A 144,179-nucleotide genomic window follows, 5' to 3' on the forward strand; every position below is an offset into this window, starting at 1 on the left:
GGAATAATTAGTCTTCATTAACTATTGTCGCCCTATTGATTGATTTAATTATTCCAACCTTAGTAAACAATTCTATTTACATCTTAGTTAAGACAAAACTTAATTGATTTCTTTATTAATGTAGATTATTTAATGAGTTTATGCTGTTTTAAAAAAAATAAAAATTGTTGTTCTGTTTTTGCCCAAAAGTTTGGGCACGTCAATGCACATGGTTTGACCAGCTTTTTTTGCAATTTTTAGGGATGGATATTACGATGATTTTAAAGCTAACCCCAAAAAATTGGCAAATTTTACGATCTCTAGATGGGCGAAATGAAGGTGCAAATGTGAAAAATAGTACCCTATTAGGGTTTTGAAAAAAAAGAGGAATTGAATTGCAATTTTGAAAAGGGTCAAACCTAATGGATAGGGACACCTTGGAAAATGTTTAGAAATCTGAATTTTAATGAAATTGATTTGGAATTCACACAAAATCCAATTAATTTTAAAAATTAGAGTTTGATGACCTAACCACTTAATTTTGAATTTTGAATTTTAGGAAAAAGGGGGGAAATTGAAAGTTTGAATTGTATGAATGAAGATAAAATTTGAGAACAATTAGAAATCTGAAAATTAAATGGAAATCCATTTTTTGCACAAGTTCAAGATGATTTTTGAAAATTAGGGTTTTAACAAGTAACCTCTTAATTTTGTATATTTTTATTTGCAAATTGAACAAGACAATGAGGAAATTGAATTTGACAAACAAAACAATTTTCAGATCTAAGATAACTACAAGCAATTTTTACAAATCACAAGTTTAATTTTAATTTTAAAAACTAGGGTTTTTAATGAATTCCACAAAAGCACTTCTATCAACATTGCTACTACAACCTCCCTTGAGGTGATTTACAATTTAGTCTTTCATTTACATCTACTTGGAAGTACTTTCTTTCATTACTTGGTTAATTCCAAAACTAGGGTTTGACCTAACGACAAACCCCCAATCCCAACCCATTTTTCTCTCTTTTCTATGTGTAGGTTGCAGGTGCGTAGCTATACTTTCGGATTCAAGCTCCATTTGTAGAGGCAGAAAAACCCTTTTTATTTCATGGATTTTTCGAAGGACTGTGTACATTCCTGCCATGGTCTGGAAAAATTTTCCTCTAATTCGTAGGGCGACTTCGTCTGGACATTTTACTGCCAGATCCAAGTGCACAGCTTCATCCCATATTCTGATCTCAAGTTATAATTAGTTATTTGTCACTTTTGCACTACATTATTCAATCAATTTCCTTTCTAAATCAAATAAGGAAGAGGGGATCAATATAGCATTCCCAATTCATTCAGAATTCAATCTACTAAAATGTAATGGTAGGAAAATGGTGAATGATAAATCAAGGAAAACTACCCTTTCCCTCAAATAGAGATGAGATTTTCTCTATTGATTACCATTCAAGCACTTTTTACCATTACATTAGGAAGGGGGAGAAGATAATTCACTAGATTCAATCTCTCCACACAAAGATGGTAGATTGAATTCTGAATGAATTGGGAATGCTAAGTTGATCCCCTCTTCCTTGTTTAATTTAGAAAGGAAATTGATTGAATTATGTAGTGCAAAAGTGACAAAGAATTGATTATAACTTGAGATCGGAATATGGGATGAAGTTGTCGACCGGGATCTAGTAGTAAAATGTTGAGACAAAGTCACCCTGCGAATTTGAGAAAAAGTTGTCTGGACCATGGTCGGAATGTACACGGTCCTCTGAAAAATCAGTGAAATAAAAAGGGTTTTTCCACCTCTCCAAATGGAGCCCGAATTCAAAATGAAAGTTGCGCACCTGCAACCTACACACAAAAAAGAGAGGAAAATGGGTTGGGATTGGGGGTTTGCCTTTAGGTCAAACCCCAATTTTGGAATTAACCAAGTAATGAAAGAAAGTGCTTGCAAGTAGATGTAAATGAAAGACTGAATTGTAAATCACCTCGATGGAGGTTGTAGTAGCAATGTTGATAGAAGTTCTTGTATGGAATTGAATGTTGAAATCAATCTCCTCTTCAATGGTTGAATTCTTGACTTGAATGCAACACCTAGCCTTGAAGGGAGACTTGTGAATGCTCAATGCTGGAAAAGAATGCTTGATCGCTTGTGCAACTTGATCACATCCAACTTTGACCTATCCAACTAATGAAAATGAGAGGATGAATGCCCCTTAAATACATGTTTGGTGGATTTGAATTTCGTCACGGGCCGACATCGGGGGAGTTTCCTACCCAAGGCACAACCCATAATGCATGCTCTAAGAAGGGTCTTGCCCAAAAATAGGGCAGGAAAAGGGGCGCCACACCCCTATCCAAGGGGGGAAGTAGCACCATGCCCTATCCTCCCCCTTTCTCTAGGGCAGAATGCGGTTGGGGTGATGCAGAGGCCAAGGAAGAAGATGTTTCTGCAAGCCGTGCAATCTTTGGTCTCCAACCAGGCTAGAGGATTCGAGTTCGCATGCATGAGGACCCTAATGCAGTCGAAAATTGCTAGGGTCGCAATTTTATGACACTATAGTCACAAATAGGTTTGGAAAGGTGAGGGCACATATCAATTAATTCTAGAGAAAATATATTGCCACAAGAAATATTTTCAAAGAACAGAGAAGAATTGAGAATAGGCTAAAATGTATGCAAAGGAATGTGAACTCTAATAAGCTTTTGTATATCTTCCTAGAGCATTAAGATCATTTTGGTAAACAAACTTTTGATAAGTTTAAATTAGTTGGTAATGGTACCCTGAAAATGATTAGTGACTTGCTGAGATAACACAATAAATGTCATGACAAAATGGTGAAGGAACTCAAATGCTATGATCTTATGAGTGGATCACACTTACCGTCTTTCTACATGAATGATGGAGTGGAGAAGACATATGAGGAATGGAGAGGATAATTTGAGCAATTATTACAAAAATTAATTGAAATAATAAACAATGGTAAGGAAAAAGGTTACAAAAAATGTGAGTATCCATTCAAATAAGTTGTGTGCATTGGAATATGAGATGAAGCATATCAATACTATAAGCATAATGTTGAACCCAAGGTAGGACTAAGAGGGGGAGGTGAATTACTCTTTAAGAAAAAATAATGTAGCACATAAACAATTAATCATGAACACAAACACAACACATCAACACCAAGATTTTTTACATGGAAAACCCAAACAAGGAGAAACCACGGTGAGCACTTGTCCATAAAATATATCCACTATGTATATTAGATTACAAAGAATGAGCTCACTGCTTCAAACTTGAAAACCAAGGATAAATACTCTTGGGGTATGATACATAAAGAGCACTTGCAAAACCTAAAGCTAACTGCAACAGGGCAAGATAAAAAAAAAATGAAATGAAAAGAAGGATCTCTTGATCATGAAGTTGTCCTTGAACTCTACATCAAGCAACCAACATAAACACACACACTCAGACCTCGATTGTCAACACTTTGTCACACACCTCTACTATAGTCTCAAAAAATCTTGCATATCATTCAATCACAACTCTTCCTCTATATTCTTCACTAAATTTCGCACACTTCTTCTCGTATCCTCAAAACTATTCTTCCCACTCTCACTTTCCACACACTCCACACAACCACACAACATTCTTTATATACAAGATAGATCATTAAATCTTGAACCAAGTCGGGCTGAAGTAGAATATACCTTCTTAACCAAAAAATCACACAATGATCCACTCGAGGAGAAAGAGGGGACCAAAACACATATTCTAAAGATCAATTTATTTATCCACAATCACTGAAACATAACTAACAACATACTAGCATGATACACATCCATATAAAGAATTAATGATCAAAACATATCCTCCAATACAAATATCTCTAATCCAGATCTCCACACACCACAGTGAGACCCACAACACATCAAATTACCTTCCACAAATAATATCCATAGTCAAAGATAAGTCTTACATAGAATATCACAACTTTTTTTAAATATACCATAACTTCTAGAGAAAACCAATATATTTCTAAACCACAAAACCAACATATCCATGATACCAAAAACATAACCAAAGAAGATAACAACATAAAACAATGTCAGCAACACTTTCCGAACCCAAACACTTTTGGAACAACCAACAACTACAACATCAACACAACAAAATATCTTTGCACCATAGACATTCTAGACTAACAACTATCCAGAACAACAAGTTTGACATCAATGATAACCACAACAACACATGCTTCCAACAATCTCCCTCTATGTCATTGATGGTAACACTTGACCATACATGACTAAACTCAAAATCTACAAAACAATATTGCTCAACCTCATTCTTAATAACTAAATCTCTCCTTTACTCAATCTCTCCCCTATCAAAAATATCTCAAAACTGCTCAATCACTCCCCCCAAAATGCTCAATCTCTCCCTATTTTCCATCAAAGATAAAGACCACAAAAACACTACACACTCCATTGCTTCCCCCTAAGAGAATCAACAACATCAATCCAAGATAAGAAATAGGCATGAAAGCTCCCCCTGGAAAGATGCATCTCTATATTGTACCTAACTAGAAGAAGGAGGGGCAATAACCACAAGCTTCTCCCAAAGAAACTCAAATGTGTCTTTTGCCAATGCCTTAGTGAAAATATCTACTACCTATTCCTTTATAAAGATATATTCCAATCAAACTTCCTTCTCAACAACCTTCTCCCTTAAGTAGTGATATCTGATTGAAATATGCTTTGTTCTTTAATGCATAATCGGATTATTTGAGATGTTTATTGCACTTGTATTGTCACACATAATAGGAATTGCTTCATCATATGTTACCTTGATATCTTTAAGACTCTATCTCATCCACATCACCTGAGTACAATAAGATGTCACTACAATATACTCCGCTTCAGCAGTAGATAAGGAAACTAAATCTTATCTCTTACTGAACTAGGAGATTAATCTATCTCCCAAAAAGAGAGCGCCACCACTAGTACTCTTTTGGTCATCAATAATTCCAACCCAATCTTCATCAGTATAATCTTTCAACATGAAATATCCACATTTTTTATACCAGAGTCCAAAATCCACAATTTCTTAAAAATATTTGAAAATTGTTTTCACAACTTTCTCATGTGTCACCTTTAGATTTGCTTGAAATCTAGGTACTAGACAAGTGTCCTGCATGATATCTGGTCTAGATGCAGACAAATACAACAGTCCACCAATAATTGATCTGTACTTTTTATGTTCAAACTCTCGAGACTCATCATCTTTTCTCAACTTGCTTTCAATGGTTAAAGTAGTTGTAACCAGTTTACAATCATGAAAACCAAACTTCTTCAATGCCTAATTCACATACTTTCTTCGAGAGATGAAAATTCCATCTTCAAATTGAATAACTTGCAACCCAAGAAAGAAATACAATTCACTAATCATTGACATCTCAAATTCATTCTACATCTCTTTAGCAAACTCTTTACATAGGTTATCATTTCCTCTAAATATAATGTCATCCACATAAACTATAACAATAAATAGCTTATCTCCGTCAATTTTGAAATAATGATTATTGTATGCAATACCTTTCTTCAAATTTTGTTGAAACAGATACCTGTCTAATCTTGCATATCAATCTCTAGATGTTTGTTTGAGTCCATACAATACCTTCTTCATTATGCACACCATATCCAATTCTTCTATCAGTTTGAATTCATTTGGTTTCTCAATGTAAACTTTGTTGGCTTGATGATGATTGTAATGAGTTCATCACTTGTTATCATTGATGAAACACTCTCACACACACATATTATTATATTGACTACCGATGTAACTTCAATTGTATACACTGTTAACCGGTATGTTAGAGGTTTATCTCTAACCGGTACTTTGTGTCAACCAGTATGTTAGAGGTTTATCTCTAACCGGTACTTTGTGTCAACCGGTATGTGCATAAGACACAACCTATGGTTATACTAAGTTGACATCAAGATGAAGATCCAGATGCAGATCAAGCGAAGATTCATGGACAACGGTTCATATATTTTATTCAAACCGGTATTGATTGTTCCAACCGGTATTTGGTTATTTTTGTGATGAGTTACCTGCACCGACTACTTGGCGGTAATTTTTGTGATGAGTTATGATCACATGTCTAGATACACTGCATCTAGGAAATTGTGTTTTGATTTCCTTGGACCGACATAAGATTTGAATGTCTATTTAAAAACATCTTAGTGAATCATTTAAAAGAGAGAATATGTAACTGATGGTATGCATGAAGAGAGAAAATCTTTTGTTGAAGAGCGATAAGTGTTAAGATGAAGAGTGTGTTGAAGAGCAGTGTTGAATGTACTTAGAAGGATTTTATCAAGCAAGTATTGTGCTACTCAAAACATATCAAAACTTTCTTGTTGTTTTCTAACCATTACAACAGAATCAAATCCCTTAACCAGGTAAGCTCTAACAAGCTTCAATTCACAAGTCCTCTAACAAGGTGATCCATTAGTTTGGATTCTTAAATCCTCCATCGAGGTTACTCCTAACAGGGTACAAGCTTCTAATCAAGCTTCGGGATCTCTAACAAGATTCACTCCTAGCAGAGCACTTTGTAGACCTTAACCAGTCAGTTATCTATTACTACAGATAGTTAACTTGTGAGTTTCATCTCACCATGGTTTTTACCTATTTTGGTTTTTCCACGTATAAACACTTGTGTTATGGTGGATGCTTTACTTTTTGTGAATGTTGTTATATCATTTTGGATTGCATGCATTGTGTTTAAATTCATCTACCAGTTAGTGTTTGAAGTAGCATTTTATTTGGTGTCATTGATTCACCCCCGCCACCCTCTCAGTGCTTTTCAAGTCCATCAATTGGTATCAGAGCCAAACTTCTTTGAAGCCTAATTGCTTAGAAGGGAGCCTTGAAACCACCATGGGGGACATGAGCTACCGTGAGATGGCTAGAGAGATAAAAGCTAGCATAAATGAACTTGAATCCCTTAGGGTCAAACTGAAAGATTCCCAAGTCAAGAGGAGAGAGCTAGTTGAACAACTATTAGAGATATCTTATAATAGTTCTTCAGATGAATCCAATATTGATGCTTTAGCAGAGGAAGTTGAAAAGTCGAATTGTGAGAAACTGAATCTAAGGAGAGAGCTAGAAGGTCTCACTATCTGCATGAGTCAGGAACTGGAAGCCAGAAGAGCTGTTGAAGATCTTATCAAGGAAAGAGATCAAGAGATCACAAAGATCAAATAGGAAAAGGACACTATGCATGAGAATTTGATTGTTGAAAGAGAAGAAAAGGAGAACCTACAACTAGATCTTGAGCTCACATCATCTCTGAAAGAGAACCTGTCTAAGCATAATGAAGATCTCATCAGAAAAATTGTTGAAGCCAATGAGAAATTGGAGAAGTTCATCAAAAATTCTACCATGTTGGAAGAACAAATTCAATCACAAAGAATGAAGGGTGATATCTTTGGACTTGGTTTTCACACAACTAAAAAAGGTGAATCCTCTAGTACTAAGAATAAATCTGCTCCTAAGATCAACAATCCTACCGGTAAGACGGTCTTTAAACCTATCTGCTTTGTTTGCCATAAACCTGGTCACACTGCAAATCTTTGTAGAAACAAACCAAAAAGAAATATAAGTTACAATACTAATGCTAGGTATGTGTCCAAGAAATTTGAAGGTCATTTCTTCACATGTGGAATGTATGGACATAGATCTGTTGAGTGGAGATATGGAGCAAACAACCCTATGCAACACATGCATCCAAGGCCAAATGGTGACCAAATGAGGAACTTTGATAACTAGGTAAACCTGAACTGGCAAAGATCCTATGGCAACCGGTTTAGTCCATTCGAGATGGAAAAGGTAACTGGTGTAGGAGCACCTAAGACTTAGGCTAATAGTACTTCTTCAATTTTGGCTTGTACTGACCTTAGCCAAGTCATATTTCCAATAAGGACTCCAAGATGGTCCAATGTGTGTGATTAGAGTCTAGGTTGAGTCAACTGTAGCCCTAGCTTAGTTGGTTTCTTTCTAGGTTTGCACTTTGTTGGTTGTTCTTGGTTTGAGTAGTCAATGATTCCTTATAGATGGTCAAAAGAGGCATAGTTTGGTTAAACCAATAAAGGGGTTCAAAATAGCCTTATAAATTCTTAAAAATAAGTTAGTAATGATGTGTAATAGGTTGCCTAAGTTAGAAAGGTAAGATGTGGAAAATTGTAAAAGTTGTCATGACAATTTGGTCCTAAAAAGAGCTGAGCGGTGGAGTTAGGGTTCTAACATTGACCTAAGATGCCTCCACACATGGGGAAGACTATTTAAACCCCCTCTTTTATGGATACCAAGGTTGGAAGCATTGATTATTGTGAATAACAAACTGAAACCACTCATTTTCAGACTGTTATTACTATTTTGGTCTTATTTTGCATTGAACAGTGAATACAAATGGATTGAATCCATTGATCCAAACTTGGATTATTGTTCGTAGGAGTGTTCTGGAGTCTTATAGTCCATTTCATGCTTTGTACATAGGTTTTGATTAGTTCTTTATTGTTTTGTTTTCAAATAGCCAGTTTTGGCTTGTAAATAGCATATCACTGCAAAATGGTTGCCCCATAAAATCCATCCGTGCTACCATCACGGACTGTTATTACATGGAAGGAAACCCAATTTACATTGCAAATATGTAAGGAGGAGTTTTGGAAGTAAATTTTACTGTTGTTTCCACCTTGAACTAGGCGAGTCTTGTTACAACCTAGCTAGGAAAGACAAGGTGAAGAAATGACATAATATTGCAGGGGTGAAACCAAAACCTTAACCTAAGAATTTGGAATTGTTCATAAGGCTCATAAAGAGTTTCATTTGTAAGGATAAGCCTTTACAAGTCCATTTGATGCCCTTTTCACAAAGTTGGGCAGTCACGGTCCTAAAAGCCATTGAAACCCTAGCAAAACCTCATTTTTGGGTTAGGGCATTGTACAGACACTTGGGGGTCTAAAACCAACTAAATCTATTGGGGTTATATGAGTGATTGAAGAATCATAAAACTCTTTGCTGGGCCTTTTGGACCGTATGACCAAAAATCCCTAAAAACTCGGATTAGGAGGCCTAATTGGGGCTCTTTCCTAGTAGCTCTCCTTTCATGCATTTTCTTGAAATCGGTAAGGAAGATGAGTTTAGAAATGAAAAATATGGACCTTGTTCACCAAATTCCATGTTGGATGAACACCTCCACACCTCTGCAAAACACATGACAACATTGGGGGTGAGAGTGACAAAATGTCAATTAGAAGGATTGAGTACTAGTGAAGAGCATTGAATTGGTAGAGTTCCTAGTGAAGACACTTATTGAATGTCACCTTAAGGTGGACAAAGAAATAGTCCTAGCAGAGATTGAGAAGGAATAGGGGGTCTTGAAGCATAGCAAGGCCTGGAGGAGTTGGTGGAGTGAGCAACATCAATAGGAGAAGTGTGAGCAACCTAGGTTAACCCTATCAAATTGGTATTAGAGCCTATAAGATTTGGGCTAGGTAAAAGTTTATGTCCTTAGAATTGGAAAAGTATGTTGGAGATAATATCAATACGGTGACCAATGTAGAGTTGGCAAAGAAAGTGGGTGATTAGGAGGAAGAGAATAGGCTCCTGAAGGAAAAATTGGTAGAATTGGAAGGTAAGCTTGGTGTAATTGAAACCAAGGTAGATGAAGTGTTGGTAAAGGTTGAAGGAGCAGAAGGGAAGGGTAAAGAGGTGTCAGAAATAGATAGAGTGCCTGAACCTGATCCTATTTTGGAACAGGAACCTTTCCTAAAGGCATTGAAATCCTTGAGTGGTAAATCACTAGAAGGATTGTCATTGTTCAATGGTAAGATGGAAGTAGAAGTGGTTCTAGAATGGATAGAGGGCATGGAGAACCATTTTGAATGTGAAGACATAACTAAAGCTCAAAGAGTCAAAGTAGCCAATTCTAGAATGAGGGGAGCCGCTCTCACAAGGTAGAAATTTGTGTAGGATGAGAGGAAGAAAGTGGGTAAAACCCCCATCTCTCCTTGGAAAGGGATGTTAGTCAAAATCAAAGAAGCTTATCTCCCTGATGACTATGAAGTGCAGATCCATAGGAAAAGACAAAACCTAAGACAAAAGGACCTTTATGTAAGTGGTTATATGGAGGAGTTTCATAAACTTAGTCTTAGATCTCATGTTGTGGAAGAAGAAAGTCTTAAAGTAGCTAGATATCTAAATGGACTAAGATGGAATATCCAAGAGGAAATCAGTCTATTGAGCCCAAAGACAGTACATCAAAGCTATCAGCTTGCCCTTAAAGTGGAAGAAAAACTGAAAAGGAAAATGATTCAAGTGGGAGCAGAGGCAGAGGTAGAGGAAAACAAAATAGAGGCCATAGGGGAGTCTTTGAAGGGAGAAATTTAGAGAAAAGAACACAAGGTGAGTCTAAACTCACTGAGCAACAAGAAGTTGGTTCAAGTAGAGGAGGATCTAGTAGAGGAAGGGGGTCAAACAGTGGTTTTAAAGGAAGAACTAGTGGACAAGGTAGGGGTTCCTCATATTTTGCCTCAATGAAATGTTACCATTGCAATCAGCTTGGTCATCCAGCATATAGATGTCCAGAGAAGGGATCTTCATCACAGAGTGGTGAGAGAAGGGTAAACTACCTTCAAGAAGAAACTTCAAGCAGTAAGACCTCAAAAGTGGCTTTAGAATCAGAAGTAGGCGACAACCTAATGATAAGAAGAACTTTGATCAAAGAACCTATCAAGGAGGAGCCTAGCCAAAGGAGATCACTATTTAGAATCAAATGCAAATTTATGGGCAAAGTTTGTAAGGTGATAATTGACTCAAGGTCAATAGACAACATTGTGTCAAAAGAGGCAGTGATTAAGCTCAAGTTGCAGAGGATTCCTCATAACAACCCATATAGGGTTACTTGGTTGAATAAAGGCCAACATGTCTTGGTAAATGACCAAGCATGGGTGGATTTCACCATTGGGAGGTATAAGGACAAAGTACTATGTGATGTCCTACCCATGGATGCATGCCATCTTCTATTAGGAAGACCATGGCAATTTGATAGACAAGCTATTCATGATGGAGTCAAGAATGCATATTCATTCAAGAAAGATGGAGTCACATTCAAGATACAATCTATTCTTGAGGAAGGTGAAAAGAGGGCAGTAGGTCCTAATGTCCTTTTGGTGAGTGAAAAATAGTTCTTGAAGACACTTGAGGAAGGTGAAGTAATAGGGTTTGCATTAGTGATGAAACCTAAAGAGGAAGATAAGAAGGAGAAACCAGATTTGCCAATGGAGGTTCAAGACCTTCTGAAACGGTTCAAAGGGATAGTGAGTGATGGACAACCAGGCACCTTACCTCCTAAAAGAGCCATCAGCCATCAAATTGAATTCATACCCAGAGCATCCTTACCTAACAAAGTGGCTTACAAAATGACTCCCCAACAAAATGTTGAGATTGCTAAACAAATTCAAGAGCTTTTAAACCAAGGCCTAATTAGGAAAAGCATTAGCCCTTGTGTTGTACCTATTGTCTTAGCCCCAAAGAATGGTGGTACTTGGAGATTGTGCACTGAATCTGGGGTTATAAATAGGATCACCATTAGATATAGGTTTCCAATTCCTATAATAGAGGACCTAATGGATTGTTTAGGGGAAGCCAAATACTTTACCAAGATTGACCTTAAAAGTGGATACCACCAAATTAGGATTAAGGAGGGTGATGAATGGAAAACAACATTCAAGACAACAAAGGGTCTTTATGAATGGCTTGTAATGCCATTTGGCTTATCAAATGCTCCAAGCACCTTCATGAGGCTCATGAATGAGGTGATGAAGGACTTCATAGGTAAATTTGTGGTGGTATATTTAGATGATATTCTCATTTTCAGTAAGGATAAAGCAGATCATGTTAAGCATTTGCAAATTGTACTACAAAGATTGTATGAGGAGAAGCTAACCATGAACTTAGACAAGTGTGAATTTATAAAGAAGGAGTTGATTTACCTTGGGTTTGTGTTGTCACATGGAAATCTCAAGATGGATCCTAGCAAGGTTGAAGCCATAGTAAATTGGCCTACTCCTAAGTCGGCAACAGAGGTGAGAAGCTTCCATGGTCTAGCTCAATATTACAGGAAATTCATTAGGCAATTCAGTGCTATATGTGCACCAATGTTGGACACAATTAAAGGTGGAATGAACAAGCAAATAGAGGTTTTGAAATCTTGAAAGAAAGGATAGCCACTCAACCAGTTTTGGTGTTGCCTAGTTTTGAGAAACTCTTCACAGTGGAATGTGATGCAAGAAAAGTTGCAGTAGGTGTTGTCCTAAGTCAGGAAGAAAGACCGGTAGCTTTTCACAATGAGAAGCTAAGTGATACTAAGAGGAAATACTCCTCATATGACTTGGAGTTATATGCATTAGTACAGGCTTTGAGGAAGTGGAGACACTATCTCCTTCCTAAGGAATTTGTAGTCTACACAGACAATCAATCTTTAAGCTTTCTAAACTCACAAGACAAGCTTAGTCACAAGCACATGAAGTGGGTAGAATATATGCAAGCCTACACATTTACAATCAAGCACAAAAAGGGTCAACTAAACAAGGTTGTTGATGCATTGAGTAGGAGACTCTTGGCAGTCCAAGAAATTCAGTTAAGAAGCATAGGTGTTGATAGTTTTAGAGACCTATACCCGGATGATGAAGATTTCTCCAATGCTTATAAGGTATGCAAAGAGTATCAAAACTATTTCCATAGTGAGTTTTTGAATTATACCTTGCAAGATGGGCTATTGTTTAAGGGAGGGCAACCTTGTGTGCCTAGAGGTTAATTAAGAGAAAATCTCATACAAGAGAAGCATAATGGCAGTCTTAGTGGTCATTTTGGAGTCAACAAAACTCAAGAGTTAGTCCAAAGGTATTACTACTGGCCTAGGATGAATCAAGATGTTAGGAAGTATGCAAAAACTTGTATTGTTTGTCAAAAGGCCAAGGGCACATCTTCAAATTCCAGTTTATACCAACCTCTTCCCATACCAAGTAGACCTTGGGAGTGCATTAGTATGGACTTTGTAATGGGTTTGCCAAGGACAAAGAAGGGATTTTATAGCATTTATGTCATAGTGGACAGGTTTAGTAAGATGGCCCACTTTGTAACTTGCAAGACCACTCATGATGCATGTCATATTGCTCAATTGTTCTTTAAGAAAGTGATAAGGATATATGGATTTCCCATGAGAATTGTTTCAGACAGGGACTCAAAGTTTAAGAGTCATTTTTGGAAAACACTTTGGCAAAGGCTAGGCACCAATCTATCTTTTGGGTCTGCATACCATCCATAAACAGATGGATAGATTGAGGTGGTAAATAGAAGCTTAGGAAACCTATTGAGGTGCCTTACCAAGGAATATGGTCAGACATGGGATCAAGTGTTGGCACAAGTTCAATATGCTTACAATGATACCATAAATAGAACCATAGGCAAGAGTCCTTTTGAGATGATCTATGGTCTTCACCCAAGGGGTATACTTGAGCTAAGAGACCTAGGGAATGCAACAACAAGGAGTGGATATGCTGAAGATTTTTCTCAATCTATGAAAGAGATACATGAATCAGTGAAGCAAGCATTGAAGGACAACACAACTAAGATCAAACAAAAGGTTAATGGGAGAAGAAAGAACCTACAATTCCAAATAGCAGATCTTGTCATGGTACACCTCAATAAAACAAGGTTGCAGCAGGGGGTACCTAATAAGTTGCAGATGAGAAGATTGGGTCCATGTGCCATCTTAGCCAAGTATGGAGAAAATGCATACAAGGTGGACCTACCAAGTGAAATAGGACTATCACCGGTTTTCAATGTAGCAGATTTAGTGGCTTACAAGGGGCCTATTCTAGATTCAGATCACAGTCAAACAGAGGTAGCAGATGATGCAAATAGCCTTCAAATGCCAGCAAAACCAAGTCCAAGGGCTGAGAAGATAGTGAGTTCAAGGATCACAAAAAAGATGAGATACCAAACTTTTTGGGAGCACCTAGTTAAGTGGCAGGGCATGAATGATGTAGAGGCTACATGGGTGCTTGAGACAAAGTTCAAAAGGTTAGGCATTGATCAAAATCTGATCCCAAAAGAGGTGACTTAATTTTCTTTTGTTTGGGAGAATGGTGTAGGAGCACCTAGGACTTAGGCTAATAGTCCTTCTTCAATTTTGGCTTGTACTGACCTTAGCCAAGTCATATATCCAATAAGGACTCCAAGAGGGTCCAATGTGTGTGATTAGAGTCTAGGTTGAGTCAAGTGTAGGCCTATCTTAGTTGGTTTATTTCTAGGTTTGTACTTTGTTGGTTGTTCTTGGTTTGAGTAGTCAATGATGCCTTCTAGATGGTCGAAAGAGGAATAGTTTGCTTAAACCAATAGAGGGGTTCAAAATAGCCTTATAAATGCTTTAAAAGAAGTTAATAATGATGTGTAATAGGTTTCCTAAGTTAGAAAGGTAAGATGTGGAAAATTGTAAAAGTTGTCATGACAATTTGGTCCTAAAAAGAGCTTAGCGATGGAGTTAAGGTTCTAACATTGACCTAAGATGCCTCCACATGTGGGGAAGACTATTTAAACCCTCTCTTGTATGGGTACCAGGGTTGGAAGCATTGATTATTGTGAAAAACAAACTGAAACCACTCATTTTCAGACTGTTATTACTGTTTTGGTCTTATTTTGCATTGAACAGTGAATACAAATGGATTGAATCCATTGATCCAAACTTGGATTATTGTTCTTTCTATTTTTCTAGTGTCTTATAGTACATTTCATTCTTTGTACATAGGTTTTGATTAGTTCTTTACTGTTTTGTTTTCAAATAGCCAGTTTTGGCTTGTAAAAAGCATATCACTGCAAAATGGTTGCCCCATAAAATCCCTCCGTGCTACCATCACAACCTATTGGGACATGTAAGGAAACCCAATTTAAATTGTAAATATGTAGGGAGGATTTTTGGAAGTGAATGTTACTGTTGTTGCCACCTTGAATTAGGCGAGTCATGTTGCAACCCAGCTAGGAAAGACAAGGTGAAGAAATGACATAATATTAAAAGGGTGAAACCAAAACCTTAACCTAAGCATTTGGCATTGTTAATAAGGTTCATAGAGAGTTTCATTTGTAAGGAGAATCCTTGACAATCCCATTTGATGCCCTTTTCACAAAGTTGGACAGTCACAGTCCTAGAAGCCATTGAAACCCTAGCAAAACCTCATTTTTGGGTTAGGTCATTGTACGGACACTTGGGGGTCTAAAACTAACTAAATCTCTTGGGGTTCTATGAGTAATTTAAGAATCATAAAAATCTTTTCTAGGTCTTTTGGACCGTATGACCAAAAATCCCTAAAACCCTGGATTAGGAGGCCTAATTGGGGCTCTTTCCTAGTAGCCCTCTTTTCATGCATTTTCTTGAAATTGGTAAGGAAGATGAGTTTAGCAATGAAACATATGGACCTTGTTGACAAAATTACATTTTGGATGAACACCTCCATACCTCTGCAAAACACATGACAACATTGGGGGTGAGAGTGACAAAATGTCAATTAGAAGGATTGAGTACTAGTGAAGAGCATTGAATTGGTAGAGTTCCTAGTGAAGACACTTGTTGAATGTCACCTTAAGGTGGACAAATAAATAGTCCTAGCAAAGCTTGAGAAGGACTAGGGAGTCTTGAAGCATAGAAAGGTGTGGAGGAGTTGGTGGAGTGAGCAACACCAATAGGAGAAGTGTGAGCAACCTAGGTTAACCCTATCAGTAACAAATGTTGTTTGCACCTTTTGTAATAACTTTGGTCATGTGGTTATGAACTGCAGAAGAAGAACAGGAAGAGGAAATGCAAGACTTTGAAGATCATTTGTTATGGCTTGTTATCACTGTAACAAATTGGGGCACTTAGAAATAGCAAACCAGCCAACTCTTCCAAGGATCAAAAAGGAAAGCAGAAAGTTGATATTGAAGAAACCGGAGAGGATATGAATTGGATTTGGAAGAAGAAAAGTGATGACTCACCTGGAGAAGAAATTGTTCCTTCACCCAGTGAAGAGAAACCTGCACCGGTTACTTAAGCCTTTTTAATATGGCTAAGGGGAGCTTAATGGTAAAACATCTTCGGACCCCTTGTGAAAAATTAGCGGGAAAGAATTTTAAAACATGAAAATTTGGTAACTTTGTGTTAACATGTTATCAATTGGTTTTTCCACTTGAGTGATGAAATTAGGGTTTGTAACCCTAATAGACGAGCATTTATTGTAGTAGGTAAAAAGGATAAAAGCAAGTTTTACTTTGTCATTTTTACCCTAACTCATTCGAGAGAGAAATTTGAAGCGATTGCAGAGCTGAGTAAGATTGTCTTGTTGTTAATTGTCAAATTGTTTCGTGATTTGGGAAATTAAGTTGAATTGAAGGTTGCAGAAAGTTGAACTGTGTGCACTTGGGCACTTCAACCGGTAAACGGGGCAATGTGCATGAAACAAGGTATTTCTTTGAACATATTGTTTCGAATCTTGTATGGCATCTTCTTCAAAGTCTGTAGAGAGGTTGATGATCACTTCAGAGCCTATGGAAGCTCTTAAGGTAGATGAAATTGTGTCATATAATGCATTATCGCAAGTTCCAAACGGAGTTGTGGTAAATGGTGATCTATCCAGTTATATAGACTGCAAGTTAGAAGTTTTGGATCTCTATACATTTACACACAGCTGAAATCACTTTGTGATGAGAACGGTAAAATTAAGACACAATATGCTAAGGTTTTCGAAAAGGGTTTTCATAATGCCTTTTATTTTATTGAATATTTTGAAGAAGCACATATCAGAATAATTTTGAGTAGAGTTCATGGAGAGAACATGTACTTAGAAAGGACTCACACAATTACCAAGGAAGCCATTCAGGTTGTGACTAACTACTTTGCAACCAATGAAGTACCTGAGCTAAGGAAAATTTCTAAGGATATTGTCTTTGATTTAACTAGTTCTACATTTGACATGCATGCTTTTTCTGTCAACAACATCAGGGACCCTGCAGTGAAATTAGCAGCAATGGTGATAGGCTACTGAGTATTTTACTCCAATAGACTTAACAGTGTTCCATCTATAGCAATCCACACAGCTCACAAAATGATTGTGGATAATGTTAACTATGATATTTGTGAAGCTATCAGAAGACAACTATTTTTTAATTTGAAATCTATCAAGAAGGATAGTAGTCAAAAATTCAAGTTTGGTCAGCTTTTAGTCGGTCTATTCTTTTACTTTCAGAATTTTCTACCAGGGATAGGAGACATTGAGTGGTCAAAGGACTCACTGGTCTCGACACAAATCAAGAACAACATCAAGACGGTAAAGAATACTTTCCATGCTTCCCTGAACAAGTATTTCAACGATTTCCAGAAGAAAATGAGTATGAGAATAAGGATACCAGAAGAGGTGGTAAAGAACTTTGAGAAGGACATAATCTTCATCGTTACCACTGACTTTTGCTTAATGCAAGCTATTGAGCCAAGAGAGGAAGAAATAGAAGACATGAGTTATGAAGTAAACTATGATCTTCTGGTTGGCTATGCTAACACCTTATTGGCATCACTGATAACCAAAGAGAAAAGAAAATTGGACATTGTGGCGGTCCAAAATGAAGCTGCACAAGCTGATACTGCACCTGTGAAAAGTGCAAAAGGAAAGACTAAAAAGTCTGATAAAGCATCTCCAACAAAGAGTACTAGGGTTCAGATTTATATGAAAAACAGGTTTTAAGGACCCGAAACCTTTAACATAGGAGCATAAGATAGTTCAGCATAAAGCAACAAGATCAACAATGAAACAACATACAAAAGACTAGCAAGAAGGCCGGTAAACCGAACAGACAGCAAAAGAAAGGAACAACTATGCAAAAAGACCAGATAAAAGATCTAAACAACAAACAAATACAAGGACTTAAGTAGATCAGCCTCCTTAGAAACCAGCAGGTCATAGTTTGCTGACACAACTTTGAGTTCTTCAATTTCCTTGTTGGTCTTTGTCTCCTTCTTCTTCCCTTTGGTCCTTGTTCTGGGTCCTTGCACCTCTCCCATACCTTCTTTGTCAGGTTCTAGTTCTAGGGAATCCTTCTCATTCTCCAGCTTGCTGATAAGAATTTTGGTGTTGGCAGTCGAGGCCTTCAAAATGTTAAGGCTTTGATCAACAATGCTTCTGAGGTATTTTTCAATTTTGTTGAATTTTTTGTCAATTTCCGCCATTCTCTGGTTCGTAGCATTGTCATTGGTTTTTATCTCTTCCAAGGCCTTCTCCACTTGCTCAAACCTTGGGTTGAAGACATCTCTGATCTCTTCAGATCTGGCAATAGTTTTACCCAAGTCATCAACATATTTAGCCATAGATTTGCCTTCTCCAATACTGATCATTTCCAAAATTTGAACCTTGTGGCTTAGCTTCTTATTATCCTCCACAGCTTTCTTGTGACTGTTAATTAACTAGTCAAGGGTGTCCACAAACCCTTTCAAACCCTCGGTAGGAGGATTTGAAGGGGGGGGGGTTTCTCACCAGCATTGGCCTGTTCATTTTTGGGAGCATCTCCACTAGTGATCTGTTCAACATTTCCACCTACCCTCTGATCGAAACCTTCCCCTATAATCTCCTCCTCCACTTTTTGGTTGACGTCAGGATACTTTCTATGCACTTTATCCTCCAAATTATCCTGCCTATTTTGTTTGTTCCTTTTCTGAATGGTTTTAGTTTTCTTTTTTCGAGGGGACTGGGATTCATCCTTCTCAGAGTCCTCAGAAACCTCCAAGGAGGAGGAGGAGGGAATCTGAAAGACCTTCTCCTTACTTTTTTTCCTGTCCTTAGCAGAGGATGGCTTTATGCTAACATTTTTTCTTTTCTTACCAAGTTCAGCTTCAGAGTCTTCCAGACTCTCCTCTATTTCACTTTTCGAATCACTTTCAGTCTCATCCCCCATAGAAAAATCAGAATCTGACCCTTCCTCCTCAGAGTCAGAAATAGAATGCTAGGGGTGGGAAATTTGGTTAGCTTTTAAATGGTCATAGATTAAAACCATGAGACCTTGGTGCATGGTTGTATCTCCCTTAGGGTTCTCTCTATGGGCTTTAATAGTAGCATTCTTAGAACAAATCAAGAAATAGGGTATGTTAACTTTTTCATCATACCTGAAATGGTTGAGCAGCATGAAATGATAGCTGTACACTTTGGTGAATCTGCCATCCAAGGTAATGTATCGTATAATAGCAAATAGAACCTCCCTCCAAGGCTTAACAAATGCCCTAGGAGGATAGTAGGTCTTACTTAGCTTAACCAGACGCTTCTTCTCCTTTGTCATTTTAGGGTATCGCTCAATGGCCTCCTTGCTAGGCTTTTTGTCCCTATAGAAATTGCTTCCTTCCCTACGAAGACCCGTCACCTGAGCAATGAGGTCTTCATCAATGGAGATAGTTTGATCTCCCATCTTCAGGGTGCCCTTCCTCCAATTTTTGCAGAAGAAATTAGTGATTTTGGCATCCCTCCCATGGAGTCTCTCCATATACTTTGTAAACCCACCCTTCTACAAGATGGTCCAAATATCCTCCTTTTGTTTCCACTCCTTACAGTTACTGGGCTCATAGTGACGCGTGTTACCTCCCATAGTTTCGCAGCTCAAAACAGAAAATTGAGAGTTGCAGAAAGCTATAGGAAAGAAATTTCTTGAAGCGACCCCAAATACCCAAAAAGCATGGGAAAAGGTGGCATTCATCTTGTCATTAATGGTACTGACACAATGATAAGTAGTAATAGCCCTCTAAGTAATACTTTTAATCATTATTTTATCCATTTATAATCTTTGGAGTGCAGTTATATCGATCCATGAAAATGATCGATCTCACGTCATTGAGGAGATCCTCCTCACCCTTCCAGGTAACCATATTGTTATGAGTGACCGCCACGTTGGCTGCCCAGTCAGTAGGGCCATTTGCTTCACGATAAATGTGGGAAATAAAGCATTTATCGAAGGTGTTGATGAGATCTCTAGTAGCCTTTATCATATTGTTGATAGTCCATGAGGACTTAGAAATTCCTTTAAGGCATTTAATGATATTATTAGAGTCTCCCTCAATGCATAGATAGGGACAGTTCCACCTTTTAGCTAGAATAATGCCTTGGAGAGTAGCCATAGCTTCCACCATGTGGTTAGTTTGGCTACCTATAGGAACAACAATAATTTCCTTACAAATGCCATTTTCATCTTTGAGAATTGCACCACATCTCGTTCGGCCAGGATTGCCTTTGGCAGCTCCGTCAAAGTTGATTTTGAGCCAACCATGAGGGGGAGAGTGTCATTTAGCTTTAAGTCTCTTGCTTTGATTAGAATCAGTGTTGACAGTACTCTTCAGATTCCAGGAGTTGAGTATGTGAGTTTCCATGGGGTTGACAGGATTGCATGGTTCTCCAATGATCCTAAAGTTCTCCATGATAGCCCTTTGAAATTTCTGAAAAATAATAGCCTGGGTGAGAGAAGTTTCCCTGAAGATGCAGTTGTTTCTTTCTTTCCAAATCCCCCACGGGATGTGAGGGAGAGAGAGTTGCCACAAAGATCTCAAAGTGGGATTAGACCACTGATAACTCCAAGAATAGAACAATTCTTGGATAGAGTTAGGAAACACCCATTCCATACAAAAATTCTTTAGAAAACTTTCCCAAATTGTAGCAGTGAAGGAATAGTGGATTGCCAAATGGTCCACAGACTCTTCCTTCTCAAGACATAGAGCACACCTATTTGGGAAAATAAAACCTCTAACCTTCAGGTTGTCTAAAGATAAAATTTTGTTTTGGAGAATGGTCCAGTAGAAAATATTGATCTTTGGGATGAGACCCTTTATCCAGGCTTTAGACCAGAAGGGGTTCTCTGAGGGGGCTGGATACAACACTCCATACATAGAAGAAACAATAATGTTACCTTTGGGTTCGAATTTCCAAATAAGAGTATCTTCCTCGTTGTTCAACCAAGCAGAAGACAAGTGTTTCTTGAGATTGATGAGATCAGGGTGAATACCTTCAATGTTCTACCATTTATCACCTATCCAATACCCCTCAACCAAGGAACCAAATACTCTTTTACAATGGACAGCATAATTGTCCCAATTAGGGATTTCATCAAAGGCTTATCAAGTAACCAGGGATCTTCCCAAAACCTAACTTTCCTACCATTACCAACTCTCCATTTCACCCCTTTAGCAATGTTGTCTTTACACTTAGATGCATGATTCCAAATGTGAGACCCATTGATACTGAAATCAGAATTAATGAAAGAGAACAGAGAAGAGGACAGAAGAGGGTACTTACTTCTCTAAATTTTACACCACTCACCGTTAGAGTGGAACAATCTCCATATCTGTTTAGATAAAAGAGCTTCATTGAGGGTCCGGATTCTTCTCAGGCCCAAATCACCTTTGCTTTTCGGTCTACAAACCTTGTCCCAAGCCACTAATGCCATTCTTTTATTTTCCTCTACCCCAAACCAAAGAAATTTTTTTTGAATTTTTTCAATAGCATCAGCAAACTTAACTAGAATTCTAAAGAGGCTGAGGGCATATATAGGAATGCTTTGAGAAGTTGTAGCTTTCTAGCCTAACTTAGGAGAGAACCTTTCCAACCAGCAAGCTTTCTTTAAAATTTATCCACCAAAGAACTCCAAAAGGAATCGGGTGGAGCAATGCCCAGGGGGAGGCCTAGGTAGGTAGCAGGGAGATCAGCAATCTGACATTCTAGAAGTCTGCTAATTCTATGTTGTCTTCGCTCAGGAGTGTTGATGAAAAACACTTCACTTTTAACCTAGTTGATAAGCTAGCTAGAAGCAGATGCAAACTTGCAAAGGGTATCCTTCAGGATTCTGGCTTCTGAAATGCTTGAGTCCCCCATTATGATGGTGTCATCCACAAATTGCTATTGGGAGCAAGTATGATCTACAGAGGAGGGTTAGAGACCTTTAAAAATATCTCTAGCCACCATGTTTTTTTATGGACCTACCAAAACATTCAACCATAATTATGAAAAGAATACGGGAGATGGGGTCCCCTTGCCTCAATCCTCTGGAGGATTTAAAGAAGGAGGAGGGAGATCCGTTAACAAGAACAACAAAGGAGGTAGAAGCGATAAGCTGCTTGAAGAGGTCCACACATTTGATAGAGAAGCCAAAAGCCAAAAGGACCTTCATGAGGAAGGACTAATCGACCCGATCATAGGCCTTAGATAGATCAAGCTTGAGAATAAAACCCTTTTTTTTAGCCATAACAAGGGAATGGATGTTCTCATGGACAGTTATGATGGAATCAAGAATTTTCCTTCCTGGCACAAAACCATTTTGTTGATGACTGATCAAAGATGGAAGGACTTTCAAGATTCTGAAGGTTAGGACCTTGGAAATTATCTTTATGAAAAGAGTTGCATAAACTAATTGGCCTGAACTTATCCATGGAGTCAACACCTTGAATTTTGGGGATTAAAGAAATGAAGGTGCCATTAATTTCTTTTTGAAGTTTTCTAGCCCCAAAAAATTCTTTAACCCCACTGGAGACATCTTTCCCAACAATATCCCAGAACTCTTGGAAAAAAAACATAGGGAAGTCATCATGTCCAGGGGCTTTGTTTCCTTCAAAAGAAAAGACAACATTTTTGATCTCCAAATTCGATGGGATGGAAGTTAAGAAAGCATTATTCTATTCGTCAATAAGGCAAGGAATGTTCTGAAGGAAGGAATTTTGAACATCATCATCCAAGCTTTGATCCCTACAAAGGAGATCAGAGAAGAAACTTTTGGCCTCGTTTCTTATCTCCTCCTCCTTAACTAGCTCCACATTGTCCACCATCAGTTTTTTGATCCTATTAGCCGCTTTATGTTTGATTCTCGACATATGGAAGAATCTGGTATTCTTATCTCCTTCCTTCAGCCAAACACATCTAGACCTCTGCTTCCAAAAAGATTCTTCTTTAGCAATGATTTCATGGAATCTTTTGAGGATCTCATTTTCTTCAACAATAGTCACAGTAGAGAATCCATCCTTCTGGATTTGGACTTGTTTTTTATTAAGGTCTTCCTAAATTTTTCCTTTGGCCTCAAAAATAATCCCAAAGATGGATTTATTCCAAGTCCTTATGTTGTCTTTTATGCTTTTAAGTTTCTTCACAACTCTATACATGGCACTACCCTCAACTGGAATGTTCCACCATTCCTGAATTTTATGGGTAAGATCCGATGTAAATTCCACATTTTTTCAAACCTAAAAGGAAAATGCCTTCTCCTGTTTATAGGATCAGCAATAAGCGTTATGGGATAGTGGTCAGACCCAACACAAATGTGAGCAGACAGAGAACAGAAATAGTTTATATACCAATCATCAGAAATAAGAGCCCTATCAAGGCAAACTTGAATAAGGTCATTTCCAGACCTTCTGTTAGTCTAGGTGTAATTGAAACCCTGCATCTCCACATCATTAAGAGCCTGAGTGTTAATAAAATCCATGAGGGCCAGTCTATTGTCCAACTGAGAAGGGATTCCACCAAAATTTTCCTCCTCTCTCAACGAGGTGTTGAAGTCTCCCATGACCAGCCAGCTGAGTTTCTTGAAGCTATCTCTTATTTTCATAAGTTTTTTTCCAAAATTTGCTTCTGGATTTCAAGGTGTTAGGAGCATAAATGTTCATGAGGACCCAAGAGGTTTCATCTTTTAAATGCTCAAATTTAATGCAAGAAAAATTGCTTTCTTGAATAAGAACTTGACCTCTGACACTGTTGTGATTCCAAATTGTTGCAATGCTTCCAGAGGCACCTTCCGAGCTACCACCACAGATGCTCCCAGATTTAAAGAAATTCAAAGCTTCAACCTTATCTTTACTCATCTTAGTTTCTTGAATAATAAAAATATCAGGTTTACTATCCCTAATCATATTCCTAATAATATCATTCTTGTGGGGGTTGTGAAGTCCCCTAATGTTCCAAGAAACAATCTTCATGATTACTTACGAATTCCTAACTCCTTCAGAGTCCTCTGAGTCCCATCTGCTATGTTCTTTCTACCCTCCTTATCTCTGACTGTGGTTTGAAGGTCATCTTGGGGATGAGGAGACATACCCTACATCAACTTGAGAAATTCTACTAGACTTCCTTAATTGGGCAGCAGAGGGAGTGGATCCTTTTTTGTTCCTATGTTTTGGAATTTTCCATTAGGCTTCTTTCTCACATATCGCTTCAGGATTACTAAGGATTCTAGAAATTTCCTCTTCATTACCCCATTTAGAAGATCTACAATCATGTGAAGAACTATTGATTGTTTTAGAGGCTAGATCTGAATCCAAAAGGTTCAAACCCAATATAGCACATTTCTGGGCCTCTTGCAAATCAGAACTGATTGTGAGAGGGGAAGAGTCAACAATTTCTTCTTGTGAGCAAGTGATTTCCCCTTCCTTAGATTGTTCCACTTCCTTAATATCCTTATCCTTCTGATCCTCTTCATTGGAAGCTTCCTTATTGACCAAGGTGTCATCAATTACCATCTGGGTATTTTCTTTAGAAGATTCATTCTGGACTATTATTTCCTTTCTTCGGATCTGCCCTCCCAGGGGGTTGTCTGCTTTCATTCGTTTCTTCCTCAGAGCTTCCTGGGGGGGAGATGTTTAGAGATAGAGGTTGAGGAGACCACATCCTTATTCTCCCCCAGGGGTCCCAAATAGTTGATATCAACTAGATCAGTTTCCTTATTTTCTAAAATTTTGACTTGCCATATCTTTTTCTCTGGAGCCTTTTAACTTTCTTCTATAGTTTTGGCTTGCTTATTCTCCCCTTTGGGCTTGAGAGGACAATGTTTAGCCCAGTGGCCTACTTTTTTATAGTGGAAGCAAGCAAAGGGGATGGATTTGTATTCGATCTGTTGTTTCCAGGTTCCCAACTTTGACATAATATTTATCTGCATCATGGGCGATCCCTACACAAAATCTGGCATGAGTGAGCCTCCTTCTTGAAGTTGTGACTGGATCTATTGAGAGGAGCTCACCAAAAGAGCTTGCTATACCTGAGAAAATACTTTCTGCCCAATACTCAAGAGGCAAACCTGGTAACTTAACCCAAACTGGGACTTGTACCAGAAGAGAATCACTCGTATTTAGATTCAGATGCCATTTCTAGAGGACTAGAGTTGTCTTTCCAACCAACCAAGGGCTACCATAGAGGATCCTTATTTTGTCTTCATCACATGAAAAAACAAAGGTGAGAAGACCTTTGGGCAGAGCCAAAATTTCAACATTACCTTTCAAAGCCTATTTTCGTTTAACATAGGTCCTAACAACCTCAATGTTTGGATGTGGTCCCATAAATTTACCCACCAGAGAGTTCGACATACTGCTTATGTTATGATCCACTACTAAATCAGGGATAGAGATGGAAAACTTACCACCATTCGGATCTGATATAATCTTGACAGGAGGTAGGGAAGATTTCCCAGATGGTCTAGATCCAAAGAGGGTTGACCACTTTCTTGTTTCTTGTCCAATCTCACGAACCGCTTCACATGGGCTGGACCCCCCAACCGCATTTCCAGGACCTGTATTATTCTTTGGCAGAGTACCATCAACCTGTAGAATATCTGGAGGCTTGTCCTTCTCCCCCATCTGGCCAACTCCATCAATCTGGCCGCTTCCTCCATTGGAACCATAGTTCTCGCCTTGTAGAGAATTCAAAAATTGAATTCTACCATTGCCACCTTCTCCTCCTCCACATGAGCTCTCCATCCCCGATGCTCCTGTTCAACAATGTAAGAGTACTAGGGTTACCAGGAGTGTCCTAACCAAAAAGGAACTGGAACCCAAGGTATATATTAAGAAAGAGACAAAGAAGAGAGGCAAAAAATTAATTTTGCAACTAGAATATGAGGGAACGGATTCTGATGAAGAACCAAAGAAGGCAAAGACATCCGGCAAAATATCCAAAAAGGTAAATGTAGTGCAAAAGGCAACTACACCTATTGATATAGTTGCTTACAAACCGGATACCCATTTTGAAAGAACAATGAAGACACTAGGGAGGAATAGGTTTTGAAAATGTCAAAGATTTTTTTTTATTCCTTCACTAAAGATGAGAAAGAGCAAGTGATTCAACAGGTAATCACTCATTTGTGTCATTACAGTAGATTTCCACATGATTTGGAAAATATTATTTCAGTCTCTTTATACAATATTCTTTTAGATAAATGGGAGGATGCTATAAAATTGGAAAAATAAATTATTGATGTAATATTTGTACAATATTTTCCCAATTTATCTACGGATGAAATTAGTGCTTTAGTTGATCAGTACAAAGCACATTTTGCTTTTAAAGCAAGAGATTGAATCTTCTTAATGGTAAAAGGGCAATTGTTGAAATTGAGACACATCAGATAGCCTATGGAATCAAAAAGATGGAAGAACTCATCCATTCTTCTAAGAATAAGGATACAAAAGAGATAGCTGACGATGTTAATAGATTGGAAATGGATGAAGAGGAGATTATTCAACCCGATGAGGTCCATCCTCTCAAGAAGAAGGATGATTCCATTATTCTTGTTGATGATGATGTTCAGAACATAGTGGACCTATCTAGAGACAACACTGTACCATATATGGAGCCCCCAGCAATCACTGATGTACAGGTTACACTAGTTGAGCAATCAGCTACTCAACTAAATGTGGACAATCCATCGACAACAGAACAATTGGAGAAACCCCAATCTCCACTGGTCATTCAAGAAATTCAAAAGGAGACTACTGGAAATGTTGCCACGCAGTCACCTGAAAAGACAACAAAGGAGAATACAGAGAAAGCTATCATTAAGGTTGTATCTCCTGAACTGGCAAAGCAAAAACAACTTGAAGATGATGATGATGATTCTTTAAGTATTTTAGGACCTATTGATATGAACGTTTTGAGTGCATCAAAAATGATGAAGATTGCTAATGCTATGCAATCTAGAGCGCATAAGAAGAGACTGAAAGAGAAAAGGGTCGAAGCAGAGACAATTTAGAATGCAGTAGAAATTTTGTCTGGTCTACTACCAGAAACATCTATAGCACATCTTTCTACACCCATTAGCAAACCTGGTCAGTTAGTTGTAGATGCATCTGATCAAATCAAGTCACTAGAAGATGTTGCTCAACTGTATGTTGAAAAGAGCCACGAGAAGAAATATGGAGACAAACTGGCAAAGAATATTGAAAGTGGCAAAATGGCTCTATCTCACAATAAAAGTTTGTTGAGAAAATCTATTGAAACAGGAGGAAAGTATCTCGCCTCTACCTCCAATGTTACTTTCTTTTATTCTGACATTTCAAAAAGTCAAATTGAAATAGAGAAAGAAATGGAAAGGATATGCAAGGCCTATGTCCTACTCCAGGACTCCATACATGCCTTTAACAAGTTTGTAGATGATTTACATAACAGACTGGACAACTATGATAATGAGAAGGCAAAGAGACTCTGATCTCTAAAAGAACTCAAGAGTCTGCTCACATCACAAGTAGACATGTTACAGAGAGCCTACTCCAATACAAAAGCTATTCTTGCATCCCCTGAAACCTGCACATTGGACTCAATGGAAGAATTCCATTCTCAGCTGACGTCTACATTTGAGTATACTGCACACATATTGGAATAATGGGAAAATGCTTTGTCATAGATGAAGAAGAGCTTCAATGCTATTTTTATGAGATTAGCTAATACATGAATTTTTTTTTGTTATACATGCTGAACACTTTGATATAGATTTTCTATATATATATGTATATATTTTACCTTTTCAATTTGGCATTGTTGTCAAAGGGGGAGAAGAAATATGTATGTGTGTTTCTGAAAATTTTGTATTTATGCATGCATTAAGGGGGAGTATGAGTATAGGTGTAAATTTGTTGTGTATGCACACTTATCAATATTATTGTAAAATTTTCTAAGTGTTGCCATAAATGCCAAAGGGGTAGATTGTTGGCTTGATGATGATTGTAATGAATTCATCACTTGTTGTCATTAATGAAACACTCTCACACACACATATGATTATATCGAGTACTGGTGTAACTTCAATTGTTTACACTGTTAACCGGTATGTTAGAGGTTTATCTCTAACCGGTACTTTATGTCAACCGGCATGTGCATAAGAGACAACCTATGGTTATACTAAGTCGACATCAAGATGAAGATCCAGATGGAGATCAAACGAAGATTCATGGACAACGGTTCATATGTTTTATTCAAACCAGTATTGATTGTTCCAACCGGTATTTGGTTATTTCTGTGATGAGTTACCTGCACCGACTACTTGGCGGTAATTTTTGTGATGAGTTATGATCACATGTTTAGATACACTGCATCTAGGAAATTGTGTTTTGATTTCCTTGGACCGACATAAGATTTGAATGTCTATTTAAAAACATCTTAGTGAATCATTTAAAAGAGAGAATATGTAACTGATGGTATGCATGAAGAGCGAAAAAGTTTTTGTTGAAGAGTGATAAGTAAGATGAAGAGTGTGTTGAAGAGCAACATTGAATGTACTTAGAAGGATCTAATCAAGCAAGTATTGTGCTACTCAAAACATATCAAACCTTTTCTTATTGTTTTCTAGCCATTACAACAGAATCAAATCCCTTAACCGGGTAAGCTCTAACAAGCTTCGATGTACAAATCCTCTAACAAGGTGATCCTTAGTTTGGATTCTTAAATCCTCCAGCGAGGTTACTCCTAACAAGGTACTAGCTTTAATAGGGTACAAGCTTCTAATCAAGCTTTGGGATCTCTAACAAGATTCACTCCTAGCAAAGCACTTTGTAGACCTTAACCGGTCAGTTATCTATTACTGCAGATAGTTAACTTGTGAGTTCCATCTCACCGTGGTTTTTACCTATTTGGGGTTTCCACATATAAACACTTGTGTTATGGTGGATGCTTTACTTTTTGTGAATGTTGTTATATCATTTTGGATTGCATGCATTGTGTTTAAAATCTTTGTTAAGTTTATCTACCGGTTAGTGTTTGAAGTAGCATTTTATTTGGTGTCACTGATTAACACCCCCCCCCCCCCCCTTCATAGTTATTTTCAAGTCCATCAAACTTCTTCTTCCAGATCTCCACTCAGAAATATTGTTTTGACATCAATCTGATAAACTTTAAAGTTCTTGTAAGCAAAAAATGCAAGAAACATTTGAATAGCTGCCATCCTTCCTATCAACGAAAAATTTTCTTCAAATTGTATGCCTTCCACCTGAGAGTATTCCTTACATACCAGTCTTGCTTTATTCCTTGTAACTTGTCCTTACTCATTTAGCTTGTTCCTGAACACCCATTTAGTTCCTATCATATTCTTGTCCATCAGTCTAGGTACCAGCTCCCAAGTCTTCTTCTTCTGTATCGGATTTAGTTATTCTTCTGTAGCTTTTACCCAACTCTCATCTTTACTAGCTTCTTCATAAGTATCTGGCTCAATCATTGATACAAAACAATAATTGGCTTGTTCTTGAGCTTCTGTAATCTTCCTTCTTGTCTGAACACCTTTTATTTTGTCTCCAATTATCTAGTTTTCTTAATGATGCTTCTAAACATATTTAGCAAGAACTTTTGTTGAGTCTTCTTCTTCTTCATTTGACTCCTCCTTTCTCTCTTCCGGCTCACTTGTCTTCTCTGTAATTGCTAGAATAATCTCAACCTTTTGTGCTAGAAAACATTTACTTTCTCTCTTATCCTTGATGTACTATACATTTCCACCCGTTCTAACTCCTTTTGCAACCCTTTTACCAGTTTTCTCTTCTAATTACACATCTTGTTCTATTGAACAAAACTTCATAACCTTTTCTACACATTTGACTAACAGTTAACAAACTATATCTTAATCCTCCAACATAATAAACATCGTCATTTTTATGCTTACCATCAATATAAACACTTCTAATACCTCAAATAGTTTCTCCCTCTCCTCTGAAAAATTTCACTGATCCACTATCATATTTCTTGAGATTAATAAACTTGTCCTTATCAACGGTCATACGATTTGAACATCTGGAGTCAATGATCATGTATTTGGTTCTATCTTTAGCATGCAATGTAGTATTGATTGTCTTCTCCTCTTCCAATTTTCCCAAAGCATTCTCCTTTTCTTCAATTGTGAAAAAACAAGGATTCTTCATTCGAGTCATCATCAACTTCATCTTCAGATGTATGTTCTTCTATAGAACATAAGCCATTTTTCTCTTTTGTTAAAGTTGCATTTCCTAGTTTTATTTATCTTCTCATCATCATCTGGTCTCTTATAATATTCCCTATAAGTGTAGTGAGAAGCATAATGCCCAATTATACCACAAGAAAAATATTTCAAAGGTAACTTACCTTTATATTTTCTAGTGCCTCACTACAATCTTCTTACAAAGTTTTCTTCAGCTTCATCCAAATCTCCACTTCGAACATCGTGTCTTGACACATTAAATGTTGCTTCTTTCTTTTCTCTTTTCTCTTTTCTCTTTCTCCATTTATAAAATTTCAAAGGTTGCTAAGGTATTGGTAAGATGATCAATGGTATACTTACTCAAGTTATTGCTTTCTTGTGTGTCACACCTTGTTGCTTTGTAAGATTTCAACAAGGTCAACAAGATCTTTTGAACAACATCACATTCATCCAAATGTCCACTGACAACTCTAATACCATTAGCAAGATCAATCACTCTATGAATATAGTTCTCATCGCCTTCATCTTCACATTCTCAGATAATCAGACAATCATACTTCTACTTCAAATTCATCAGCCTAGCTTGTTTTGTCTTCAAATCTCCCTCAAATGCCAAACATAACTTGTTTCGTATAGCTTTAGCTTCTTTCAATCTTTTTACTCTTCCAAACACTAAATCACTAATATTCTGAAAATTATAGTTCTAGCCTTCACAAATTAGTCTCCTTTCACTTTATCTCATTCGGAGTTTGAGGACCACCCAATGAGGTTGTATATCTAGTCTGAATGATTTTCCATATTCCATTATGCAATGTCTCCAAATGTGATTCCATTCTCTCCTTCCAATATGGAAAGTTTGTACCATCAAAGATCAAAACTTTGTAATGCACGTCCTGCACCATACTAGATCTAACTCAAGTGAATAAGCTTACTCGAGAGGAACCTTGCTTCAATGCCAATTGTTGAACCCAAGGCTGGACTGAGAGGGGAATTAGTCTTGAACAAAAATTAATGCAACACATAAATAATTACTCATCAACACCAATATTTTATACGTGAAAAACCCAAATAAGGAAAAACCATAGTGAACACTTGCCCAAAAAATATATCCACTATGTATATAAGATTACAAAGAATGAGCTCATTGCTCCAAACTTGCAAACCAAGGCTAATTTATCTTGGGGAAAGATACAAAAAGAGGACTTGCAAAACATGAAGCTAACTACAACAGGGCAAGATACAAAAATAAATTGAAAAGAAGGATCTCCTGATCATGAAGTTATCCTTACATTGCCATAGTCTCAAAATAACTTGCATATCATTCAATCACAACTCTTCTTCTTTGTTCTTCAATGAATTTTGCATACTTCCCCTCACATCGTATACACTATTCTTCTCACTCTCACTTTTCACAAACTCCACACCACCACACAACATTAATTATATACAAGATAGATCATAAAAGCTTGAACCAAGTCGACCTGAACCAAAATATACCTTCTGGACCAAAAACACACACACTGATCCACTCCAGGAGAAAGAGGGGACCAAAACACATCTTCCAACGATCAATTCACTGATCCACAATCACTGGAACATAACTAATAGCATACCAAAATGCTACGCATCCATATAAACTATTAACAATCAACACATATCCTCCAATACAACTAACACTAATTTGGATCTCCACATGCTATGATGAGACCCATAACACATGAAATTACCTTCCACAAATCATATTCGGACCCAGAAATAGGTCTGACATAGAATATCACAACCTATTATGAAATATACCATAACTTTTGAAGAACACAAAGATATTTCCAACCACAAAAATAACATATCTATGATACCAAAAACATAATGAAAGAATATAACAACATCAAACAATGTCAACAATACTTTCCAAACCCAAACACTTCCGAAACAACCAAAAGAACAATTGCAACATCAACACAACAAGATATCTCTACACCACAGACATTTCAAACCAAAAACTATTCAAAACAACAAGTTTGACATCAATCACAACCACAACAACACATACTTCCAACATATCATGCATGTTGACTAGGGATATATTTAACATCCGTTAAGGATAAACTTGTTCATCAAAAGATATGTTTGAGAGGGAAAAAGAAGAGTACACTCAAAATATGCTTCACAATACACAAAACTTTGCTAGACCCATAGGTCATGATTGTCTATTGAATTAAAATGAAGATGAAGCATATTCAAGTGTTCTCTTATTCATTTTAAGATTTTCATGTTGTTGTTTCTTTTATTTCTTCTTTATTGTTTGTTATATTCACCAACACTTCACAATGGAACGCGAAAGGGATATAGATGTAGAATTGAAGTATATATGAATTATCAAGGATATAACCTTGCCAGATCACTTAGATCATGGGTGCCCCTATGTTCATTGAATGGAATTAAATATGCAGGATCTGCACCATCAATAGTTTATTATCAAATTTTAGTGCCTCGGTCTTTCCATTTTCATGTTGGTTCCTTCTAGTTTTTTCAGTTCTTCTCAAATCGAATGATAGTCTAAGAAGATGAAATGTTGGCCTCCAATTTGTTATTTTTGTTTCCACATTAATAAAAGGCAATTAGAGAAAAATGCAGTGTCATCACCAAAGTCCATGCTGCTACAACAAGACAATTTTCCCTCCAACAACATAAATAAATTTTGTCTTCATATGTATGCAAAGATGTTGAAATCATATTATATCATTTTGAGCATTATCAAATTGGGTTTTGACACGTGCAATTATATGAAGCTTGTTTTGATCCCTTGTTTGTATTAAAAGGGAAATCAAAATCAATTGTAGGAGTTATAAATTTTCAATATGGGCAAATAGAAGAAAAAAAGTGTCTAAGTGTAGAGCTAGAGAATAGTTGCAGATAATGAATATGTCCAAGTAGCAGTTCTAGTCAGTTTTGATCCAAGTAATGAAAGTATTACAAATAATATCAATGGTATCTTTGATTTGTCATTGCAATTTTTTTGCAATTGTGTAGTTTGTGTATTAGTTTTCTTTTGAGGAAATAATTGAATTTTGTATCTAGATTACAATGAATTTAAGCAAATGGTATGGATCTATAAGTAGGATTTTGTGATCACATAAGTGGGATTATTTATGCAATGCATATATGTTAAATATCCATTGATTTGAATTAAATGTGTTGCATAAATGTGTTCATGATTTAAAGCTTGACTCTATACCCTAGGATTTAGGCATCGATCTATGAAATGTCCATGTGTGGGTTCTAGAACATTCAAATATGCAAAACCATTTTAATTTAATGTTATTAGACGTAATGTAGTTTAGATCTAGTTCTTAAGTGCCTTGTGAATGTGTAAGAAACTAGGAATAGAGCCAAATTTACTGTTAAAGATGCTTTCCTTGGTATATTTTCATTGAGAACCATATGCATAATTCAACATCTATAATAAATTGAAATAGATCAAGTAAGGAATTGATTAAGGAGACCCACTTAGGTTTTGTAGAGCCTAAAGTGTAGGTTTGGTCGATTATCGTTTGTTGGCACTGACCTTAGAAACTATTTATAAAATATAACTAATTCTTAGGAGTTCTAGGATAATCAGTTAGAGTAACCAACTAAATTCTATTCTCTAGAGTTTGACATGTAAATATATGTAGTACACACACACACACACACACACACACACACACACAGATATATATATATATATATATATATATATATATATATATATAACAAACTATGTTTCATAGGTAGTGATGCTTCCAATTGTAATGGCTCACATTTATTTGAAAGTAAATGATATTTTTACTTTTTTTTGATGATCATGTATGGTATAGATGATGCACCTATTAATAAAATGTAGGGTGTTGATTCAAATTGTGATGATTTACATAATTTTGTGTGGGAAATCCTAGTGTGTTTTCTTTTTCTGTATGAATTTGTTGAAAATAGCCAAGATCAAGAGCAAAATGAGATCAACTGGATCATTAGAATTGCATACAATGTATGATGAGCCTACTTATAAAGGCAAGGCTAAGAGACAAGAGAGCACACATTAATGACATGTGGCTCAATGAGATGCAAGGGGAGGTAGGAGGAATAATAAAATATTCCACAAGAGGTCACCCACCAAAGGTGGAATGTAACAACAAGATCACACCATAAAAGGTGAAATTTCTCCTACATGAACACTCCCAATGTATGCACATCTCCCTAAGTGTCTCATATGCAAACTACAATGTTATGCATGTACCTAAGTAAACTTAAGTAAAGTGTAATTATATCCAAGATGAATAAATAATTACACCAACATCCCCCCTTAAGTGCAACTTAGGGGAATGCACTTAAGTCTACAATGCAACTAAGCAATGCAAGATGGGTCCCGACTACAAGGCCATGTTAGGTACCCATGTACAAATGTAGATGCAATCTCTCATAACGCAAGGAAAGAGAGAAAACCCCAATGGGAATCATCCCCCCCTACAAAAAATTCTCAATGAAGAAGTATGAAAAGGACAAAACCCCATGCGAGAAAAAAGTCCCCCCATATGAGAGAAGAAGAGAGACCAAGTAGCCCCCCCTCAATGTAGAATTTGAACCAATGGTAGAAGCTCTAAACTGATTGAAGAAACTACTCCATGATCATTGAACCACGTTCCTTCCCTTGGGAAGAAACAAAACCAAAGGTGTATCCATGAAGTCTCCCCAATCATGAAGGGAAGAGGTAGGAAAAAAACTCATGATGTATGAAGTCTTTGAAAACTGCTCAAGTGTCCCCATGTTAATTGCTAATGTGCCCTCCGTACGCCGAGTAGGCAACTGACTAGGATCATCGTATGATAAGTGGATATGATAAAGTAACAACAAGATCACACCATAAAAGGTGGAAATTATCCTACATACACACTCTCAATGTATGCACATCTCCCTAAGTGTCTCATATGCAAACTACAATGTTATGCATGTACCTAAGTAAAATTAAGTAAAGTGTAATTATATCCAAGATTATGTTACCAAGGCAAATGAGCTAAGAGTGCAACTGAAGGATTGTAGCATTGATAAGAAGGATGCACAGTTGGTCTACAACCTTTTGTGAAAGCTTCTATCCGAGTATGCAATATTTGTTTCTAGCTTCCAAACCCATCGCTTGACAGTGGGTAGTTCCTTCACTATGCCTACATTTGATGCATTCACAAAAATGTTGATATTGGAGCAATCTAAGTTGTTGAGCACGGGGATTATCAAACCTTCCAAGTCAAAGGCTTTGGTGGCTAATCAAGGGAATCAAGAGAATCAAGAAAAGGATTCCAATAAGAAGCAAAAGCAGTCTAAGCCTAAGACACAACAAGATAAAGAACAATCTTCCTCTCCACAACAAAAAGATTCTACTTTCTCATCTAAGCGAAAATCATCTAAGGAGAGGTTTTGTTCATATTGCAATAAAAGTGGTCATGATGAGCATAGTTGCCATTCTAAGCAAATTGATGAGTTGATTAACATCCCCAAAAAGAACAACATTGATTTACCATCCACTTACAAGAAGAAGGATCCATCTTCTTCTCCTTCCTTGTAGTCAAAAGGTAAGGGACAAGCTCTTTGTGCTACCACAGGTCATGAGTTAGGGAGATGGCTTCTAGATTCAGGGGCTTCTCATCATATGGCATCTTTGCAGTCTATGTTCTCTTTATTTGAGCCTTGTACCATGCCACCGATTTTGATGAGCAATCATACATACATGAATGTGATTGGGAAAGGATCTATTGCCATTGGTGATAACTCCTTCAATGATGTGTTGTGTGTACCCCATTTGACAAACAATCTTCTTTCCATCTATTAGATCACTCATGGGGCAACAAGGAAAACTATGGAGTTCACAAGTTTGATTTAGTTATCATTAGAGATTTGGAGAGTAGAGCTATTCATTACATCTGGGGTGGTTGATCATTCATCTCGGTTGTACTCCTTTTCACATTTTGGTCCCATTGATGAGGTCTATTCTTCATATGTTGATCACTTCTCGTGATGATTCAGATATCGAGGAGAACTTTGGGTACTTGAACTTGGGGATTCTCACACGTGATCCCATTCTTGAGCCTTGCATTTCATCTCCTCCTATTGATATCACATCTCCTATTGCACCTGATGATACATATATTGCAATAGTTTTGCCTTAGATTGTGATTTAGTGCAGTAGGATATTTCTCGTCTTTCAGCTTCATTTTCTTGGGATGACTACTTGATAGACATTGCAGGTTTGTTTGTGGATTCCTACATTGAAGATTTGGGAGACATCATTGATGATATTCATCTTCTCTTTGATGATGATGATCTTTCTTCGATTGTTGCGAGGGAATACTCTGAATCTCTTGTTCATTCTCTACATGATCATTCTTTCGAGGTTGACATTATTGTGGATTCTTATGTACAACATTTGGAGGAGGTCTCTTTATCCTTAGAGGTGACATGCGAGTCTTTGGATCTTGTTTTACATTCATCTCCACTAGATCTTGGAGTGCCTTTTTTAGCAGTGTGGATCAATACACTTGATTTGGAGGGGGTACCTTTCAACATCAACATGGGGACACTTGAGAGCAGTTTTCAGAGACTCTACTCATCATGAGTTTTTTTACTACCTCTTCCCTTCATGATTGGGGAAATTTTATGAATACACCTTTGGTTTTGTTTCTTCCCAATGGGAGGAACGTTGTTTGACGATCATGGAGCAATTTCTTCATTCAGTTTCGAGCTTCTACCATTGGTGCAAATTCTACATTGAGGGGGGCTACTTGGTCTCTCTTCTTCTCTCATATGGGGGGGGGGCATTTTTCCTCACATGGGGTTTTGTCCTTCTCATACTTCTTTAAGAGATTTGTATAGTTTTCATCTCTCTTTTGGGGGGGAGTTTTTTCTCATTGGGTTTTTTTCTCTCTTTCTCTGTTTGTGAGAGATTGCATTGGTTTGTGTGCATTTGCTTTTGTACATGGGTACCTAACATGGTATCGTAGCTGGGACCCATCTCGCATTGTTAGCTTAAGTGCATTCCCCTAAGTTGCACTTAAGGGGGGGTGTTGGTGTAATTATTTATTCATATAGGATATAATTACACCTTACTTAAGTTGACTTAGGATAATGCATCTCATAGAAGTTTGGATATGAGATACTTAGGGAAGTGTGCACATAGGGATGATGTATGTAGGAGAAATTCCACCTTTTGTTGTCTTATCTTGTTGTTACATTCCACTTTCGGTGGGTGATCCACCAAAATAGCCAAGACCAAGAGCACATTGAATAGCACAACAAGAGAGACAATAGATTTGATAAGAATAAACTGTATTCTAATCAAGAGAAAAATGAGATCAACTGGATCATTAGAATTGCATATAATGTATGATGAACCTGCTTATAAAGGCAAGGCTAAGAGACAAGAGAGCACACAATGATGACACGTGGCTTAATGAGATGCAAGGGTAGGTAGGAGAAATAATAAAATATTCCACAAGAGGTGGATCACCCACCAAAGGTGGAATGTAACAACAAGATCACATCGTAAAAGGTGGAATTTCTCCTACATACACACTCCCAATGTATGCACATCTCTCTAAGTGTCATATGGAAACTACAATGTTATGCATGTACTTAAGTAATCTTAAGTCAAGTATAATTTTATCCAAGATGAATAAATAATTACATCAACATTTTTAACACACTTCAAACATATTCTAAGTATTTGCCTAAGTGATGAGATGGGAATGCATGTAAAATGTATGCAAAATGGATGGCTTGAGTATGATGACAAGTGTGAATTGTACGAAGCTTAACTCTCTTTGAGAAAATATGCCCAAGTCACATTTGTATTCTTATCCATATCCTTTTTACGAGTGTCTAAATAATTTTACTTTTATTTTGGTTGCTTGTTTCTACTTTGACATGCATCCTTATAGTAGTTCACATGCAAGTCAAATTCAGGGCAAAATCTAATTGTGAAAGTTGTACACCTTGCACTTTTCCCCTTCATTTTGGATTCACTTGATCCAACTATCTTTTATGTAATGACACGTGTACAAGTGGCCTAATTTTTTCAAAGGGCTAACTCATAATTTGAGTCTTACTTATTCCTATTTGTAGTAATTCATAAATATTGATCATGTTCTTCATTTTGTCCATATCTCACTTTGCTTAAAATCAACCATTATAAGAGTGCTTTAGGTTGTGTGATTTGTGAAAATGAACCCAACATTTTTAAATTTCGAAGCTAACCCAGCCTTTCCAAACAATCATTAAATGGTGACTTAAAGTGCAAAAACTTTTCATTTTTTTTTTAATCTTTGGAGTTGTATTTAAGGAAATATCCTAACACATTTTTATGAATCTAGAACCTAACATATGAACATCTTGAATTTTGAGCATTGAGCTTTTGAAGAGCAAAATCAAACATCAATAATGCATTACTTGCTTGCATCAACATATAACAAATTGTGCATGATTACTTGCTATATTTAATCTTAATTCTCAATCATTGAATTGATCCATCTAGGAGTTGGGCCAAAGTAGAATCAATCTTGTCTAACAAACTCCCAAATAATGTTCCTAAACTCAAAGCTTCACAAATACAAGTTTTATAGACCTAGAAAAACAACGTCCAAATAACAAAAAAACAACACATAATAGATTCACACAATTAAAATTCAGATCTACACTTGTATATATTGATTTGATACTCATGACAATGTCTAGAAAAATAATAATCCATTTTTAAATTTCAAAACATTTTTTTTGAATTTCTTTAATTTTTTGAGTCACTAACAAATCAAATACATACACCTTGCCCTACTTTTTTTTTATTAATAAGATTCTATCCAAATAAAAAAATTATATCTGTGACATCAGAGCAATGATTTAACAACCTTCAAATAAAAGATCACAATGATTTACCTTCAAATAAAAGAAAGGAGTTGGAGTTGAACCTCCCTTAAGAATATAAATAAATACAAATTTAAGCAGAAGAGGATCGTTAGAGGTGGTCACATGGCGAAGAGTGCAGTCAGACCACGTCCTCCAAAGTATTGGTAATTCAGGTTTAGTGTACAAATTCCAAATAACTTTAACTAACATTACTTATCAAACTGTTAAATGATAAATCAACCTCGTTCCATTTCGGAAACCAATACATCTCACCCTGAATGCAGGTCTCAGAGTATGAAGGGAGAAAAAGTTTAGCCAGCTCCAATCCCATCCAATGACAACAGGCCAAAAAATCCACAAGCCACAAGAAGACAAGAATAATTTACAAAAATGAAGAAAAATGAAAGAGGAGTTGTTCAGATCCCATGGCAGCAAACATCAGGTGGGGGAGGCATATACAGGTATTTCACACGCACTTCCACATCTGTCTCCTTAGGATTTTTTTTCACAACAATCGAACGATTCAATCCGAAAACGCCCTTATGCGGGTTTCCAGCATTTATCCTCAACACCCACCTTCAACTTGTTCTGTTTCAAGCAAAGAAAATTCAGGTCAAAATCGTGAACTATTTAATAGAGTTTTCGAGACATTAAAACAAGGGCATTGGGGTACCATTGAAGAATTAATCCAAGAGTTGACCGCATTTCAGCTAGTTCAGATCATGAAATTGCTACAAAATCCAACTCTAGCCTTCAGACTTTTCAAACTGAGGTCGTCGCAGCAAAATTCTGGGCATTGTTTTATTTCATTCTGTTGCAAGGTTGCTCACATTCTTGCGAAGGAAAATATGTGGGGTCTTGCACAAGATGTGCTTTGTTATTTGGTGCAGAGAAACTTAGGAGTTTTGGTGATTTTTGAGACCTTGTGGAATAGATTCAGTGGTGGGTATTTTTATTCCCATCCTGCAGTTTTTGATTTCCTCTTCAGGGCCCTTGTTAGAACCAAAATGCTTCGCGATGCAGTGAATATATTTTATAGAATGAAGAGTTTGGGTTTAAGGCCTTGTATTCATTCGTTTAATATTTTTTTAAACGTTTTGATTCAACAGAACAGGGCACATATAGCTGTGGAAGCATTGGCAGTTTTGATAGTCAATAACATTGAGCCCAATGTGAGGACTTTTAATACAATCATTAATGCTTCTTGTAAGATAGGAGAGTTTCAGAAAGGGACCGAGTTCATGCAGGAGATGGATAAGTATGGGTGTGAGCCCAATGTATACACTTACAACACACTTATCAATGCGTATTGCAAAGAGGGAAGGTTTCAAGAAGCGTGGAAGCTCTTGTGGATCATGATGGACAGGGGTTGTGGCCCTGATATCACTACTTACAATACTCTTATTGACGGAGCTTGTAAGGTGGGGAATTTGGACACGGCATGCAGGCTTTTGAATGAAATGTTGGAAAAGGATATCATTCCTGATAGGATAACCTATAATACCATCATCTCTGGGCATTGCAAGGCTGGACACACAGAGCAGGTGAACCTTCTCTTGAACGAGATGCTCCAGAAGGGTTTAGTTCCCAACGATTTCACATTTAACACAATCATTGCTTGCTACTACAAGTTTGGCAGAGAAAAGGAGGGAAATAGAATATTAGATTACATGATTGAAAGGAACATACCTCCTGATATATGCACTTACAATGTGCTCATTGCAGGGCATTGTAGAGCTGGACGGATAGAAGAAGCAAGCAGGCTCTTAAATCAACTAATTCGAAATGGTCTTGCTCCAAACAACTTCACTTATAATACAATTATTGCTGGCCACTGCATGGTTGCCGGTACAAGTGTTGCATTCAAACTGTTCAATGATATGGTAAAGAGTGGCCTTTTGCCTGATGTGATTACTTATACTACACTTATAATGGGGTTATGCAAGGAAGGTAGTATGCAGAAGGCACGTTTGCTTTTGAGTGAAATGCTTGTTGAAGGTTTGGTTCCTGACAAAATCATATATACCGTTCTGATTGATGGGCATTTCAAGAATGGTGATATACAGCGAGCTTTCAAGCTGTGGGCAGAAATGGGCAAAAAGGCAATTTTTCCTGATATTATTACTTACACTGCTTTCATAAATGGGCTTTGCAAGATAAGCTACATAGAGGAGGCACATAAATTCTTTACGGAAATGGTAAAACAACACATTTTTCCAAACAATTTCACTTATAACTCATTGATAGATGGACATTGCAAGGAAGGCAATTTATCCTCAGCTTTTGGGCTTGAAAAGGAAATGGTTGAAAATGGGCTTGTGCCTAATGTTGTTATTTTTAATACTCTCATTAATGGACTCTGTAAGCAAGAAATGATAAGTACAGCAAATCGGCTCTGCACTCTCATGCCGAGCAATGGCATGTCCCCTGATGTTTTTACCTACAATATTTTAATTAATGCATACTGTAAGGCAGCTAATATGAAGCAGGTTCTGGAGATCATGGACATGATGTCATGCAGTGGGTGTGCTCCTGATGTTATTACCTACAATACTTGGATAAATGGTCTTTGCATTACAAATAAGACTCATCTAGCTTTTAATCTCCTTGAGAGCCTTGTTGCTACAGGATTTTCTCCAGACATATTCACTTTCAATACAATTTTGGATGGTCTCTGCAATGAATTGCTTGGTCAGGCTGTTATATTGTTAGATAAACTTTTTAAAATGGGTTTTATCCCTGATACCGTATCCTATAATACACTGCTTAGTCATTTTTGTAGCCTTGGCATGGTTGATCAGGCTATGATGTGGTTGGGTAAACTTATGAAAACATTTTTTATTCCCAATGCTATTACATATGAGATATTGAACAATGTTCATTTTGATGGGAAAAAGTCTGCCAATATTCCAAAAAAAGTCACTAGAGAAGGATATCTTTTGCATTGTGTAATGCAGTTAATGATTAACAAGTCACACAGGCAAGAAGGTACTCAGATGCCAAGTGTAACACTTAATGATAATCTGGATGGTGTAATTAGCTTAACTGACATTTATTCTAAGGTTGTACAAGACAAAGACGACGTGCTTTTCTGAGTCTGGTGGGCATCAAGGTGTTTTAAAGAGTGACAATTAGGATGCTTTCACTTGTGACAGGCTGATGGTAAGCTCTAGAGGTGGTCACTTTTGCAAAGGAAAGTCAGAGGCAGATAAACTCTTCAATAGTTGGTCGACTATAAACTGGAAATATGAGAGAGCCACATGAATCAGTTAAAATCAATGATCAAACTTGTCCTCCGCTTACGTATTTCAGATACAAATATCAGCTTGAAGAGATGACGATAACTTTGCATGGTGCCAAAATAATGGGTAAGCCCTCTCAATCTGTTGTTGGTCAAAAGTAATTTTTTTCTTGATGTCAAGAGCTTTGATGGTAAAAGTGATACACTTTTACCTGACATTTCAACATAAATAACATTCAATAATGACTCTGGCCAGAATCACAACAGGTAATGATTTGTTGTATTTGAAACTAGATTAAAATATTGTTTGGTTAAAAAAAGTATAGAAAATGAAATTAGATTTCAGAGTCCAGACAAAATCTAGTCTTCCTCTAAAAAAGTTGAAATTTCAGCTCCACAATTTTTATGCTTGCTTTAGTGCACTGTTTTGAACAAAGTTTACCACAAAGATAAGTTAGACTAAATAATGCCAAAAAGCGTTAAAGTCAAGAAGAAAATAATCCCTTCTTAAACAATAGGGAATTGGTAATTTTTTTACTAAAATGAGAAAGCTGTCGATTCCTCTGGAACTATAACTTGAGCAGGGTACACAGAGGAGTTTTAAGAATATTAATACTTTCTCTCTTCTAAATACATTGAGGTTGATGCTAGTGAAGTAATATTTAGATGTTTCAGCATTACATGCATATGGCACATTGGTCTCTTACGTCATCAGATAACCTGATAATTGAAGTGAGCCAATATTAAACCAAATTTAGTTGAATGTCCATCAGAATTATATTAATCCATCCATATATTAATGGAATGGCACAGCAAACAAGACAGTTCTCAATTTCAATGCAGTTGCTGAAAGGGTCTTGCTTGAGACTGATAAACTCTCCAATCAGTCACTGGGAAGTTTATTGGGTGATCTCCAGATGGACTCTTGGTCACCCTTGCCTATTTGTACTTTGTTTTTGGTGATTTATATGATGCTTAGGACCTGTCAATCAAAAGAAAGGTTCTCACCTTGCAACCTCTTTATAAACAGTCTGAGCCTAAAAAGCCTGACAGAACCTGAGTGATTGATGCCTTTCATAGATTGAGTATGTATTTTCGAATTTGTTGTTTGTAGCTTCAGAAAGAGTTTAAAATGCTGCACTTGGTTTTCCATTTCTAGATTCCCATTCTGTTACTTCTTACAATAGTTTGTGGTTGATATTTTTAAGAATTATTTTTGATTGTCAAGAACCATGATCCACAGCCATCAAAACTCCAATGGTGGCATGCAGTGTTACATGTTTAGATAAATGACAGGGTCAAAATTGACAAGGAGGTCAAGTAGAGCTTCATGAAGAGCCTCAAGAATATATACAGCATGGAAGATGCTGCAACATTTAGGGATCAATGGACATCATCCACTATCTCATCTCTGAAAAAGGATAACATCTTGCTAATGCTTCAATCACTGAAAGGGAGCCTAAAATTGTAGTAGTCTTCTTTGCAGGAGACAAGGTTTTGGGCTCAGATGTGTTCCCTGCTCAATTTTTTCAGGATTTCTGGAATTGATAAAAGTTGATTTGTTTGATGTGGTTGAAGGGTTCCACTCAAATAAGAAGATGCTACAACGATTCAACTGCATAGGGCTGGCTCTCATCCCGAAGAGACAGGGAGCTAATAATTTAGAATTTGTCCACTCAACCTCCTTATGCGATATGACACAGACAATTGTAAAAACATCATTGGGTAGAGATTACAACCATTTCTTAATGAAATTATTTGCCAGATCCTATCCGTTTTCCTCAAGCGTGTCACCAAATCTGAATGCCATAGCATTTCAAGTCATAATCTCTTACCTATACAGGCATAACAGGCTCAGATTGTTTACAAAACTGACATTTCAAAGGCTTTCAACGGATGCAGTTAGAAGCTGTTGCTTTGCACAATGTAAACTTGAACTTTCCTTTCATTCAATGTATCAAGAGTTGCATTTAGGCCTTACACTCACTTTAGTAATTACTGACATACTAGGTAACCAGTTAGCCTCATCCTAAGCATCGAGGCAAGGGGTTTCTCTCTCACCTTGTGCATCTATCATAACATGTGAAGGGTTAAATAAGTCTTTGTAATCACGAGAAATAAATAAACTCCATGAATTTTAAGATTCTGGAAACAAGGTACAAATACACAGAATTTCAATTTGGGAATAATACACTCCTCTCCTAAGTAATCTGAAAAATAACTTGTACTCTCAAAATAATGTGGACCTGTTTTCAGATAGATTTGTGCCAAGTAACAAATGCAAAAAATTCTGTTGTTTTTGTTTTTCAACATGACATCTCCAAGTAGAAGGTTCATTCTACAATTACTTGGTGCTATGGGGACACAGCTACCAACGATATATCTAGGCTTCCCTTTATGCACTAAGCCTTTAGGTTTTACTCCACAGATCAAATTGGATTCCAATATCTAAAATAAATGGCAGCATTGGCATTCAGATGGTTAACTGTGACAGTGTGCATTCAACTAATCTAGGTAGTTATGGATTCTATGCTGGTATATTTGCTCTCCCTTCCATGCCTCTTGAAAATGGTGAAAGAGGTCCACAAAATCCTCAAACATATCTGTTCCTTTGATTAAATTTATCGTACTCAACAGAGGGCTCTCTATTATCAGGTTTAGCCAGAATCCTGGCCGAATCCAAATTGGAGGGTCCAAACTAAGTTTGGCCAGGATTATGCCCTGGACCTCTAGGTTTGGCTTGGGTATATTCAGATGTACCGGGGCCAAAGCCATAGGCACAGTGCAGAACTCTGGCCAAACCCAGTGAGAACCCAGCCAACAAAACATAAAAGGTCATTTTTCTTTGCTGAAAAAAGCCAAAAAAATCCTAACTGTAAAAAACTATATCCGAGTCAATTAACAACACATAAAACACACAAAAGCAAAACAGCTAAGGGGAGTGGCACCGACACTGCTTGTGGTTCTAATCATTGTTTTAAAACTAAGTGAGTAGTTGCCAACTTCATGAGTACTTGTGAGTTTCTACAGTAAATGAGCAATTCACCCACATTCTGTGAGAAAAGTTTGCCATAGAAGCTCATGAATTTTCACAAGTTACAGTATGTCTCTGCCCAGACTTGCTTGGACTATGTGAATCTGATAGTAGAACGCGACTGCTGCAGAAACAACCAAAGTCCCTGAATAAAACACTTATTTTTTGTCATTTATATCATCAGCAATTTGAATCTCAGCAGCATGAATTGATTATTAGGTGATTGGAAGGATTTATTGGTGGTTGGTTAAAAGCTATGTTGCAGGGTTTGTCAGAGCAGGTGTGGGTACTGCTGATGTGTTTTTTATGACAGCGTCGAACACAGAATAAAGTTGCCTAATGGTCACTTTACTCTCTCTTGATCAAAGTACGATTGTATGCTAAGATTGCAATAAGTTCATACGATTGACTCCAAGGTTCCTATATGCATCGGACATGACTCAGTCGGCTGATGTGATATGCTGGTAATCCAAGGCAACTTATGTTCGAATCATTCTTTCACCTCTTTGCTGTGGCTGGAACTTCATCATTGGATATGGCGATTCTGTGATGCTTTTTCTTCGGATGAACTAAGCTGAAATAAACTAAAAATAAAGGGAAGGGGTTAGAAGGATCTAAATCTACTCCTCAGGGCAGTGATATCAATAGATAATGTTTTAGTGGACAAATTCCAAATAAACCAAGCTTTGCTTCACCAAGTTTAACTACAACTCCGCAAGAACCGGTGCAATCTTTTGAGGACGTTGAAGGATTTTCACATTGAGAAAGTGCATTTGAATACCCAATACAGTGCAATCCAAACGACTATTCACAATTGAACTTAGCACAAATTTGGTGGCTTAGGCTATCTTTACATTGCAACTTTTAATCAACAAGATGCAAAAAGTATGAACCATGGAAATTCATCAAACACCATTACATTCTCCATTGAAATCAAAGCACTATACTACTTCTACTCTAAGTGAGGAAGGTGAAACCTTGAAAGTTTTGAAAAATAACTTAAGTGGATACCATCAGAGAACAATGTTTCACTTTTATTATCTCAAAATTTATCGCAACAATTTCATACAAATCTCCCTTCTTTACAAATGAAGGGATCACCCCCTTATATAGGCCTTCAACCATGATTACATGCAAAACCCTAATCAAGGTTTGCCCTAAAAGATTCTCCACACATGATGCAACAAGGTGGGAATATTCACTAAATGCCCATTAAACCCACTAACAATAAATTTCTGCATGCCCAAAATGGCATCCACTTGTGCATTAAATGCACCATTTCTTCCAAATTCGCCCAATACATCATAAATGCAATAAATATTCATCCATGCAAAATCGCCCATGATGCCATAAATGCACCATCATCTCTCGAGTGCGACGGCTGCATGCAAAAAGAATTAGCCATAATACTTTAAATGTGATGGCTACATGCAAAAAGATATCCCACTACCTCAACATGCGTTGACCTAGCTGTCACTTGGCGAGAAACCCTTGGAGAGAAAATTTATAGAGAAAAAATTTAATCCAAGAAGAATTTTCTCGAAATTTTGAATCTGCCTTGTCTTGGAGGAGATTTTCATTAATTTTCAACATCTCCTATTTTTGAGGGATTTTTTTAAATTAGGGTTTCGAGGTGCAGGAGAGAGAAAATTCTCTTACTAAGCCAAATCTGATTTTTTTTTGAAATTCGGACGAATTTTGATGCTTGAAATGGGATTTTTCAAAATTTTTCCTTGACATCCTCCATTTGGCACCCCACAACCACCTTGGGCACTATTTTCATACCTTGGAGGGATTTCGTCCTTTTTTGCATTTCCTTGGCACCCTCATTCTAGCGCCTCATGCTTGTCTTGGGCGCTAAAACACTGAAGTGGAGGAATTCTTGAGTTTGATGTCTTTTCCATGACCCCCCTTCTTTGGCACCCTCAACTGGGCTTGGGCGCTAAAACACTGTAGTGGAGGAATTTATCCTTTGAGCACTTTTTCCATGACCCCCTTCATTTGGCGCCCATACCTGACCTTGGGCGCTAAAACATCTTCATGGAGGAATTTCGATAGACACTGGCTTTTCCTGCATACCCCCTATTTGGCGCCCAACTCTAGGGTTGGGCGGATTTTTGGCATGGTGCAGAGGAAAATTCCTGCACACCCTAAGTTTGGTGCTCTCCTAACAACTTGGGCGCTAGATTGGCATGATCAAGGAAAACTTGTCATTGAGGAAATTCCTCCATGACCATGATCTGGCGCCCACTTCTTTTGTCATGCATTTCATTGCCTTCCAAAATTTTCAACCTGACTTGGCCATTTTTCAATCGTTTCTGGATCAGGATGCCATATTTGGAATTGAAGTGATTTTTTCTGCCAGACTTGGAGGATTTTCAATGTTTTCCACTTCTGGAATGGGAGTTCACACTTAGCCATTTTCGCTCAGAAGCCTGCCTTTTCAAACTTTTTGGATTTAGAAATGTTCAGGAATGCTCAGTCTTTAGTGTCAGGAGCCTTGCCTGTTGATGAACCTGCCAGAAATAGACTTACTATAAATACTAAGTACTTCAAAATGTTAAGATTAGGGCAAAATAGGACGAGACAACACTTACTAAAAATATAAACTTCCTTAACATAGAAACTGCTAAAAATAGTAATTTTGATTTTTAGCAAAATTAGACCAATTCGGAAGGCAGTGAAATCCCTAAAAAATAGGAATTTTCTATAAATAGAAATTTGCTTAGAATTCGCTCAAATTTCACAGGTAGGTTCCTTAAAAGGTCCTTATTCTAATGCCATGTTTAGTTTTTTTCAAAACCCTAAGGAAAAGGCCTCAAATCCAAGTCTGAAGGGCAAAACCCTAAAATGGACAAAATAGGCTCTAGACTTGGCCAAATTTGCTCAAACGAGCTGCAGACTCGATCAAACTGACCCCCAAACACTTGCAAACTAGGGAGATCGAAGGGATTCTTGCGAAAAGATCCAGAGAAACAAAACCAAAATACCAAGAGGACCTAAAAAGTAGGGAGTCCCCGTTTGCAATGGGGCGATGTGTGAAAACATCACAATAGGTGCCCAAACCGGGTTCGCTTTGAGGCTCGCCCAAGGTATGCCCTAGGTGCGTTGTGGGTGCATGCACACAGACCTAGGTGTGAACCTGGGGGTAAACCCACAGTCCTAGTGTGTGGGTCACTTAAAAAGTAACTTTTTTGATTAAAAAAACATTTTTTTTGTTTCTAAACCCTAATCCGACCCATAAAGCAACATTTCACTCTCATTTTCTCATTTTGTGACTTCATTCTTCCTTTTTCTCATTTTGGCATTTTGAAAGGCAGCTGCTTATTTTCAAAGGAGATTGATCGCGTAGTGCTTGAGGAAGGACTAGAGCTTGCACAAAGGAGATTCAATCATCTAAGGTAAGCATTTAACACTATTCTTTAGTCTTTTAATGAATTTTTTCAAGTTTTTTTTAATAATTTTTTTAGAAAAAGAGAAACAAGTTCTACTATTTGTTATAACGTTTTTTTATACTTTCATTAGCTTGTACATAGTGGAAGATTGCATTTATTTGTTTTTTCTAATTTAAAATTGTGTAGTTTCTTATAATAGCGAAAAGAATGGCAACTAGTTCGATTTCAGTGAGTGGGGGTCCAAACCAGAAATTTAAAATTGATAAAGGATCTCCTTTAAGGAATCATACTAGAATGCTTGAACAACCTCCAAGAGGTGGGGGATATATTTGGAATTGAAATTAAATAAAACCAATTATAGGAGCTTGTATTATCGAGTGAAACTTCACTTTTGTGGCTCTCTTGGGAAAGGGATTAAAATGTGTGAAGGGCTAGATAAGAAGGGGTTGTTTGCCACACAAATAGCGGGATTCATTAGAGAACAAGAAGATGTTGATAGTATGGCAGAGAGAGCAAATCTAAGAGCTCGTTCGTCCGCAAAGAAAAAAACAATGACTTTACCCATAGATCATCAACCAATAATGGCCTCCCAACATCCTTTCTTGGAGATACCCTCTATGCAAGCTGAAGTAGAAAATTCCAATCTTTCCTAAAAAAGAGGCCCATCGGACAAGGTATTTAAAATGGAAGCAAGAGATATTGCAAAGCAAAAAATTGCACATTGCATCTATGTCAATGGTCTTCCTTTCAACTTGGTGTTATCACCAGATTGGCGCGAAATGGTGGTAGCAATCAATAGTGCACCTCCTGGTTTCACAAGTCCTAGGTATGAAAAGGTGCGCATCACCTTAATGGGTAGAGAAGAATTTTGCAGAGACATCACTCAAACCGATTAGAGATTCTTGGGTTGAATTGGGAGTTTCTATTGTTTCTGATGGATGGAAAGATTGCAAAAACCATTTATTAATAAATGTTATTGTAGTGTCTCCTAAAGGGGCAATGTTTTTGAGGGCGGTCGATTGTGAAGGGCAACTCAAAGATGCATAATTCATTTTCAAAATCCTCATTGAGTCCATAGAGATGGTGGGTCACGAAAATGTTGTCCAAATCTTAGAAACAATGCATAGGTTTGTAGGGTTGCAGGTGCTTTGGTTGAGCAAAGATATGGCCACTTTTTTTGGACCCCATGCATTGTACACTCCCTTAATTTGGTGATGCAACCAATTGGCACTCAAATAGAGTGGGTGAAACAAATATACCAAGAGAGTGAGGAGATCCAGATGTTTGTGATACCACCTTATGTCACAAGCCATTTTAAGGAGTTTCTTGAGGTTAGAATTGTTGAAGGTAAATTTAATTAATTAATTTATTTTTATTTATGCCATGTTTAATATGTATATAATATTTTTAAATGTGTTATTAACATATTTTTTACATGATCCTAGTTTGCTAAGACTCGATTTGCATCACATACAATAATGATGAGATGACTTTTGAAGGTGAAAGAGTTTGGCATGTTTATCTTAGGAAAAGATCATAGTCCTTGTGTTGTTGATGATCAATCCAAAATGGATGCTACTACATGGTGGTACCTCCATGGTCAAGATTGTTTGTTCCTCCAACCTCTTGCAATCAAGATTCTATCACAAGTAAGTTTTTTTAACCTTTTATTTTTAACATTTATATTGTAGACTTTAGCACTTAACATTCTTTAATTTATTTTGCATTTTTTATTTTTAAGTTTTGTTGGTTTTCTCTCCAATTTCAACAGTTTGCAAGTTCTTCTTTCGCCGAACAGAATTGGAATACATACTCCTTTATCCACTTAGTGAAGCGTAACTGGTTGGCTGCAAATAAAGCAGAAGACTTGGTTTATGTTCATTCCAATTTGCATCTTCTATCACATAAGGAACACCGATACGGGGATGGGTCAATGAAGCATTGGGATGTAACCCTTGAGTGTATCAACTCAGATACAACTATTGATGATCTTATTAAAGTCACTATGGCTGATGATGATGAGATACCTACACATGATGCACCTAGTGTAAATGGCATTGGTTTGGGTTCAAACGATTTTGAACTTGAAGAAAATGATGATGATCTTGATCTATATCCTTTTGATGATTGATGAAGAAAGCAGACAATTATTATTTTTGATTGTCAATTTTGTAATTGTAATGATTTTCGTTTGAATCGTGAACCTAGACATATATGATACTTTGATATATATTATATGGCATGTGACATAATATGATAATATTGAAATTCTGAACTATCAATTGGCATTTGGCATTGGTCAATGATGAAGTATCAAAATGTATTTAGTTTTATAATTCTGTATATTTCTTTATATATATATATATACAAAATAAATTGCTTGTACCCATGTATCAGGTTCTCGTACCTGAACCCAAACCGGTTACTTAGGTAAAAAGTGATAAAATATTGAAAAATAGCATATGCTATGGAGGTCCTGTGATCTTGAAGGCCTTGATTTGCACTTGATTGCAAAGGCTATGCCCCTTGACCCAATCCTATATTGCAATGGATCCCATGAGGGATGATGCTGCTCCTAGACACTCACTCTGGTTTTGAAAAACAAAAAATATAAATTAGAGTCATGTGATTCCCACAGTCCATCATGTAGGACAAGAATATAAATATACAATCCTTTAAGGATTGTATATTTATGTTTATATATTTTCTTTCATTTATATTTTTTTTGTTTATATATTTTCATTCATTTATATTTTTTTTGTTTATATATTTTCTTTCGTTTATATTTATTTGCAGTATTTGCTATTTATGTACTTGGTTTAGCATTATATTCTTTCTGGTTTTTATTAGTCATATTTTTATTCTATATATGTTTTTTACGTGCTTATTCTCCTTATTTTGTTTACCTAATATTTAGGTTGTTTGTTTATTCATAATCAAATATGTAATATATAAATATATATGTATATGTTTATTTGATTGCGGTTGATATAATTTTTGTATTTTATGTTTTTTTTGTTGGGTTCTTTTTGTGTTAATTTAAGTTAATTTGGTTTTAGTCTTATATATCTTTATTAGGTTGTTTTATGTTTTTATGATACATATGTATATGTAATTTTTAAAGTGAAGTTCTATGTTTTTTATTAATTATTTGCCCCCTATTTCCCTATCATCTAAGTCCTAGAACCTTTCCCCCTGCCTCTATTTTATCTCTTAAGTCTGCAGCTTTCTCATTTCTGCTCTCTATCTATTGCTTTCATCCTAATGATGGATCATGTAGTATGATCCAAAACAGTGATGATGAAAAGGTTTCACACAGTTTAAATCTAAAAAATATAAATTCTAATGGTCTGCATTGGATGGAAGTTGGAACAATGATATTTGTTTTGTTTAAACTTTATTTGGCTTGAAAAAAAAAAATATTGTTTTTTCTATTTTTATTAATATTTCAGCAGTTTCAGTTTTCCAAATTTTTTCCAATTAAATTGGGATTAATTGTATTCCATTTATACCTTTGGTTTGCTGAGTCAATTTCAATTCGAAATACTACGATTGAAATCAACTTATTTGTTCTCTGAATTCATTCTTTATGCTTCTAATGCATTACTTGAGTTTGTTTTGTTTATTTATGTAATTAGTTTTATTTGCTGAGTTTGTTATGTTCCTATGGTTTAAATGCTGATTAATTTATCTCAGAGAGTGGGTTTGAATTGAAGCTCACAACACACACAACATCCAAAACATTCACATTCACTGTAGTAGAAATCAAATAACAACGGAAATATAAACTCAAAATGAGATGGCTCTGTGAATTTTTCCGCAAAAATATCCAGACATCGAGTGGCAGAAATGATTCTTTGGGCAAACAAAATATGCAGTTTCGGCTGGCAATTTGGGGAACTGGGCTCCCCTTCCTCAGATGAAATCAGAATGGCAGATGGTGAAATCCGGGAGATATCAGAAGGCAGTGAGGAAGTGCTTACCGTTTTCTAGGGCTGGAAGATTCAATGGTAAACAGAATATCCTCCGCCTGGAAGGCTCTTTCAGGCCGATCATCTCCAATAGATTCACCCATTTACAAAATCTTGAGGGAGGTTTTTTAAAACCGGTTCCCCGAAACAAGCCAAAAAAAAATATCGAGAACTTGGATAGCTGAAGATCGGGTATTAATAATGCTAGACCTTAGATATATGAGGAGGGATGTAAGAAACCCAAATTTCTGCCTCCTTCCAAACCCATGGAGGCGAATTCAAATTTGGAAACAAACCCTAAATCAGAAAAGAAAAATGTACTGGAAATCAATGATAGTCTGGTTGAAAGGATTCAACAAACATGCAAAATATTTGGGGTTTTTGCCAGATGGTGTGGACTTGGAGTCCCGACAGAGGTAATTGCAGATTGGTTCAGATCTTCCTTGAATCGGATAGCGAGTATTGCTATCTTGTCTGAGGGTTTTTTATATATTGATTGCGGAAATGCCAAGCATAAGAATGAATTCTTAACAGGTAAATCTCCGACTTTTAAAGGCTTTGGTTTTAAATTTTTAGGTTGGCAACCTGCTTTCAATCCAAGTAAATTAAAATCATTTAAAGTAGATAGACCGGTTTTGATCCCTAACTTACTAGTAGAATTAATGGATAAAGAATTTATCAGGAAAATAGGTAATCATTTAGGAAAATTCGTAGAGATTAGTGGCAAAGGCCGAATGTATTCAGACTGTGTATTAATAGTTAATATGGATATTAATGTTAATTCACTCAACCCTATTGAAATCAGAACTAGGGAGTCGACCTTCCTAATTTACCCCAAAATTTATAGAGGGATTTTAGATCTAGATTTAGCAGTCGAACCGATCTCAGGTATTTTACCCTTTCAAAAAAACCCTAGGGAAGACCCTAAGCTAGATATTTGTTTCAATACGGAAAAGGGAGGGTTTTTGATTAAGGATAGCTTTTTCCCGACAGGGCAGTCTGATGAGGTAGAAGAAGGGGAAATTGTGGGTGATAAGAGCATGGCTGAGGGAGTGAATCCCTCTCCCTTGCTATCCCATAAGGCTATTTTGACGGAAGGAGAGGGTAGGGATACTGACACAAAGGAGGAAAAGAGTTGTTGTGTCCATGACGAGGTAGGAATGGGAAAATTTAGAAATTTATCTAATGATAATAAGGATAAAATCAATCTTGACGGCGATTGTCGGGCTGCGGGTGAGGTGGGGGAGTCGAATCCTATTCGTGAACAGGATGTTGGTGCGATAGTCTGGGGTAGTCTGGAAGAAAACGGTTCCCCCCAATTGTTGGAGGCTCTTGACAGATTGGAAAAGGCTGAGCAAGAGGAGGATTTGGTTCGTAAAGAAGAGGAGGTGAATTGCATTATCAACTATTTATGCGATTCAGTTACTGAGGACATCCTGAAGAATTTATTGGATGAAATAGTAGATAGAGAAGAGTTAGAATCACAAAAAAGGTTGTTGATGAACGGGATAACGAATTTTATCAAACCTCCAAAGGTCACGGATATGGAGACCCTTATAATGGAGTTAAATGACAAAGAAAATGGTGAAACTTTTGAAGCATTAGGAATTGAACAATGGGTTGGGGAGAAGGTTACACCGGATTGTGCAAAACATTGAAAGAAGAGAGGTAGGAAATTCCTATGGAGTTGAGAGCTAATGATGGAATAGCTGAAGGTCAGGTTAAACTTACGGATATGTTTCATGCAGGGAAGGGGAAGGTCCTTCCCACAGCACCATGAAAATATTATCATGGAATGTTAGGGGTTTAAATGCCCCTAACAAGCAATAGATTGTTAAACACTGTCTATCCACATATAGTTCTGATTTAGTTATGATACAAGAAACCGAACTAGAGAAAGATGACTTAGCCTCTTTTGGTAAACGATTAGGCTTTAGACATATTACGAGAGTACCAACCATTGTAGTCTCTGGAGGTCTGGCCATGATTTGGGATCCTTGCAATATTGGGTTCTCATTATTAGAAACTCATGGCAATTGGATTAGTGGCAGAGTTACCGGTTTTAAACATAAACTAGATTTTCTCATCATTAATGTTTATGGACCGATACTAAATGAGGACAAAAGAAGGGTTTGGAAGGAAATTGAGGAATTCGTAAGTAGTACCCAGGAACAGACTTGCATCATAGGAGGTGACTTCAATGCTATTATTTATCAATTTGAGAAACGAGGAGGCAAAGGCAAAACCTCTAGAGCTACTTTAGACTTTGTAGATTGGATCCATTGCAGTGGCTTGGTAGAGATTAACATGGTTAAGGATGCCTTTACCTGGAACAACAGAAGGTTAGGTTTTAGTAATATCGCAGAAAAATTAGATAGGTTCTTTGTATCAGGCAGTCTCATCAACTTTCCGTATACCTTGGAAGCAACAATCTTACCCTTCTCGGGCTCGGATCACTTTCCGATTCAACTTAACATTCTTGTGGATTCAGGACCAAGAAGATGTCCTTTCAAATTCAAACAGATGTGGTTGAGAGATGATAATATTCTTAGGCTTTTAGAGGAATGGTGGAAGGAGACAAAGGTCTCTGGGTTCGGGATCTTTAAGGTAGTCAATAAGCTTAAGATTATAAAGCAAAAGCTTATACTGTGGAATAGGGAACACTTTGGTAATATATTTGACAAGAAGGCTCAGGTGGAAGCAGAGTTAGTGGAAGTAAACGAAGCCGTCATGTTGAAAGGAATGGATGAAGCTCTGTTTCTCAGAGAAAAGAAATTCCTTCTTGAACAAGAAAATATTCTTACAAAAGAGGAGGTATTTTGGAAACAAAAATCCAGGGAATCATGGCTGGATGAGGGGGATAAGAATACTAAATTCTTTCATAATAGTGTCAAACTTAGGAGAGTCATTAACACAATCTCTAAGATTAAGATTAATAATGGCTCTGAGGTGGAGGATCCTAAGCTCATCTCCAGGGAAGCAGTAGATTTTTTTTCCAACATTCTCAACATAGATTTGAGCCCTCATCGCTCAGATCAAGACAAGTTTCTAAAATTTATACCAAAATTACTAAGTAAGGAACAAACTTATAGTTTGATTGCAAAATTCTCTTTATCAGAAGTAGAAGTAGCTCTAATGCAGATGAATCCAGATAAATCCCTCTGTGCGGATGGCTTTCCGACTAGTTTTTTTCAGAAGTGCTGGCCCTTCATAGGGGAGGAGGTGACGAGTGCTCTTGAGGGTATGAGGAATTCAGGTAATATTCTCAAAGAAATTAATAATACTTTCTTGGCCCTCATCCTGGAGAAGGAGAAGCCTGAATATTTTGATGAGTTCAGACCAATTGCACTGTGTAACACCATCTATAAGCTTTTTACTAAGGCATTAGTTAATACGCTTCAGAAACTCCTTCCTCTTTTGATTAGTGAGGAACAAACGGGTTTTGTTCCTGGAAGGTCTATTTATGATGGGGTTATTATAGCACAGGAGGCTATACATTCTGTCCAGAAGAATGGAGCCCCTAGCATGCTCTAAAAACTAGACATTAGAAAAGCCTACGACAAGGTGGACTGGAGATTCTTGTGCAAATGCCTAGAAGCCTTTGGATTCCCCTCTTCAGGAATTAACTTGATATTTGAATGCATTTGGACACCTAAATTCTTAGTGTTAGTTAATGGAACTCCAGAGGGCTTTTTTAGCTCTTCCAAGGGTCTAAGACAAGGAGATCCTTTATCCCCTTTCCTTTTCATCATCATGGCGGAATCTCTGGGTAGAGCTATTTCTAGAGCAAGGGAAAGCAGTTAGATCTCAGGAATTAGAATTACTAGCAACCTAGATCCTACCACACACCAACAATTTGTGGATGATACTATGTTATATGGGTTCAGTGATATGGGAGAAGCGAGAGCTTATAAGCAGATCCTAGACTCTTACTCTAAGGCTTTTGGACAAGAAATTAACCCAATTAAATTTGAAGTCTTCTTTTTTAACACTAAGGTATGCTTACAACAAGACATCTGCAAAGTTTTGAATTTTAATATGGGTAGGCTCCCTTGCAAATATCTAGGTTTGCCCTTAGATAAGGGCAATGGATCTTCTAAGTTATGGGATTCAGTGATACCGGTATTCCAGATCAGCACGACACCAAATCCAAACTTCCAATCCATGTCTTCGACATAACCATATGATCTCCAGATGATAACAAGTCATCATCGCTGCCGGTGAACAATATAACTTGTTCGTGAACACATACCGGTGACTATGCATAAGCCACTAACCATACCGGTGAACCATATTGCCGGTTCAACAGTAAATCAATGTAACCATAGTACATTGATGGAGCTCAGCTCTCCCTACTTGAGTATATTGCAAGTAGAGCGACCATGGTTAAATCGGTTTTCGCATCAATGCCAATCTATCAGTTATCATGTATTAACCTTCCACAGTCCAAAAAAGAAGAATTGAGTACACATCTACGGTCTTTTTTTTGGCAGGGTACTGGGGATAAGAGGAAGATCTCCCTAATGGTTTGGGATAAGATTTGTAGGCCAAAGTCAGAAGGTGGTATAGGGACTAAGAATATTAAGGACTAGAGTAGAGCGCTAGGAGAAAAATTAGTCTGGAGAATGTTTAGATCCCCCCACCTCAAGTGGGCTCAGATCTTATTCCACAAATATCTTAGTGGAAGGGACCATACTAGCTTCTTTAGGGAAATTTCTCCTTTGAAAGGATCTTGCATTTGGAGTTTTATGTTGGATTGCAGGAAAATAATCTTAGATAAATTATCTTGGAACTTGGGCAATGGTGAGGAAGCCCTTTTTTGGACAGATTCTTGGGGAGGATTCAAGGCATTACATAAGAGTGCTAATCTAGAGACGTCTAGAGCAGTGCTGGAATCCACATGGGGTAGGCATGTCAGGGACTACATAACGCCAATTGACAAGGACCTAGCTAAGGGTTGGGAATGGAAATCTCTAGATCATGTGGATATCCCTGAAAAGGAGAAACAGTAGCTCCAAGACATCCTTAAGAATAGAATGGTCTCCTTCAACTTGGGGTCGGATACTCTTGTTTGTGATGGATCGAAATCGGGAGAATACACCTCTAAAGATGGTTATAGTCTCCTCCTTAATCAACAACTCTCCTTACGCACTTTTGCCCCCTCAGTCTTGTGTTGGGACAAGATGTGTTTGCCTAAGGCATGGCTGTTCTCGTGGTTTGCTCTCCAAAATAAGATTCTTACTGCGGATAGATTCAAGAAAATGGGCTTTGAGGGGGCTTTGAGGGACCCAGTAGATGCCCTTTATGTGAAAAGGCAAACGAAGATAAGGATCATATCCTTCTAAATTGCAATTATGCCTCCAAATGTTGGCTTTGGTTATGTAACAAATTAGGATGGAGCTCAACTCTCCCTAATTCCATTCTAGGTATGTTTCAGGCATGGCCCATTCTCCATCAACGTTCCCTCTTTGGAGGTCTATGGAAATTGGCCCCTTCTTTGGTAATTTGGGAACTCTGGAAGGAACGCAATAGGAGACTCTTTAAGGAAAAGAAAATGGAATGGATCCATCTAGTGAATAAAATTGAGGTCTCAGTAGTAGAAACTCTTAATAGCAGGACATCTAATCCTAGCAAACTGTCTGAGATGACATACTGGGATGAGAAAACGAGAGGTAGGTGGTTAGGTCTGAAGATTCCTCCCTTCGTAGGAGTAAGCAACTCCAATAAAAAAGGAGTTAAGAGAAGCTTGCAAATGGAAGGTCCCAAAAATAGGGTGGGCTAAGCTTAACTTCAATGGAGCATCTTGTGGGAATCCGGGTCTTGCAGGGATCGGATGTTGTCTGCATGATGATGCTGGTAAGGAATTAGCTAAGTTGGCCAAGCTTATAGGTACTGAATCCAATAATAAAGCAGAAATTTTAGCTTTAGTTGAAGGCCTCCTCTTATGTCAAAACATGGGTATAAGTAAGCTTGCCATAGAAGGAGATTCGGCTATTATTATCAATGGCCTTAGAAAAGGTTTTCCCCCTAATTGGAAGCTAAATGCGATCTTATCAAGGGCTCTAAGCCTTCTCAAGGTATTCAAGAAAACAATCTTCAATCATATCTACAGAGAAGATAACTCTAGGATGGATGAATTAGCCAATGCAGGGGTTGATGGGCGATTTCTAAGTTAAGATAGGGCCCTTCTTTTTGTCCTAAGAGCCTGCTATAAGATTCAGATTTCTTAGGATTTAGTTCTTCAAGAATTAGGATTTGGTATCTCTCTAGGGATTCTTCTTGCGATCCATGCTACCTCTCTTTAGAATGAAGGTAGGTATGTTAGTGTCAGATGGTAAGAGCTAGGCCTCAGTTAGTAGAGAAAAATTCTTTGTTGTCTAGATGATCATCCCAAATCCATCTCGAAGATCTCTGATTAGTCTCAATCTTCTAAATGAACTGGAATAAGCTGGATATTAGAGCATGGTCCTTTTCTTTATTTCTGATTGTGGATATTTGTTGTATTTGGGATAAATACATAGTGAATCGTTCGTATATGGGCATATATATATATATATATACATATATATAGATATATACATTAATTAATATACATGTGCTAATTCATATTCATATATAAACAAATATGGATTTTCTCAGATCTTCGAACTTCTGTATATATATACATCCATATATATATATATATATATATGGATATGCATATATATATAGACATACATATATATATGTATATGTATGGGTGTATATATATTAATACACACACATATATATAATATATACAGATATGCATAATTGTATTTAAATTTATAATGACGAATATGTTGACATATATGTGTATATATATAAATAGGTGTATATATATATGGATGTTGACATATATGTGTATATATATAAATAGGTGTTTATATATATGGATGTATATATATATATATATAATTATATATATATATATATGGATATGCATATCTATACATATATATGCAAACTTTTAGGGAGAGTTAAATGCTTATAGACATATTTATAATGTCATCGACTTGTCAGCACATTTTCTCAAGCATAGTCTTTCTTTTATTAAATCCTCTTTTTGGTGGCATACTCAGAGCCGATGATGTGACCTTCCTTGCTGCATGCGCCAGCTATAACTAAGTAGCTCGCTCAACTAAACGGCAGCGGTATTAATAACCTGGATCTTGGAGATCTTCTATCTATACTTTCCCTGCATTGTGACCCTTCATTCTTGCTCCTCTGACACTCTTAAGCGATCAAATCCGTCCTTTTCCGAGATAGCTGAGTTGTATCTTACAACGCCTTTCAAAACATAATTAGTATAAGTAATGGTTCTGTTTGTAAAGCAGTTGGTTATCTGAGAAAGTTAAATTCATTATGGATACTCCACTAAGGCTTGTAGGGCTTAAGCGCCAAATGGCTTTTACAGGGGACATCAAAGAAGACAGACTGAAAGGCATTCTGGTGTTCCCAAATGTCTTGGTTATTCGGGCGGTCAAGAAAATTCTTGGGGAGGAGTATATTAAGAATGAGGACCGCACTAGCGCCAATTCTGATATAGCGACAATGTTCTTAGCAGTGGCCTTGCACCGTGAGAGGGAAAAGGAGGTGGTGATGAAATTATGTAGAAGCGTCTTTAAGAAGGAACTGTTGGGTGAACTGGAGAGGGTGGTCTTCAATGTGGACGAGGAGTTAACTGTTCCTAGGCCCCGCAACTATGACACTCATATGGAAAAACAACCTGGTGCCTAGATTTCCAATCTTGGAAATTGAAGATAAGGCTGCCTTTGCGGCCTACAATCCGATAAGGCAGAGGAATTTTTCCTTTCTTATGTGGCTTTTGCATGTCAGAAAACTGTCGTGTAATAGGTGGCTGGCCAACTATCTAGAGGCAGAAAACATTGAAGTTGTTCCTGGTGATATGGAGATCCCTTCTGGCCTTGCCTCTAGCCCAGATGATCTCCCTGCTAGCTCAGGGATGGAGGAAAGTAAGGCGTGGTCGAGAAGGTGCCGGGCCTCTCCCAAATCCTTAGAAGTGACCCCTAAAGGCAAGATAGTTGTTGTGTTTCTTTTTGAATGGTTAACCGTGATACTTAAAACTGTTTAAACTTCTATTTTAGACATAAGTTACACAAACATCTGGGTGAGTAGGTTAATATTTATCTAGATTAGATATGTTATTTCTGTTTCTAGCTCGGTGGTCTTCTTTATTTCTCTATCTGCTCTAAATTGATTGCATCTTCAGAAATTTGCATGGTTTAATAGGTCCTGCTTGTGGGGCAAGTGGATGAATTTGTGAAAACAAAGCTCCCTACATTAATTTTCAAATTTTGGCTTTCTACGGTGAGCCATAGCTCCTTTCTGTTATACATTATACATACATACATACATACATACATACATACATACATATATATATATCAAAGAAACGGGACTCTGACTCGGCTTGGACTTGGCAAGGCCGAATCAGACTCGGACTCGGGACTCGGAGTCAGACTCGGCTGGACTTGGGAAAGTGAAAAACTCAAGAAATTTAGAGATTTTTAAAGATTTAAAACTTGTTTCAGGCACCCTTTATTGAATACACCTTAAAGACACAATAACATCATCGAACTCGGCTCATTTGATTACATACACAAGTATACATCAATCACATAAGCATAAACGCAAATTGTAGCTGAAGGAAATAACAAACATAGATATATAAATATTGTCAAATGTATACAATATTACAAAACTCATGGAATAAAAAATCCATGTCATCATATGATCATCATCAAATGTTTCATACAAATACCAAAGGTAAATACAACTACAAGCCCGTGGCTCAGAGGAGCCAGCACGACTGCACCCTCCGGCCCCGGCCCCCTACGAAGGCGTTTAATGTAGGTCCTGGATGATTCGACAGCCATAGCCGCTCCCCGTGACACCATGCCATGCTCACCAACATCAGGAACATCCGTGTCACTATCTACCTCTGAATCTCCTATCTGTGCTCGTGCTCTTCGCTCCTCTGCCATGGCTACAGTCTTAGGCTCTATATCTACCTGGTCGATCCAATCAGTGTCAGAATTGGAGGTTAAATTTTCCCTACTTCTATCGACGCAGTTTCCCCCCATATTTTTCGACGGGGGTTTGGGGGCAGTGCCCTGCGAGGCCAAAAAAAATTTATTTAATAAAGGCGTTGGGTGTTATTCTTCTATTGGCTGACATGTTGTAACTCTAATTTTTCTCATTCTCAGGCGGAGGTTGTAGTGAACAAAGATGAGACCATTCATTTAAAAAAAACTTTTAAAATGTTTATTTTTTGTAATTTTATGTAACCCAGCCAGTAGCCGAGTTTCAGGCGCTGGACTCGCCGAGTTTGGCGAGTTTTTGCCAAACTCGCCAACTCGGCGAGTGCTCGCCAGACTCGGACGAGTCTGAGTACGAGTCCTAGAGACTCGGCGAGCATGTCTCGGACTCGGACTCGTCGAGTTTGGCGATTTTCGTTTCTATGATATATATGACATATACAAATGTATCTAAATGTATAGGCAGAGGTAGGCGGGGTTGGCCATTTCGATTATTAATTCTCTGAGAATGGTTTGAAAAGCCTGGGGCTGAGACTCATTTAAAAAAAAAAATAGCAGACATATCTCACGTTGAATGTATGGCTAATTTTGAATATCAATTCATATAATTATCTTTCCTGCTTTCGGTTATGCTTGGTTCTGGTATAAGGGTGAATAGTTGTTTTATAATCGTTCCTGATGATTCAAATAGGCTGGTGGGAAGGAAATGGAATCTGTTTATGAAAATAAAATAGGATTGAAATTTGCTGTGGGGAATGATATGAATTTAAGCTCTTTTAGGAGGATAGATTTTCCTCTCTTACATCTATGCTCTGTTATTTCTCTCTTTGACTTAATTATATTAAAGATGATAGCCGGGAGCTTATAGGCTGTGTTAATGATCTGGGTAGGGTTACTTCCCACAGTGCAATTGTAACCTGGGTAATCTTTTATCTTGTAGTCAACATCAAAAGGACTTTTGTGCTGTCTCAATATAAAAGATACCATGGTTGTAGTAGCAGTTGTGAAAATGATAGGCAAGTCAGGTTATCTGAAAGTTGTATGTTTATTGGCTAACAATTCATGAAGTGGTTTGCTGTAGGGCAGTGTTGAGAGTTTCTTGCAGGTATCAGAAATAGCAGAAAGTCTGGGTGTCTAGATAACTGAGGAAAGGCATCAACGAAAGGGATGGTAGAATGTTGATAGAAGCAGTCCCTTGAGGGAGGGCCATCGCTACAATATGTGTTAAGCATCTGGGCTTGCAGGTGTATGCTTAGTTCAGGATGATAGATTCAAATGGTCAGGATGTAATCATAAATGCTAAGTTGTCATAATGTAATCATAAATGCTAAGTTGTCATAATGTAATCATAAATGGTCATTATCTAACTAGACTTAATGTCCCGGGCAAGGCCGGAGGTTTTCTCCTCTCCACTCTTTCCTACCGGCGCCCGCACTGAGCGGAGATTGTAATGTAATGTAATTTTGTTTATAATCTAATAAAATATTCTGGCTTCGGCCTTTTACCGATCAAAAAAAACAAAAAAACGGAAATCTAAACTCAGTTTTAATGCACAGAAGTGACACCAAACAACGGACAGCTGTGTATGCCCCAAAAATTGTTATGAGCTTACAATTATGATAGGGCATGCACAATACTGATTAGCAGCAACTCTACTTTTAAACGGAGTCCTCACTGAAAAAAGAATAAGTTCTTAGGTCTGATCTGAGTGAAGTCAACACAGCTGGAAGTGTTTGTCAGCCCTCCTCTGCAAGGATTCCAGGTGCTGAGGTGTAAAACCCTCAGCCCAAATCACCTCAATCACCTAGTTCTGGGACAAATATGGACTGTTACAGTCTTGATAGTGTGGCTGTAGGTGTACAACAACTCCTCCTTGAGCCCACAGAGTGCTTGACCTTTGCTGTTGGTCTCCTTACAGGTGACTAATAGATGTGATGCATAAAGATGATTGAAATAGGTGCTTCAATTCCTGATCACAGACTTCGATTATTCCAATCAGCGCCTCTGCTCTCCACACTATTTGACTGTGATGGGCTGATGTCAGGTTCGCCTCCCAATGGTCTCAATGTTGCCCTTCTCCCTGATCTGCATTGAAAAGAGGAAGAAAAACTCAGAAATCCAGTTCGCTAGGAGTCAAGGAAATAGTTAGAAAGGTTAGGGTTGTGTCTGACCTTCCCACACTTGCCAGGGGTGCCGTCCTGCAAGTGCCAGTAGATGGATAATTTGCCAAAACTCCCGATGCCATTGCAATGAAATTCAAAAGGTCTGAAATACCACCCACTAAGGTGGCATGTGGACCCAAAAGAGGGTACCGAAATTGAGCGCCCAGTAGATTTTGAATTTAAATTAACTTCATTAAAATTTAAAATAAAAGTAAATTAAGTTAGCATAAAGGTTGGTGTTGAAAAACACCTTTTTCTAGATTGGCTGTGGCCGACTCACCTTGGTTGGGTCATTACTGAGTTTTAGTCCAAGTCAAATATTTGGGGTGCTGAGTTTTTGAAGTCTGGTTCTAATGAACTAGCTAACGAAATTGATGCTCTTGATGAAGAGCAATATGATGATTTTTGTTGATTTTCAATGTACAGTTCCACTAATATAAAGCATTTTGATTATCTTTAACATTGAATTATCAATTCATAGCTGTGTTCTGTATAATTTGTAGATTTTGTCCAAATTATGTATATATATAGACAGATAGACAGACAGGCAGATAGCTAGAGAGACAGATACATCGATACAAGCATATACATGGACATATAGATAGATAGAAAGATAGACAGATATAAGCAACAACTTAAGGAGGCTCTAATATAATTAAGCTTGATGTTTTCCATGAAGCCTTAGCTATAAAAGTGGCATGGGAACTATACCAGGAAACTATTTTCTTTGGGGGTCAGTTACAACTCTTTGCCTCTATGCCTCTATTGGATTCTCAAGCTGGGTTGGTTATTTAGAAACACATAAAAACAATCCTTAATCTACTGCAATCCAACTCTTAGACACTAGATGTGCTGAGCTAGGGAAAATAATTGGCAAACCACTGAACCTGAACCAAAAACGTACAACAACTTAGAGGCTTTAATTTCATTAAACTTGATGTGTTCAATGAAGCCTTAGCTATATAAGTGTCATGGGAACTATATTCCTTGGGATTAAATAACAACTTATTGCCCCTACCCTTCACTTGGATTCTTAATCTGGCTTGGTTATTTAGAAATGCATAAAAACAATCCTTAATCTACTGCATCCCTCTCTCCACTGGCAGCTAAAGAATGAAAAACTGACATGATTTTGGGAGGAAAAACTGGAACAGAGCTCCCAAGCTGGACTTGATTCCTCTCTTGGTGATCCAAATCAAGAATTTGGAGGACGATACCTGGCGTACAACGTGAAGTATTGTAAAAGTTCAAACAAAGAACATAGAACAGCAAACTCGAAATAAGATGTATGCCGCTGCAAAACTGATTCTTTATCTTCCAATTCAAAAGTTTATACATTTGTGTAGAATGTCAAGAGTCACACATCCTTTGGAATTCGTGGATGTGGAAAAATAATCAATAAAACAGAAACTTTCAAAAAAACATGTTAATTTTGGTACCCTAACTTGGTGGGGTCATAACTTTTAGCTTGTTGAGTGAAATTTGGACTTATTTACACCATTGGAAAGATCTCCAAGAGCTCTAGTTTCAGTCCTTTGGAAAGAATGCCTTTGGCAATCCATTTCAAGGGAGGGACGATAATCTCGAGGTCAAATTCCTCTCTGAATGCCTCCAAAAATGCGATTTACTGAAATGTAGAAAAATACCAAAAAATTAGCTTTTCGATACTTCCATCATTAGCTCTGCAGCCAAATACTCCTGGATCAATACAAGATCATTCGCCCCCCTTGAAAGGCAATGGGCCCCATTGCACCTATGATCTACAACAGATGAGGAAATTGTGCTTCAATCTGCTCCTTAGTTAACACTTGCCCTAGTGAGAGAACTGACCATTTTGGACAATGCGGTAGAGAGGAATCTGCTGTTTCTTGAGAATCTTGACAACAGGCTTAGTCACTTGATCAGTTTTAATGGAAAAGTAGTTTTCTGGTTCAATTTTGTGCTTCAAATGTGTTCAGCTACTTCAAAATTGTCCAGGAAAAGAGGAAAATATGGATGCAACAACTTAACATTGTAAAAATGGATGCAGTCCCAAAAATGGTGGTAGATTTAATTGGAAAGCATTTTCACCAATCTTGTTGATGATGGTGTATGGGACATACCAAAGAGGATGAAGCATCCGGTTTGGTCCTTGAAGTCACTCTTTCTGCGGGTGGAGCCACACCTTGTCTCCAACCTGAAATTGATGAGGGGTTCTATGTTGATCTTGCCTCTTCTTATACTTTTGATTAGTATGCTGCAAGATCCCATGAACCTGTTGCTAGATGTGCCAAATTTTGTCAATAAATTTTACTGCTTTATCTGCCTCAGCATGTGGTGATAAATTAGGGTGGAATACTGGTAATGCTATATCCATAGGTGCCAAAGGCTGGTACCCAAGACAAACCTCAAATGGGTAGTGCCTCGTAGAGCTATGGAGTGCACAATTGTATTTGTGTTGGATATATGATAGACTTTCAATCCATGTGTGAGGATGCTTTGAACGATACATCTGTAGGATATGAATGATCATTCAATTCACCAACGCATTTTGTCCATCTGTCTAGGGGTGGAATGCAATAGACTTTGACAACTTGGTGTCCATCTTAGCCCATGATGATGACCAAAAATTGATGATGAATCCACTATCTTTGTTAGAAATGATGCTATGTGGCTAACCAAAATGAACCCAAACATGTTCGATGAAGAGTTTAGTAGGTTATTCTACAAAGATGCCCTTCTTACAAGCTACCATGATTGCCATTTTTGAAAATCTATCTACCACCACATACATACAATCACATACATGTTTGGTACCAGACATAAAATTTATTGAAACTGAGTGCCAAGGTTTATCAGGGACAGGAAGGGGCATATACAAGCCTGTTTTGTGGTTCGCAAGCTTTGCAACAAGCTGTTTTAATAAATAACATCATGATTCATCTTTGGCCGATAAAAATATCTCTGAAGTACAATGATAGTCTTACTTATTCCAAAATGGCTTGCAACATGACTCTAGCGTGCTTCCCATATCAATTTCTTTCATTCCTTGGTGGGAATACATATGTGATCCATGTGACAAAGTATTACATCTTGCAGGTGAAAATTAGGGACATGTCTACCTTCAGCTAGCCGATTGTAAATATCAACATTTTTAGGGTAATTACCATACAACTGGGCCCAAGCTATTGTTTGATGGCCACAACAATCCAACACCACCATCAAGGTTGCAATTAGTGGCCTTCTCAAGCAATTTGCCGCTTTGTTATTGCTTCCCTTCTTGTGGTAGATGTTGAGGCAAAATTGTTGCTGGTAGGAAAATCACTTTTGACGCCTTTCGTTCTGCAACTTTTCTTTTGTCTGCATAAATTGAAGGGGCTTGTGGTCTGTGTATAATAGTCTCCTTTCCCAGAATGTAATGCTTGCATTGTTTGCAGGCTTGAACAATATGTAGGGTATCCCCACACAGTATCAAAAAGGTCTCATTGTGTTAGGCAACTGGATGCCCGTTGTGCATGAGTATTGCTCCAAGTGCATATTCAGATGCATCTGTATCTATTTCAAAGGGTTGTTGTAGGTATGGAAGGGCTAACACTGGTGTTGAGGATAATCTCCTTTTTAATTCCACAAATGTTTGTTGTGCATTTGTCCATCCAAAATTTTACTTTTGTTCCTCCCCTCAATGATTGATTTAGAGGCCATGCGAAATTTGAAAAACCAAGCACAAACGTATGATAGAAATTTGTCAATCCCAAAAAGCTACGAAGCTGTATGAGATTTTTGGGAGGTGGCTAGTCCTTGATGATTTGTTTCTTTTCAGTATCAACATGAACACCCTCACTATTCACAATTTATCCCAAATACTGAATGCTTTGCATACCAAAAGAACACTTTTTTCTGCCAGCATAGAGGCTGTGTTGTTGTAGGGTTGAGAGCACTTCTTCAACATGCTGCAAGTGTTCATTCCAGATTTTGCTAAAAATGAGTATGTCATCCAAACAGACAACCACAAAAGAATCAGTGAAAGGCTTGAGTACATCATTCATCACCCTCATGAAAGTAATAGGAGCATTGATTAGATCAAAAGGCATGACTAACTATTCAAACGAATCTTCTTTGGATTTAAAAGCAGTCTTCCACACATTTGATGAATCGATTGGTACTTGGTGGTACCTAGACTTCAGGTTAATATTAGTGAAGAACTTAGCCCCTCTAAGCTGGTCCAAGAGATCATCAATCTGAAGGATTGGATATTTGTTCCTGACAGTGATTTGTTTAATGCCTGATATTCAATGCAGAGTTGCTATGTTCCATCTTTCTTCTTAGCAAGAACAAAATCGGGCTACCACATTGTCAAGCACTTGGGCAAATATGCCCTTTCTGAATTAATTCTTGAATCCGTCACTTGATCTTGTCATTCTCCAAAACTAGCCTTCTATATATTAGCTCATTTGGTAATGGTGCTCCTGGAACTAGATCAATGGAATGCTTGACTTGAAAGTGCAATGGTACCCTTGCTGCTGAATTATAAATACATCCTGATATTGTTTCACTATCTTATCCATCTGCTTTTGTTGGTTTATTGTGGTGGTCACTTTGTCATGTGCATTGACTACAACTGATTTTGTCTCCTTTAGCTGAATCATTAGCAATAACAAAAGCTCTGATTCAAGCAATCAAATGCCTACACTATTTTGTACTAATTATAATGAAGATTTTGTAGGACTTACTTGAGGTATTTGATACTTCGATTCACCTAGCTTGATAATAACATCATGTGGTATGGAGTCATATACGCTGTGATACTGATACATGTAAGGTTGTCCCAAGAGCACATTATACACATCCAATGGTGCTACATCATAAATTACTTCATCTTTTGATGGCTTGATAGAATAAGATGAACAACACTATTTGCTTACTATTATATCTCACCCCTAGTTCACCCAACCCATAGAATATGGTTGTCGATGAGGTGTTGTTTGCAAGTTCAATGTTTTGACAATTTTAGCATAGATCAAATTCTTTTGATTCCCACTATCAACAATGAAGTGCGAGTCGATTATCTCAATTGTACATCTTATTTAACAAATTAAACATTTTGGAGGTTTTTTGAAATGGGTGTGAGCGGGAGTAGCAGGACTAGGGGTTCAGGCGACGAGGAGGAAGTAGGGGCATCCGATTCAGACGAAGATGATGGTAAGGAGGGTTCGTTTGGTTGCATGCTGGACTCATCGGTGCTGCTCCTCTGTGTTTCCCGCATTTCCCCTTTCTGGGGCGCTGCATTGATGTCGTTTTCCTTTCGACCTTTTCATCTATTGTGGTCTATGCCCCTTTGGTTGAGGAGAGGTCTAGTTGCTGCCGGTGGTCTGTTGTGGTGGGTTCGTGCCTGACGGGTTTTGCTGGTGTTAGGGTTGAGTATGGTGTGCTGGTTGGCGTGGGAGGGGGTGGGTTCGTGCCTTCCTTTTGCCATGCTGCTCTCCTGTGCTCTGCGTGGTCTGTGATGGGTGGTGCATCTCACTTTACCTGCCCTTGCTACGTGCTTGGGGGATCTCCTGGCTACTATCTCTGGCTTTGCGTTTCTCTTGTTTTGGGGTTGCATCTTCAGGAGAGGAGTGTCTATTTTGTTTCATGATCTTAGGTGCAACCGAAGCCCTCTTTGCCCTATGGTTTTTTCTGAATACTTGATGAAGGGATGCTGTCTCTGGTCCCCAGCTGTGCTTGTGCAAGTTCCATCTTTTGGTTGGTCCTTTCCCTACAGCCTCATTTTTCTTTGGCTTGTTCGATAGAGGGGACCCTATCTTCTTTTGAGGTGGAGATGGTTGGGGCTAGAGATTACCTTGCTCCTATTGAGGTGGAGTTGGGTGATGCAGTGGAGGCTGGGAAGTGCTGGTGGGAGCCTGATGGCACCCTGTTTATGGGCTGTTTGGGAACAAAGTATGGTCTTTCATTTTGTTCCCCTCTTATTTCACCTATTGAGGTGGTGGTCTTGGAGGGTATATTTTGCTCTGCTTTGTTCGTTCTTAAGTGCATGGTTATGGGAGCCTATCAAAAACCCATTGTATTAGGTTGTGGGAGTCTTGTAAAACCCACTTTCATTAGTTGTGGGAGCCATATAAAACCCATCAAGGTTGGGGGAGCTTGGAAACACCCCATGTCTACTGTTTATGCTTGGGACGGACTGGATGCTGAAAGTTTTCAAGGGCCCAGTTTGGCCAATTCTTGTTTTTGGTTAGGTCCAGGTTTTTGTTGTGGCCTGAAGAAGCTGTTATAGGTTATGGGAGCATGGGAAAACCCATCTTGTTGGCTGAGGGCGCTTGATATACCTTCGATATATGTTTTTTGAGGTCTATTGTTTGCTGTTTTAGACTGTTTGTTTTGCCAACCTCGTCTGTAATGTTGCATTCTTAGTGTTTGGCTGGTGTTTGGTGTTTGGTTGCTACTGTGTTTGTATGTTTCCATCTTTTGCAGCCTCTGTTCTGGGATCCGGACGCCTATAAGTCCAGAAGGTTTCAAGTCCTTTTTAAAACCTATGGTTTGCTGCCAGTAGTCCAGTCTATTCTTCGTTGGCAGCCCTTTGTTGTAAAGGGTTTCGGGGCCCCTTCAAAACCTATTTATCCTAATCAAAAACAATGAAATGCAAGTCCTTTCCATTTACCCACATCTATGAGTGGAACAATCATTCTTCATCTTCATGGGGCAATATTTTAGTAGTGGCAACTGTGGCATAAGGGTCGGCCTTAATGACCTGTTCACCATCCTTTTGCTCAAAAGGGTCTATTGGCAATAATTCAGGTTCAGCCTCCTCTTCATGTGTCTCTATCATAAGGGGTTTGACAGATCGACAGTCCTTGGTATCTTGTGTCTTTTTGGCACCCCTTTTTGCTATTGATAGGCTTGGGAAAGATTCCTTGGCTATTTGTGTCCCTGCAAACTTGCTGCTACCTTTGCCCTTTGATCTACTATTTGCAAATAGTCCTTTTTTGCTTTTTTAAAAAAAAAATTTCAACCCGTGTTGCATATTTGAAAGCAGTCACTAATGTCTCAATGTTCAGAAAGTTCTTCTCAGTCTAGATACATCGATGGAGCCCGCTGCATTGTTTCAAAACTTGATGTTTTCGAATCTTGGATGCCAAGATTTGTTGACAGTGCGTAGAATGCATTTGTATAATGTTGAAAAGATCGATCCTTTTTTAGATGAAGTAGCAACTGCCATTGCACATGTTTTTGTTCATAGTATCCTCTAGGAAACACTCTTCTTTGATATGGTCCACAAAGTTGCCCCATGTGGGCTTATCATTGAAGGCTGCTTCAAATTCTTGATCATTAGGTGTTTCTTTGGAAGAGGGCTTAGTTTCCCATGTTTGTTTTACACAACTCTTGGCTTTGAGGAGAGCAAATGTTATTTTTTCAGTGTTTGAAAAACGATTCACAGAGAAATATCTTTCCAATTAACTAATCATTAACAACATCTGCATCAATTTTCCCTTCAAAAGTTGGGATATCGAAATTCACCTGAAACTTGAATGGAGTATGACCTCCAAATGGTAGGTTTGTTTTGTTTATTCATGGACTACCTTGGTTTCGTTGTAGCATTCGAGAGAACTTGCTCATCATCTCCTCACATTGTTTTCTCAATGCTTCTTCAACCAGCACCTTGAAAGGGTCATCTGATCACTCACTTCCTTCTCTAGACATTTGTGATTGTGTGTCTCAAAGGAAGGTGGTTTGATGGATGTCTTGTTTTCTGCTCAAGCCTTTGATATCTTGACCATGTGCGATGGGACATACAGGAGCGAACCGTTCTGATACCACTGATTGGAGTCAAGAATTCAGAGGACAATACCTGGCATACAACCTGCAGTATTGTAAAAGTTCAAACAAAGAACATAGGACAACAAACCTGAAATGAGGTGTATGTTTTTGCAATTGCAAAATAATTCTCATTATCTTCCAATTCGAAAGTTTATGCAATCGTGTAGAATAACAACAGTCACACATCCTTTGCAATTTGAAATGAACAACTGGATGTAGAAAAATAACCAACAAAACTGAAAATTTCAATAAACGTTTATTTTGGTACCCCAACTTGGTGAGGTCATAACTTTTAGCCCATTGGGCGAAAAATTTGGACTTTTTAACATCGTTGGAAAGATCTCCGAGAGCTCTAGTTTCAGTTCTTTGGAAAGAATGCCTTTGGCAATCCATTTCAAGGGATCGACGAGAGTCTCAAGGCCAAATTCTGCTCCAAAGGCTTTTGAAAATGCAATTTACTGAATTGTAGAATATACTGAAAAAATATATTTTTGCTATTTTCCATTGTTAGCTCTAGACATGCCACCCAAATGCTCACATGGAGCAGTCATGGAGCAAAATAACTTATTAAAATCACATACATGTAGATTATGTTAGTGGGGAAATATAAATTTAATGGAACTTAGATTTTATCTCACTAGAAGACAATTCATCACAACATTAATTAATGTCACAACTCAAGCAGAAGTATTTCATTCTTAGAAACATTGAGGACAATTTGCAAGGGGGAATGGAACACACAAGGCAATATACTGCTAAATGAGGCCTACTATTCCATACATGAAGATTATCTGCACCCAAAAAGATTTGTTCCTTAATTGTACTTGTTAAGGGAATCAACGCATACCTTGCTTCTTCATTCTCTAACCCTAGGATTCATCTATAATCAATTTTTGAGGCCCAATGAAAACTCGCACACGTCCTTTATCCATACAACCATTGAGCTGATTAAAAGTAAAACTATAGTAATCTTGTTCAGGGAAAACCACTCCCATCCCCATTATACTATTTCACATTTGGCCATAATATGTTCTTAGAACATCTTTTACAAATAGAACTTTCCATGGATGCCTCTCCCCACCCTAAAATGGTCTGCAGTAACCCAAAATCACTGCTTGTGGTCTGTGGTACCACCAAAACCAATATCTACATTACCAGGCCCAACACAGTGCTCCAATGAATAATTTACCAACAATTCCTTCGGTCAAGAATTTTAGGAAGCTTGAAAATTGTGTAGCTAACACCATTGGATTTGTCTTGTTCTCAGCTACCTATGGTCAAGGCTTCAAACCATACCAGCAAAATATTTCTTGGGAATAAATTGGCAAACCAAATAATAGGGATTTTTACAATTAATTAGGAAAAAACTGGGTTAGGGTTAGCAAATAAATTGCTGTAAAAATTAGAAAAGAACCCTAATCTTAACCCAGAATCTGTTTTCTTGAGCAAAACTTGCGATTTCTGGTCAAAAAATTGGTTTGAGTAATTTTGTGGATAAAATTGTGATTTTTCAAAAAATTCCAATGGGCAGAGAAATCATGTATCAAAATTAACTACAATTTATTAAAGATTCTTGCTTCTATGATCTAAACCTAAGTTACTGATTCAGGTATGGGTACGGTATGGAATTGTGGAATCGGCAAATTTTTTTTTTCCTTGGGTACGGGTACGGGTACGGGTATGGGCACACACACATATGTATATATTTGTTCAAATATCAAAATTATAAAATATAAAGTTATAAACTATTAGTACCATTATTACAATCATAGATGGAACACTTGTAGAGTACTCGGTGAGTTTTTTGAAACTCGCTGAGTAATCGCCGAGTTATTTGCAAAAACTCGCCTAGACTAAAAAAAGAGGCCCAAACATGTAAAAAATTATCAATTTTTGTTTTTTGAGGTCAGTTTCATTCTCCTCATCAGAATATATACATGAAATATAACATTTAAGTATAAGTGGCATTTCAATATGTCTTTTTCCTGTCTTTTTCCTTTCTTATACTTTAAGTTATATTTCATGTATATATTGGCAGGATGTTTGAGAGTGGTTTCAGATCTCTAGGAGTTATAATGCAAATTCTAGGTTTTAGAAGATCTTTTAATATTTCAGACTTAATCAGATTTTAGTAATCATTATGCTCCTATCAACATTCTCTCGCTCTCTCTATCTCACTAACTTTATCTGCCTCGAATTTTAGACCTATCTATCTCCCTATCACTCTTCCTCTATCCCCCTCTCTACCACACTCCATTTCACTATCTCCTCTCTCCCCCAATATCTAGACCTATCTCTCTACCCCTCTTTTTCTCACCCTCAGACCCTGGCGAGGGGTGCTACTCTCAACCTAATTTTAATATGCAGATGCTTGGTGGCAAAGTTGGGGTGGAAATACCCCAAATCTCAAAAAATTTGCCTTCAGAATCTTATGTTAACCTTGTAGTTCTCATCTAGTTGTGAGCACAATTAGAGCTTGTTTGAAGCCATCGACATGAAGAAGAGGAGCAAGTAGCTCAAAAACGCCTCAATGACCTTGTCTTTGTGCAATATAATCTTCAATTGTGCGTAAGGTAGAGGAAGTAGCAGGTGGTCCACTTGACTTGGATGATATAGATCCTTACAGTGATTGGACATCACAGGAGCAACCTCCATTGTTTTCCGAGGATGACATCACTGATTTGGAGAGGCAGCTATGGAGGAGGAGGGGGGTGGATTTGGTTTCACGTTGGATGACATTGAGGAGGAAGAGGATGAGGATGAGGAGTCATTGCCAGTGCCACAAGCAGGTGGAGACATAGCTTCATCCAGGATGGAGGATGAGCCAGCCATACCGAGCGAGGAGGCACAGTCACGCCCACTGCAGACTTCTAGGACTAGACCCTCTAGTTTTACCTCTCCCATAGTTTTTGCTAGAGCTGGGAAGAGGAAGTTGTACTTGTAATTTGTAATGATGTATTTACTTTTGGTTTTACAAAAACTATTTACTATTTTGCTTCCAGGCTTCCAACCATCAGCATTCCTCATGAGGATGTGATTTTGTAGACACTTTGCATTTATATATATCTAGAATCAGCTTGTTTCTTTTGTGTTATCATTTATTGACTCATTGGATGCATCTTCTAATTAAATTTTGCAAAAAAATGCATTTTTTATTAAATTTAAGCGTGTTTTTAAGTTGCCGAGTTTTTGCCGAGCTTTTTTCCTAGGGGCTTGGCGAGTTGATTACAATGATGCAATCCATACAATGTAACTTTCCCATACATAAATGATAAATCCATAATTGCCAATAAATATTCATATATCGTAAATGTGATATTCATAATTTGCAAAAATGATAATATTCAAGTTTCAAAATGTCATGGCACAATGAAAATTCAAACTACAAGCCATCGATGGGATTTAATCTCCATATTCATCTTCATTTGAAGCATCCAACCCAACCCCAAGGTCATCATTTGGTTCAAATTTAGCATCAATTGAACCACTATCCATTGGAATGCCACTCCCACTAGCTATGTCTCCCTCAAGTTCCATAGCTGCCTCATCTATAGAGACTTGGGCAAGTTGTGCAACTGTAACATCTAAATCAGCACACTCAAGGGCTAGATCTCAATTCCTTGTTGCACCCGCATTATATTCAAGTTTCTTATGTGACAACAAACGAAGGTTGGAGTGTATGTAGACCAAATCCTCTGCTTTCTTTGCACCCAAACGATTATGTTTGACTGAGTGGATGAAGGAGTATGCACTCCAATTCCGCTCAGCTGAAGAAGAACTTGCAACCTGTTAAAAGTTAAAATACAATTAAAAATCTATAAATTATAAAATAAAAATATAATAGCATCAAAGGGAATTGGAAAACTATAAAAATAAAAATAAAAAGATAATAGCATCAAATGGAATTGCACTATAAAATTTTGGCGTCAAAGCAAATGCTAAGAGATGTAAGGGGGTGGTCATCTTGTTCCAATGGTCAACAACAATTTGTTGCACAACTTTGAAAAATGTTTCCATTGGGTCATTTTGTTTTTGTGATGTCCCCATCTAAACCTGATAATGCCCGCTCTTAAATATGATTTAATAATAAATAATAATACAATTAAAATATAAAACTATATATTTATAACCAAATAAGTGAATAGAATGAACTAAATAAAATCTTAATAATAATAATAAACAAGATTTAATATATAATTTATATTTACTAAATATTAAATATTAATATTAATTTCGTATTCATCAAATAATAATATAAATTTTGCAATATTGACAAAATAACAAAGTAATTAGAAAACAAATATAGTAATAAATAAAATTCAGAAAAACAACTATTCAATAAAAACAATATAAAATAGAATAGCAATCATCCTAATCAATAAATAAAGTTAAGTAAACTGCTGGTGTCAGAGTTTGTCCCCTCACAAAAGACAGTGATATTCAGTAATATAATCAAAACTAATCATCACTTAGCACCGATTGAAGGGAGACATCAAAAGAATACTGATAAGTACTTTATCAAACCCATTGGCTAGTTAATCAAATACTTGATTATATTAATCAAGTAACTACTATTTACAAATGATCATGAAAGAGTTCGACTAGTCATATATAATAATCATACTGATAGCAATCGATGATTATCTGGTAATTAAAGAAGTTATTAGATAGCGTTTTATCAACAGTGATCACTATAATTAATACAGAAACTCATGAAGATCTCTTAGGTATTGATCATACACAGTGATGGACGAAGATTAGTAGGTTACAATTCAAAGATATGATATGGCAGATGGATAGAGATGGCTAATCAATAATGTCAATGATCCTACCAATCTTAAATGGTTAAGGAGGTGCAGTTTGAGAACATAAATAGATTCAGATTAACATCTAGCATCACTAGTTATAAGACTACGATTATAACAAACACCGCTAAGGATAAGGTGATAACAAGGATCAATTAGACAACGGCCATAATGGAAGACTAATTGAGTAGTCATGAAGAGGTACGATATTAAGAAATATTAATTAATTCTTGACAAAGGATACGTCTACTCCTGATAAGATACAACCTTTCGATACCCAAGGATATTTAATGGGGGAATTGGTGTCTCTTTCATAGATAGATAATATATTGGATGGTTTTATATACGATTTCCTATCACAGTTTGAAGAACCGAGAGAAGGAATAGAATCATCACAAGATCATACGAAGAAGATGATTATCTTATGCAGTTGGTATGAAAAGTAGTGAGATGCAGATTTGAATGAGAACTGCATTGGATATGATTTCAAAGGCAGCCATTATGAGATTGTTCTTTGCACTGTAGCCTTGTCAGTATAACATCAGAATGCTGCAAGATTATAATTCTCCATCTGAAATAGCAACCATATCTCTTTAAGCGATATTACTATATTAGACATTGCATGTACTAAAGTATAATATCTGAAACAGCAATACTGCAGTGAGTGATGACAGTGTCATACCTTACATTTAATATATTAAGGGATTGAATCAAAGATAATACTTCAGTCATAGTGAACTGTTGATGTGTTTTTCATGCACATGCGAACACAGAATAAAATACCAAGGTTTATCCTCTCTTGAACAAAGTTTCCCCGAATGCTGAAGATTTCGCCCAAGGATCAATCGAGGCAACTCCAAGGTTCTGGTATGCAGGGTCTCTACGTGTGGATAAGCTCTTTTGGTAGGATGTGATTTTGCTGGAATCGCAAGGGGACTTACATTCGACTGCCTGAGCGTTTAATTTGCTGGAACTTGAATCTTATCTACTGGCTGGAAGATAAAGAAATATCAAAAGATATAGGGTTTGAAGAATGTAATCTAAGACCTAGAATGCAAGAAGATGGATGAACGACTAGGTGGAGTCCTACTGGACTGGGTCTCACCATTAGGTTGAACAATCCGACACCAACTCAGTGTGATCTTCTAAGGGAATTTTGAAGATGTTCAAATTGTTACACCATCAGACACTGATCACCATTCAAGTTAATGCATGAACAATAGACGCGTAACGATTCGAGTTTAAGCTTATTTTATGCCAGTTGACCACGCAGGGCGCCCTTACAATCAACAAGAGGCTAGTGGTTTGGACTAGGCGGATTCCACGCAAGTGCATTCAATAACTTCCTTCATTCAATCTAATTAACCATCATCTCCAATGAAGATTCAACAAGAGACCATGCATATTGCAAAGAAACGACACATTTCACTATAACTTCAATGAAAATGGAGTTCATCTACAATCAAGGCAACAATTTCTTGCCTTTTCTTACTAATCTACTCTAATTGCTATTCTATTCACTATTCTAGCTACTAACTCCTAGCTATTAACCTCTATTAACCAACTATTAACCTTTACAAATGAAGAGCCAGAGCTTTATATAGGGAGCTCTTTTCAATTCAATGGCTCAGATTGATTTAGAATCAATGGCTAGGATTACAAGATGAAAACCCTAATTAGGGTTTGTTACAACAAACTCCTTTAGCCAATGAGAAAATTACATTCAATGCTTGAGAACCAATAGGAAGTAGGGGTAGGTGCCTTGAAGTTTGTGTCATCACTGGTGAGTCAGGTACATTGAATCTGGACATGCTGAGGTGGAGGAACAGTGACTGGGATGCCACCTTGTTTGGTACTTGCTTGTATCTCTTGATATTCGATGAGAAGCTTAACTTTGATTAACTCTTCTGAAACTATCTGCCTCTTCAACACACCCTTGCACTGGCCTTGGTTGATCTTCCTTTGTCCTTGATGTACTAGATGAATGATGTATCTCACCTTGGCTCACCTGTGTTTGATGAAGCCCCTTCACGGTCGAGTCACTCCTCCTCTAGTAGCTTACTTCGCCTTGAAATGTTTATAAGATCTTTCTTCTGATATCATGCGGTTTCTCCATATGGCAAAATGAGGTCCTTGAGGATAGCCTGGTCTATTACGTGCAACTCCTTGAACTCTTGAAGTCCTCCAACTTTGAAGCACCTTGAGTCCTCTCTCACGCATTTGAAGTGTCTTTGATGATGATGGAACTTGAATAGGTCGCCGTTGTCTGTTCTTCCTTCTAGCCCGGTCTTGTTGATTTGCAAAACAAACCAAAAGATGATAAAGTTCACAAAATATATTAATCCTAATATGGCATTTCTTACCTTAAATCATCAACACAAAGGCATTTGAATCAATTTCCCTTGAAGCTAGGAGGAAAAGACACACTTAGAAGAAATTCGCTTCTGTACCTTAGAGAGGGTCAGGAGCGAATTTGACATTTGTGTTCAAATTCATCAAGTTTACTCATTTCTACTAGCTCAAACCATGATTATAGGTCCTTAAGGCTTGGATGAGGTCATTCTTCCTTATGCAAAGTTCTTGAACCAAGGATTCTACCCAAACTGGAGGTGAGATGTAGATTTTGAAAGAATTCGCTCCTGTACCTTTGGAAGGGTTAGGAGCAAATTTGATCCTCTAAGCTCAATTCATACTCCTTTTCACTTAGCCTTGTCTTAGACTTGACCTTTCAATCCCTCTCTCCTGAAGACATCATTGATTTGACCCCCAAAAGGGCCTAAAAGAAGGATTTCGCTTTGGACCTTGGCCAAGGACAAGACCTATAATGAAATTCACTCTGGACCCTTTGGAAGGGTCAGGGGTGAAATTGGCATTTTTGGATAAATTCTTCACATTTTGTGACCACAACTCACTCAAATGCATTCCTAAGGATGCTTCCAAGTTCAATCCACCTCAATCAACGCTAGGCTTGACACAAAATTGGGAGCAAAAGAGGTTTCAAGAAAATTCGCTCTGGACCCTTTAGAAGGGTCAGGAGCGAAATTTGTGATTTAGCCTCAATTCTATCATTTCCTTTGCTCCGAATCACTTCTCAAGGCAAGACTTAACAATTCTCTCCCAACAATGCCTTAGGAATCAAGATCTTGATCTCAACAAGGAGCAAAATATAGTTTTTAGGAAATTTCGCTCTGGACCCTTTGGAAGGGTTAGGAGCGAAAATTGACATGTTAGTCTCTGTCAGGATTCATATATAGAATATAACATTTAAGTATAAGTGGAAATGTCACTTATACTTTAAGTTATATTCCATATATATTGTCAGGATGTTTGAGAGTGGTTTCGGACCTCCAGGAGTTATAATGCAAAATCTAGTTTTTGGAGGGTTCTTCAATTTTCCAGACTTAGTCAAATTTCAGGATTAGGATGACATTCCAGAAGTCAAATTTCAGGATCAGGATGACATTCCAGATTTAGCCAAATTTCAGGACATTTGAGGATTAGGATGACATTCTAGACTCCTTAAGGCGAATTCGCTCTGTCCTTGATGTAAGGGATGGGACTTAGGAGGACATTATGCATTCAACTAAGGTTTGATTTAGCAACTTGAAGTGTGACTAGATAGTACACAAAAAAACATCCTAGGAATGATCTAAATAACCCCTAATCACTCAATTGATCTGACCTCTTGAGGAGATCCACCTGACTCAATCCCTCCAATGCAAAGGCTAAGACACTAAAACGACTAACAACAAAACCAAAAGGGCTAACCCCAGAAAGCAAAAAGTGGGGGTCCCCATTTGCAATGGGGCGATGTGCGAATACGTCACAACATGAACCTAAATAAGTGCGTGGCATATTCCCCATTGTCTAAATCATGATAAGTTCTAATTCCCCAAATTAGTTTTAGATTCTTAAGTCAAATATTATTGTCTTCAAAATTAATATAATTATAATTATTGATTACAATTCTCACTTTATTTTAAAAATTGATGTCTCAGGGCAAAATCAAGACAAATCCCTAAATTTCAATCCATGGCATCATAAATTTCACCCAAACATGGGTGACCAGTATTAGCATACCTAATCATGCTCATGATGGGCTCAGAGAAATTCAAAACATATTCCACATTATCCCACCATTTCTCATTTAGGATCAATGCTCTTACTTTTTGATTTCTTTCTATGTTGGATTGCTTCCATACACTCCACAAGATGTTAATGACCATAGAACTCAAGACCTCTCGCACCTTCACAAGTTGTCTTAAGACAAGCGTGTGAGATGCAAACCGTGTTTCACCAACCTAACATGACAAAAAAATACACATCATATATCAATTATAAAAAATAAAAACTAAAAAAATTAAAAATAAAATTTAAATTAGGAATTACCTTCAACAACTCCTACTTGGAGAAGGTCCTATAAATGTCTTGTGACATATGATGATTAGTCACAAACATTTGAATCTCCTCACCCTCCACGTAGGTTTGTTTCACCCAATCAATTTGTGTGCCAATCTTTTGCATGATTAAATTGAGCGAGTGGACTGCACATGGTGTCCAAAAGATGTGACCATATGTAGCCTCCAGTAGTCCCAATTGCCCTACAATTTTTAGCATTGTCTGTTATGACTTGGACAACATTTTCAGGCCCCGCCATGTCAATGGATTCTATGAGGATATTGGCAATGAAACTTGCATCTTTCACTTGCCCCTTTAGGGCACACTGCCAATATGGCCTATTTTTAAAATCTTTCCATCCATTTGAAATGATGGACACACCTGTTTCTGGCCATGTTTCTTTGGTGACTTTCAATTGTGTCTTGTTGACGTGTTTTTTATGACAGCGTCGAACACAGAATAAAGTTGCCAACGGTCACCTTACCCTCTCTTGAACAAAGTGCGATTGCATGCTAAGATTGCAAGAAGTTCAAACAATCGACTCCAAGGTTCCTTTATGCTACGGACGTGACTCAGTTGGTTGATGTGATTGCTGGTAATCCAAGGGGCCTTACGTTTGCATCATTCTTTCACTTCTTTGTTGTGGTTGGAACTCCATCATCGGATATGGCAATTCTGCGATGCTGCTGTTTCGAATGGACTAAAATGAACTGAAAGGAAAAGGGAAAGGGTTTAGAAGGATCTAAATCTACTCCTAAGGGTAGTGATAACAATGAATAGTGCTTTGGTGGACAAATTCCAAATAAACCAAGCTCTGCTTCGCCAAGATCAACTACAACTCCGCAAGAACCGGTGCAATCTTCGGGGAATGCTAGAGGATTTTCAAATTGAGAAAGTACATTTGAATACCCAAAAAACGGTGCAATCCAAACGACCATCTACAATCGAGCTTAGCACAAATTTAGGGGGTTCAAGCTAACTTTACATTGCAACTTACAATCAGCAAGATGCAAAAAGTATGAACCATGGAAATTCATCAAACACCATTACATTCTCCATTGAAATCAAAGCACTATACTACTACTACTCTGAGTGAGGAAGGTGAAACCATGCAAGTCTTGAAAAAATAACTTAAGTGGACACCATTAGTATTATTATCTCGAAACTTGTTGCAAGAATTTCATACAAAGCTCCCTTCTTTTTACAAATGAGGGGGTCACCCCTTTATATAGGCCTCAAGCCATGATTACATGCAAAACCCTAATTAGGGTTTTCTCTAAAAATTCTCCACTCAAGATGCAACAAGGAGGGAATCTCCAATTAATAACCCATCATGCCCATATACAATTAATTCCATCCCATTACAATTAATTACATTCCAGAAGTGACCACTATGCAATGAATGTACCCTCATGCAAAAATCGCTCGTGATGCCATAAATGCACCATCTTCTGAATGTGACAGCTGCATGCAAAAGGAATATGTCATAATGCCATAAATGTGACGGCTACATGCAAAGAGATGCTTCATTAATTCAGCATCCGTTGACTCGGCTACTACTTGGCGAGAAAAAAACCCTGGAGAGAGAAAACTTCAAGAGAAGAATTTGATCCATGAAGAGTTTTCTTGAAGTTTCTCAAACTTTCCTTGCTCTGGAGGAGATTTCCAACACTTTTCAACTACCTCCTATTTTTTAGGAACTTTCCTAAAATTTAGGACCCGGGTCTAGGAGAGAGAGAATTCTCTCATGATTCCAAATCTGCAAGGATTTTCGGATTCTGATAAGATTTGGTGTCCAAAAATGGAAATTTCAAAATATTTCCTGAGGGGATTTCCGCTTTTCCATTCCTCCTTGACCCTTGGATTTTCATGCCTTAGACAATTTCCTCAGTTTTCCGGCTTGGGTGTGGAATTCACTTTGGTGAAGGAGTTTCATTATTTCCATGCCTTAGAAAATTTTCAACTTCCTGACTGGGTATGGGATTTTGACTTTGATAGAGGAAATTCATCCTTTCCATGCTCTTCCTTGACTTAGCCATTTCAACATTCTTCTCTTGGGTGCAATTTTCCTTTGGTCGAGGAATTCAATAACCTCCAAATTTTCCTTACTACTTGACTTTGGGCGCCCTCCACAGGGCTAGGGCAGAGTTTCACCATGGAGGAGGAATTCACAACCTTTTCTTTCCTCATGACACCTCAATTTTGGCGCCTTCCTCAGGATTTGGGCGGAAATTCAACATGGAGGAGGATTTCATCATTTTGTCCATTGTCCATGAGCATACTACTTTAGCGCCCTCCTTTGTTCCTAGGCGACATTTTGACTTGGCCAAGGAATTCATGATTTTCAAAGTTTTCCATGAGTCATCCATTTTAGCGCCCTCTCTCATGTCTGGGCGCTATTTCTCTTTGTGGAAGGAATTCCATTCCTTGTCCGTCTTCCCTGAGCATTCCATTTTGGTGCCCCTCCTTGGTGCTAGGGTGCATTTTGCTCTTGGTCATGGAATTCATACTTTTTCCATCTCTCCATGCATACCCTACTTTGGCACCATGCAAATGTCTTGGGCGGATTTTGCTCTTGGTCATGGAATTCATACTTTTTCCTTCCCTCCTTGAGCACTCCACTTTGGCACCCTCCCTTGGTGCAAGGGCGGAATTTTGACTATGTGGAGGAATTCACAACTTTTTTGTGAATCCTTGAGACCTTTTTAGCGCCCAAGTCCACAGTTGGGCAGAATTTCACCACTGTGGAGGATTCATGAATTTCTAAACATTTCCTGACCTGCCTCATCTAGCGCCCAATCATTTCCTTGGGCGGAATTCTTCATGCATGGAGGATTTTGATGCTTTTCACAAGTTCCAGGCTCTTCGTCAGGATATATTTATGAAATATAACATTTAAGTATAAGTTTTCTTATACTTTAAGTTATATTTCATATATATTGTCAGGATGTTTGAGAGTGGTTTCAGGTCCATAGGAATCATAATGCAAATTCTGGATTTTGGAAGATCTTTCAAGTTTTTAGACTTAGTCAAATTTCAGGCCATTTTCGGATTAGGATGACATTGGTGGATTGATGTGAATTTTTGGACTTGGATGATTTTGCATGCTTTCCTCTTCTGGAATAGGAGTTCCAAACTTAAACCATTTTTTGATCCAACTTGTCTGCCTTCTGACTCTTCCGGATTTAGAAATGGTCTTCAGGAACGTTCAGTCTTCAGCGTCTTCAGAGATATTCAACTTTTAGTGTTTTCCTATGAAGATCCTGCCAAAAATAGATTTTCCAAAATAGTAAGTGTTTCAAAATGTCAAGGTTTGGGCAAAATAGGTCAGAAAAGTACTTACTAAAAATAGAACTTATGGCAAAATTAGACCAATCTGAGACTCAGTAAAATCCCTAAAAAATAGGAACTTTCTAAAAATAGAAAGTTGCTCTGTTTTGGCTCAAATTTTATTGGGAGGTTCCTTTAAGGGTCCTGATTCCAGTTGTATGCTTAGTTTTCCAAAACCCTAACAAAAACCCCTAAAATCTAGGACTAAAGGCTGAAACCCTAAAAAAGACAAAACAGGCCCTAGACTTCATCAAATTCGCTCAAACGAAAAGCAGATTTAATCAATATGACCCCAAACACTTGCAAAGAAGAGAGACTGACGAGACTGCTGTGAAAAGACCCCAAAAACAAAGCCAAAAGACCGGAAGGGCCGAAAAAGTAGGGGGTCTCCATTTGCAATGGGGCGATGTGTGAAAACGTCACAACATGTCTCTACAAAAAGCTTTCTCCTTTGCCAATATGGTGGTCCCTAGACAAACATAATCATAAGGTGTATTGCAAAGGGTATGCACCATGTCCCGAAAGTAAGGTGATCTAACAATGTTGAAAGGAAGCCCATCACCATAAATGCAATGCCTAATGCTTTGATCTGCAATCTGTCTCATTTCATTTTTGAAGGCAGTATCCAATGGGCCTCTTTTCCGTGAAACCACAATATTCTCTAGTGCAGAAGGTGGTGGTATTGACATGAAAGGATGTGGGCCAGCTGGTCTTATGGAGCCACTGCTACTATCAAGTCTCTTCGAGCTTGACTGGCAAGAGGATGATTTGTCTTTGCTTTGCCACTTCTCCTATCAGCTTCCTCTTGTTCTCTAATATATTCCAAAACTAGAGCTTTTGGCAGCTCGTTGCCATCTGATCCCAAACAAAATTTTATTCCACATCCAAGGAGAAGCAAAGGTGACCTTTCACTCGATAGTATGAGCTGGTATACTCAGTGCCACAATGGTTACACTACGAAAGAAAACTCCCACCACTAGACATTTGCTTGATCATTGTTGTATAATGCCAAAGTGGTGAATCAACATCAATTTTAAAGGGGTTATGGGATAGTGTCCTCCTGGTATTTGACAATTAAGTTTTGACACGGTTCATACATAGAATGTGAAGAGTCACCCATGGAAGAGCAAGCATTTCATCTTTTATAACTGTTAATAATTGGATGATTAAATGCATCGTTGAAAAACTTTGCAAGTACTTGTGTCCAGAAGCCAAACAAGTACTTGCAGGTTTACAGGTCATGAGTTGTTGAAAAAACTTTCCACAATTTTTTGTGGAAACTCACTTTTCTTGCTGAAAAAATTGCCAGTCCCTGCAACTCATGAAAAACCTGGATGGTAATTTTTTTTTTTTGTAAAGTTAATTACAGAATTACATGACCAAAGTTCATAGCAAATCTGGGGCTCAAATTTTGTGTCCATAGTGAACCTGCTGTAAAATCAAAAGGCCTCTGAAATTGAAAGGTCTCTGCAAAATCCAAAAGTCTCTGGACATGGCACTATAATTGAAATTTATAAGAGAGGAGGAACTCGTTGAGGGGTAGTCACTGAGGATGCAACAACTGAGTGCTACTGTGGAAGAACCTTTGCTCTTAACAGCACTCAGAACCTGTGTATCAGAAAACAAGCGACTTTTGTTTGTATCCTGTTTCTTTAGTTTAATGTTAGCCCTGAATCCTATGGCTTATTATATTAATATATGATCTGAACAGCATATGTATGAATACAATCTGAAGATATTTCTAAATCCCTGTTTAGGCATAGTTTACTGTTCAGGTATTTCTTTCAATCAGATTTTTTGAAATTCTTGTTTAATACATCCAAAGATATTAATACCATATTTCTTTGCTTTTTCTAAAAGCGTAGTCTCATGTTTCTAAAGGATTTGATATTTGCAATGATATGTATTAGTATACTTTATAACTACATTTTGTTAATAGTATAATGAATAATCAAACCACCCTTTATGCTATTCTCTCTTCGTAACCTCGGCTGTCACTTATTATTTGTAATTTTTGATGATATTGAAAATTGAAGTTCATATGTTTTTAAATATTGAACTCTTTTAGGTCTATGATGTGTATTGAACACCAATTTTGATCTATGTATGGAAGAAATCAGTGATATGTTCCATAAATTTAGTGATTTGCATGTTTTTGAATGTCATTTAAAAAAAAATTATGTATTTTTAGATGTTTGATAGATTTGCCAAGTTTTCCTACAAGTTTTTGCTAAGTCCTGTGTTTTTTGATTTTTTGGGTTGGCTGAATAATTGCAGTCTGAGTTTTTCAACTATGTTGTATGTACATATATATGTGTAGATAGAAAGCAAGAGATGGACAAATATGTATACCAGTTAATAAAATAATTATTGTAGTTCTATATTTCCAAATTCCTATGCTTCATTTGTAAAAGTCATTCCTATTTTCTGAATTCTTGTTTAACATTTGCTTCTACAAATAACACATCCGAGTTCTAACAATTTGGATTTTTGGCCTTTGAATATTTCCTAGGATTGGGGTCACTTTTTGATGCACAAACTTGCTTGGAAGACCCCTCTCCTCCATAGAAATTAACAGAAAGGTACAGATCCATTTTTGGAAACATGTTCAGTTAATCATTAATGGCAAAAGAAAAGTTGTGTGTGATCCAAAAACATAGAAGGAATGAAACTTTTTTTGTAGACGACTTGTTGACCACTTTGAAAAACATGCAATGACTCATCATACATCACATAATGATTTTCACCTTTTTTTGTTGTGTGCTATCCCTGCTATTCATCCCCAATGATACGAAGCTAAAGCAGGCCTTGATGACTGCCATATGGCCTTATTTGTCATCTTTCTCCATTTTTCTTGTGGTTATAAAGTTGTTTGGAAGGCTAGGAATGTCAACTTTAGTGACTCTTCTCTCACTTGCGCTTATTGTCTTTACTAAACACCCAATTGACTTCCTTTTGTAACCCTAATCTTCAATATATATATTGGTACTGGTACGACTAATTTTCAAAAATAGGAGACAGGGATACTTGTAGATGCCAATTTTTTTTAATATAATTTACTAATTTCCAAAAAATATCATTACAGAGAACTTTGAAAACAAGAACAGTGGTAAAGTTTAACATTAACTTTAAAATTGAACAAAAATTAGAATTAAAATTGCTTATATTGTTGATACCATAACCAGTCTAAATTGTTTAGTGAAAGTAAGGTAATATAGGTGTTGAGCACACTCAATATTGTTGGCTAAATAGTAAAGGCAATTTCTCTTTAGACTATTACAATGACAAGAAATCAGTCCTCTCAAAAAGTCTACACTATCAGTAGATCCGATCACTGTAACTATGCATGGATTTTTGTCTTCTTGCAAAATGGTTTCCTTATTAATCATTTCCCTATGACTTTGCTTTGTTGCAAGCTTATCTTATTTATTTGCTTTACTTTTTTTCCCTTTTTATTGCATTTTGCCCTTAATTTTGTAGCAGGAGATGTCAAGTTATTGTCGGGAGACTTTGGAGACGACAGCCAAAAGCACCCTATGCGTCTAGAAGTTTCCAGAGATGTCTTTGGTCTGCAAGACGCGTCTCTAGGGGTATATATATATGTTTTAAAATTTTAATAACATATATATATATATATATATATATATATATATATATAAGCATGAATTAAGATTAGAGCATCATCTAAACAACAAAACTACCATAAACTTGAATGCCATTTAAATTTTAAAACATGCATTGTAAATATTCTTCGTTCAAACTTCAAGTTCAATATCAAGTTCATCTTCAACAATTGGAACTTTTAAGTTTTAATTATCAAATGAATTCTCCAAATCATCATCATCATCATTGACATTAAGATGTAACATTAGATGAACCACAAGCAGTGTTGGTGCCACTTGCGCTAATAGTGTGCTCACTTTCCTAGTCTTCAAATGCAATATGCTGAGAAGTGGAAGCATCCAAGTCAGTATGCCCTGGTTCTATATCCCACATCTTTGTCTCCCTTTGCTTGTAGGCATGTTCTTTGTGTGAAAGGAGATGCAAATTGGAATGCACATATACTAAGTTCTCTACTCTTTTTGAGTGCAATTTATTGTGCTTTACTGAGTGGATGAAAGAATATGTGCTCTGATTCGTTTCTGATGTAGATAATCTAGCAACCTATGAAGACAAAGTTAACAATTAAAGTTATACATTTATTAATAGAATAAAAATAAATTAAATTAAAACTTTAAATACTAAAAATAAATATTCATTAATTATTAAACTTGTGATAAAATTTTGATTGTGAGGGGCTGTAGTTGTTGGAAGAATTGGCCATGGAAGTACCACCAACTATGAGCATCCTTCCTAAACCTATCATGAAGAGCCTCAACACTTTGACCATTTGAGTGCACAAAATCTATGAACTCATTCGTAGTTGCATCTTGCAATTCATCTTCAAGGAAGAGTTTGAGGAATGCTGCCTTGTACCCTTTAGACAATTCAAAATCTTTGTGGGGCAAGCCTTCCTGACAAAGAAAGAAACTAATTGCTGTAGTATTTTGGAGTCAATGCATAGCCAAGAAGATATAACGGAGTGGTCTTCTTGTTCCATCTTTCTTCAACAATTGCATGCATTTGTTTGAGAAAAGTCTTCTCAGGGACTTACTCTTTCGCACTTATGATGCACTTCATCTTCTCAAGCATTGAGTCGATGCCATCATATATCTCTCTAATGCAAGGCCTGTCCATGTCAGTATAGCGAATTATGCTCAAAATGGTCTTAGTAAAACTAAGGAGATACACCACACGATCCCACCATGAGTCATCTAATATCTTCTACCTAATTTTTGTTGCCCTCCCAGTGCTGTTTTGCTTCCATATAGACCAATTTTGGCCAATCACTACCATATTAGAAAGAGCCTCTCTAACTTTCACAAGTCATCTCAAGAGATTGTGTTAGAGGCAAAATGGGTCTCTGCAACCTATAATAGAAATGAAAGCCAAAATGATTAAAATTTAAAAACAATCTTTAAAGAAGAATTAGAATACACAATCAAATTATGAAAATAAAAAAATGTAAAATATTATACTACTTCGCTTACTTTTAATAGCTTCAATTTTGAAAATGATCTAAATATTCCTTGAGACATGTGGTGGTTGGTGATGAACATCTGGATATCCTTAGCCTTTGCATACACCTCTTTGATCCAATCAATTTTATTCCCAATCTTTTGTAGCATAAGATTTAGTGAGTGGACTGCATGAGGTGTTCAAAACATATGTTGATATCGTTCCTCAACCAACAACCCAATAGCTCTACAATTCTTTGTGTTGTTTGTTATGACTTGAACAACGTTATAGGGTCTAACTGTCTCAATGGCTGTGATGAGAAAATTAGCAGTAAATTGTCCATCTTTTACTTGCCCCTCACAATCCATGACTCTAAAAAACATTTTCCCTTTAGGGGACACTACTATGACATTGATGAAGGGATGATTTTTTGAATCTTTCCACCCATGTGAAACAATGGACACATCTGTCTGAATCCATGAATCCTTTATGGGCTTCAATGCATTTTCAACCCCTTTGATCTCTCTTTCCAACAAGGTGCCATGCACCTTCTCATAACCTAGGTCTGTGTACCCTTTTGGAGCTTCATTAACTTTTTTCAACATCTCTTTTCAATATGGGGAGTGAACAACATTGAAAGACAACATATGAAAGCATTGTGGAACAACTGCAAGCATTCTAAACTCATCAAATATGGGGGAAAAGTAATCGTTTTGTACTTGTAGTTGAGTCTTGAGAACCCAATCACAAGTAAGCATTTGCTTGTAATCTCGAAACTTGTAATGACATGCTGTAAACCCGATTTGAGGGCAGTATTACACTTGTAGTCGGGTTTTGCAACCCTTACTACAAGTAACTTTTGAATGCACCAAATATGCAAAGGGTTATTTGGGACTTTCATCTCTTGAATCGTTTGTATGGCAAGCGAAAAAACTTATATTATCACTTGTAGTTGGGTCTACCAGACCCGACTGCAAGCGAAAATATTTTACTTGCAATTTATGAACTTGCAGTGATATATGTCAAGCTCGATTTTGAGGGGGATAGTTGACTTGTAGTCGGGTTTTGCAACCCTTACTAAGAGTTAGATGCGAATGCCAAAGATTATGAGAAGGATTTCCAACTTTGGATTGCTATTAAAAAAATGGGAAGAATCAATACTATTCACTTGTAGTCAGGTCTATCAGACCCAACTGCGAGTGATAGTGTTTACTTGCAATCGATAAACTTGCATTAAAACATAGAAAACCCGACTTGTAAGAGAAAGTATTAATACATGATCACTTCTAGTCGGGGTTTTAGAACCTGACTGCAAGTAATCATGTATTAATATTACTTGCAGTCGACATCACAAGACCCGACAACATACAAGCAAACACGTTTAAAAAAGTTGGGAAAAAACTTACGATTCACTTGTAGTCGGGTTTTGAACGATTCTTGCTGTTTGCAAAAGCTTATATTGCAACTTCAAACATTGGCGACTAATGGTTTGGGAAAAATATGTAAACAAACTGCTTGTAGTCGGGTTTGAAGAACCCGACTACAAGTAGTTACGATGATCAAAACTTGCACCGCTTAAAAATGAACCCATATTTATAAGCGACGACATCTCTCATGAATCGGGTACCATAAGACGCCAAAAATGAAGCTTTGGAAAAAACAGAGCATAATAATAGAAGCAAAACCTAAACATAAACAAGAAAGAAAAAGCAAAATGAAAGGACATACCTGAGAAAACGAATCCTTGAGAAGACAAACAAAGCTTTCAATGAAACTTTGGAGAATCAAATGAAACTTTAAATCCCTACAAGAAGCTAAATTTTTTTTCGGAGGATGAGCACTCCTTGGAGTCAAAAACCGCCGCATTACAAAGTGTTGTGATGTATTCACACATCGCCCCATTGCAAATGAGGACCCCTACTTTTTGCTTTCTAGGGTTTGTTTTCTAGGTCTTTTAGGGTTTTGTCTATTGGCCTTCGCATGATGAGTGTTGTCAAGGGGATCGCTGGATAGCAGGCTCTGCTTGAGCTAGGTTGAGTCAGTAGATGCTACAGGTTAGGGTTTCTTTGAAAGTCTTCCTTGGGGCCTAGTTTTGCTCTTATTGCTAATTGTGTCTTGCTTGGTGAGTAAGTATCATTCTTGAAGGTTCGAGCTAGGTCAAGTTGGTGAATGATGAAGTCTGGAATGTCATCTTGATCTTCAAATGCCCTGAAATTTGGCTAAGTCTGGAATGCCCTGATCCTGAAATTTGGTTAAGTCTGGAGTGGCCTGATCCTGAAATTTGACTATTGTTTGGAAAACTGAAAAATCCTCCAAAAACTAGATTTTGCAATATAACTCCTGGAGGTCCGAAACCACTCTCAAACATCTTGAAAGTATATATGGAATATAACTTAAAGTATAAGTGACATTTCCATTTCCTTATATCTTTCTTCGAAAGAAGAAAGATATAAGGAAATGGAAATGTCACTTATACTTAAATGTTATATTCCATAAAATGATCCTGACAGAGAGACCAAAATGTCAAATTTCGCTCCTGACCCTTCCAAAGGGTCCAAAGCGAATTTCGCTCTTGACCCTTCCAAAGGGTCCAGAGTGAAATTCTCCATAAGACATTCTACTTTGACCAAAACCTAGAACTAACGCATTCCCATGCTTGAATAAAGGTAAAAACGCTTGTTTGAATGAAGAAATGTGAAAATGAAGTCAAGGATCCAACCCAAAAAGTGATTTTCGCTCCTGACCCTTCCAAAGGGTCTAGAGCGAAAATCTTTGTAGCTCTCATTTCCTTTCAAATTTTGACTAAGTGTTGGTTTCTAGGGCATGTTGGGGAATGAATTGGTATGTTCTTGCCTTGAGATGGAGTTGGATGATTTTGAAGAGCAAGATTTTAGCCTAAAAGAGAATTTTGCTCCTGACCCTTCCAAAGGGTCTAGAGCGAAATTCACTATAAACCTCTTTTGCTACTTTGTTTGGGATCCAATCCTTGTTCCTTAGGTGGAGAATGATCTAAGTTTGCTTCTTGAGGTGGTTTGGAGTTGGAGAAATGGAGAATCAAGCTCAAATCATGATTTTCGCTCCTAACCCTTCCAAAGGGTCCAGAGCGAAAATCTTCATGGACCTCATTGTCTTCCTTGTTGGGCCAAGTTCTTAGTGTCCAAGGCATGTTGGAGGAAGGATAAACATATTCTTGCCTTGAGGAATGATGGAAAGCAACAAAAGATGAAATTTCAAGCCTAGAGAGGGAATTTCGCTCCTGACCCTTCCAAAGGGTCCAGAGCGAAATTCCTTGTAAACCTAGTTTTTTGACCTTGCTTAGGCTTCAATCCTTGTTCCTTGGATGAAAAATGATGAAATGTATCCTGTAAGGAAGAGTGGGATTGAAAAAATGAAGGATTTTAGCCAAGAAGGTGAGTTTCGCTCCTGACCCTTCCAAAGGGTCCAGAGCGAAATTCCTAAAATCCCTTATTTTCCTAGCAAAGTCAAGTCAAACTTGGGTTTTTGTAGCTTGGATGGGTGAGGAGAAGTGTTTTCTTGCCTTTTAAGGTGGATTCAAGTTGAAATGATGGAGGAATAAGCCTAAAACAAGATTTTCGCTCCTGACCCTTCCAAAGGGTCCAGAGCGAAAATCCTAAAACCCATCATTTTCTCCAAAATTTGTACCAAGCTATGCCTAGACCAAGGTGAGGGATGCCCTTGAGATTGTCCTTGAATTGATTGTTGTCTCAAAAAATTATGATTTTGGGCTAGAAAGGGAAATTCGCACCTGACCCTTCCAGAGGGTCCAGGGCGAAATTGTGCAAAACCTATCTTTTCCCTTAGTTTCATGCCAAATCTAGTGTGGATCATGATTAAAGAAGGCCTTAGGAATGACTCCAAATTGCCAATTATTATCAAACTTGAAGGAATTGAGTCAAAAAGTGATTTTCGCTCCTGACCCTTCCAAAGGGTCTAGAGCGAAAATCTTGAAATCACCTATTTTCCTTGCAAGTCTAGTCAAACGTTAGGTTTTTATGGCTTGGATGGGTGCGAGGAGACATGTTCTTGCCTTTTGAAGTTAATTGGTGTTGAAAATGATGGAAATTAGCCCAAACCAAGAAATTCGCTCCTGACCCTTCCAAAGGTTCCAGAGCGAAAATTCTAGGATCACCTACTTTCTTTGCAAGACAAGTTAAAATTTTGATTTTTATGGCCTAGATAGGAGTGAGGCAATGTGTCCTTAGCCTTGGAGGTGAATTGAAGTTGAAAGGATGGAGGAACATGCTCAAAACTTGAAAATCGCTCCTGACCCTTCCAAAGGGTCCAGAGCGAAAAACACTAAAACCATCCTTTTCTCCAAATTTTGTGCTAAGTCAGGCCTAGACTAGGGTGAGAGAAGCTATTTGGAATGCCTTGGAAAGATGTTTATCCACCAAAGATGCAAATTTTGAGCTAAAATTGGAATTTCGCTCCTGACCCTTCCAAAGGGTCCAGAGCGAAATTCTAGATAGGTTCTATCCCTGGCTAGTTTTTTGAGCGAATTCTCCTTTTTGAGCCTTGTGAAGATCGAACCAATGTTGCCAAGTTGAGAAGTGGGTTCAATATGGGGGATTCCAGATGAAGTGAAGTGAAGAAAGTGAAATTTAGTGTGAATAGGCAAGCAAAAAGTGAATTTCGCTCCTGACCCTTCCAAAGGGTCCAGAGTGAAATTCATCAAAGTCACTATTTCCTCTTTGTGTCAAGACAAGATTTTGATTCCTAAGGCATGAAAAGACTGGAGAGAGGTTGTTTAAGCCTTGCAAGATGAGTTGAAGTGAAGGAAAACAAGCAAAGAGAGAAATTCGCTCCTGACCCTTCCAAAGGGTTCAGGGCGAAATTCTCCAAATCAACCATTTTCCCCTTGAGTGAAGCTAAAATGTTGATACCTATGGCATGGTTGAGGCTGGGGTGAGATATTCTTGCCTTGTAGGATGAATTGAAGTAAAGGAAGTGTAAAATAAAGCCTAAAGAAGGAATTTCGCTCCTGACCCTTCCAAAGGGTCCAGAGCGAAATTCTCATTATCACCTAATTTGCCCATGTGAGAAGCTAAAAGGATGGATCCCTAGACTTTGTTGGACTAAAACAAGCATATGCTCATCTTCCGGAGGATTTTGGAGTGAAAAAATGGGGTAATTGAGGCCTAATCAAGAAAATCGCTCCTGACCCTTCCAAAGGGTCTAGGGCGAAATCCTTTGAAACTGCTATTTTTCACCTTGTTGGGGCCAGGCGAGGAGCTAATTGTGAGGTAATGTTGAAAGGAAGTCTAAATGAGCCAGGAATGCAAAATTCGCTCTTGACCCTTCTAGAGGGTCCAGGACGAAATTCTTATACGGCCTATCCCTGGAAAGAGTCTTGAACTAACTTCATTTTAATATCTTTTGTTGATGATTTAAGGTGTGAAATATTATGTTGAAATGAATTTATTATGTGTCCTTAATCATCTTTTGATTTGTTTTGCAGATGAAAGAAGATCAAGCCAAGACAAGGACGACCTTCTCTAGTCCAGCATCAACAAGGACGACCTTCTCCAATCCAGCATCAACAAGGACGGCCTTCTCCAGTCCAGCATCAACAAGGACGACCTTCTCCAATCCAGCATCAACAAGGACGGCCTTCTCTGGTCCAACATCATCAGGGACGACCTCTTCCAGTCCAGCATTCAAAGGAAAGGTACACCATCCATCCTGCACATCAAAGACAAAGGAGGTCAGAGCAAGGGTCCGTTGGAGAAGCAAACAGTTTCAGAAGAGTTAACTAAAGTTAGCTTCTCAGCATCATCAAATTGAATATCTACCAAGTTGCAAGTGTCAGACAAGGTGGCATCCCAGTCATCACTCCTCCAGTCGGATTGGTCCACCTCAGCGTGTCCAGATTCAATGTACCCGACTCCTCAAAAATGGCACAAACTTCGATGTACCTACCCCGATTATCCATTGGTCGAATATTCCAGAGAAGACATGTGTCCAAATAATGCAATTATTTCATTGGCTAGAATTGAGTTTGTTGTAACAAACCCTAATTAGGGTTTCCATTGTAAAATCTCGGCCATTGATCTCAAGTTGATCTGAGCCATCGAATTGTATTGAGGGCGTTATATAAGCCCTGGCTCCTCATTTGTAAAGGCTGATAGTTAGTCAGTAGTTAGAAGGTGAATAGTTAGAAATAGTGAATAGTCAGTTGATAGAATAGCAATTAAAGTAGAATAGAAAGAGAAGGCAAAGATTGTTGCCAAGATATTGTTGTAAAAGACTTGTAAAACTTCATTGAAGAAATGGTGAAATCTATGGGTCGATTCAACAATTTGCATGGTCTCTATACTTCTCATATTTGATTTCATGTTATTAGATGAGTGGAAGAAATGTGTTGGATTGATGGTGAAATTCGTATATCCATACTACTAGCAGTTTGTTGATTGCAGACTTGCCTTGTGTAGTCAACTGGAATCATTCAGTTTAAGCTTAACTTCAATTGTCGCTTCTTCACTGATATGCATTAGCCTGATGGTGTCTATGCCTGTAGCGATGATCTGAACATCATAAAAGTTTTCCTCCGAAGATCGCACTAACCTTGTGGAGATGGTCCTGGGATGTCAAAACAAGACTTAGTTAGAATTTCATCAAAGATCATTCATTGCTCCTACATTCTTAGTGTCAGAGTTAGATCCTTTCCTCGCCCTCATCCTTTTCCTTTTTTTCAAAAAATCTAGGCTAGTGAAATCCTGTGTTCCAGCAATGTTCAAAGCAAATCAGACGTTTAGTCATCAAGTGTAAGTCCCCTTGTGATTCCAGCAAAATCACATCATACCACAAAGAGCTTATCCACGAGTAGAGAACCTACATACAAGAACCTTGGAGTTGCCTCGATTGATCCTTCGGCAAGATCTTCAGCAGTCAGGAAACTTTGCTCAAGAGAGGATAAGATACCTCTGGGTATTTTATTCTGTGTTTGGTCGTGTACAAAATACACATCAACACAAAGGACACAAAAATTGGGCTTAAAGAAGAAGAGTTTGAAGAGCTTGGACTCTTTGTAAATGATATTCAAATTTATGTTCAAGTCTAAAGTTATATATATTATTATTCTCTTTACTGATATTTTCTGTTTCTTATGTCACAGGTTGCTGAAGATAACATTAATAATTTCAATGATACTTCAACACTTCATTTGCATATACTTATAGCCTATGCTTCACCGATCAAGGCATGCCTTTATCGGACATGTCTTTTAGACATGCCCGATCAAGATTGGTGCATAGACATCGCTTCAGTTTAATGTAAACACATTACCATGTGTTGTGCTGATAACCATCGGTCACGTCTTTTCCATTTATCATGTAACGTATAGTTACTCGATAAGTGATCGGGATAAATCAAACATAATCAATGAATTAAATGATTCGGTATTAACATGTGTTTTAGAATGATAACTATTATATGATAGCATCAATCGATGCTATCATATGATAGCTATGGTAGTTATAAGTCACAGGATACGGCGATTTTCAAGGATGAGGTTCGAATTTAATCGAATTTCAAACTTCTATAAAAAAAATCGAATTTCCTCTATAAAGCACTGCTATCTGTCTCTAAACACAACTCAGCTGGTCGTGGGTATTCTTTGTATATGCTTTGTATCTATTGGGTCATGGGTGTCTGCAACTGCTGGGTTGCCCTCGAATTTTCTCCAACAAGGGTCGTGTTGACGTGTATTTTGTACACAACCAAACACAGAATAAAATACCCAAATGCTACCTTATCCTCTCTTGATTAAAGCCTCTAAATGCTGAAGATATCGCGAAAAGGATCAATCAGGATGACTTCAAGGTTCTTCGTTGTAGGATCTCTACGTGTAGATAAGCACCAGTGGTCGTTGTAAATGCTGTTTCTTCAAGGGGTCTTACACACTTTCTGAGAAAGCTTGTCCGTGTCACTCTCTTTTGATTTCAAGAACAGGATTTTCCTAATACTAACAGATTCTCAAAAAATAGCAAAAGATAAAGGTTTCAAGGGATGAATGCTAATCTAATCCTAAGATTGACTCAATGTAGGCTAGACTTGGTAAGATTCTACTAATTTCAGTATTGCCAAGGAATTACAACTCTACTGGAATTGATGCGATCTTCTAAGGTGATTAGTGATTTTCAAATCATCAAGGACTATAGATACTATCATAAAGATACATATCAATATTTCAATGATTGAATGTTCAAGCAATCTCAATATCTCCAGTTGACCACACAAGGCATCCTTACAATTAGTAAGAAGCTAGTGGTTTGGATATGAATCTCACCAAAGATCAAGCACAACACTTAGTCCTTCAAACTTAAATACTACTTCGACTGAGAATGATTCAAGAAGATAAACAACCATGAAGATAGCCACAAGCATTGCAATAAAACACCATAACATCAATATTTTATTGATCTCAAAGCCAAATAGACAACAATTGTTCAAAATTCTCTCTTCACTACTCAATCTTGCTACACAATAACTTTCTTCTCTCTAAGCTCTTCTAATTTCTAATCTCTCTTTTTTAATCTCTAATGACAAAATGAAAATGAGTGAGGGTATATATAGCATCCTCAATTACAATGAACGGCCCAGATCAAAAGAAGATCAATGGCTGAGATTTTGACACCTAAACCCTAATTAGGGTTTGTTACAAAAAGTTCCCCTTTTAGATGAACATTATTAAATGCATAGCCAAATATTTAATTGGCACAAAAGTCGATGAAACATAGACCAATGAGAATTAAGATGCCACATCATCCTATAACAACCTTTCTTCTAGAACTTTGTTCCCTTTCCTATGCTCCTTCTTAGCATATCCAACGAATCTGGACACAATTCCTTCAATCTCAGCAATAGGAATCTCAGGAAGATTCTTCATTTGTTCCTCCAAGTGAATGACTTGATCAAAAGCTGTGAGAAGAGCCGTTTCCCATCCAGGTTCCAATTCTTTGATCTTCTCAATCAGGAGCATGGTAGTGAACATCAGGTCTCGTTGCTCATCTGTGATGACATTCTCTTCTTTGCAAAAGATGACCTTGACTCTATCCTCCAACTCTTGGATGTCCACATCTGTCTCAATCTCGATCCGCCTGCCAAGAATGGTACACAATACTTCAAACACCTTATCTTGAATTGGATGGATGATACCTTCAACTTGACTGCATTTGGTGCTGATGTCCTCAAAAAGGACCTCTTTCATCTGGAGTAGAGCTGACCACTGTAGTAGGTTATGAGTTCCTCCGTCCATTATCTTTTCTTGTGCCAGGATCCGTCTTGGTGTTTGTCTTATTACTTGCAGGACAAGAATGATAACATCTCTAGTGTGAGCGAAAGTAGCTACAGTTATCATTAGATTATGAATAATCTCGAGGACCTGGATAGCTCGATGAATTGTCTTCATCATTCTTGTTGCAAATTCAACAGCTACCGTGTGGAATTTATCAATCCAAGAGCTCATAAGCTGTACCAAGCTTTTGACCCTTTCTGCTTCGCCAACCGATTCGAGAGGAAGTGCTTGTAAAGGAGATACTGCTGGATCCTGACGTCTCAAGGGCTGATTGAGATGACTAAAATAGCCTCTCCAAGCACCTCTCTCTCTCTCAAGTTTCCTATTCTTCTCCATTTCTTCCTTAAGTTTGTCTTTAAGTGCTTCAAATGAATCGGTTGCTTCTTCCATTGCTTGTTCAGTAGTGAGTGGACCAAGCTCGAATGTTTCTAAGTCATACTCATCTGCAAGAATCTCACCTTCATACTTGTCCACTGCTAGTGTAGCTATTTGCAATTTCCTGGATCCTGTCTCATCTCTTATCACCTTGGACATCTTTGTGGCCTTCTTCTTTTCCATTACCTCTTGAGAATTTCCTAGGAGGCTTTCTAAATCAAATACATCTTCTTCCTCTTCAACCACAATCACTCTTGTCAATCTCTCTTTTAACCAATCCGGAATGGCGGATCTTGTTTCTCTAACTTGTATTTCCTTCGGCAGTGGTTCATCTTCTCGGAGGGGAGATGTCACTTCATCATCATTTCCCTGATCTTCCTGTAGCTCATCAATTCGGGGAGATTGACTTGATGAATGTTGAGGCGTCTGTCCCTTCTCTGGCTTATCATTTTGCACCATGGATTCCATAGATTCATCAACCTCAGGTACCATCTTCTCTTGACCTTCAGCTTGACTTGCCTTCTTTTCATGTCGAGAAGATGTGCTTGATGGGCGATCTCGATTGGCGTCTTGCTTCTTCTTGGAAGATTCTCTTTTCTCAGGTCTTTCTTTCCTCTTTGCGCCTCTAGGATGAGAAGTGTCCTCACTCACGCTTGCTTCTCCTTCTTCTGGCCTTGCCTCCAAAGTAAAAGTCATTGATACGTTCTGCTCTCTCAACTTCTGATGTTGTACATCCACCCATCTGCGAGTACATGATAAAACAGGGGCCATCAAAGCTCTCAAGTCCAAAACCTCAGGCTCGTTCCAATCTATCTTCACTCTTTTATCTTCTTTGTCATAGGACGACTGGAGGTATCTGCCATTATCTTGGGCTTGATCAGCTACTCTATAAACCTTGCATTTCCTGATGAAATCTAAAGGTAGCCTGGAATGCATCTTTCTTCTAACTTCTAAATCACTTGAGAGATTCATCCAAAAGTCCTCTACCTGAAACTCATGTCTGTACTTCTTACCAACTGTCTCCTCCATATAACCATGAGGGTCAAAATTCTCCCTCGAGACAAAGAATGTGAATGAATATAAAGCTAATTCCTTCTCTACATCTTCCGAGGCTTGAGTATTAGGACATTCCTCAACTGAATTCCCCAATATGATGGGCACGGGAACTCCATTTCCATGCTTGTGTCTGGATGCCTTTGCATAAGCTGCCAATTGTCTGGTCACCTCAAGTAGCACTATTCTGTCTGTCGGATATCTCAGCAACATGTAGGGAGGTGAAGGACACCCATGAACTCTGATGTATGTAAACTTTTGAAACTGGATGAACCATGCACCATACTTCTTCACAGGTTCTTGTGCATCTAAAGATAGTCGATTATGAATCCCACCTTGCAATATCCTAGTAATGTTCATCGTGAAGGTATCATTGACTAACCTGTAGTCACTTCCAGGTGGATGATGCAGATGAACATAAGAGTCACAAACCCTCACATCTTCAGGTCCTCTTCCGATCACTCCTCTGTGAGGTAGCCCTGCATACTCGAAACTCCTGATCAAGGCATATATGACATATGAGCTCATATGGAATGATTTGGTAGGCCTTAGCCTTCTCAACTGCACGTCCAGACTATTGCTAATAATTTTGGCCCAATGAAGCATTCCTTTTCCTTGGACTATCACTTGAATGAAGAAGAACATCCACTTTTCGAAGTAGAAGGCTTGAGGAGCCCCTGTAATTCGATTGAGCAAAGTTATCAAATCTCTGTACTCCTCCTGGAAGTCGATCCTATGTGGTGTGTTGGGAATCTTGTTTAGGCGAGGACGACTTTTGAGCAACCAATTCTTACTGATGAGATTCAAGCAAGTATCGGGATCATCTTCATACATTGATCTGGCTCCTTCTAGGCTCTTGTAAATCATATCTTTATGCTCTGGAAGATGAAGAGCTTCACTTATAGCTTCCTCTGAAAGGTAAGCTAAGGTGTTCCCTTCCTTGGATACGATCGACCTTGATTGTGAGTCATAGTGGCGGGCACACTCGATCATCAGCTCATGACACTTGACTGCTGGAGGGAAACCTGCCGCCTTGATGATGCCACTTTCAATTATCTTCTTCGCAACAGGTGATGGCTTGCCAATGTAGGGGACCTCTCGAAACTTCCTCACATTGAAGTTTCCTAAGTTGGTATCTCTGATATTACTCCATTTGGACACGGACCTGGTCTCCAATTCGTCATTCTTCTGATCATCCTTGATGAGAGCCGGGCGACTAGTAGATGCTCCTGCCTTTGGAGTCGCCATCTTGACACCTACACAACATTTCAAAATTAGTTCTTAAGCATTATATCTTGAAGTGTAGAAATTAAGACTCAAAAGGAAGATTTAAGATATTAATTAGGAAACTTCATGATAAATTTAGAGTTATCATTTCCTAATTAACCATGCAACACTTAAGACTTTTCTAAAAAAATGTCCAAAAAATCAAGTCTTGACCAAGGATGTTAAGATGATTTCACCATACCTCCTCTTGAGTATTAAACTCTAAGAAATGACGCAAGAAAAATGGATTTCGCTAAGCAAAGTTTAGATCAAAGCCCTCTCTTGGATGAATTGCGCCTCCTTTAGCCTTGAAAAGAATAAACTCCACTTCTTTAGCTTTCAACACTTGAAAGAAATTCGCTCCAAACCAGCTCTATTTCGCACCTCCAATTAGCTCTCCAATTTTGCACTTAAAAGGATGATTGAATGAATGATTAAACTTGATCAAAGCATCCCTATTATATAGAGCGCTTACCCCTTACTTCCCCTAGGCCGACTTGATGAAAAGGAGGTAAAAAAATAAATAAAATCTCAAAAAAGGCGGGCCGACTTGAAAAATAAAAGCAAAATAATGCCTTGAGCGCTCACCAATGAATTTTAATTTAATAAAAAAATTTAGTTTTAAATACCTCCAAAGTAAAATTTCGATTTTCTCAAGGCTTAAAATTAATTTATTAAATGCCAAAATGCTTTTAATTTGATGCGAATTTAATTTTAATTTTCCAAATACCTCAAATTTAGCAATTTTGGCGATCTAATGCAAATTGGAGAATATCAATCTTTTAAAACAAGGCTTAATGAAGCTTGCAAATAATTTCGCCCTAGACCCTCTTTGAGGGTCAGGAGCGATTTTCCAATTTTAGCCTTGAATACTTCGCATCTTGACTTGAAAATCTCCTGGAGGGTAAATTGATATCCAGTTAAGGTGTTGCACTTCAAATTTTGACATTTTGCATGAGGAAAATAGGTGGAAATGTCAATTTCGCCCTGGACCCTCTCCAAGGGTCAGGAGCGATTTTTCATTTTTTAGCTGTAATCCACCTTAGCTTGATTGTTGACCCTTCAATGTCACTTCTAAGATCCATTTCCTTGCACTACCATGTTAATTCATCAACAATTTTGAAGGAAATAATGTCCTTAGAGGAAATTTCGCCCTAGACCCTTAGCAAGGGTCAGGAGTGATTTTCCTAATTTTGCTCAAAATTAGCATTTTTCAACGTTCAAAATCTCTTCAAGATATTTCAAATAGGTTTTCTCACTAACTTCCAAACTTTGCTCTATCCAACTTGGGAGAAAAAGTGCAATTTTGGTATTTTTCGCCCTGGACCCTCAGCAAGGGTCAGGAGCGATTTTTTAATTTTGACTACAAATCTTCACTTCCTCATCAAAACACTTTCTCACCAAGCTAGATCATGTTTAGGCCTCCAAAATAAGCAAGAAAATATCCTTCCAAATTTTTCGCCCTAGACCCTCAGCAAGGGTCAGGAGCAATTTTTGCAAATTGGGCTCAATTCTCCATCATTTTTCATTAAAACTTTATTCACCACTAGGCAATGTCCTTCCTCTAACCACTCCATCCAAATTTGCTTCGTTGTTCCAAGGTAAAATGAGAGTTTTCAACATTTTCGCCCTGGACCCTCAGCAAGGGTCAGGAGCGATTTTCCATTTTTAGCCCAAGATCATCAAGCTTTAGAGGCAAATCATCATTCATCATGCTTTTGGAGGTCTTTTCTTCTCTAGCCTAACCTTGCCTTAGCAAAATTTTGAAGGGAATATGTAGTTTTTGTGATTTTCGCCCTGGACCCTCTCCAAGGGTCAGGAGCGACCTTTTGGTTTTAGGCATACTTCTTCATCTTTTAGACTTCAAATCGCCACTAAGGCATAAAACATCATGTCCTCTTCCTATCCAAGCAAGATTTTGCCTTAATTCTTCAAATAAAGGAGAGAATCTTGGAAATTCGCTCTGGACCCTCAGCAAGGGTCAGGAGCGATTTTTGTAATTGCCTTCAAAATCTTGACTCTCCACGATCCTTTTTTACTTCAAGGCAATTTAAACATCATTTCAAGCTCATGTCTAGGCTTAGATTTGTCCAAACTCGGAGGAAAAGGTTGAATATTAAGTTTTTCGCCTTGGGCCCTCTCCAAGGGTCAGGAGCGATTTTCCAATTTTGGCTTGATTGCTTCCTCGTTGATCGTCCAAGTTATATTCAATGGGTAAAACATGCCTCCTTTCATCCGTTCCAACCATAAAAATAATATTGACCTTGCAAGAAAAATGTGCTTTTGAAAATTTCGCTCTGGGCCTTCAGAGAGGGTCAGGAGCGAATTTTATAATTGTGACCAAAATACTCCACTTTTCACCTTGAAACCTCTTTGCTAAGGAAGATGTCATCTTGTTTCATGCTATGAATAGGTTGTTGCGTTCAAGAAAAGTCAAAAAATATGCTTGTAGAGAATTTCGCTCTGGGCCCTCAGCAAGGGTTAGGAGCGAAATTACCTTTCCTGGGCAAAACTCCTTCATCTCATCATCTTCAATCAAGTCTGGATACTTTATCATGCTCCACCATGCCTTTGACATCTCAATTTGGTCAAACAAGGCCAGGAATGACTTCAATAAGAATTTTCGCCCTGGACCCTCAGCAAGGGTCAAGAGCGATTTTGATGATTTCAACAAGATCCTTCATCATTTCAAGTTAAAACTCTTTCAGGCGGGTGGAGGAAGTCATTCATTTTCCATTCATGCTCAAAACTTGGTCCCTTTCCACTGCAAAATGAGGGAAATCAAGATTTCGCCCTGGACCCTCAGCAAGGGTCAGGAGCGATTTTGCCCTTAGTGCTCAAAATTTATCAATTTTCTTGTCTTCAAAACTTCAATTGCCTTAAGTCACGTCCAATCATCCTTCCGAGAGACCCTGCACAAAACAACTTAGAAAAGTCAGTGACAAATAAGCTTTAAACCACTTTTTCGCCCTGGACCCTCAACAAGGGTCAGGAGCGAAATTACCCTTTTAGGCTAAACTGTTCAAAATTTGAGTCTCAAATCACTTCACAAGGCAAAGTTAGGTCATTTTCAAGGTCAGAAACCAGTTAGCAAGTCCATCAAAAAACAAGAAATTGTGCTTAGGATAAAGTTCGCCTTGGACCCTTAGCAAGGGTCAGGAGCGAATTCTCTGTTTCAGGCATCATCTTACTTTCCAAAAATTGATCAAAACTTACTCAGGCAAGAACACACAATTTCTCCTTCAAAAATGCTAACACTTAGTTGAAATTGGACTTTACCCTAAAAACCCTTATTAGACCTAACCTAAGACCTATTTGACTCCTTTGGAAGGCTTACCTTATTTCAACAATCTCAATTCCTCAGGAGGATACTTAACAACTTTCCAAAATTTGACTGGACTTAGCCTGAATGACGCCAAAAAGGAACCTTTAAGGTTTAGCCCTAGCCCAAGATCACTCACTCACTCAAAACCCTAAAAGAGATAGAAGAACAAGCAAAGAGAAAGCAAGAAACAAAGCAAAAAGAGGGGGTCCCCATTCTAATGGGGCGATGTGTGAAATGATCACAACAGGTCGCTATTCTGATAATTTATTAGAAGTATGCATATATTTAAAAATAAACAAAATTATCGAAGGCGAATTTTATCCGATTTTTTTTTTGAATTTTTCCCTTGTCGAATTTCATCCGATTTTCATGGCTGTTGAATTTGAATTCGAATTCGAACCTTGTGACTTAGTTAATATATATATGTATATATATAATCATGGGACCTGCACTAGTTAAAACCCACCTTCCTTTCTTTGGGATTCACCACTTGTTTAAACTTCCTGTATATCCCAGATTCATATCATGTTCCTTTCTGGCTGACATAAGAAAATTAATTTTTTATCCACTAATCAGTCCCCATCCTCCTCTCTCCTGCCATAAATTTGGCTAAAGGTTCCCAACAATTTAATTGGTTAGAGACTGAGTGAGTTAGCATTGGTGTTCGATACCAACTTAATTCCTTTAACTGAACTTGCCATGAGAACAAAAACTTCACCTTCCAAATTTGGATGTTCATTTTTATTTTCTCATTTGTTAAGCTGTATTTTTTGAATCAGCTGAACATTTAGTACTTGTGGAATTGAGTTTGTTCCAAAAAGATGAGGGATTTTTTTTGTGATGCTCAAATGAGATCACTAGTATTTAGAAGTCTTCCTTATACTCCTTATTAGAGAATGCAAAGTCATGTAGGGAAGAAAGGATTTAGTGCTTGGTTAAAAGCTAAGAGACTGGTGTGACTTGTCAACTACCAGGCTGGTCAATCCCCTGTACCTTCATTGCTCGACATGGAAGCCGAAGGGTCCTCATATAATTGGAACCAAACGGATGCCACTACTACTTGAGTATTTGGAATAAACACCATGTCTTGGCAACAACATGGCCCAAAAGTTGGGTAGTCCTTTTAAACCTAACATTGAGAGGGAGGATGATCTGAGCAGAATAGATGACCCTTGATAAACAGCATTTTAACTAAAAAGAAACCCACCTAAATGAGGGTGCCTATTAACCATGAGACAGTTTCTGTGAACAAAAAGCCCCAAAAATGATGCTTAAATAGAAAAATGAATACAAACACACTTGACAACTTATGATGAGTACAAACAATTAGCAAGTCTCAGATTAAAGTGCTTATCTTAATTTCCCCCCAAATGAAAAACCAACCTTATCCATGTGCAGTGAATCTGTGCAGCATCAACTGAGGAAAACAAAAATGAATTAAATAATGGTGTTTGTGTATCCCCAGTTTCCTCATGATTCTCACAAGGGTGACTCAGCAGTGCATCACTATTAAGTTTTAACTTATCGAGGTTAGTTTCTCTTTTTTTGTTGTCCAGCAGGATCCGATCGTCCTTATCTGGTGGAGGTTGTTCAATTAGTTTTTTGTTTCTTTGTGAAAGACAACAACAAAACTTTAATACTGTTTTTGTAGTATTGTTTATTTACTGCCTTCTGGATATTACTTTACATTTGCTTCATAGTGATATAGTTCATTATCCTTTTCCTTCATCATGTTGTTATTTGAAGCTAGTTTGTAATGAAAGCTAGAACCACTATTGTGATAATACATGTAGTTATTTCTTATCATCAGGCAGTTGTTTGTAACTCATGATTGAACTGCATGGTTGGCTTATGCACATTTTTCTGTTTTTCATCTTGCCAGGAATTCACAGCTCAAAAAATTGCTTAAGAAAAACTTTTCTCTTGGTGTGATTGGTGTTCCTATGGTGTTTTTTTTGACATAAATTAATTTTGTCTATTCATGCCTCGTTTTTGTTTCTGTAATTAACTAACGTAAGTTTTTTTAGAAATGCATGAGAGGCGATTAGTTTTCCTCAGAGTGGGTATCCAAATAAAATTTAAATGAACACAAATATGTAGTTCTGGACAATGTTTCTGGTCATGAGCTTCACATTCCATCATCCAAAACTGGGAATTTTTGTAAGGTTGTTGATTTATAGTACAAGCAACTATTCGAAAATGTAAGGGGGTGCTCTTTAAATCTTGAAAGTGCTTTTTTGGCTGACAATAGTATTGTATTTATTTTTAAGGTTCACGATTTGCAAAAAGGAGTTCTAGTTGGATTTTGCTGAATAATATGCTTACAAACCAAGACACTGCTCCGCCATCCAGGAAAGCTTGCAAGATGAATTCCTGGAATTTGCTGTCACTTGGCATCAAGTTCCATGAACAGTGATGGTGGTGTAAAAGGTCTTTACTAGGAAGAGGTGAGTTTCAGGAATATTTTTATCATGAAAATCTGAGGGATATACTGTTTGCTTGGGAAAATTTGTTATATGGTAGATTCTAACACATTGTTAAGAAATATTTGCATACTTATTTGTTTTTAAAGAGAGTTCTGGATTGGTGAAGCATATCTGTATCATTTTAGATGGCAATGTTTGAAATTTTTGTGATTTCAATTGCCATAAAAATGCAGGTTGCATTCTCTTTACACTTGTTGCCAATGCAATGCAGATCCACAATGACTTATCAAGATGCAATACAAGGAGGACCAAACATCGTGGATGAGAATCTCTCTCCAAAAGCTCTCTTTTTGTTGCAGAAGATTTTTTTCCAGCCTTAATGAGTAATGAGGTCAAGTGGAGAGTTTATAAAGTCACCAGGTATGAAGTATATTCTGTAGAGTACCTTTGCAGTTTATCATTAAATCAGCCAATTCTTCTTGTAAAAGTTTCATAAAAATTCTTAGCAGCCTTCTTCATCAGCAGTCTGAACTTTGAAGCCCTCTTGTCGCTAGCAAAAGGAGCACTACCAAATTGATTGTGTGGAGTACATGTTTCAGTACAACATCAACCTGTCCAACAGAACTGAAGACATGGAGAATATCTTGACCTCTTAGCATCAAAAGAGGCCACTCCAAGAACTTCAGAATGTTGATTTAGAAAAGGCACAAATGGCTAGTGCTTCTGGTGAGAATAGTTATCTTCCATATCACTTATGAAAAACTTTGTTCAAACACACTCCATAGAGTTCCAACACAGGATGGAAAATTGAATAACGTAGCAATGCTGCAAACAAGTCCCTGCTAATTAATTTGGGATTTTTTTTGTTCACCACTGTCTTATTACTCTACATAATCTTACTGAGATGTTTTCTTAAAATTTAAAATATCGGCAGTCTTTGGTGTTTCCTTTAATGCTGTCATGTTATTTCTGCCGTCTTGCTACTTTTACTTTTGATTTACTCACCATTATCATTCAGGTTTGTGTCTTTGCACCTTAACCCCCAATGGGCTATGGTATTTTGTAAAAGCAACCTTGTTTTATCAATAGAATTAAATCTTTTATCAAAAACATGTAAAATCAGCTATTTATTGATTTTGACTTGTGATGGTGAACTGCATAAAATTTTGGACATTGCTCGTAAGTACTCTGCTGACAAGGGGTGAACTCATATTCAATGAAAATCTTTTGAATTTCATTAGAGCTCTTGATAAATACATGGAAATTCAGAAACTGATGCATTTGAAGGCAGCAGCCCTAACTTTATTGGTATTTGACTCATGTTTTCTTATGGATCTCTTTACATTTTGATAAAGATACATGTAGGATATGTTTTCAACATTGAGGAAAAAAGTCTTGTATATAAACTAAGGTACATGCCGTTCATCTTAGTTCCTTGAGATAGGAGAAAGTGAAAACTATGGATGTTATTTCTAATTCAATAGTGGCATAACTTCACATGTTAAAATATTTTGTTATTGGAAACCACAAAATTGCCATATGATTCTTTCCTGAATCTAGAAAGTCCCATCTCAGAAAGCTTAACTAGTTTGTTGTTTGTTGAGGTACTTACCATCAACGTAATGCCCCTTTGAAGAGTAGCCAAGGGGATCACTTAGCCTATTCATTCCTGTAGGTTGAAGTCTGACAATTAGGGAATAAATAAAATTAATTTCTTAATATTATCTAATAAAGTAATTTTAAGGGTAACTTTATTTAATTAATCTGATAAAACAACATAAAGTGACTTAAGTGAACTATTAAAAAGGAAATATTAAAGTCACTTTATTAATTGGACTTTAATGAATTATCTAAAGCAGGAATTTGAAAAGGTTTTTGATAATATTTTACAAGTTTTTATAAAATGGTGATTTGGAGCTCATTTCTTCATGTTTGGATATTTTCTCATTTTGGATTTTGGAGAGCTTCTTGAGCAGTTGAAACCCCATGATGAAAACCCTAAGGGCATACAATTTTGGTAGTGAAACTATCTACCCTACCTATGACAATGGAGCCACTCAAGTTTCATATTGCATTTAACGTTGAAGTTTGAAATTTGTGGAGTCTTTTGTAAAGACAAATTTCAGAATTTTTTTTTGTTGAAATATTGCCTGCATGCTGGACGTCATGATAGAATAAAAAGGCAAAAAGGGAACGATTTTACTTTGTATGAGAGTTGATGGTATTGCGCTAAGAGAGGCATGAGCTATTGCTTGTAGCAAGAGACGTGGGTATCATATTTGGGGTGTAGTCATCTTCTTTTGTTGGCGTGAAACATTGTGAGGGCAGATACATCATTATGGGCAATTCCTCTTGTTTGTCTGCTACTCTCTTGATCTGTGTCGTGGGAAATAGTGAAACTAATTGTTGGAGTTTTATGCTCTTTTTGAGGATTTTTTAGAGCCTTGTGCCAATCAATATACTTGGTATGGGGTACACTCAGGGCTTGTTTTAGATTGAGATTCCTTGCTGGTGCAATTTCTAAATATTACAACCTTCCTGTTGAACATACAATGGAAGTATTTTGCTGGGTGAGGCCATGTTAGAAATTTGAATGCAAACTGGAGGTCTTTGGAATTTAAAGGGAGCTGGCATGTGAGAGTTTGATGACCCCAAGTTAGCATACAACCTGCACATTAATTCCTGTTAAAATCTGAAACATCTTGTCTGCAAAAGATTGTTGCTACAGAAATTCTAAGGAGTGTTCTGTTGGGCTGTATTAACATGTCAGAATATTATATTGTATCTCTTTATTTTGTTTTACAAACAACAAAAATAATGATGATTAAACTTTGTTATTTGCTTTATCTGCACATTGATAAATGTAGTTAAGTTCACAATAGATGTTATTCATGCAATATCATTATAAACTTTAGTAATTAGCAAGCAAGTAAATTGTGCCAAATGGTGTCGATTCATCAAAGCCCAAACAAAGAGTGGAAAAATTGTAAGGCAGTTGGTCTGGGATTTTACAGTGGTATCAGTGATTAGAGCCTACCAGCTTGTTGGGTTTGGAACAAACTTAATGTCTGAAACCTTTTAATGAATCAGGAAGGGAGGGAATATATCACTTGCATGAATAGAAGAGAAAGATGCCTCTTTAGCTCAGATTTAGAAGAAGAAAACACGGGGGATAGACATGATAGATAGGAACATCAAGTAAAGAGTGGTGTAGAGAAGTTGAAACCTCATTTTATATGGCCCTTACAAGATTGTTTGAAGGGTGGGAGGAGTAGCTTACAAGCTTGAGCTGCCAGGTAATAGCAATAATGTGTTCTATGTTTCTTGCCTCAAAAAGACACTTGGGCAACATGTCATATCATCACCCAAGCTTCCACCACTTGATGAGGAGGGCAGATTGGTTCAGGTGCCAGATGAAATTTTGGATGTCATAGAGAGGAGATTGAGCAGAGTGATTAAGGAGTATCTCATCAAATGGAGAGACTTGCTCATCAAGGATGCCACCTGGAAGGGGGAGGGTGAATAGATTCTTTAGCTTCATAATCTGCAATTGTTTAAGGGCAAGCAATTTCAGGAAGGGAGGATTGTAATGTCCCTTTCAAAAGAATAGACGAGGAGACCAGTCAGCCAATTTTATTTATGTAGGTGAAAGTTTGGTAATCAAGGAATAAATCAAATTATGTATTTTATATTATCAAATAAAGTACATTTTAAAAGTAACTTTATTTAATTAATTTGATAAAGCAATATAAAGTGACTAAAGTGAACTATTAAAAAGGAAATATTAGTGACTTCATTAATTAGATTTTAATGAATTATTTAAAGTGGGAATTTGAAAAGGTTTTCAAGAATGTTCTACGAGATTTTATAAAGGTGATTTTGGAGGTCGTTTCTTTATGCTTGGTTTATTTTTTGATTTCTGGATTTTGGAGAGCTTCTTGAGGAGTTGAAATCCTAAGACAAAAACCCTTAGGGCATATAGTTTTAGTAGTGCAACCATATACCTTGGTTGTGACGATGGAGCTAATCAAGTTTCACATTGCATTCAACATTGGAGTCTGAAATTTGTGAAGTCTTTTATAGAAAATTTAGAATGTTTTGGTATCAACCCTAAGAAGTTTTTGGTACCAGTTGACCAAGAGGTTGAGTTTTAGTGGAACTCATGGATCTAATTGACCAGATGGAAACTTTGATTTCTTAGATAGCAACAAGATAAAGTTCTATGAAGGCAAATATGATTTGAGTGCCATATTATCTTATGCTGATGTGTTAGCTAAGTATGTAAGTGTAAATAATGGAAATGTGCATACGTTTTACAAAAATCAAGATGGAAGTTGAATCCTTAGAGAATGGACAATCTTACATTCATCAATGAATATCAGAGGATAATGTAATCCCCTATATATATGGAGATTTACTTGAGTGTGGAGTGTGATTCATAAGAATAATTGCTTCAATAGTAAGGTTATTGCGACAAATTTATCGAATGTATACTTGAAGTATAATGTAGAATTTATCGAATGTATACTTGAAGTATAATGTAGATGCAATAGTAAATTACAACAATGGTCAATTGCATAGAAGATCTAGGGTGGATTGTCTAGTTATATATAAGATCCTCTCAAGAGAAAATATTTTCCCAAATTTTGGATTGTCTAGAAATTTGGGTCTTAGGCCAAATTTATATAGATGTCATCTAATTTTGATTAAATAAGCATGAGAAACGCCTAGACCCATTACAAGTCAACCATCAAGGCAAATAAAACAAATCTCATGAGAATTTTGGCCTAAGCTAGTGTAACCTTTAGTGTCGAATATTGTCACATCTAAATTCTCTATCATTCATTAGCGTGGAATTTTTTTTCTCCATACTCTAGATGCCTTTATATTTAGCTAAGAGATTTAGGAGATAATGAAATATATTTCTAAGCTTACATTTGGTAACTTGTTTCTCTTTATTAATTAACTATTGTAGTAGTTGTATGAAAATCTTAAATTCTTTGAAAAGCTCATTTTAAAATAGCATATTGGATTTCTTTGATTAGTTATGGATCTTAAAAAATGTGTAGTTGTGAGAAGTTTATTTATTCTTTGTATTGCATCTAAATGAAATTACAACTAGAGTGTTAAGATTTTATATTAGTATTAGTTTTTTGTTTTGCTTCATTCACTGTGTCTGTGTTTCTTGAAAACTTGACTTTATCACCCAATAGACCAAGGCATTGGTTATTCTCTGGTACATTGAATATCATCCTTCATTCTATGTAGACTGGGTTGGCATATGTTAATGTCCCACCAATTTACATGACTCAATAATACTACTTTGACATATATCTTTTGAGCCTAAACTTCTTGGTTTTTTTTAGAGTTATGATTTTCTAATTGTCTAGGTCATAAATGAAGTAAGAATTGATAGATGAATCAACACGTGGGAATATAACTTTAGTTAGCATCTTGTAGTTCTATTTGTAACTTGTTAGTAATCTAGTTGTTGAAAGAACTCTACAAGAACAGTAAGGCAGCATAAAAGTATTTATGGATAAAAAATAAGGACATCCTTACACAATGGGTGTGGCTAAGTTGTGTGATCTATTACTTTTTTTTTTTGAATTATCTCATAAATATTTATAGGAATACTCTCCTTGGTCATGTAGAGCCAAAAGTGTAGAAGAGTTACCCACTCTTGTCTATTCGCTCATAATTGCCTATAGGTTGATAATGAGTTTTGACTTGTTAATATAAATTAGTCTTCTTTTACCTAAGTTTAGACTTTGGAGTGCATACTTTAAAATTATAGGATACAATTTGGAGCACCAACCACATCATGACATGAGAAAATGTTAGGTTAAAATATTTAACATGTTTTTCCCCTCATTTTAAATTTTTTTTACCATTGAGATGGTCATTTGTCTCATAAACCATATATTATTGAGACAAAATATTTCATAAATCAAAGATATAAAAGTAAATCACTCTTTCACTTAAAATGATTTATTAACTTAATTAGAAAAAGATTATTTGAATTACTTTTGTTGATTAAATGACTTTGAAGTTCATAATTGCCAACAAACTATTTTTTAACTTTTATATACTACTATTTTTAGCAAGCTATTGTTTCCTTGAATGTTGGTCCAATCTTACCATACAAATAATTGTCCATTCTTTCCTTTCTGATATTTTATCCAAAACTTACCAATATCTTTTGACATTTTAAACTCTTCAAGCATACTTAATCAATTTTGTTCAACTTTTTTTTTGTCTAAAGACTTCATTATTTCTTCTACGTACATATGTTAAATTGCTTCACTGTCTAGCAGTCTTTTTAATCAAGACAAAGACAATTATGATTAGATACATTTAATTTGATATTAAAGGTCATTTGCTATTTGTTGGGCATGATCATATTTGAATAAGATTTTAATTTTGTTTTCTTTGCTTACATAGGTTCCATTTTTCTATTTTTTATTTTTTGATATATAAAATTGGCTAATGGGCCACTCCCATGGTCACACTAGGGTTTACATCAACATGTGCACAAGGCACCATAAACAATTTACATTGAGTCTAAAAAGGAACAAAACATTCCAAGACTTTTCCTATCTTTCAAACTATATCATTACATATAACCCATCAATCGAGGAGATCATCTTCTCACTTCCTCATTTTAAGTTTGTTTGTAGAGAATGGTTGAGTCTTCAGTGTCCCTCACACACTATCATTCTTCATTGTCTTGGATTTCCCAGTAGTTCTTTAGGAAGCTCACACCTACAACCACTTGATTCCTTTGTGTAAAAGTATTCAAATTTATGTTCAAAAGTGGAATGTTAAGGATTTTGTCTTTCTTTTAATTCCTTAGACAATATTCAATGCTATTAATGTATGCTCTCTAGTTATTCTGATTATGAACTGAAACTTCTTTGTTTGCAGGTGGCTGTAGATAATATTTTTTGATTTCAATATTTCTCTAGCATTCTTCATGGCACATATATATAGGCATTGCCTTGTAAGATCAAGGCATGCCTTGACCGGACATGTCTCATGACATGTCCGATCAAGGGTGGTGCCTCTTCATAATGCAAACCGACAACTATCGGTTAATATAAATGCCGATACATAACAAATGATAATCGATGCCAATCGGTTTGTGATTTAATGCGGTTTGATTATCATTGTAACCGATAATGAATCGGTTAATTGCCAACAAACTATTTTTTAACTTTTATATACTACTATTTTCAGCAAGCTATTGTTTCCTTGAATGTTGGTCCAATCCTACCGTACAAATAATTGTCCATTCTTTCCTTTCTGATATTTTATCCAAAACTTACCAATATCTTTTGACATTTTAAACTCTTCAAGCATACTTAATCAATTTTGTTCAACTTTTTTTTTTTTCGAAAGACTTCATTATTTCTTCTAACTACATATGTTAAATTGCTTCACTTTCTAGCATTCTTTTTAATCAAGACAAAGATAATTATGATTAGATACATTTAATTTGATATTAAAGGTCATTTGCTATTTGTTGGGCATGATCATATTTGAATAAGATTTTAATTTTTTCTTTGCTTACATAGGTTCCATTTTTCTATTTTCTATTTTTTGATATATAAAATTGGCTAATGGGCCACTCCCATGGTCACACTAGGGTTTACATCAACATGTGCCCAAGGCACCATAAGCAATTTACATTGAGTCTGAAAAGGAACAAAACATTCCAAGACTTTTCCTATCTTTCAAACTATATCATTACATATAACCCATCAGTCGAGGAGATCATCTTCTCACTTCCTCATTTTAAGTTTGTTTGTAGAGAAAGGTTGAGTCTTCAGTGTCCCTCACACACTATCATTGCTCATTGTCTTGGATTTCCCAGTAGTTCTTTAGGAAGCTCACACCTACAACCACTTGATTCCTTTGTGTAAAAGTATTCAAATTTATGTTCAAAAGTGGAATGTTAAGGATTTTGTCTTTCTTTTAATTCCTTAGACAATATTCAATGCTATTAATGTATGCTCTCTAGTTATTTCTAATTATGAACTGAAACTTCTTTGTTTGCAGGTGGCTGTAGATAATATTTTTTGATTTCAATATTTCTCCAGCATTCTTCACGACACATATATATAGGCATTGCCTTGTAAGATCAAGGCATGCCTTGACCGGACATGTCTCATGACATGTTTGATCAAGGGTGGTGCCTCTTCATAATGCAAACCGATAACTATCGGTTAATATAAATGCCGATACATAACAAATGATAATCGATGCCAATCAGTTTGTGATTTAATGCAGTTTGATTATCATTGTAACCGATAATGAATCGGTTAGTTTCTAATGCAATTTTAGTTATCATTAACCGATCACTAATTGGTTTATTCTTAATGCTATTTCATGGTAATCGATGGTAAATGTAACCCGATTATGGATCGGTATAAGAGCAAAAATATGTTAATACGATAACTATTGTAGTTATCATATGACAACACTAGTTAGTGTTGTCATATGATAACTAGAATAGATATGCAGAACCGATTACAATCACAACATATAAATGAAATCACTGCATAGCAAATACGATCATATCTCGATCGATGATAGAAATGCTTATAAAGATGATTATGATGTCTATCATTAGCATGTAGATTTACCGATAGGATAGATGATTGAATGAGAGACTTCATTTATCTCTCATTCAATCATTTATCTTACCGAAGCTACATTGTTTCAACACTCCCTCTTAGCTAGGGAAGATAAATGGAGATCTATGTAAACATTGAAATAATCATCTAATTATATAACATCACATTTCTCATAATAGAATGTATTACATGACCTCGTAATACAAAAAATCAAGTCACATATGCTCGTGACATGATGTATCACATAACACGTGATACAGAAATATATCACATCATCTTGTGATATAGAGATATCACATAACACGTGATATCAATATCACATAACACACGATACCTTGGATATAACATAATTTGAGAATATTGAATTCTCTTATATCCAACTTATGGTATGTGCACTGACATTGCGTCACATAATGTCTACCATAACATATCATGGCACATCCATAAGTCAAGATGATATCAAGTCAGCATGATATCAACATTACAAGATCGTCACCTTGTAATGTTCAGTACAAGTGTTCATTATCTAAAAAATCATCACCTCTTAGAAATGGACACAGGGGGAGGAGCCCATAAAGTCATAACACGACAAAAGAAGTTTACACATTAAACATCTTATATATTAGTACAAATTATAAAGCAAATTACAATTCAATCATACCAAGTCCTTTCCTGAAGTGTTCAACTTTTACTCTGGATAGAGGCTTGGTCAGTATGTCTGCTGTCTGGTCTCCTGTACTGATATACTGCAACTGAATCACATTCCTATCCACCATATCTCTCACATAGTGGTAAGGAATCTCTATGTGTTTGGATCTATCATGAAATACAGGGTTCACAAAGAGTTTTATACAACTCTGGTTATCACAATGAATTATAGTAGGCTTCAATGGCTCACCGAATAATCCCACAAGTAGTTTTCTAAGCCATAGAACTTCTCGTGTAACCATGGAAGCTACAATATATTCGGCCTCTGTAGAACTCTGAGCTATTGAAGACTGTTTCCTGCTAATCCAAGATATCATGGCTGAACCCAAACTGAAGCAGCATCCTGAGGTGCTTTTCCTGTCAGTAACACTTCCAACCCAATCTAAATCAGTGAACCCATGAAGATCCAAATCAACTTTCTCATACTTGAGTCCATAGTTAAGAGTACCTTGAAGGCATCTCATAATATGTTTCACAGCCATAAGATGTATCTCCTTAGGTTCACACATGAACTGGCTCAAGGCATTTACTGGATAATAGATATGAGGTTTAGTATTGACCAAGTACATTAACGATCCAATCATCTGTATGTAGAGAGTGGGATCTACCAATGGGGAATCTGCTGCTGCCTCCTTCAGTTTGTGAAGATTAGTTTCCATAGGAGAAGACATGGGTCCAAATCTCTTGAATATGTCTAAGGTGTATTTTCCTTGATTAAGCACAATACTGTCAGAGTTTCGCCAAACTTCCAATCCAAGAAAGTAATGTAGAAGGCCTAAATCCTTCATCTCAAACTCCTTTTCAAGGTCTTTCTTACATTGTCCAATAAGGTGATCTTCTCTTGTAATCAGAAGATCATCAACATATAAGATCAATATCAACATATCACATTTGACTTTCTTGAAGTATAGATTCAGATCTGCATCATTCTTTGAGAATCCCAATCCCAGAAGATAGTTGTCAATTCTTTCATACCAGGCCCTGGGAGCCTGTTTTGAACCATACAGGGCTTTCTTTAATCTGCACAAATGTGTCTCTGCTTTGTGGATCTCAAACCCTTCTGGCTGTTCTAAGTAGACTTCCTCCTCAATTTTATCATTCAAGAAAGCAGTTTTCACATCCATCTGATGGACTTTCCAACCTTTGGCTGTTGCAATGGCCAGTACTGCTCTGATTGAGATGTACCTAGCAACTGGAGCAAATGTCTCATCATAGTTTATCCCTTCTTTCTGTGAGAATCCCTGGGCAACAAATCTGGCTTTGTGTTTCTCTATGCTACCATCTGCGGCAAGTTTGATTTTGAACAACCACTTGGATGAAACAACGGATTTCCCTTTTGGCCTATGAATAATTTCACACACATCATTGTTAAGTATGGATGTATATTCTTTAGACATTGCATCTTTCCAAACTTGATGTTTAAGAGCTTCTGGTACACTAGAGGGTTTTGATTTGGAGAGATCATTCATAAGTGCTACATAGCTAGAAAATCTTTGGGGCCTCTTACTTTCTCTAAAAGTCCCTGAAGGAGATGCAAAGTCTCTTGCATCCTCCATTGTTTTGTGAGCCCATAGAGGTCTTTTCTTAGGGATTTCTTGGGGAGGAATCTATAATTCATTTTCTTTTGAACACTCCCTCTGAATCTCAGGAGTGGGATCCTCTTCTAGGTCTGGAGATGGAGCATAGATTTTAGACTCAATAGAATATTTAGCCCTTTTGAAGGCCATGTCTTCTTCAAATATAATATCTCTACTAAGTTCAGTATTGCTATGTCCAAGTACAAAAATTCTGTAAGCTTTAGAGGTTTCACTATATCCAACAAAGATTCCTTTTCTTCCAGAGGGTTCTAGTTTTGTCCCGTTCTCTTTAGGTATGTGAAAGTAAACAGAACAACCAAATATTCTAGAGTGGGTGATATCTGGCTTTATCCCGGTGAAGACTTCTTTAGGGGTCTTGTCTTCAATGTGGGAATGAGGACATCTATTTTGTATGTAAACAACAGTGTTGGAGGCTTCTGCCCAAAGGTGAGTTTCTAAGTTCTGATCAAGGAGCATGGCTTTGGCTGCTTCTACAATGTTTCTATTTTTCCTTTCAACAACCCCATTTTGTTGGGGGTTGTAAGGAACAGTGAACTCCCTCTTAATCCCAACTTCTTTACAAAATTCCCTAAAGATGTCTGAGGTATATTCCTTCCCATTATCAGTTCTTAGGACTTTTATTTTCTTTCCGGAAGAGTTTTCAGAGAGGGATTTGAATTCCTTAAATCTCTTGAGAATCTCTTCAGATTCTTTACGTTTAAGGAAGTAGATCCAGGTCTTCCTGGGAGAAGTCATCAATGAATATTACATAATAAAGGAACCCTCCTAATGATGGTACAAATATTGGCCCACATAGGTCAGAATGAACTAGTTCCAAAACATTGCTCGTTTTCCTAGAACTATTCTGAAAGGAACGCTTAGTATTTTTGCCTAGGGCACACCCCTTACATGTACCAGAATGGTATTGTTTTAACTTAGGCAAACCAATTACTAATTTTTCCATTGAACATAAAGCATGAAAGTTTAAATGACCTAATCTTCTATGCCAAATTTCATTAGAATCTGCAATCTCGTGAAGTAGGGCTAGGTTAGATTCAGTACATACCTCGCACAAATAGCCTTTTCTATATCCTAGGGTTATAGCCTTCTTGATGGAAGAGTTTTGTGGCCATAGTATAACTTTACTATTCATGAAGGTTATTCTGTACCCATCATCTTCAAGTGCAAATATGGAGATTAAATTCTTGTTGATGCCAGGTGTAAAGTGGAAAAATCGAACCCTAGTCGTTCTCCCCTCCCCAACTCCGAGGAGGGAGAAGGGAGAGTCACTAGGGTTGATGATTTTCACTTAGGAGGGACTTTACATTCAAAAGAGGGGTTGAAACCCACAAGATCCAATCCCACGCAATGCAAGATTGGATTCTATATGAGTTTCAAGGGTTGTGATAGCAAGGATACCCTCTTTTGTAAAGAATGTAGATGGAAAGATTGAACTAGGAATGCATAGAAAGTGAGAAAGATTCACTTATAAACTGAGTTAGGGATATAGGATGAAGCTGCGGACCTGGAATTAGCAGTAAAATGTCGAGATGATGCTGTCCTGCAAATTTGAGCAAAAGTTGACGGGACGATGGCACCCGGCGTGCACACGGTCCTCCGAAAAATCCGCGAAACGAAGGGGGATCTATTCGTCTCTGCACAAGGATTCCAGATCTTCAATTTCAGCCGCGTACCTGCAACCTACACACAGAAAAGCGAAGACGATTGGGGGGTTAGGGATTAGGGGTTTGCCCTTGGGTCAAACCCCGGTTTTGGAATTAACCAAGAAATGAGAAATGCTGTAAATGTAATGTAAAACAAGTACTAATACCTTGTTGTAAGGATGTTTGTATCCTTATATGCGAAGGTATAGATGTTGTTGTTTGTTGTATGTTGTATGTTGTAGCATGTAATGTGTTGTAAGTGATCTCCTCTTCAATGGTTGAATCCTTGTCTTGAATGCAACACTTAGCCTTGAATGGAGACTTAGAATGATCAATTGCTTGAAGGAATGCTTGAATGCTTGAATGTTTGAATATCGTTTTCATGTCTTGTACACATATGTCCTCCCCCCCAAATGGGAGAGGAAATGTAGTTTTTATACTTGCCAATTAGGGTTAAAAGACTGATTTTCCCGACTTTAGGCCGACCAGGAAATGTTATTTTCCAATTTGCAAACAAAAAGGCCCAAAGTCCCATAGGAGACCGGGCCCAAAATAGGGCCAGGGACTAGGGCGCTGGGCGCTCTGGTCCCACCTCCCGGGACAGCAGGGTGCAAGGAGGATCAGGCCAGGGTGCTGGAAAAATGCAGTTTTTGGTGTCATGAGCAAGTTTCGGGGTCTCCATTCAGGTTTAGTGTTGCGTCGCCATCGTGAAGACCCAAATGCGGTCGAAATTGCAAGTGTCGCAATTTTAGGACGCTACACCAGGAATGAATAGGACTCCAGTGAGTTGGAGAGACATGTCTGTCTTTAGCTTAATGGTGCAGGTACTGACGCCTTTCACTAGATATGCAGAGTCATCACCAATGGTTACTTCTTCATCAGTTTCTTTTAACATGGAATCCAATAATTCTCTATACCCAATGATGTGTCTTGAAGACCCACTATCAATGATCCAGGTGTTAGATTTATTGGATACTTGGCTAGAGAGGGTAGAGTAGAGTACATGCTTCTCGGAGTCATATTCTTCCCTTTTCACTTTTGCAAATGTAGCTTGTTGTTTGATTCTATCCGGACATCTTGCTGCATAGTGTCCATATTGATCACACCTAAAGCACTCAATGTGAGAGTTGTCTTTCTTGAAATGTTTCTTCTTGCTTTTCTTGTTGGAGTTGGTATTTAGAACATGGAGATCTTCTTCTATGTTTTGTTGCTTGATCCCCTTCTTATTTAACCTTGACTCCTCTTGAAGACAATATGCTCTTAGCCTATCAAATTTCAGATATTTAGCCCTTGCACTAATGCCTTGGATGAATGTTTCCCATGTACTAGGCAACCCATCTAGAGAAATGAGCGTTAGCTCTTTGCTCTGGATCTCATATCCAAGCATTGCCAGTTCATCCCTTAGGGCTGATATCCACATAATGTATTCATTGATTGACTCTCCTTTGTTCATACTTATATGATTTATTTCCATTTTTAGAGCCAGGGTTCTACTTGCGTTGTTTATCTCAAATGCACTTTTGAGTGCTTTGAACATATGGTAGGCAGTCTCATGCTTTGTTATTATTGGCATAATGTGATTTCTCACTCCATTGACTATGATCTTCATGGCTTTTTCATTTCCCTCGATCCATGCCTATTTGTCAGGTTCATTCTCAGGTTCTTTAGATTCAACTCTTACAAATGATTCAACTTTATTCTCTTTAAGAATCATCTTAATTCTGAATTTCCATGTTGAGAAATTGTCGTCTCCTTCAAGTCTATCCTCAAATCTGATAGCGTTAGCCATGGAAATGTGATGTCTATATCCTCGATTTGAACTTCTCAAATTTGAATGCCTTAGGTTCGATCAACCTTGCTCTGATACCATGTAAAAGTATTCAAATTTATGTTCAAAAGTGGAATGTTAAGGATTTTGTCTTTCTTTTAATTACTTAGTGTGTGGGAGAAAAAGCGAGACTAGGTTATCGTGCCCTAATCCTACCTTTTGACACACATTACGGAATACGAAAAAGCCTAGAGGTATCACACAATTGGCTACTTCTTTTTGTGAAAGAGAGAGCCACGAGCTACCTATTAGGATTTCTATTCCTTTGTTGTATTTGAAAGGTAAGATTATGCAAGTTCAATTCCTAACCCTAAAATGCAAGTATGAGCTAACAACAAGATTGCAGAATTGAACTTAAACAATGGAAAGCTGTAACACAAGGATAAAACAAGAATGCAGATGCGTACCCAGAGTCAAAATTTGACTGAAAATGTTCGGGACGGGGGCGCGGGCGCCACTGTCCTGATTCTGTCCCGGAACTGCACCTGAAACTGCTGTTTTGCACTCTGGAAAACTGTCTGAAATGCTGTCCGTCAGGAGGACCAGGGCGCCCAGCGCCTCTGTCCCAGGGACTAGGGCACCCAGTGCCCCTGTCCTGGCAGGACTAGGGCGCCCCACGCCCCTGTCCTGGTATTCTGCTCTGCAATTTGGTGTGGGGTGCTGTCTCGACCTGCTTTTCCCGGATCTGCAACCTGCGGCGTCATCCGAGTCTCGAAACCTACACTTGTATCTGAAAAAGGTGTTTGGGCGGCTATATAGGGTTTTGCCTTAGTCAAACCCCTGCTTCGGTGATTTCCACCTCCACGAATAGCCAAGTTGTATTGTAAAAGTAATGTGTGTGCAGACCTTGTGTGTGTGCAAGATCTAAAATGCAAGTAAGCAAACTAGAGCAACCTAGAAAGTAAACCCTAATTGCTTGTAAATGATAATGTAAATTCTCTAAATCAAGATGCAAAGTGATTTAAAGCATGGATAAATGATATATTGAAGCTTATGCAAAGACATGAAAACAACATGAAATCATACCCAACCCCCAAGGGAGAGGTACAAGCCAATCTTCAGTCGGTAATCTCTTATTGTTCTTCAATGTCTTCCAAGCCCTAAATGGATGAATGGATTTGATAAATGCTTGATAGAGGGATGTTGAATGTTGTTGAAGTCTTCAAAGATCTGCTCTTTCGCTGCATATGAGGTTCCTGAAAACAAAATTCGGATCCCTTCAAATGAAGAAAGAGAGCTCTTATGTATGAAACCCTAGGTCGCAATTTCGTCTTTTGGCCGACCTAGAGATTGAATATCCTGCCAATTTCTTGGGGTTAAGCTTTATTTTATGATTGGATCGTGCTCCTAAAATTTCGAGAAAAATGTCCGGGACCGTGTGCACTCCGGGCGCCATGGTCCCGACAACTTTTCACCAAATTTTCAGGGCCGTCAGATATGATGATTTTAGAGAGAATCCCGAAGTTACAGGTGATTTCGAGATGTTTTGACCCCCGAAATCAAGCCCCCAAGTTCAAAATAGGACTTAATTAGGGTTTTTGATAAGATGATGTATTGGAGGAATAACATGAAAAGGGGCACACTTTAATGAAAGGGCCCGACTTTATGATGTGAAGGATGATGAAATAGGACCTTAGACCTAATTAATTTGATTAATTAAGTGCTAAAGGAGAAATGCAATGCAAAATGTAAAATGCACCAAGGCGGGTGCTAAACTAGGTGTGAAATTGTACCACCCTAGCAAGTGCGTACAATTTATGACGCTACACTTAGACAATATTCAATGCTATTAATGTATGCTCTCTAGTTATTTTTGATTATGAACTGAAACTTCTTTGTTTGCAGGTGGTTGTAGATAATATTTTTTGATTTCAATATTTCTCCAGCATTCTTCACGACACATATCTATACACATTGCCTTGTAAGATCAAGGCATGCCTTGACCAGACATGTCTCATGACATGTTCGATCAAGACATGTCTTGACCAAGGGCGATGCCTCTTCATAATGCAAACCAATAACTATCGGTTAATATAAATGCTGATACATAACAAATAATAATCGATGTCAGTGAAGGATGGAGCTGTGCATGGTGGGTGTTGTGCGTGGGCTAGGGCATCGTAGCCCTAGCTCGTGAGTGGCGTCTGCATGATGGTGCGACGGTGGGAGGGAGGTGTTTGTGTGTGTGGGTGGTGTTGCAAGAGGGGCTGGCTACAGGGTTGTGGTGGTGGAAGGAGGTGCGATGGCTGCGGGTGGTATGTGGTGCTGCAGGAGGTAGGGGCTTGGGGTTCCTACGGATACACAACCTGCTTGTGGGGAAGAGCAGTGGGGATTTGATCTGCTCGGTGGTGGAGCGTGGTGGGGGAGGTGTGTGTGTTCTTGCAGGGGGGTGTGGTGTCCTTGCCCATTTCCTTTCGGGAGGTGGGCTCTCCGAGTGGTGTTGTGTCTAGATCTGGTGGAGAGGCCTCGAAGGCAACTCTCGATATGGATTTTCAGGCTGCGGTGGGTTTGAAATATCCATCCCAAAATGTCAAGACCTTTGATAATAACCTTTTTGCCTCAGAGTTTGGGGCTAGCAGTGCTGGTGGCTCTCGAACCTCGAAGATTAATGGCTGCCTGGAGAGGTGTAGTGAGAGACCAAGGTTGATTATTCCTCCGGATATGATAGCAGAAGATGTTGATTACTTTTCAAAACATTCGATATACTGCAAGTTTTTGGGGATGAGGGTTTCTCTGTAGTTTTTGGAGAACTGGGCTCAGAGGACTTGGGCACCGGAAGAGGAAATGGAGATTATGTTACTGACAAACAACTACTTCATGGTTACTTCCAACTGCATGGAGGATCAGAGTAGGGTTTTTGAAGGAGGGTCATATTTTTACAACTAGGTGGGGTTGTTCATCAAACCTTGGCATGCAGGGTTCAACCCTTCGACGAATAGGGTCCCAGTGTGGGTTTGTTTACTGCGCTTTCCGGTGGAATGTTGTCGGGAGGATGTGCTACTTATGCTTGCTTCAGTGCTTGGGAGGCCAGTTGGAGCCTCATTGCAAACATTGGGGAGAAAGGTAATGACCTTCACTCGTATCTGTGTTGAAATTGATCTTCGTAAGCCCTTGCCAGATGCTATAGATATGTGTGCGGGTTCTTATTCTTGGGTTCGACAACTGGATTATGAGACTTTACCATTTCGATGTCGTCTGTGTCATGAGTATGGCCATTTGCAATGCAAGTCTCCTAGGTATAAACCGATGGTGCACCAACCTCAACAATCGACCCGTAACATAGATGGGGTTGACAAAGGAAAAGTCGCCATGACTAGGGAAGTTGTGGGTACTGATGGTTTTGTCCCAGTTAAGACAAAGAATAAGAATCAGGGACAAAAGAGGCACCTATAGGAGAGACAGGAGGAGGATACCTTTAACAAATTTGAAGCCCTGGACGACATTACCCAAAAGGAGGTGAACCCTGTGCTGACTCCTTTGGATCAGGGTGCATTAGGGTTGGTCAATGATAGTGTGAATTGGGACTCGACCCAGGCTCTGCAAATTGCTGGGAGTCAGCAAATGGAGATGGATCTGCCAGTAGGGGCTCAGTTGGGGACCATTTCTAGTGTTGTAGTGGAGTTGGCTGGGGGGGATGTTTCTCCTACAACTAAAAAATTGGAATTTGCTGGGGCTAAAAGTAACAAGATGGTCTTACATTTAGGTCTCCATCAGAAGGATATTAAGAAAGGATCAACGAAGAAGATTTCAAAGGTTGGCAGAAAGAAGGATTTGGAGAAGATCAAATTGATGGGGGAGAGTTTGGTTGAGTCAGGGTCAGTAAAGACTTTGGATTCTCATTTTTCCAATCCCCCGAAATGATTGTTTTATCATGGAATGTGAGGGGCTTGAATAGTGGCCCTATACAAAAAGTTGTTCGGGAATTGATAAGGAGTCATTCTCGTGATATCCTATTTTTGCAGGAGACAAAAATTTATGTGGAAAGTATGATGGATTTGGTGCCAAAGCTATGGGGGAGAAGCCAGTGTCAGTGTATTGGGGCTGTGGGCTCCTCGGGAGGGGTGGCCTGTCTTCGGAACCCTTTAAGGATTCGCCCTGTCTGGTGGGTGGCCTCCAGATCTTTGTTATCTGCGGTTGTCTCTAGTCTTGAGACTAGGGAACATATCTTGTTTACTAACATCTATGCCCCCACTGATCTTCAAGGTAAACAAAACTTATGGTCTCATATTTCTTGTATGCGAAGGTTGGTCCCTTTTCATTATTGGATTATGGCGGGCGATTTCAATACCATCCTTGAGTTGAGTGAGAAGAAGGGGGGTGTTATGCGATTGGAACCTTCTTCTTTCCTTTTTCGGGATAGTATAGCATCGTTGCATCTTGTTGACATTAAGCCTGGTAATGGTTTGTTCACCTGGAACAATAGGAGGGTGGGCGATTATTGGATTGCGGAAAGGTTGGATCGATTTCTGGTTTCTAGTTTTTGGGTTGGTGGGGGGTGGTCCACAAGCTCTGAGATTCTTGACTGGAGAGGGTCAGACTACTGGCCCATCAAGATGGTTTCTTCTTCTACTCGGGTCGCTCACTCTCCTTCATTCAAATTCCAACTTATATGGCTTCGGGATCTTGCTTTGCAAACTCTTGTAGTGGAGTGGTGGAGGAAAGGGAGGCCTACCTTTGGCACTGCTATGTACACTTTTGCCAAGCAGCTGCAATTTGTTAAGTTTCAACTTAAATAGTGGAACCATCAAGGTTTCAGGAACATTTTTCATGCTAAGAAAGCAACTCAAATAGTGTTGAATAGCATCACCAGTAAAATCAGAGAGCATGGTTTGTCTGAAGCCTTGCTCAGGGAGGAAGACAGGGCTGTCAAGGCTTTAGAGGAATGGGAGCTTAGGGAAGAAATATACTGGAAACAGAGAGCTCGTATTGATTGGCTTCAAGAGGGGGATAAGAACACTGGTTTCTTCTTCAACTCAGTGAAAACAAGAAGACATGGAAATGCCATTCCTGTTTTGGTCAATGATAGAGGTGAGCAACTTTTATCCTTGCAGGAGATCTCTAGGGAGTCTTTACATTATTTTTGGTCCCTCTTCAGTGAGGATTCTCAGGGGGAATCGGTGGAGGAGAATCAAGTTCTCGATTGCATTCCTTCTCTAGTTACTAGGGAGATGAATGAGCAACTTATGGGTCCCATTTTGTTGGAAGAACTAGAGAGGATTGTTTTTCACATGAGAAAGGGAAAGGCTCCTGGACCAGATGGGTTCCCAGTTGAATTCTTTCAAGATTTATGGGATATTATCAAACCAGACTTATGGGAAGTAGTTCAAGAGTCCCAGAGGAATAAGCAGATGCTTCGGGCTTTGAATGCGACTTTCATTGCACTTATCCCCAAGTGTGATGGGGCAGATCGGTTAGGCTAGTTCCGCCCTATCTCTCTCTGCAATGTGATTTATAAGATCATCTCTAAGCTGATAGCGGATAGGTTGAAGAAGTGTTTGGGGGATGTTATCTCTGAGGAGAAGAGCAGGTTTGTGGAAGGGCGCCAAATCTTGGATGGGGTGGTCATTGCTACAAAGACCATTCATTCTATGGCAACTTCCAAGGAAAAAGCTATGTTTATTAAGCTGGATATGGCTAAGGCTTACGATAGAGTTCGTTGGTCCTTCCTCCAGAAGATTCTCAGGGCTTTTGGCTTTGCTGACGAATGGATCCAATGGGTTATGAGTTGTGTTATGTCTACCTCTCTCTGTGGTAATCAATGGAGATCATACTAAGCTGTTTGGTGCTTCTAGGGGTCTTCGCCAGGGGGACCCCCTATCCCCTTACTTATTCATTCTTCTGGCTGAGGGTTTGGGGAGGCTGATTAAGCATAATGTGGGTATGGGTATTATTTAGGGTTGGAGTTGGGGTAATGACTTGCAGCTGTAGTCTCATTTACAGTTTGTTGATGACATGGCCCTGATGGGACTTGCTCGGATAAGAGAAACCACTAATTTGCCCAAGGTTTTGGATGTTTATCTTGCAGCCTCGGGCCAACTGATCAATGAGGATAAATCTTCTATCCTCTTCTTCAACACTCCTGGTACTATTCAAAGGAGGATTGCTCTTATCTTGAGATTCCAAGTTGGCTCTCTGCCCTTGACTTATTGGGGTATCCCTATTTCTCTCGGTAACCCTCCTAGGGAATCATGGCAGGGTATCTTGGATAAATTTCGCATGAAGGTTGAACACTAGACAAATAGATGGTTATCCTTTGCTGGGAGGGTTCAGCTGATTCAGTTGGTGGTTCAGGCTCTTTCGATTTATCGATGTATGCTACAAGTGGCTCCTAAGTGGTTTTTGAAGGGATTGGACTCTCTGGCAAGACAATTCTTATGGGCAAGCAATCTTTCCTCTTCCAAATGGAGTCTTGTTAATTAGGACTTGGTGTGTAGCCCGAAGCAGTTGGGGGAGCTTGGTTTAAGGTGGTCTATTTTATTTGGGGAGGCTCTGGTGGCTAAATTGTATTGGAGGTGGTGTGTTGAGCAGGATCGTGGCTGGGCTAGGATTTTGGCCTACAAATATATGCAAAGGATCCTGATGGAGGAAATTTCAAGATATCCACTTGAGGGAAAAGGCTCAATGATTTGGTGTACTCTCAAGAAGGGGGCTTCTCTAATTAAGGAAGGTCTCTTTTGGATTTGCAGGAGGGGGGAAGAGTTCCTATTCTGGAACGACTCTTGGGATGGATACCCCGCCATCCTTGATCAGTTTCCTAACTTTGGGAATCTTTGCCAGAGGTTTTTGGAGGTAGGGTGGTCAAGGGTGAGTGACTTCAAGGTTGTGTATAGGTGTGGGCGGCTGGAGATGGAGTAGTAGAAGGCTCCTAATGAGTGGCCGATTGTTGGGATGGAGGAAGAGTGTGCTAAGTTGCATGGCATTCTAGCGAATAGACACTGTAGTTCCCTCAAGGGTAGGGATGGACTTGCTTGGTTTCTGAATCTTAAGGGCATCTTTAATGTGGCTAGTGGTTACCAGGAACTGTTGAACTGAAGACTTGAGGGAAGAGAGGTGCACTGGTGGAAACATGTGTGGAATAATTTTTCTTGGCCGAAGTGTAACTGCTTCTCTTGGACTTTGGCTTTGAACAAATGCCTAACTTGGGACAATATTTGCAAGCGGGGATTCTTGGGGTCTTCCATTTGTGCTTTGTGTGATAATGGGGAGGAAGATTCCTCACACCTGTTCTTCAGATGCCTCTTATCTATGCTTATTTGGCACTACTGGTGGGGGGTGTGGAAGCATTCTTGTGTTCACGCGGATTCTTTGGTGGAGTTTTGGAGCAGTTTGGGTAGACCTCCTATCTCGTCCTCCTTCCTCCAGACTGTCTGGTATATTGGGCCCATTTTCATATTGTGATAGATCTGGCTTGAGAGGAACATGAGGATCTTTCGTGAGGTCAGACTGTTAGTTCAACAAGTGTGAAATAGAATCATTGTTGTGATTCGGGAGATAGTGGAAGCTAAATGTGGGGTGAATTTTCCTCTGGATAGAGATGAGGCGGATGTTGTGAGTAGGTTGGGATTGCAGGAGTTGTCTCCTGCCTCATCTTGTGTCAAGAGAGGTAGACGTACTATGAAGAAGGTTCAAAGGATGGGAAGGTGGATGCCCACTCAGGTTGAGTTTATCAAGATTAACACCGATGGCTCCTCTAGGGGTAACCCAGGCCCTGCTGGGGTTGGTGGTGTTGGTAGGAATCGTATGGGGGAGGTTGTCTTCTTCTTTTCAGTGCATAAAGGGCATCATTCTAATAATTTTATGGAGGGTTTTATAGTTCTCTATGCCCTGGAGCATGCTTGGGAGTTGGGACGAAGGAAGGTTATCTGCGAATCGGATTCACAAATTACTGTGAACTTGTTGACTGAGCAGAAGGTGAGTGGGATTCATTGGCAGCTGGCAGAGATTGTTCATCAGATTCTTCATATTAGCTCGTTAATGGAGCAGGTGTCTTTTATCCACATTCCTCATGAATGGAATAGAGCAGTTGATTATTTGGCTAAGTGGGCCTCGGAACATGGTAGTGATTGGAAAGTTGAAGGTTGGGAGCATCTCTCCTCGGATTACTGTCAAGACTTGCAAAAGATTTTTGTTGAGGACATGGATGGTTATGAAGCTGGCTGATCTTGGGTTGGGTTTGTGGTTCATTTCAAGGGCCTTGGGGCTCTGGTTCTCTTTGTAATTCTTGTGTCTGATTTTCAATAAAGTTTTTACCCCTTTATTAAAAAAAAATGATAATCGATGCCAATCGGTTTGTGATTTAATGTCGTTTGATTATCATTGTAACCAATAATGAATCGGTTAGTTTCTAATGCAATTTTAGTTTTCATTAACCGATCACTAATCGGTTTATTCTTAATGCTATTTCATGGTAATCGATGGTAAATGCAACCCGATTATGGATCGGTATAAGAGAAAAAATATGTTAATACGATAACTATTGTAGTTATCATATGACAACACTAATTAGTGTTGTCATATGATAACTAGAATAGATATGCAGAACCAATTACAATCACAACATATAAATGAAATCACTGCATAGCAAATATGATCATATCTCGATCAATGATAGGAATGCTTATAAAGATGATTATGATGTCTCTCATTAGCATGTAGATTTATCGATAGGATAGATGATTGAATGAGAGACTTCATTTATCTCTCATTCAATCATTTATCTTACCGAAGCTACATTGTTTCAACACTTTGTGTAGCTTCAACCATAGTCATGCCCTATGGTAGGAAAGAGAGTAAGGGACTATTAAACTTATAATAGATTATTTTTCAACATCTCCCTAGGTCTTGAAACCACCTCCCTACACCACAATATATGAAAAAAAAGTCATATCCACCCTCCATTTTGCCAAAACACACACCTCCATTAACTGAGTTAGTCATATCTTTGCCCTTGAACCCTAGTAGCCAAGCCAGGAAAAATAGAAGCAACATTCGAATTTGTTTTTGTATTTGTATAGTATCATCTTTAGGGTCTACATCATCATCGTTGAGCGACATTTGGAAATGTTCCTCCACCTCCTATCTGATATCCTTCCTCTAAAGACGCTCTGACACTCCCTCGTCTCCAAACCAAAAGTTGCCTTCATCATTTGTGAGCCCTTCAACATCTTAGCATTCAAATTAATAAGTCTCTTCATTAATTCACACACTTCCTTGATCACCACATTCTCCTTTCATTGGGATTTCTTGTCTCATCAATCAATAAACACTACCTCCACATTAATCACTTTTAATGCTTTCATCCCCTCTTTAGATAATATCATATCTAATTTTCTCCATACGTCATGCAAATAAAATCCACCACCTTATCAATTGCCCAATTTTCCAAGCAATGAAAAATTGCAATTCCCTCCCAATATATATGAGATATTTGAAATTCCTTTCACTCCTATAACAATTGACAAATAGGCCATAGGAATTTATTTAGTTTTCAAATAGACCTTCTTCTATATTAGATCATGTTTATGATAATTTAGGAGTCACCTTCTATGTGAACTCATTTGCAACCCCAATTTCTACACATTCTCAAAGAGAGCCATGATTCTTGAAACTTGGCCTTGTTATTGGTCTCATCCATTAATTTCTTGGTGTGTATTTCCAAAAAATTCCTCTCCCAATCTCTCACCATACACCTTTCTCATGAGGGTCCTAGCTTCCCCTGGGCAACTCTATCAAAGTTTGCTTTAATCCATCCCTCCTCCAAAGGGGCCCATCGTACCTCAACTCTAGGGTCAACTAACATATGAAGCTATTTGACTCCATGAATGGGGGGAACCTTTAAACCTAACCATCTCAATCTGATTCTTTCATCCCTTGAAGTAAAGGTATTATTTGTAAATTTCATTTGTTTGTTGCATTGTTTACCACTTCTGTTATTACACTCTCTACTTATCTAATCAATAATTCTACAATCATCTCCTTTCCTCAAAATATCCTCTAATTTATCTCTTTCCATGTTTCCTAAATAATGATGGATGTACTAACTGTCCATATACATGAAAAAACTAACCTCTTCTTCAACATTAGGCATCCCACAAACATTGCAAAAAGGCTTGATGGACACGGGGCACTCCAATTCAAGCTTTCTATTACAAAATTTCAACAAGTCACTTCTATATCATAGTGCAAAAGGAGGTGATTAGTTGTCTCTTCTTCCTTCTTGTAAATGAGGCATCTTTAGGGACCCTTGAATCCAATTTCTTTCAATCTCTCCCTTGTTAAGAATATATTTTTTAATGGTTTCCTAGGTGAAAAATCCCACCTTGGGAAGACAACTGTGATTCCAATAGAGCTATATTAGTCAATCTTACTTAATCTTGTATCCTAGTTTCACGACATAGTTCCTTGTCTTCGAGCCACACCATTTCACTTCATCTTCTCATACCAAGATTCTTGTCCTTTTCTTAAAAACTTTTATTATAGCCAACCTCTACATTTCATCTAAATCCATTTCCTCAACTAATTTTCATTGCCAAATCACCCTCTCATTTTCTTCTCTCTTCTTCACATGATCTACAACTTTCTCACCCCATTCCCTAACTATAATTTCTATAACTTGATCTAGATAACTTTGTGTCCACCCAATAATCTTGCCAAAAGGAGGCATGCTGTCCATCTTTAATGTCCCATGTGATGCTCAATTTTTATGTTCTTAGATGACATTATAAAATTCTAGATTGCTAAACGTAAAAGGGGAATTTTGGATTGTGAAAATCCTTGAACAATTCAAGGAATCTAAATATTCATTTTGCAAAATTTTAACCCATTTTTCTTTTTCTTTTTTGCACATGCTTCAAACTAACTTAGCTCCCAATGCCTCATTCAGAATTGGTTATCACCTTAGACCAACTCCCCCCATCTCTTTTGGATACCAAATTTTATCCCATGTAGTCAATGAGATCTTATATTGTTCAATGCTTCCATTCAAAAAAAAAAATTCTCATCTTTTGCTCAATCTAACCACTAATATATTGAGGGATTTTTGTACAAGACATCAACCATATCAGAATGACCAAAATTACTATTTTGAGCATCATAATTCTTCCTACAGATGCTATCCATTTTCCTTACCATGACTCTATTTTTGCATTACAACATTATAAGATGCTATTCCATAAATTAACTTTGTTTGCCCCAACAAATAATGATAGATCCAAAAATCTATCTTGTAGCTTTCCCACCTTGACTAAAATTTTGGAGATATCTCTTTATTTTTTCCTACCTTGACCAGAATTTTAGAGATATATCTTTATTTTTTCCCACCTTGATGAACAGAATTTTGGAAATATCTCTTTTTTTCTCAATTTTATATTGAAAAAGAAAATATATAATATTTGTGCCTCTATCTAGATATACCAAGTCTTATAACAATTATCTACATATTAACAAACAAAATCATCCTTCCAACATTGACTGAAACTTCCTAGCAATACAACTTTATTTCCTTATAACATTCGAAAGATATTTTTTTGAGTTTTAATCTACCTGCTCATTGATCGCCTTCCCTTTCAGCTTCGTTCTGTTTTATAACACCTTTCCTGAGCAGGTTAGTTCTTGTCGCCTTGGTGTCTTGTCGTTTCATTTGTCTGATTCCCCTTTTGCTTCCGCAGGGTTTAAGACTCTCCCATTGCTCTTTTGAAAACGGATTCTTTATAGATCAATCTCTATGTAAGCCACTCCCACTGCGTTTGTTTTTTCTTCCTCCATGTGGCCGCCTTTTCTGGAGGTTTGGTTGAATGGCTTATCTTACAAAAGGCCGTGTTTAATTGATATTTAAATGCTCTACGCGCTATTGCTGACCTCACTTTGAATCTCTCCTTCACAACTTCCACTATATAATGTTAAATCATGGTTTGCAATTCAAATCACATTCAATTCTCTGTTTTTTTCAGTTGATATCCTCCTCTTGGGAAAAATGGCAGGCTACTTGCATTTGAGCTTAAGTTTTCTGTGTGTATTTATATGCTGTTGCAGGAACCGTGTCATGGGAGGAGATCCTGATTCTTTGCAAGATTTCTGTGTTGTAGACAGGCAAGTTCAAGGTAAAGGCTGATGTCGGACGGCTTAAATCATTCACGTCAAGTTTTGATTTTTAGATTTAAAAGTGTTAAACATTTAGAATTGATTGACATTCTTTAAACTTAATATGTTGTTTAATGGATGTGGTTTAAAACTGTTTTTTTTTTTTTTTTTCTGTTTTAGCTCTCTATATATGTAGATGTGAGAGTAGTAAGGAAATAAGAATATGAATATGTGAGAGTAGTAAGGAAATTTGAATATGAATATGAATATGAACAGTTTGGGTGAACGACTTCTCTTGCAAGGACCCCAAAATGGTTTCAGCAGAGGATGACTTCTTTGGAGGGCTGGGACGAGGGATCACAAACAATGCCGTAGGCTGTAATGTAACAGTAGCCAATGTTAACCAGATTCCGGGGTTAAATAGTCTGGGAATATCGTTGGTCCGTATAGAGTACGGTGTGGGTGGAATTAATCCTCCTCACACCCATCCAAGAGCCACAGAGATCTTGGTTTTACTTGAAGGCGAAGTGGTAGTGGGATTCATGGATACAACAAACAAGATTCACAGCAAGGTGTTGAAGAAAGGAGACGTGTTTGTGTTTCCCAAGGGATTGCTACATTTCCAACACAATGTGGGTGTGCCAAATGCAGTTGCCATCGCTGGGTTGAGCAGCCTGGATCCAGGAGTTGGAATCATTGTTATTAGACTTGGCATAAGACTTGGAATCATTGTTTCTTTTAGTTGCATTTGTAACTTGTTGGTAATCTACTTGTTGAAAGAACTTTGCAAGATTAGTAAGGCAGCATAAAAGTATTTAGGGATAAATATTAAGGACATCCTTACACAATGGGAATGGGAATGGTTAAGGTGTGTGATTTTTTTTTTTAATTGTTTCATAAATATCTATAGGAATATTCTCTATGGTCATGTAGAGTCAAAAGTATAGAAGAATTATTACTCTTGTCAATTCGCTCATATTTGTGTATAGGCTAATCATGAGTTTCTGCTTGTTAGTATGAATTAGCCTTCTTTAACCTAAGTTTAGACTTTGGAGTGCATACATTAAAACTATAAGAAGTACCAAGACTGGGCATAATACATGCTTTCATATACTCCAAGTGATTCATGAATTTTCTTCATTAGTTTACATGTTTTCTTATATGATTATTGTTCAACACCAACCACATGGTGACATGAGAAAATATTGGTTTAAATAGTTAACATGTTTTTTTTTTCTATATTTTTTAATTTTTATTATTGAAATGGTCATTTGTCTCATAAATTATATATTATTGAGGTAAAATCTTTCATAAATCTATGTATTATTGAGATAAAATCTTTTTAACTACACATGTTAAATTGTTTAGTTTTCTAGTAGGTTTTTTTAATTTTAATTTTATTTTTTATATCAAGATAATTATGATTAGATATATTTAATTTGATATTAAAGGTCAATTGTTATTTATTGAGCATGATCATATTTGAATAAGATTTTAGTTTTCTTTTCTTTGCTTACATAAGTCACAATAGAATTTACATCAACATGTGCCCAAGGCACCATAAACATTTTAGAAAAAAATCTTTCAAACTATATTATTACATGTAACCCATAGATCAAGGAGATCATCTTCTCACTTCCTCATTTTAAGTGTGTTTGTGGTGAATGGTTGAGCCTCTAGTGTCCCTCACGCACTATCCTTGCTCACTATCTTGGATTTAAATTATATTAATTATTAATTATATCTAATTTAATTAAAAAACTAAATGAAAAATATTTAAATTTATGATGAGAAGTTATTTATTAATTATACTAACTTAATAAAATAACTAAATGAAAAATATTTAATTTTATGATTAGAAGTTATTAAATTATTTTTTATATATTAAAATGATTAAAAAGAAAATTGTGATTTTCAAAAGTGATTAAAAATATAATCATTTAAATTTTTTTTTTATAAAGAATATATGTACAATAATTGTTTTTTTTTTTTTTTAAATAAATATTTGTTATATAATAATTGTAATGAAATAGTTTAATTTTTTTAAATTTTATCTTATTTAATTTAAATAGTGAATCAAAATAAATAAATAATTTTCTTATTAAAGTTTATATATCTTTATAGAAATATTTACTTTATTTATTAAAAATATTAAAATAGACATTTCTTTTTTAAATATGAAGAAATCCTAAAAAATCTATCATTCTTAAAAAAAACTCCTATAGCATCAATTTTTTAAAATCCATAGTGTAGATAACTAATTTTTAAATCCGAATTTTATAAAAATCAAATTTATAACAAAAACAAAAAATAATAATCACTTTTGATTGTGTAAAAATTTGATTAATTGACCTTTAATGAATCCAATATGACTAACTTACCATCTACAAACTTTAGATGAGTGTTTCACTTTAATAATGGATCAAAGAATATAAAAAAATAATGTTTAAAATTTGTATATATATATAAAATCTTTTCATAATTTTATGTATGAAAACCTTATATTCTTAAATTTCATGTCTTTAAGTATAATTGTATGGAAGAAAAATTAGTCATAATGTGTTCGAAAGTTATCATGATTATTGTTTGTCATCCCAAGATATTAATCTAGACTAAATAATTAGGTTCAATAGAAACAAGGGGATTTTGTTGGATATAATTTGGGTCCAAGTACAAGATCAATATAACTTTAGGTTTGCCTAAGGTTTAGCTTGAACACCTTGGTTCCCTAAGCACTTGTCTAGGTCATAACCAGACATACCAATGAATAAGATTGCTTAAATATTGCCACTAAAGGAGAAGAAAATATTTCTCCATCTTTACAAAACAAGTCTCGTCTTTTTTAGTAACCATTATTCATTTTGTATGATTTATAATGTATGTGGTCTAGTCTCATTACTACCTAGCCATTCATTAATGTAGTCTCTCTCCACTATAGTACCCATCACATAGCTCTCATAGAATATAAATGTAGGTAACAAAAGGTAAGAGTGCAACAAGATCAATAACAATTGCACCTTCCAATTTAGTGTTTAAATTAAAATTATATTTTGATATTTAAAATCTTATTATATTCAAAGTTAGATCTTTTATATACAAATTAAATTTATTTGATTAATATTTAATATATTTAAGTGTACAAAAAAATGGAAGGATTCAAATTATGGATAAAAGTTGGCTATGTAATTTTTTGCCTTGATATAATTCATCAAGTGTGCTTTGTATTCAAGTTTTGTGACACATATATGGATATGAATATTGATAGAAGTATTTAATATTAAATATGTATGTTTTTTTAAACTAAAATTGGGGTAAAATTTTATTCAAACTCAAAAAGAATAAAAATCATTACACCACCATGTCATGCTCCGCTAAGTGTAACGCCTAGCCCGGGAGCTTGGAAAATAACTAATAATGCAATTTTACAGAGCAAATAATTTTTTTTTTTTAAATTAAATTTAAATTTCTAACTTCACAAATAATTATCTATTCTATGTTCATTTTAAAACACCAAAAGAAAGATTTCTATGATAAACATATATTGATAGTATGAACACATACAAAACACATAAACCCATAACATGCAAACCTTCCATTGATACACACGAATATGTTCCATCTTTTTCTTTTGAAATAACAACTCTGGAATACAAATACAATTATGCAAATTACATGTTTCTTACAACATTCTAGAATACATTACAAATTACATCATCAAGTAGACCATCTCATAACCACTATGTGAAGACTCTGAAACATAAGGAATAGGTCCACTTAGCCGCTCACATGCAAGTCCTCTAAAATATTCCCAATGGGTGGAAAAAGCTTCACCACCCAACCATGTGGAACCCGTAGGCCTACCCCTTGAGCTAGGAAATAGACACAAGGCCCCAAACCCAAATAAACAAGCTAGGTAAAACAAACATAACATGCATACTTCCAAAAGATAGAAATTACCATAACACAAGACCATCAAAGGCATCTAAAGGAGCTCCTAGAGGGTTTCACATAAAACTGACACAATAGACAACAAGGGAACACAAAGGGAAGAGTGTCATCGCATAGCCTCCACATGGGTTACCCTGGTAGTCTCTCTATATCCCGACCCCCATTCAACAACTCATGCAGAACCGTACATTCCTTTCGTGAGGACAAGGCAATGCACGATCTTTCCAACTCAACATCTCAACAGATGGACATGCCTTCCCAATCTTACCCTTTGCCTATACGAGCTCAGGAGGCATGAGTGGGGCACATAATTATCTTGTTAGTGTGTAACTCAACCCATAATTTATTAATGTTATCACTTATTATGAAACTCACCTATGAGTTACCTTGGCAACCACTTTTGGGCCCCGACCCTATAGTGAGCCACTCCCCCTAAGTGTACCTAGCTAACCTATCACCTAAGGTTCAAGCAAAATTCAATCCACAAATAAAAGAACCAACGTAGACATAAAATCAAGCTTAGCTTTCAAAACTATATTATGACTTTCATGCAAACCCAAATCTTGTAAATAAAAAATAGAACACAATCATAGATAATAAATATAATTCAATCAAACCCCATTTCCCCCTAATGATCATTTAAAATCAAATTACATTAATCAAGAGTAAAAAGAATACCTACTTGAAAACCTGTGAAAGGAAAAGAGAGGGAAGAGAATGTTGATGATGAATTCTAAACACGAAATCTTCTCAAACCAATAACCAAGTCTTCAAACAATTAAGCTCAAGAAATTCCAATCATGCTTCAAAGAAAATTTGAAGCTGCAAATTCCTGTCCTAAAATATTCTCCCAAAACTTCAAAAGAAAATAATAATAATAACCTGTTAAAATTAGGGATCACTGAGAGGGGGGGTGAATCAGTGATCTACTAGAAATCAAATCCACAAACTTAATCTTTATCCACCGGTTAGCAATGCATAACATAAAAGAACATAAACATGCAACAAAGAATCCACAACATCGAATTTTTTACATGGAAACCCAAAAAGGGAAAAACCATAGTGGGGCTGTAACCCACAATATTCATATACTATGGCCAAGAGTACATAAATATTACATAGATGGGGAATGCACTTCCATTCAGGCTCATTGCCTAGAGCTCACTGCTCAATGACAATTGCCCGGAAGGCTACAACCTTCAGGGAAGTCTCACTGACTTACAATTTGATTACAATGAGGAAATACAATGAAATGAACTCTCAAGCAACTTCCGACAATGCAAGAATGAGTTTTGGTTAAGCATTGAATCTGTGACTATCTTCTCTCTACTAAACACTCTGATTCTGTCTCGGTCAGCCACCAAATTGTCTGTAAGCAAAGTGCGCACAAGAAACTATGCTCAATCGCACCAAAACTGATCTCCACACCACTAACACACCAAAAATCAATCACCAATTCGATCTTATATATCTAGTCATAATACAAAAACAATCTCCTTCAAGTCGGCTTCAAGAAGTGTAACATGTAGCTCCAAGTCGGCTTCAATCTCGAACACAACATAGCACCGGACCAAAATTGTATAATCACACGCTTCCTAAGGATCATCCCATTCACCAAGAACACAAAATCAATCACCAAAATACCACAATCATCGGAAATCATTCCGGACCAAAATATTATCGAAATAGCCCTATCTTACCAGTTAATTGTCTACTGGTTACCTCCATCTTTCAGATAAGATGAATCACAACCGCTAGATTGAATCACCGAGAAGATTTGCCATCAATGACAACCCTAAACCATAAATCAAGCATTGAAGATCACTAGATGAGTGTCAATTACGAACAATCTCCCCCTTTGGCATTGATGGCAACACCTGTGAAAAATGTCTAAGTGTTGAAACCTGTGAAACCTATACACCATATGAAAGAATGAAAGAATTCTAAGGCTCCTCCTTAGATCAACAATCCAAAAATCTGCATCACCAGACTGTACACTCCATACACACAATCAACCTGTACAATTTTCACCTCATCTCTCCCCCTTTGACCATAACTCCAAAGATGGGGTGTACATCAAAATTGTCTGTACATATATACACATTCACCAGAGAATCAAATCTTTACATGCTTTAGTATATCTGCATATGCTAGCTTAAGGAACCCAAGATATGTGTTCCATCCTGCTCGCAACTTCTCCAAAATTGAAACAAAGTCATTCAAAACATAAGCATGAAATTCTATAGCCGCAATATCCGTAGGAGTCTCCTGAGACATGTTCTAAATGTAGTCCATTTTATGATACACTAAGGTGTACAACCGAAGACCAATTAGATTATGGATTTCACCTATCCGCCTAATTATTCACTCCTTCTCCTTCTCAAAATTCCTAATCTACTCAGTAATACCCAGAATTTGGCCTTCAATACTGCTGGTTAAGTTAGTTGTAGGATTATAGGCCCGAGAAATTTGAATTAGTTGTTCTCTGCAGTTATCTATTTGCCTGTCTATCTCAATTGTAAAATTGGTCAAAATTAGACAAGACTTATAAATTTTACTACCTTCTGCTAAGGCCTCATCAATTAGTTTAAATTCCTTATCTAGATGGGCAATGTCATTACTAATCATCTGCAAAAATGTTTGAGCTTTGGCATCTTTAAATTTTTCCATAGCCCGCCTCGTTGATGCCTTGGCCAAAGAATCAAATTGGGTGGATATATGATCAATTAAGTTTTGAAGCTTACCAAATGAACTAGCATTTGCATCAAGTTGCAGTTCTGGTACCACCTGTTGCAAAAATTTAACTGATTTTTCAATAAGTCTATTTTCTTCAGATTCTGTCTGTGCTAACTCCTGACTGGCTTGTGCTTGGAGAGCAGCAACATCAATCATCCTCTCTATCCGAGACATCTGATTGAAAGGTTTATCAAAACTGATATTAAACTACGGAAAACTCCCTTGGCTTTGAGTTTTAGCTATGTCAATTACCACAAGGATCAAAGTCTTTGTTGCCTTACTCTTTCCTTTATCCGGTTCTTCCTATTTTTCCTCTACCTTCTTCTCAGTCTCAACCTATCTGGATTTGCCTTCTTTAGGTGCCTCTTGTGCACTGGTGTCACCACTTGGTGCACCATCCTCTTCCTTTACTGATTTATCATTTCCTTTAGCAAGCTCAACCTCAACACAATCCAAAAATTGTTGCTCTGCAACATCCTGAGAATCCTCTTCCTTATTTACATCATTAACCGAAGGATTTTCTGACTGAGTGGCTTCATCTTGTGAGAGTTTCTACAAGCATGTTCTCAATAAGCAACTTCTTCCAGATTGCACTGGTTTCTCTCCTTATTTCTTCAACTCGGCCAACCATCAGGCTGCTGACTCTGTGCTTGCTCCTGAATTCCTTTTTATTCGCTAACAAAATTAATCTGTCAATTTCCTCTATAGTGATGCTGGTGCACTGATTAACCAGTTCACTCTCCTTTATTTCTCTATCCATTTGGCTAGCAGATTTTCTCCTAGCATCAATTAAATTGTACAAATCTTTTGGAAGATATTTTTGTAATTCAATCAATGCTTTACTAAATACATCCATGTACAAAATTACAACTTCTTCAATCTGCCTTTGATCCTTATCATCCATATTCTCATAATATACAAAGATGTTCTTCAATTTTCCATCTTTAATAATTTCACCAATCAACTCTTGAATAGATAAATGAGGAACAATATGATATTGTTTTTTAGAAGTCTTCATCTTACTGGATTCTATAGCTTCATCCAAGTCTGATTTTATCTTCTTTCCTCGCTTGGGCTTTCCTACTGGTACAGGATCAGACCTTGCCTTCTTCTCCTTCTGCCCTTTCTTCTCAACACCAGATTGGGGTTTTCGGATCACTCTAGCAAATTCTCCTTTGTTCGGTGCCTTAGGGATGTCTGCATCTGACCCAGTTTTAGATTGCACTGGAGAAGCTGCTACATATTCTCTTTGAGATTTCTGCTTCTTCCTCAGGACACCTTTACTTTAACTAGAGCAGGTGCAACCTTTTGTTTCTTAGCTTTTTCAACTGCATCCTGCGCAGCTCTAGCAGATCTAACTTTCTTCCGGGGATGACCTTCTTCAACAAGAATGTCCTCCACAATCTTTGTAACTTTTCTTTCTCTTGTTGGTTCGGTGAACTTAGTGTGTAACTCCATTGATTTCTCCTTGCAAGTTCCAAACCTTTCCTCTTTGGTGTCTACTGAAGCTTTTAACAAGTGTTGTGCGTAGGCATCCAAAGTGACTTCATCAACCTCATACCCCATAGGCATTATCCATACTATCTAGGGTTGAACCACTTCCATAAGACATTCATCTTTGTTCACCATAAAGCATATTGTCCCCTCATATTTCTTTACAATTTCTTTGGGGATTCTAATTCTCTGTTTCATTTTGTCTTGAAATATTTTGAAGAAATCCCACAATGCAGCATTCTGATTATCCTTGTTGCCAAGTCTATCAAGCCCTTGCTTTATCTGCTAAGCCACTAGTTCGTCAAAAGCCCACTGCACTCTACTGGTTTCGGGGATCTGATTCATGAAATAAAATGCTAGGGATATAACCAAAGAACCAAATTTAAAGACATGCTTTTTATCTTGCTTAATTTTCTTCAAATTTATCATCAGCGCCTCCAACAACACATTGCACAGGTCATAATGTGCATCTTATTTGACCATTTGGTAGGTTGCATGAATAGCGGTGTCGGATATAGAATTCAGTTGGTTAGACTGATACACCTTGTAGCCAATTACCATTGCAACAAATTTGACATCCTCCTCCTTTAATGTGGTAATCTTCATTGATCGCCCATAAAAAAAAACACTGGTTAATTTATTGACCGTAGGGTTTGTGACCTTGTGTAACCCTGGCTTATCATCGATTTGGTTCAAACAAGTTACTGCCCTAATGGCTTCTACATTGATCTTATAGGGTTGGTCTAGCCATACAAATTCAACATGGATCCTACTTAGCACATACCTCACCCATTCCTTCTCATCAAATGTAAAAAAGTTTACAAATTGTGTGAAACCCTTTCTCTGCAGCTATGCAAACTCCAGCTTGGGATTGTCGATCTCATCCATAATGCTATCAATGTACAAGTCCAAGATATCCTCAGTGTCGGTTTCCTCAATTTCACAGTGAATGTAGGCTCGCACATCATCGACATGTAAAACATTGTGCAGAATGAAAGAGAAGGCTCCAACCGGGTCTACTTCCATGGATTTGTAAGGGTGTTTCTTGAACACAAGACGAGTCTTATCCTTGACTTCAACAACCAGAGGGGTAGCAATGGAAGATGCAGATGCCATTTTAAATTCTCAGAAAGACTGAACTCATAAATTCTCTTCAAAAAATACCTTAACAAACTGACGGATGCCCTAGATCACTCGCCGGATCGCTTTTATCTCTCTGATCGCCTAAAAAACCTTGATCTCTTTGTTCTTAAGCTCAAAAAAAATTATTCACAAAGTGAACAATGAATCTCGTATTTGCCCTTTTAACTTTACAAACCCTAATTTCACTTTGAAATAAATGCGCCTCAGATATTCAACTGGATGCCCTATTCCACTACTGAATGCCAGAATCAGCCATCTGAATCCCGGATATCATCTGAAACTCGATTCCTACCATCTATAATCCATCGACTATAGATCTCATCAAGGGGTACTGTAAGATTTGCATGAGTTTTTCGCTCCCTAAGGCCAAAAGCCCTAGTTACCGGATGAAGGTTCTGCACCGGATTCAGGTACAGATCCGTTATCTGCCTTAGATTCATCCTTCTTTTCCCACATCTTGTTATGTTGAAATTTGATCTCATCCACTTTTGCCTTTCCCTTTTCATTTGATTTGTTCTTGTCAACCGGAGTACTGCAGTACTTTGCAATGTGACCGGTTTTGTTACATGCTCTGCAAACAACATTGTTCTGTATAGGTCTGAAGTTCATCTGATTTGGTCGTGTCCTGCACTGATTAGAGATATGTCCAAACACTCCAAAAGCATAACATCTCTTGTTCTGAAGGTTATTTATTACTTCTCTACACATATTTGACTTATGTCCAAAATTATTGCATACGAAACATTGACTGGTAAAGGTAGGAACATTATTCATGTTGTTCATCATATTGTTATTGTTCATCATTCTATTATTCATCCTACTTATGCATTGACTCGCCATATGACCAAACTTTTTGCAAGTAAAACATCTCCCATTGAATTTATGAGCATTAGGTTGTCTTACCAGAAGATTGTTTCTCTTCTTTTGTTCAGGTTTTGCATTGCCTTGTCCAAATCCAAAGGATTCACCTTTCTCAAATCCTAGGCCTCGCATATCCTTTCCATATCTCCGAGTTTCCAGCATCTCATCAAGCCTTGGTGAACTAGCTTTGAATTTGTCTTTGTATTCATGGGCAGTAGCAAGTTCATCCCTCAAGGTAGCAATCTATCTTTCAAGTTCTTGACCATTAT

The 144,179-nt window shown here is 37.5% G+C and overlaps 1 protein-coding gene across 6 annotated transcripts; it reads left to right on the top strand.

The window, feature by feature from the left end:
* The first annotated feature begins 39,378 nt into the window (after nt 1-39,378).
* Nucleotides 39,379-108,104, top strand: LOC131078897 (pentatricopeptide repeat-containing protein At1g63330). 6 transcript variants are annotated; one of them, XM_058016722.2, is made up of 5 exons: nt 39,379-42,573; nt 86,928-86,997; nt 107,079-107,255; nt 107,506-107,654; nt 107,744-108,104. In XM_058016722.2, exon 1 carries the CDS (start codon nt 39,631-39,633, stop codon nt 42,298-42,300), a length of 2,670 nt encoding a protein of 889 aa, XP_057872705.1. In that variant the 5' UTR covers nt 39,379-39,630; the 3' UTR covers nt 42,301-42,573; nt 86,928-86,997; nt 107,079-107,255; nt 107,506-107,654; nt 107,744-108,104. The 6 variants fall into 6 exon arrangements, with proteins under 6 accessions (XP_057872705.1, XP_057872707.1, XP_057872704.1 ...); XM_058016724.2 differs by lacking the exon at nt 86,928-86,997 and having other exon boundaries at nt 107,468-107,654; XM_058016721.2 differs by lacking the exon at nt 86,928-86,997 and having other exon boundaries at nt 107,741-108,104.
* The last annotated feature ends 36,075 nt before the right edge of the window (nt 108,105-144,179 follow it).

The sequence above is a fragment of the Cryptomeria japonica genome, chromosome 2 (assembly GCF_030272615.1).
Source record: "Cryptomeria japonica chromosome 2, Sugi_1.0, whole genome shotgun sequence".
NCBI lineage: Eukaryota > Viridiplantae > Streptophyta > Pinopsida > Cupressales > Cupressaceae > Cryptomeria > Cryptomeria japonica.

Bases quoted from the DNA above. Each gene is read 5' to 3' on its own strand.
- LOC131078897 (XM_058016722.2), top strand. From the start codon at position 39,631: ATGGCAGCAAACATCAGGTGGGGGAGGCATATACAGGTATTTCACACG.